This window comes from Pipistrellus hanaki (genome assembly GCF_964339955.1).
Source record: "Pipistrellus hanaki genome assembly, chromosome: 5".
In the NCBI taxonomy this organism is placed as follows: Eukaryota; Metazoa; Chordata; class Mammalia; order Chiroptera; family Vespertilionidae; genus Pipistrellus; species Pipistrellus hanaki.
The window spans coordinates 52,193,665-52,309,916 of NC_140507.1; the positions used below are offsets into that span (position 1 = coordinate 52,193,665).

Below are 116,252 nucleotides of genomic sequence, written 5' to 3' on the forward strand. Positions count from 1 at the left end.
GGAATTCTTCTGCCATGTTGATTTGAAACAGCATATGATGGCTTCTGTTATCCAGAGTGTTTATTCTGTCTTTCCAGCTAGATGACAAACTCCAAGGTGAACAGGTCTCTAACTCCTCTGTAAACCCTCCCCTCCCCCTCACTACATAACACAACACCCTGGCAGTGAAGACTGACCCTTATGTGAAGAGTCATTCTAGTTCTTTTTTTATCTTTATATTTTTCTTTATTGATGAGTGAGGACGAGAGCGAGCGAAACATTGATTTGTTGTTCCACTTATGTACGCATTCATTAGTTGTTTCTTGTATGTGCCCTGACCAGGGATCCAACTGCAACCTTGGTGTATTGGGACAAAGCTCTAACCAATTTAGCTTCCCAGCAAGAGCTTCCTAGTTCTGAAATAACGTGACTAATAATGATTCTATGATTGAATTGTTTTCTTTTCTCCAAAAACAGAAAACACGTCATTCCTGGGAGGTTAACATGGGGTCTGTAATGCTCAGTGTATAAACCTTGTGTTTCAGAGGCTTCACTGGAGGGTAATATCAGAGAGTGCCACAGCGAGTCCTGGGCACAGAGAACCAGCCTGGCACTGATTCCAGACTCTGCGTTCAGATTTTGGAGAGAACAAGTCCTCAGACAGTTCTATTTATTAATTGGATTTGGCAAGGGAAGGTAATTCCTTATAAAAATACACAAGCAAGCTATTAAAAATAACAACCAAAGAAGAACGTTAAAAATAATGTGCCAAAGAAGACTGCATTGCTCAATTCAAACACAAGTTTAAAAAATAATAATTCTATTTTTAAACTTTCAAGTGTTTAGTGGGAACATTGAGTTGGCTAAAAAAGAAGAGTCAGTTGTGGGCCATTAGCTCAATTGCCTCAGAGACTGAGTTTATTTCTTTTTTAACATGTTGTGTGGCTTTTAATAACGAAGGCTTTATTTTTTTCATTTAATAATGAAGACTTTATAAATGGTATAAAGATGAGCAGTGTTTCCTAAGAGTGAATCTCCTGGAATTTTAAGCAAATTTTACATACATACAAGTATGGCCTTATCTGCTTGTCCCTATCTATTTATGCAGAAATTGCAAAGCTTTATTTGGATTCTCAAAGGGGCTGTGTTAATTGGAGAGATTTAAAAACAGAGGTGTTCTTCTTTCCCACTACTTTTCATTTAACAGAAGCAATAGAGACACTTCCGTTATCTTTATTCCAGGCCCATCTCATGTGTCAATGCATTTTTCACTTATTTTATAGTCAACCAAAAATCCTTCTGTCTTCAACAGTCTCAAAATTCAAAAGGAGAAAGAAAAAATACACACACACACACACACACACACACACACACACACACGGAGGATTTATTCAAAGGCTGAACTTGTATACAGATCCCAGGTGCCTATGGAACTTGACAAGGGTTTCCAGAATTGCTCTTGAGAGCTCTGACCATCTGGAGTCCGCAAAGGAGTGGGGCTGCTAAGTCGTTAAAAAGTGTTAGCTTTTTAGTTCGCCTGATTAAAAACGCAGTGTCATCTCTCTTAGGTCCCACAAAACCCACTGGAAGTACTTAACTGATTCCCACACAGTGAAACCATTCACTGGCCGGTTAATTAGGAGCTGCGCCTTTTCCGGACTCAAAGGCCGTCTTCAAATTGCTCAGCACAGTGTGTCTCTGACACTCACTGAAAGCAAAGAGAACTCGCCTGAGCTTGTGGGAAAAGTTCTCACAGAAAACCAAAATCAAAAGAACCCCCTTCTAACCCCGGGTTAGTTTCTAAGAACTCTGGCTTGTTAATTAAGGAGGGTGGAGGGGAAGCAGTGCGAGAAGAGAAACAGGTTCTCAGTGAAAGTAATTTTAAAGATTTCGCTCATCATAAAGCTGGGAGTGACACCCCAGCTGAGAACAGAGGTCACTCCTGGGACAACAGCAGCATTTGAAAAAAAAGCAAATAGTTCTAAAAACTTATATTCTATCTTTGACACTAGAGATAGCTGCAGAGTAGGATTAAAATACCAAAGAAAGTATCTGAGAGAGAGAGAGAGAGAGAGAGAGAGAGAGAGAGAGAGAGAGAGAGAGAATCTTATCTGTTGTGCTTTACACGTCTCTTTTCTTTTTTGATATCTAAGCCCCAGTCTGTTACATGGAACAACACATCCTGTTACTATACTAGGTAAGAAAAAAAAAAAAAAAAAAAGAGAGAGAGAGGGAAATAATTTATTAGGGAATCATTTGTTCTTAAACATTTATTTTGCCTTTTGTCATGTTTCCCCCCTCCTTGAGTTTTTAAATCTTCCTTTTGATGCTCAAATATTATGAAATACATAGCTTTCAAGTGGGTTAGTTACTTCTTTTCCAGTAGCGTTGGAGATGTTTTATTCCAAGTAGGATGTTAATTCCCCAGCAGGCTACTTCTAACATTGGCCACCTCCTGTAAAACCACACCTGAGAACAGAGAACCAGGACCCTGTTAATTATTCAAGCTGTGCTTCCTTATTGCACATTGTAGTCAGACCTATTTAAGGAGAAGTGGCAGAAAGGAAGTCAAGAATGCCAAGTATGATACTTGAAATCTACCTTATTGCTTTTGTTAAGATACAGTATGGCCTTATCTACTTGTTCCATACATACATTTTCTATCTAGGTTATAATTTATATCATTAGCATGAAGGACATGGTTTCACTACCATGGGAATGTGTATTGGGAGGAGAGTGGGGAGAATTACAGAGACCCTAAATGAGCTCAATTCAAGAGCCCATCCACCCTTTTCTTGGGCAGTTAAAAGGTAGATTGCCCACATAATAAGGAAGTGGATAAGTTCTGCCAAGGCTGTGGGGCTAAGACTGCAATCTTTTCTGCATGATTGTCACCAAGCTAAGGACTGGCTGCTGGCAAAGTAAGAATTCCCGGGGGGGGAGCATGGCTGATGCAGCCCCAGGCCCAGGCACTGGGCACTGACCATCCCAGTGCTCATTCCGGGGGGCACTGGGCCACATGCAGAGCCAACTAAGCTCCTACAGTTCTTGGACCTTCAAATAATGCCCCGCTCAGTGGCATTGGCTATAATCTTACTCATTGGTGCGTGGCCTCCTTGGTCTCTGTTCTCGGGGCCTTTGTCTCTTTTCTCCTCACACCTGGAGGGAATCGTTTTTTTCATATGGGCAGGAGACTCCACTTTTCTCAAACTCAATCTTCTAACACAGCTGTGTCCTAAGTCCCATTACTCTGCTGTGGGCCCAGCTTTAGAAAACAAAGGTGGGAAGACTTTTCTTCCTACATTGTTTTTTCTTATAAGATGGTTCATGCTTACCTAGCCCTCTCTATAGGCCATCCTTACAAGGCCTGGCCTCCACAGACCTCCTCACACTTGTCCTTAATCTAGATGCTTTCTTTTTGTTTTTTAACATATCATGTTTTTTTCCTCTCAGAGCCTTTGCCCCTAAAAATAGTCTCTTTTTATCTCCTTTGCCTAGTTAACTCCTATTTATATTCAAATCTCAGGTCTCAGCTCATGACACTTCCTCAGTGACTCCTTTCCTGATCTTGAGACTAGGTCAAATTCCCTTATTGTATGACTTTATAGAAGCAGGCACTGCTCTTTCAGAGTATTGTTTGTGTCATTATTGAGTAATGCCTGCCTCCACTACCTAACCGCCAATTCCATGGTGACTTTTTTCACTTTCACCATTAAATCCTCAGTGCCTAAAATAATGATAGGCTCTTTAAAAAACAAACAAACAAAAAAATACAATGTTTAGAGTCATTAGGCTTGAATCAACTCTATTTGGGAAACCCTGGATAAATAATTTTGGTAAGATAAATCTGGACCTGCTAGGATTCTATATTATTTTTCTAACTGAATAATTGAGCCTGGCAGACATTTTTGGAAGAAAAGGACTCAAATTTTGAAATTCCAAGGCAAAGTATAAATTGATATTGTGAAAGATTGTTACCCTTGTAGTAGACTTTAATTGCACACAATACAGTTCAGGAATGAAGAAATACATTCTTAAATGTTTTATTGATTTCAGAGTGAGGAAGGGAGAGGGAGAGATAGAAACATAAATGATGAGAGAGAATCATCTGCCTCCTGCATGTCCCCTATTGGGGATGGAGCTCAAAACCCGGGCATGAACCCCGACTGGGAATCGAACTGTGGACCTCCTGGTTTATGGGTCTATGCTCAACCACTGAACCACACCAGCTAGGTGGGAAATATACTTTTTTAAAAAATTAAACTTGATCAAAGCCCCATTTTCATTTAGTACAGAAAAACAACAAACAACATTTCCGTATAAATATGTCTTTTGCTTTAAAACAATTTCTTTCTGGTAATTATTCAAACATTGTAGGAATTAAGCCATCCCCCAGCATTGTCTCTAGGTACATGTGCAGAAATTTGTTACAAATAGAAAAGACATTATGAAACAGTAAACTAGTCAATATATAGTGGTTACTTCACCCAATAGGAAAAAAGATGAGGTAGATCCTTGCCTCATAAATCACATACAAAATAAGTTGAAATAGGAAAACAAAACTTGCAATGTAATAGAAGAAAATACAGAGAGAAAAATTCCATGGCCTTCAGGTAGGGACAAGAGAAAAATAATTTGTATAAATTAAAGAAACAAAGAATTAAGTGATCTCTATCTGTAAATAATAATGAAATGATCTGGTTAGAAAACACTTCAATTAATAAGAAACTGGTGGTGTGACTAGATATAAAATAGTAAAAAAAAAAAAATCATTCACTTTTCTCCATACTAGTAGAATTCAGGGAAAAAAAAAAAAAAAAAAAAAAAGGAAGATATTCCATTTGTAGTAGCAACTAAACTATAAAATATTTAGGAATAAATTAAGAAAATAAAGGATACATATGGTAATCTGAAAAAAAACATAATATCAACACTAATTATATAAACTATTAAGCATTTGTATTGCATATACTTTCCTATACTTTCTAATTTAAAATTTAAAATTAGAGTATGTCAAATTAATGGTTATTCTTTTATAATATTATATGTGAGTCTTCTTTTTCCAAATTTATCATTGGCTAATTTTACAATAATTATAAAAAATTAATGTAGATGCAGTGCATAGGCCTGAGTCTTTTTTAAATTTTTTTTTGCTTTATTTTGTCTCCTTACTTTTTTATTACTAATAATTACAGGAATCGTATGAAATTGTCTTAGATACTCATTTTAGAGAGTAGGGCTGGGGCAAATATCTCTCTGAAAACCACTCTAAGAGTTGAGAGGTGAAATTCTGATCTTTTTGGGGAGTTGTTTCCAGTGGGGCAGGTAGAGACATGAACCTGGCTCAGATCTCTATGCTGAGGTATCTGTTTTGCAATATAGAGAATAAGGCGTGGTACCTGCCAATAACACAAGCAGTGACTTTGCATTCACAACAAGGACAGTTTAGTGGCATACAAAGAGGAAGTTAGGGCAAAACAAGAGTCTGGTCTTTATTCTTAATACAAGAAACAGGCCAAAACTTTTCATTTGGTTCTTTATTTGAGCAAATATTCAACAGCCTGCTTTAATATTCAACAGCCAGACAACAACAAAAGCAAACAAACGAACAAAAACAACAACAAAAAGCAAACAAACGAACAAAAAAATACACAATCAAAACAACAAAAAGCAAACAAATGAACAAAAAAATACACAATCTTGTTGGGATGATAACTAAGAAAAAATAAAAGTGGAGCTGAGGGTTCTCTGATTAAGGAAGTTGACCTCTTCGACTTAAATTGAACTTATGCATGGAGGTGAACCTGTAATTTATTGTATGTTAAACCAGCAAGTCCAGTTTTCACCAATTCAGTACTATGCTATAGTTCCTGTTTTACTTGGCAAGAAATTTTGTAGCTTTTGTGATAACAGTAAGTTGTTCAACAGAGAGAATCACAGGAAGAGGAGATTTTAGTCCCAGAGATTTGCAATCCTACTTCTATAATTAGCTATACCTAAACTTAAATTTAGAAAATAGCCACTTCAGTTCAGACACACAACTTTGCATCTACACCCAAGTAAAAGAAGGTTTTTTAAAAAAGTTTGGACATGCCCTAGCCAGTTTGGCTCAGTGGATAGAGCACTGGCCTGTGAACTGGTTCAATTTATGTACCTCGGTTGCAGGCTCTGTCCCCTGCCCTAGTCAGGGCACATGTGGGAGGCACCCAATTGATGAGTCTTTCTCACAATGATGTTTCTCTTTACCTCTCCCTCTCCCTTTCACTCTCACTAAAAATCATTGCAAAAATATCCTCAGGTGAGGATTAACAAACAAGAAAGTTTGGACCTTGCTGTTTCATTTAATTTAAATGTATATTTAATCAATCCTCTAAAACAGTGTTTCCCAAAGTGTGGTACGCGTAACCCCAGGGGTATGGGAAGAGTTTGGTGGGGGTACGCATTGCACCGGAGTTTGGTGGGGATATGCACTGCACCGTGCTTAGCTGCGCCTAATTCTATGTTCTCATGAGTATGAGGGATACTCAGAGTTACGAAAATTAGAAGGGGTACACATATGTCAAAAGTTTGGGAAACACTGCTCTAAAACATTCAAATAGTTGTCAGTCTTTTATTTTTAGCTATTGGACTGCAATCTTTTATCTGCATTCTGAAACATGAAAAGCTCTGAAAATCTTTTTGTAATCCATTTGGTGGCAAAAGCTGACTTGACATGAACTTATTTGGCAATAAACCCATAAAACTATTAAACTATTTATACCTTTACATATCTGACTTAATGTGAATGTTTCCTGCAAAATCATTAGTGTTTGTTTGAGGAATGCTGCCCTAATTGGCTCTGAGTGTGTTATATAATATAGAATATACACATATATTATCATTTTCAAGTCTGACACATACTAAATTCTGAAACATGCTCTCAGGGTTCTGGATAAGGGACAATAGACACGTATTCACTGCAACAAATGTCCTTGATATGTTTGTTTTGTTAGGATAAATTTATATCATGTACTACATTATTTAAGTCAGATGTTTGGGTTTGAATCCTAGTTCTGTTAAATTTTCTCAGCAGCAAAATGGGAATGATAACAGAGTTATTCTGAGAATTAAGTGAGGTAGCATGTAAATCAATTAGAACAATGTTTGGTAATTACTAAGTATTTAATACATGTCAGTATAATTATAAGAATGTATTAATTTATATTCCCAACAACAGTGCATCTACTTCTCGATGCTCTTGTCAATTGTCATCCTACATAATAAAAACATAGTATGCAAATTGTCCCCTTGACCAGGGGTTGTCCAGGAGTTCAACCAAGGGGCAGGGCCAGCCAGGGGAAGGGAGGGGGGGGCCTGGCCAGCAGCAGGTAGCCGCTAGGACCCTACCATGCATTGGGCCTCTAGTTCTTTATAATCTTATCTATTGTGATAGCCCCCTGCCCCAAAATATATTTCATTGTTTTTGCTTGCATTTCTTAGATTTCTAGTGATTTTGAAAATGTTTTCATACTTTCGGTATTTTTATTCTCAATGAATTTTCTTGAGTGTCACTTTTTAAAATATCTTACTATTAAAATATTAAAATATTTAGATTTAACTATATTTCCCCTAGTATTTGCAAGTTTCTTTCTGTTCTCACCTCTTTTCCCTTTCTTCCTCCTCCTTTCTTTCCTTTTTTTCTTCCTTTCTTCCTTCCTCCCTTCCTTCCTTTTTTTCCTTCCTTCGATCCTTCCTTCTTTCCTTCCTTCCTTCCTTTCTTCCTTCCTTCCTTCCTTCCTTCCTTCCTTCCTTCCTTCCTTCCTTCCTTCCTTCCAAAAGTCTAATGCTTTAAGGATTCATTTTGATGTACAACTTAAAAGATCTTATATTTAGCCAGTTATCCCAATACCAGTTATTGAATAATTCATCTATTTAAACACTGATTAAAAACCATTTTATCATATGCTAAATTTATTGTATTTTTCTAGATATCATATATTATTTCTTTGATGACCTATTAATTCTCTTTTTTTTATACCATATTGTTTAAACTCCTGTTAAATCAAAGACTTATTTTTCTCAAAATTTTCTTAGATATTGATACATAGTATTTCTTCTTCTAGGTGAAAATCAGAATTATTTTGTAAAGTTTTCAATAACTGCATTGGAATTTTGATTGGGATTAAGTTGGAGGAAAGATATATTTCAATATTAACTCTTCCTAATTATTCAAGGTCATGATCTAGTTTCACATTGCTTCTTAAGTTTCATAAACTTTAAAGTCCTTCCTAATAGCTAAAGCTGATTAACATTCTGAAATATTCATGCTCTTCTCTTTCAGTTTTTGGCAAATTGGAAACTTAATATATGAATACCTTTATTGAATAATTCATCTATTTAACTACTGATTAAAAACCTTTTTATTGGTACTAGGTAATTGTCATGGACTGTTCCTCTTTAAAATTCATGTTGAAGCCCTAAATCCACCTTCACTCACAGTGTGATGGTATTTGATTTGGAGATAGGATCTTTGGGAGCAAATTAGGATTAGATGAGGCCATGAGGATGAGGGCTCTATGATGAGATTAGTGCTCTTATAAGAAGAGATACCAAAGAGTTTGGGGCGTGTGTGTGTGTGTGTGTGTGTGTGTGTGTGTGTGTGTGTGTATTTTGGCACAAAGGAGTCATGTGACTATCTACAAAGCAAGGGGAAAACCCTCACTATAAACTGACCATGCTGGCACCTTGATCTTAGACATCCAGCCTCCAGAACTATGAGAAAATAAATTTCTGTTGTTTCAGCCACCCGGTATATGGTGTTTTGGTATTTTGTTATGACAGCCCATGCAGATTACTACAGTGTTTATATTACTTAGTCTCCCCCGAGCTCTGGGTTACCCTTGGCTTCACAGCCCAAGGAAATAGTACAATTGAATGAACTAATGTGGTGATAGAAAGGACTACTTTGTGATGAATACTTCTTTTATTGAATTGCTTTGCACAATGATCAAGTCAGAAAAAAATGAAGATTTCTAAGTTGCCTTATTCCCTCATTCAAAATTAAAATAAATGTTTAGTTCTACAGACAAATTGCATGTTTCTAGAAATGTTAGCCTCCCTATTTTATTGCACAGAATTCCAATAAGAAACTTGGTCATTGATGTTTAGTGACCACAATGTTAATATTTGGGCATATCTGGAAGTAGGAACAAAAGCACCTTTCTAGCCATTCCCTATAGTTGTGGAACATTTTAGAGTTTGCTACATGTCGTCATATGCAAAATTTTCTTTCCGCAAAAGAAATTCAAATGTGTCAGTCTCATTTTATGGATGAAGCAGAGTTCGGAGAAATGAAATGTCTTTTGCAAGCATAAAACTTGGGCTAAAATTAATTTATTCCATCGAGTGAGATTATTTTCTGAGAACTTACTGTGTGCACAGTGTGGTCCCAAGCCCAGGCTTTTACCCCCTGTGGTGGCAGGATCCCCCAGCATCTGGTGTAGCTTCTTGGCTGCCTTAGGGCTGCACGTCCTTAGCTCAGGGAGCTCTTGGTGCCCCCAAGATCCAGCTCACCACTAGACTCTGGATCTTCCGGCAGATATGTGGTGCTGCCTCTCTTAAGGGGCAAATCTCTCTCTGCCAGTCTCTATCAATGAGTCCCTATTGGACCAGTCATTGAAAAGGGCTTCACTTGACATCTGAGGTGTTTGCTTTGGAAGCTCTCCTTCAACTCTGCCCTTCCCTATTTCCCTCCCGCTCCCAATTATTCTGCTTTGTATTCAGTAAAAGTGAAGTTGGACATTTAACTTTGGGTCCAAATGAGAAGCTAGGCAGGCAACATGAAACCCTCAGGCTTTGATTTACTCATTGTCCTACTTTATCCTAAACCAAACCTTTCACTGGCAGTTCAGTAGCCATTGGTAGTGAAATAACGTCCCAAATACAAGATTTGTTGCTTGGTGAAGTAGAAAGAAGCAAAAAACAAACAAACAAACAAACAAACAAAACAAAACAAAACAAAAAACAAAAACAAACATTGAAACAGTAGGAATTTATAAGGAAAAAAAACCACAATGAAAATAATGCCACATTTAATTGAAAAACAGGTGAAAAGACAAGTGGCATTTAGTTTCATCTTGTATTGATTGTATAGAGAAGATAAATCAGAACCAAGGTATGCAGTACAATTGTCTATGTCCCAGGACAAATGAATATTTAAACTTTTTGTTCTAAAAATTACTTATGTCTACATATTTTTAAATTTAATGGAAGAGTGTACAACTTAAAGGTTGTCTTTGAATTTAAATATGAAGTTAACTTTTTCTTATTCATTATATAGTAGCCTTGTGTTGTTGTTGTTTTTAAAAAATCATCTTTACATTTATTATGCCCTAGAAGTAAAAAAAAAAAAAAAAAAGAAAAAAAACTCATAAAAGGAGTAGATGCTTTCAGCACTTTAGAAATATTAAAGTTGCTTTAAATACTCTCAATAGAACTCCACTGGAACCTGTGTTAGAATGGTACAGAATTGCCAAATCAGAAGGTTTCCAATATTTCATTAGTAATAGAGTTCTCAGAAGAGATCTTGTGATAGAGCTATCAGCATCGATTCAGCATGTTCTCTGAAATTTCCACCCTCAGGCCCCTAAATTCTAGGGAAAAGTAATATAATTTTACAGAGTAGAGAAAAGCAGCTAAAAATTCTAACTAAAGGTATTTAGTTAGAATAACACAGATTAGTGTTATTTAGGTAGTATTTAAGCTTGAGCTCTGATATTTTAAATAAATAATAATTTAGTATTTCCAGGTTTTAAATTCCTCATCTGTAAACATGAAGATAATAATCCTTATGTCATAGAATATCTTAAATGATTAAAATGAAAATATTTGATATAAAAATGTTATGAAATGCAAAAAGAAAAAAAAAGATTGTTGAGAAATCAATATATGCCAGATACTATAGTTAAAGCTGGGGCTCTGAAGAGCTACGTTAGGTCCAAAATTCTACCACACTAAAATTTTAAATCAAATCATCAAAAAAATGATTTTAATCATCCATATTTCATTCTAAAAGAATCTCTTAATTTTAATATATTTTAAGGATTGCTTATTACAAAATCTCAAAAGCAGAGTTAATCAACAATGGAAAATAAAAATATTTTCTATAAATTATTTCCTTTTAAATGTGTCTTGTTGGCACACTAATAATTCATAATAAAAAGAATCTGGATAATGTTTTACATTTTCCAAAATAGTTTTAAAAGGGGACCCTAACTTAGATATAATAAGTTAAATAAGCATACAATTTAAAATTTAACAATATAAAAGTCTGACCCAATGAACTTGTATTCATATATGCATAACTCATGGACACAGACAAAGGGTTGGTGAGGGCCTGGGGGTGGGAAGGACTGTAGGGGGCTGGAAGAGGTTAATGGGGGAAAAGGAGGGAGGATGTATTACTTCAACAAAGATTTAAAAATAAGTAAGTAAAAAATAAAAGTCTGACCCATTGTTATATTTTTTACTGTTTAAAGACTATTTTATGGATAAAGAGTAAATAATTGGATACAATATTTTAAAACATTCTGTAGACACAGCTTTCTCAAACAGAAATTTAATCCAACATATTACCATGGAGGGGGGATTAAATAAATACATTAGAATATGCTGAAAGGACACTCAGCTTTTACTAAAAATAAAATTCAGTAAACTAAGAAAATAAATATTATAGATTATAAGCTTCAGCTGTTAAAATTAGAAAACTAAGAACCACATAATATATTTTTTTTCTATTGTAGTAGCAATATATGTAATCTTCATATTTATTTTTAAGAGTAGTCTTATTACAATATAAATATCATAAGAGTTTAATAAATGTTTCAATAATGTATTTTACTATTTAACACACACATATACATACAAATATTTAGAAAGAATCCGTGTCATCTTCTGTTTTTAGATGACAAGAAAATCCTGATGTCACAGTCTTTTGTTTAAATTTATATAGAAACTAGTGGCCTAGAGCATGAAATTCATGCGGGGGGGGGGGGGGGGGTTGGTGGGGTTTGTCCCTAGGCCCCGCCTGCACCCTCTGCAATTGGGATCCCTCGGAGGATGTCTGACTGCCGGGTTAGGCCTGATCTCTGTGGGAAGTCAGACATCCCTTTCTCAATCCAGGACCATTGGCTCCTAACCACTCACCTGCCTGCCTGCCTGATCACCCCTAACTACTCTGCCTGCTGGCCTGATCACCCCCCAACTGCTCCCCCCACAGCCAGCCTGATCACCTCTAACTGCCCTCCCCTCCTGGCCTGATTGCCCTTAACTGCCTCTGCCTCGACCCCTGCCACCATGGCTTTGTCCAGAAGGACATCCAGAAGATCTTCCAGAAGGTCTCCCGGTCTAATTAATATCGTATATTATCCTATTATTAGTATAGATAACTTGAAAATAGTTAAGACAAATTTTTATGTGTATGATTGGGTCCAATTTTATTTTCAGTAGTTTTTTTATAATTTCTTTTCAGAAATATTAGCTAGTTATGAGGAAATTTTAAAATTAATACTTGATCCTTAAAAGTCTAATTAAAACATAATGGCATATGTATGTATTTATAAAATAAATACCTAAGCAATACTAAATATTTTCTTTTTTTAATGAGGTAGATAAGTTAAAATATTCTGGAACATGACCTAAACATTAAAAAAAAAAAGAAAATAGTAATCACCAATTCAATCTGTATAAATTAAATAGTTGGATAGTTTTTTTATTTTTTAACACATTTACCATATTTTTTTAAGTACAGGTCTCTGAAATACATTTCTACTTTCCAAAAACTTACTAAATTGAAAATCAGGTTTTTCCATTTACTTAATCATTATTTAATCTACATAGGGAATTTGCTATTCAGACCAGATATTTGCAAGTAAACAAAAAATGTACTAATTTTTCATTTTTTATGTTTGTGGTGTTTTCCTTTTATATACCTCATATAGAAAAAATATATCAGGAAAAGGTATTAGCCTTCAGTTGTAAAATAAATAATTAATTACTTAAGTGACAAAGAGTTAATAAAAATTTCAAGGTCTGCTAAAGAATTATGAAGCCCATCATTCATATCTTGACTTCTAAGAAAACTTTTAAGAGTAGCTAAAGCAGATATTGCCTCATTTTTTGACGGTAAAGGAAGTTCAGTTCCCAGAGATCCACCATCATCCTCTTCATCAGAAGTATAAAATCCAGTTTCATCTGCTTTACTTTCTTTGGTCCATACCACATCACCACTTGGTGCTGCTTCACACGTCTCCAAGTCATCGTCCAGGGCAGCATACTCTTCTATAGATAAACCTTCAGGAAATTCCACTCCTGCTGCATGGGCGTGGGCAACCAAATCAAGACCAGTGTTGGACTCTGCATTTGTCTTGTTGCTTTCTCCCTGTTGAGATTTGAATCCTGCCTCTTCATAGCTCTTAGCAATAGTCTCTGGGGTTACAGCCCTCCAACAGAGATGCAATGTATCAACTGCATCTAATAGGGAAAATGTAAATTCTTTGCTGCCTTCAACAGAACTTAGAAATTTCTTGATAAGACAATGTCGATATCTAATTTTAAGGCTTTTAATAACACCTTGTTTCATGGCTATAAATTTGGGAGACAAACATGACGGGAAAAATGCTAACTCAATGGACTTTAGGTTCTTTACCTCTGGATGTGCAGGAAGAGAATCAACAAAAATCACAACTCTTCGTTGCTGGGCTTGAAATTTCTCATCAAGCTTCTGCATCCATTGTTCAAATATATCTGAGGTCATCCATGCCATTCTGTTAGCTTCATAATACACAGGCAATGATTTCATACCTTTGAAACAATGTGGATTTCTGTTTTTCCCAATGATAAGCAAAGGAAGTTTTTCGGAGCCATCCATGTTTGTCCCAACCACAAGGGTTATTCTGTCCTTGCATAGCTTTCCAATTGAGCATGTTTCTCCTTTAAATGCAAATGTATTTGTAGGTAACATTCGATAAAGCAGTCCAGTCTCTTTTATATTAAAAACATTTTTAGGATGATAATCATTTAAATAATAAGGAAGTATGTTTTGGTGCCAAACAGCTGAAGGGTCTACTGATACACTTGTAGCTTCTACAGGTTGAGCTCTGAATACTAAACCATACCTGGATTTAAAGCGATCCAGCCATCCATTACTACATTTAAAATCATTATGTCCCAGTTTCTGGGCAAAATCATTTGCTTTTAGACGCAACATTGGACCATTAACTGGTACATTTAGACACTGAGCGATTCGATACCACCTCATTAATGCCTCTTCCAGATCTGTGTAGAAAGCAGTTCTCAGTCTTTTTCTCTTCGGATCAAATCTCAGCGATTCAAAGGCTTCTAGAACTTTGTCTTTATTCTTCATAATAGAGGACAATGAATTTTTCTTTATTCCATATTCAGCTGCAATCTCTGCTTTTTTCTTGCCACTTTCTACTGCATTTATGATGTCGATCTTTTCTTCAATGGACAGACTTTTCTTTTTTTTCACTGTCACGGGGAGAGTTGAGGCATCTGCAGAAGCTTCTGCCATCTCAACCAGTGCTTATATGGAGATTTCTCCTCTTCCTGGTGTCTGTTTCTTTAATTAAATGTCTTTTTCTGTATGACACAATTTGCCGCTTTCTCTCCCACTTCATACATTACAAGTTGGTACATGTATAATAGTCTTATTCCTATTGATGACTAAATATATATTCTTCAATGGCTCTAGATAAGAAAAATATTATATGCAACTAGAATAGTTTAGAAGAGAAACTTCCTCCCAAGGACCTTGTGTAGCTCAGTTTATAGTTTATTCAGCATTTCAGAAGTCAAGCTAAAATAGAAATCTCATTATCTCAAACCTGTCCAGTCCTGCTGATATATTTTTAGAACTTCAATCCTTTAAGATGGTTCACTTTATTCATTTGCTCGTTCAACCTCCTATTAATTCTCCACAGAAGGCCTCAGAGATAAGAACAAGTAGTGTTTAGAAATTTTCATGCAAAATGTTACCCATTAATTTCCAAGTCTCTTCAGGATAGAGAAGAAAACGGTAGAATCCTTTTAGGGCTTGACAGTATACCTTCTGTCTCTTGAAAATATAAAAACAAACAAAACAGCAATTTTAGCAATATGTCAAATTAATATAAAAATATTTACACCAATGAGTTATGCTTTTAATAATAATAATAAAAAAGAATGGGAACATGTTTCTGAAAATACAATAACCAAAGCAGGAGAAATGCTTACCTTCTGAAGAGCCTCTGTAGAAAGCTCTCTAGCTCTGCTCCGTGCATTTGAATTTTCACTTGCCGTTGAATGCTTTATAATATATACTTCTGAAATAAACCAGACAAATTTAATCTGTTTTGAAAATGTGGGATGACCAAAATTAAAGAACTAAAAATGATGCTGGATATATCTCTGGTGGCTATTTTTTACATGAAGTCACAGACTGCCCCCTCTGACTTCTCTAAAAGAAAAACATAGTCAGACAGTAGTCACAAGGTCCAACTTTTAATAGCACATGAGAGACAGTGTCTCCTTTATGGGAATCTAATAGAAAATGCTTCACTAAAAATTCAATCAAGTGAACTCATCACATAGTTTTAAAATCTAAATATTATTCTATCTAAATGTATCAATTAAAAATATCTACTAACTTCTGTATCAATTTGATGCATTTGCCAGATGCACAGATGCCAGAAATGCTTGACAAAATGCGTAGGAATAAACAGATTATTAAGAGGATATAAGGCAGAAAAAGACCTACCGTATTTTCCGGCGTATAAGACGACCCCCCAATTTTACAGTTAAAACATAGGTGTAAGCCTGTATTTGCTGTATAAGACTACCCCCCACTTCTGAGGCAACACCAGTTCTTTTTTTAATAGACCGCCTCTCTGACTCTGGCCAATCTGAGCAGGCTTTTTTTCGTTTCAAAAGTCGTCTTATACGCCAGAAAATATGGTAAACTACAAAGGAGAGTGACCATAGGTCTTAGTCTCTCTACTTCACTTATCTGTAAAATAAAGGGCTTATGATAGTGTAAAGATATAGGCTTTGGTGCCAGACACATTTGAATTGACAAATGCCTCTGCCACTTGGTACTTATGTGATCCTCAGTAGTTTACTTAATTTGACCTCAGTTTTCTTACTTGAAAAATAGGGGTTAACAATACCATCTGTCTCAAAGGATTATTGCACTTTCAATGGGATTCAATGAAAGTGTAAAGCACTTAGCAGAATATTTAGCACCATATGAGATATTCAATAAATGTGTGGTGATGACCTCATCATCCTTATCTTCTCTGTAATGTCACTTTTGTTGTGTCTGTCTATAAAATTCAAGATTTTACAATACAGGATTTGGGAAAAGTAGGTTTATACTTTATTTTTGTATTATTATTTATGAAGTAGAGGCCCGATGCATGAAGATTCTTGCAAGAATGGGCCTTCCTTCCTCGGGATGCTGGCACTGCCTTTGCTCCTTCTGGAGCCGCCTTTGTGCCTTCCCACACTGCCCTGAGGCCTGGAGCTGCTGGGGCAGTGTGGAATGCCTGCATGTCGCCATGGTGACAATGCAAGCAGCCCATCCCGCCCCTAGCCACTCAGTGCCTGCATATGCAAATTAACCTGCCATCTTTGTTGGGTTAATTTGCATACTCATTCCTGATTGGCTGGTGGGCATTACAAAGGTACAGTCAATTTTTATCTTTCTCTTTTATTAGTGTAAATTAATTACTGCATTATTTGTCTTTTTTCTCTGTGAATAACTAGAAACCTATTTTGCTCACCCTATAGATACTGACAGAAAAGTTTCTTAAACCAAAGAGTACTGAATCTATAGGCTTTAGAACTACTGCAGACTAAGATAACAAGCTAATTTGATGTTCGGGTGTTACTCTGTGTGAAACAGTGTGGATGCTCCATTCCTTTGGTTTTTCTCCCTGTCCTCCTCAGTTTCAAGTGGCACATGCATTTGTTTTGCACAAATTTTTTTGAAAAAACTTTTTGCCAAAATTCCTCTACCTTTGCTGTCCGCATCAAAGAAGTAATTTTTATCCTAGATTTTACAACCAGTTAAGGAGTTTACTGTTGTTGTTATTTGCAAGAAAGATCTTAATAATAATTATGATAGCCTAGGCTTTAGTTTCCAAACTGCTTTACTTCCTATATTCCAAACAACTCAGGAGGAAGGTCAAACTGGATTTCAAAACTCATCCTATATAATAAAAAGCTAATATGCAAATAGGCTGAATGATGGAACAACTGAACAACCTGTCTCTATGACGTGCACTGACCACCAGAGGGCATGCACGGAACATGGTGGGCATTGGCCACAATGGGATGATGAAGCAGGTGAGCGGGGGCATCAGACTAAGGCGGGCACTAATTGCTGTCATCAGGGTGAGCCTCTGGAGGTTACTGAAAATTCTTTGCTCCCATATGCTGTGGTCCTACCTGATGCTCACACCTGCTGCTAGTGCTGGCCCCACATGCACCTGTAGCCAGTGCCAGAGCCGCTGCTCGCACCCACTGCTGGTGCCCAGTGCCGCCCTGATCGCTCAGCCCCATCAGTGGGTGTGAGCGTCGGCTGCTAGCCCCAATCACCCCCCAGGACTTCTCCACCTCCTCCTGCTCCTGAGGGGTGATTGGGCTGGCAGCCACTTCTGCTTGCATCTGCTGGCCCAGTTCACACCTGCTCCTGGCACCAGCTCCAATTGCTCCATGTCATCAGAAGGTGCAAGCAGGGCTATCAGTGCATGGGAGTGGCAGTGGTGGGAGCGGGACTGCCAGCAGACAGGGAACTGGGGGCAGGAGGAGTCAGATGGGGGCACAGAGGATAGGCCGAGACCTACCCTCTGTGCCCACCACAGCCTCGTGGCCACCACAGTCTCATGGCCCACAATTCCTTTCAAGGTGCATGAATTCATGCACTGGGCCCTTCGTATAGTTATAATATGGTTGAGTGCAGTTCGGAATCCAGGCTTCTAATGTCAGGTCTACCTTTTTTTTTTTTTTTTTTTTACTATATTACAGTGTCCTTGAACCATACTGGTGTGGCCTCCTCTGATAATAGTTTCACATTCTATACCCCCAGAACCAAGCCAAAGTCAGCATTTCCAATGCCTATCCAAACCTAACAACAACAAAAGCAATATCAGACCTCCATAAAAGAATAGGCCATTATGATTTCTGTGAACACAAATAGCAACGGAGGGAAGGATAACTTTTCTAAGTAAATAAGATTTAACCATTCAACTAAATATATTATGTTTCTCATATATGAGTTCTCCTGTATGTTTTTTTGCAATGTCATATACAATTATTTCAAAGCAAAAAATTATAATTATCTTGTTCTTATTAGGAAGATGCCAACCTTTAGAAATTGAGGTAGGCAGAACCAATTTTTATGAAAAGACAAAACCAAACAAAACTAGTCTTCAAACTCCCAACTTTTCTCACTTCATCCTTTCTTCTTTTCTTTTATCGCTTCTTTTTTCCTTCTACCTTATTTCATTTGTCAAAAAGAAACCCTATTATCTCAAATCACAAGGATTACAGAAAAAGTAATTTGAATTTCCTCCCTTACCACATTCCAAATAAAGCAATATAATCAGAGATTACTGGTTATCTTGACCAAATTGAAAAGTGATATGTTGCCCAGCTGGTGTGGCTCAGCAGGTGAGCATTTCCCCAGGAAACCAAAAGGTCACCAGTTGGATTCCCTGTCAGTTGTGGGCTTCATCCCCTGTGGGGGCCATCCAGGAGGCAGCCAATCGATGATTCTTTATCATCACTGATGTTTTTCTCTCTCTATTCCTCTTCTTCCTCTCTAAGAAAACAATACAAAATATTTTTTAAAAGAAAAATGACATGTTTATTTAGGAAGATATTCGTTATTTTTTTCTGATAGGTAATAGTACATATTTCCTTATAAAACAGTAGTAGAAGATACAATTTTCCATGGTAAGATACAATATATCTTTATTCTTGAAATAACCACATTTCTAATACTAAATCAGACAAGCTAGACGTTTTCCCTAGAAAAGAATAGAGCATCTACTGTCTAATCAAGAAGCTGATGTTTTCCATTTTCCCACAATATTACAGTTGGGTGTATGGCAGCAGCTAATATTTCTCAGAAGTATTCATTCTCTCAATTAAACTTATTTAAAAATATTACAGCAGAAAAATGCAGTACTACATGTTAGGAACTATTTTCTCTATGTCATCAATAAAGCTATCTAAATAATAATAATAGGCATTCACTAAAAAAGACTTACCAACTAAACCCAAAATAAAGAAAACAATGATCAATTCTACTGGTCATAATAGAAATGTGAAACTTCTTTCAAAATAGGGGATACCTTCTTGGTTTTGTGTTTTGCCTGTCAGAATGGTCATATCTAGTGTTTGCCAAAATGCAAAAGCATAGATTATTAGGAGGCACATAAATTGGCTAAAGCTTATGGAGGGCAAATTACTTATATGATTAAAAAATCTTTAAAATGTTTATAATTTTTATTCAGCAAGTATATACCTGGAATTTATCCCTCCAAATAATTATAGAAGTAAAAATAATCTAGCTTACAATTATATTCACTTTCTATTGCTGCATAAAATCACCACACACTGAGTGGCTTAAAACAACAACTATTTATTATCTCACAAATTCTATAGGTCTAAGTCCATGTGGGCAAAACTGGGTCCGCTGCTTAGGGTCTCACAAGGCAGAAAAGAAGTTGCTAGTCAAGCGGGACTCTTATCTGGAGACTCTGGGGAAATACTGGCTTCCGACCTTATTCAGGTAATTTGCAGAATTCAACTCCTTGTGGGTGTAGGACTGAGGTCCTTGGTTTTTTGTTGGCTGTCAGCAGAGACTGGCTCTCAGTTCCTGGAGGCCTATGACAAGTACTTGCCTATAGCCATCAGCATCTTTCAAGGACATCATCCATCTAAGGATAAATAACTAAAGCAAGTGTCCACAAACCTGAGTATAATAGACTAATAGTGAGACTAACTGTAATGAAGATCTGTGTCCCCCAAACTCAAGACAGCTCCAGGGAATCCTTCAGACACCAGTCAGCTCAAACAGTTAAGTACACATCACTCTAGCACCACCACCACGGCAAGGCAGCTCCTCCTAATCACCTTTTAGAACTCAAAAAAAAAAAAAAACACGTCCATTCGGTTCCTGTACAATAAGAGCAGTAATTATTGGGATCTAATTGGCATCCTTTTCTTATAATTGAGAAGACTAACAGGATGGCTTCGAACTGAAAGTCCTTAGTGAGCTACAGAACTTATTACCATTTGAATGAATTGGCATTTATATTTGCTCTTTTCTTTTAAGAACAGAACCATTTAAGATAAGGGCCCTTTACATGCAACTTATGTTTTGGGATTTCAGTGCTTTTTCTGCTAGAGGAGATGTCCTGGAGGTCGTAGAAAATAAATATTGTTACTTTTGAATCCTTTGTGGTGTCATAGGCTATTTACTATTCACGGATATGGAGAAGATATCTGTACACAGGGATATACTGTTCCCTGAAACGCCCTAGAAATTTATAGAGCCAGAGTCTGCCTCGGGGCACTACATTATCTTATATATCTTGTTAACTGATGTGACAAGGAAAGGCAGGTGTGAAGTATGGCCTAACGAAGGATAAACCCCATGGAGTGCTCTGCTGGTATCCCTTCGCATTTCTAAAGGAAACGGCGGTAAGGATGAGCAGCTACGCTGTCCAAGGAAAAGAGGGAGGCACGAGTGTGGAGGAGTCAGCTGTGTGTCCAGTGTGTACATGAGCTTCAGGCGTGTCTAGCATCACCGTTGAGCCATACCTTCCCTCCAATCGGTGCGGGGCGAGGGAGAGTGTCGGGGGAGTCCAGTCTGGGGGCCTCAACTTAGGAAACCAAGGGCTGAGGGGAAAAAGGGATTGCCCAGCGGTGTCTGTAGACAGGGCAGTGATCTCCTTAAGAAAGAACGGGGCCAGCAAAGAAAGGGGGAAACCATCGGTTCTATGGATAAGGAACTAGGAGCAGGAAAGAAAAGTAGGGGGACTCGCTGCCAGCGAGCGAGCAGAGCAGAAAGTGATCACAAAGATGGAGCCCTGACAAGAACTCGGGGAAGCCCGCGGCGGCCCTGGATGGTCCAGTCTCCCCGGCCTCCCCAAAGGAGGGGTGGGCGTGAGGACGTGGTGGCCGGGAGGGGGCGCTCTTCAGGGACCCGGGAAGCGGCTAGGAGGCGCCTACAGCGCATCTGCTCCCTCACCCCACATTCCCTCCGCCTCCCACCGCCACCGCCGCGGGCTTGGAGCCACCTCCGTGCTCCCCGCGGCGGAGAAAGAAAGGAGCTTGGGCTCCCCGGTGATGTACGTGGCGGTGAGCTATGTCCACCTCCACCCTCCCGCCGCCGGCTCACCGTCTGCTGGGGGGACGCCTAACGCGGGAGGCTGGGGTGTGTGAACGAGAAAGGAGGGGTGCTGAGGGCCCCTGGAGACCTCCGACCCGCCTAGCTCAGGCCCGCTTCAGCGCGCCAGCTCCCAGCTCTGGCAGGTGTCTGGGAACCCGCGTACACACCCCTCTGGGATCCCACCGAAGCCAGAAAGTTACCGGGGCAACCGCACGGCGGAGCCCCGGATGTGGTTGCTAAGGCCACAGCGAGAGGGGCGGGGCCAGTCTCCCGGAGACAGGAGCAAGGGGGGGAGGGGGTGTTGTGGACGGGGGCCCCGGGGGAGGTGCCGTGGCACCATAGAGACGTGGCCGGGTCACGGGCGATTCCGGGAGAGAGAGAGAGGCCGGCCAGAGCCGAGGACAGCGCCACTTCCGGTTTCCTCACTTCCGGCTCCGCTGCTCTCCTTGTGGGTGTCGTAGGCTGGGCTGGGAGGTCTGTGCCCTCGGCGGTTGGTCAGGGAGAGTCTGTGACAGCTGCCTCAGCTCCCCGCCCCCAGGAGCCGAGGTGCGCGGGGGGAGGGGAAGGAGGAAAAGGCCCCGGTGGCGTTTCCGCTCGCTGCTTCTTCCCAAGATTGAGATTCCGGAGAGCGAGAGCGGCGGCGGCGGCGGCGGCGGGCATCCTCCTCGACGTGAGAGCGGCCAGGTGGTTCCGGGCCGGCAGGTGAGGGCGGAGCTGGGCCACCTGGAGGGAGGCGGGGGGAGGGCCGGCCTGAGAGGCTGGCTGTGGCGGATATGCTGCCTTTGGGGTTCCGGACTTCCACAGGGCACTTCTGTCCCCAGTCTTTGCCATATCTGCCTTTGGTTTCTGCCCCCCTCGTCCCTGATGTGTGTGCCCCAAAGCAGCGGGTCTAGAAGGAGGGCTGGCCCTTCCAAGGTGACACCCCCTTGGCATTGCAATGCATCAGGTGGGGAAAGGGCTTGCAGGATCCAGGATCTCTCTCGATGAGGTCTTCAGGTTTGGTGTCCAGCCTTGACTTTTCTCAGCTCCCTGCACCCCCTGCTCCCTGTCTCCCGCAGTGAGCGGAAGGGGGAGTGCGATCGTCCCTCCAGAGGCACTTGGGCCCGTGGTGCAGGGGGAGGAGCCTTGCTTCTGTGGGAGCGTCCAAGGAATGCTGGGGCTGGGAAGGAAGTGGTGCTGTCGTCCTCCTCTCCGTTCCTCTGCCAAGGGACTACTGTGTACGTGTCTGGGAAAAGGAAAGGTTTTTGTGTGTGTGTGTGTGTTTTTAAGCCCACTTTGTAGATGCTTTTTCCTTTTATTATTACTTCCTTTGTTTTGTTGTTATCTCTCTCCTGAGCCCTTTGATCTCAAAAAATGTAGTTTACACTTCTTGCAAATCGTTTAGCCACCCCCTTCCCCCCTTTTAGGATTTCTGTGCCCCTCCCTTCGTTTTATCCTAAACTATATAATTTCTCTGTCTCCGTTCTTATTTGAGAAGGAGAAGTGGAAGGTTTGCAAGGCTTTTCATAAACTTGGGCTTCCACCTGCAAGGATGTGTTCACGTTCACCATTAATCGACTTCACTGGCACGGGAATGTGCACCAGAATTGGTTACTTTTAACAGCAGCCCTGTGTGAAGGCTGCAGGAATTGGCCATCTCATTGCCGCTGTCTCAGAGTGATTACAACACACTATGTTAGTACTGTTTTAATTACACCTTTCCCCCCCATATGTCCTGCTTGTTTTCCTTGCTTGACATGACCAACACCTTTTCCTAACCACCACTTCTGACATTCATTATCTGAGAAAATAGAAAGTATTTCTAATTTTATTTCCTGTATTAAAAATCTCTGCCTCACTTTCACTCCCCCCCCCCCCAAATTATTTTTAATCCTGGGTTATGTACTAGAATCCCTCTTTTATGAGGTCTGTGACTCAATCCCAACTCTGAAATCATGTGCAAAGTTTTGAGTGCATTTTAGGTGGGGAAGGGTAAAGAGTCTGTTCTTTTTATCGAATTCTCAAAGGAGGTATAAAACCTCCAGATAGTGTGTGTGTATATATATGTATGTGTGTGTAAAAAATATACGTATGTATGTAGTATATATATATATATATATATATATATATATATATATATATATATGTGTGTGTGTGTGTGTGTGTGTGTGTGTGTATGTATATATATGAAGTGTATATTTGTGTGATATATAACTTCCAGATACATAATCATGGCTTAATGTCTTAAGTTAATTAAAACTTTTTTTTGTGGGACTTATTTTTCTATTGTAGATAACTTGTTTGGGGACAGTAGAATGCAGAGATTCTAGCTTTATACTGAAATCTCTGTACTTCAAAACATCATGTTTCTAAATTCTTTCCTACACCTAGAGAAGGAAGTAAGACTGCTTACTTTAGTTCCTGATTTGTGGTTTTGAGGTTTCTTTTTAGGGATAGCTTATTTGTTGCAAATGCTGTGGAGATATGTGGATTTATAAATTAATGTGTTTATTAGTTTTTTTTATTTGAAAATAAGTTAATTTATTTAATCCTAACCCCTAAAATCCCATTTAAATGAATATTAAATACCACCAACCTACTGCAGTTCAGTATAAAAAAAATTAAATTCTGATTGTAGTTGCTTGCTTTCATTTTCTTGTTTTTCACTTGAGGCATCTGTTTTGGTCTTTGGCTTGCTAGGAAGGGCAAATAAGATGGTTCAGTAGTGTGGTCTGTAACTTTCAGTATATTGCTTCTTATCTTACATCCCCTTTCCCACCACTTTATATTAGGTATATTAATAATGTTCTCTTTTGTGAACATTATTACTGTAAGTTTGGAGTGCATATTTGAACTTACTGATTTAGTTGTGAAGTGTTTGTTGGTCAAGGATTGAAGTTCTAAATGTTTGCACTTGTTTCATAGAATGTTAGAACTTGAAGAGACCTATACAACTCATCATAGTCCGTATAGAGTAACCAGTTTCTTCTGCCCACAAAATAAAATAATTTTCCCTCTGATAACATCCTCACTGGGGGAGGAGCAGAAAGCATACATTTATAAAGAGTAAAGTGTGCTAAGTTAGTTTTCTTCTAATGTAATGACGAAGTCAGATGATAGATTCTGTCTAACACCAAAACAATAATCAACACTCATTTACTAAGGCATCATGCTAAAGTGCTTCATATGATTATCTCATCTAATCCTTACAGCATTCTTATAAAGTAGCTAAAATTCCCATTTTTATAGATGAAGAAACTAAATGATTACTAGTGAAACTAAATGATTAACTGACACTAAAGTAATCAGAATTATACGGGTGGGGCCAGGATTGAACCTAGGTTGTCTAACTCTAGTTTGAGATCTTTTAGCTACTGCTCTAGACTGCTGTACCCATATTTCCTTGAAATCTTTTTTGGCCTAAGTTGGAGGTGTCTCAATTGATTTTTGTATCAGATGTTAATAAGATCTTTTTCTTTGTTAATTTACATTGAATAAACACCTCACTGAATGTCATACCAAAAAGTAGGACAAAAAGAAATTAATTTGGAGTGTTATTTGGTAGACTTTTTCCCATATAGATGGATATAAGTCTCTTTCTGTGTATTATGGCATATGAGGAGTTGAAAAATGTGAAAATAAAGATTTTAAGTAATAAATACAGTCAGCATTGTGAGAGTCTGGAGGTATAAATATATCCCAGAATGATAAATTAGGATAGAGTAAGGAATAAATTCAGGATAAGGAGTAAATTCAACAGATAATTTAAGATAATATGGCTTTAGATGAAAAACTAACAACATATGTACAGACTGGAAAGAGTAGTTCCATATAATATGGAAGATGATGACTTAGGGATAGTCTAAAAATCAGATATGCATCAACATTAGTTCTAGGGTGTATGAAAAATACTATGAAATAAAAGAATCTAAAACTAATCTTATATTTGGTCTCTACTATCTTTAGTCAGTCTCAGAAGCCACTGAATAGTTCTTGCAGATCCTCAGCTATTCTCTGAAAAATATATATATTTTTTCCTTTATTCCTTTTTTCTTTCTTCATCTACGTATCTAATTATGTTGTTAATAATCTCTCCTCATTATTCCTAGACCTTTGTCTTAGCATGGTTACAGGCAGGTGTTGCTGGAAATTGCTCAAATCTTTTCTGGAAATATGGCAAAATTCTCACCAAAGAATTTTTATTTTGTTTTCATTTTTTTATGACTATGATAGCAATTGGCTAGCAGCTTTTTAATTTCAAGCTGATCCTCTTTTATCTTTTGGGAAGCTGTGACACACCGTCTTTGTAGTGGGATCATAAGAACAGCAGAGTTTAGTGGTGAATCCTAAATCATCTAGGGGAGGGAGTAAGTGGCCAATTCATTTCTGCTAACATGAGAGAGTGTTTTAGAGCAAGTTTTCCAAACTTTTCTGCATTAAGGCAAACGTGGAAAATTACTATGTTTGTGTGACAGATTATAGCCAGGCCTCCCTTGCTTCATGAAGGCTGAGGGGCTGGGGAGTGTGGGTCAATATTTCAGCACATATGTAATCCATTCTTGGCACACTGGTTGGAAGGAAAACTTTGCCCTAGGGAAGAAGAATATGTTACTCTTTGTTTAATATCTTCTTTTTATTTAGCATATAATGATTTACAAAGCACTTTCACATATATTTTATTTTTATTCCAGTTATGTCAAGTATTACCATGTTAGAAATGAAGAAATTTGAGATTTTAGATCGAGAGCTTTATATGAGTTCACACACTTAATAAGGGATGGGTCAGGAATTAAAATCCCAGGTGGAAAGAGTCCTTGGCAGTGGCATGTGACCTACAGGGTGGCCAGGACCCTATCTGTTTTGTCTCAGAATGCTACCTTCAGCAACTAGGGCAGTTCTAGGCACATAGAAATCCACAATACTAGTAGTTATCATTTATTGAGTGCTACTCTGGCTAGGCATTAGGCTTTATAAATGCTATCTGTGTATTAGGAATTCTTATTTTCTATTAACAAATAGACAGGTATAGAACCAGCAGGAATAATTAGTTCAAGGTCATCCAAGTAGTAAATGGAGAACCACAAGACTCATAAAGTTGCTTGACTCCAAAGCTTGTACTCTTTTCACTGTAGTGACTAAATGATTTCAGGACATTGCAGGGTAGAGATTGGATTCTAATTAAAATGTGTTGGTAACAAGAGAGTGATGGTGAAAGGGAGATAGGCAAGAGACTGTTAAGTGTTTCTTTTTAGCAGTTTTGAGGGAGTGTTCTAGAGATGAGCTGTCTAACAGGATTTCCAAGGTGTTTGAGGATGGGCGGGGGAGGGAGGGGTGGAAGGAGTGGGGAGGAGGTAGAAGAGAAATGTGCAAAATTCAGAGTAACTTCCATTGGTGGTGCTACAGGTAATACTAACTAAGGATTAAAAATGTAGAGCCTCTTTATATGTCCCAAATGTTAATTCTAGATTATTTCTTAAAGGTAGGTTTATACATTAGTTTTATTGTCCTCTTTCTGTACTTCCCAATTTTTCTATATGACATATTAACCGTAGAAATAATATATATTTTTGAAATACAAATTCAAATAATATAATAAACAGATAGAATGAAAAATTCTATTTCTCTAATCCCTTTAGCCCCCACATCCACTAGATGAAATACAGAAGGAAGCACTAAACCTATACTAATATCACGTGGCTATTTAAATTAGTTAAAATAGGATTTAAAAAATTGAGTTCCTTCTCACACCAGCCACATTTTCATGTCCTCAGTATCCACATGTGGCTAGTGGCTGTTTTGGACAGTGCAGGTATAGATCATTTCCAATAACATTGGCCAGTCCAGATAAAACTTTAAAATACTGTACAATTAGTGACATAATTGCTATTATATTGAACCAAGATTTTAAAATTCTCTGTGTCTAGCAGTTTTTATTTTAACTGATAAAATATTGCCATGTTCTCTCTCAGCTTTTTGTTTTAACTAAATACAGATGGTCAGAGTCTAATGTTTTTCTGGGATATTTGGGGATTATAGTTAGCTGCTTTTTAAGTATAAAGATGTCAGCTTTTCTAAGAACTTTCTACCCCCTTTGAACTCTAGACCTGTATATCTTGCTTTCTAGTAGACACCCTCTTGGATATATTAAAGGTATCTCAAATACAATATCTCTAAAACTAAACCAATTTCCCTCTTACTCTCACATCCAGGTCCGTCCGTGTCCCGTCCCCCCCCCCCCCCCCCCCAATTGCTGGTCCTATTTCTTGGTTTTTTATTTTAGTGAATAGACTCCATTATCTTTCCAATTGTAAAATCCAGAAAACTAGGAGTGATCCTTAACTCTCTTTCTCTCCCTGCTATATCCAGTCAGGTTTTATTAATCTTACTTTTTATATCTCTTGAATCTGTCTACTTCCCATTTCTACTGCTGCCACTTTAGTTTGTTACTACTTTCAGGTATTATCTTGCCTAAAAGCCTCCATTCTTGTCTATCTACTTAAGTTTTGGTCCCTTTCTAATCCATTATCCTTCCTGAAAGCACAGTGACTTATTTTGAAGCCTACATCTGATTGTCACTCTCCACTCCTGTTTTTTTATAGCTTCCCATTGTTTCTAAGGTAAAAATGAAACTCCTTAACAATGCTTAGTCCGTTAGCCTCACCTTTTACCATATTCTGCTTAACTCTCCACTTCAACCAAGCTGATTTTTAGTCCTTGTACTTGTCTTGCTTCTTACATTACAAGGCCTTTTCTTGCACATGCTTTTCTCCCTTTCTGGACCACTCTCTCTTTACTTTACCTTCACTTGTTTATCTTCACACCTCAACTGATGATTTGCTTCCTTAGGGAATACTCCAACCTTCCAAATTAGGTAGTACCTTCACACATTTACCACAGTTGCAATTTACATTTGTTTGTGTGGGTATATGATTGTCTCCCAATGAAGACATCTTTTTTCCCCCTTTTAAAATATTTTAAAAATTGATTTCTAGAGAAGGAGTGAGAGGAAGAGAGAGAGAAACATCAGTGTGAGAGCAAAGCATGGATTGGCTGCCTCCTGAAAGCCTCCTCCCCACCAGAGATTAATCCCACAATCTGGGCATGTGCCCTGACAAGAAATTGAACTGGCAACCTTTTGGTGTACTGGGCAGCACCCAACCAACTGAGCCATACCTACCTGGGCAGGACCACATCTTATTTTTCTTTTAGGCTTATACTTGAGTCCCTAAGACTTAGCGCAGTGCATGATGACTAAATATTGATTGAATTGCCAAGTTGATGTTACTAAAGATTTTAGTTCATGGGTTTTTATAATTAATAATAGGATTTTGAATATTAATATTTATGAATGTAGTAGTTAATATAGTTGTAGTTAAACTGCCAGTTATACTGTTTTTTCAAGTGTATGAAATTAAATTAGTATTTTAATATAAACTTATTAATTATTGAAAATATAAAATATAGCACAGTATTCTTAGATTATTTTATAATAAAATCATATTTTAGAATAGTTTTAGATTTATAAATTATTACAGAGATAGTATAGGGATTCCTATATACCCCATGCCCAGTACACCCTGTTAGCATATTACATTGGTTTAACACTTGTCACAATTCATGAACCAATATTTATACATTATTATTAACTAACATGTTCAGATTGTCTCAGTTTTCTCCTAAGGTTCCTATTCCAAGATCCCATTCAGGATACCATATTACATTTAGTTGTTATGTGTCCTCTTGGTTTTGAGATGCCTTCTTTCTCAGATGCCTTCTTTTTTATGACAAGAAAGTTTTAAGGATTATTGGACAGGTATGATGTAGACTGTCTCTGATTTGGGATTTGCCTGATGTTTTTCTCATGATTAGACTGGTCAATGTATTTTTTGGGGGAAGACAACAGAGGTCAAGTGCCATTCTCATATCAAGAGTAAATAGTGTTAATATTGCCTTAGCACTGTTGCTGTTAAATCTTGATCAACTGGTTTGAGATATTATTTATCAGGTTTGTCCATTATCAGCTTAACAATAACCCACAACCTTCGGACCAACTAGGTTTGTCCATTATAAAGTTACATTTCCCCCCTCCTCTTTTTTTTTTTTTTTTTTTTTTTTTTTAATAAAAAAGTCACTATGGAAAATGCACATTTAAGAGTGAGGAGTTATGTTCTATCTTCGTAACAGTGGAGTAGTACATAAACTTTTATGAATTCTTATGCAGGGGAGATTTGCCTCTTTCCCCCCACTTATAAATTACTAGACTCCTGGTGCATGGATTTGTGCACTGGTGGGGCGTGGCCTGCGAGGATTGGCCCTCAATCCCGGTCAGTGGAGTGGCTGCTCCCACTGCAGGAGCAGCCACTCAACCCTGTCAGCTGAGCAGCTGTGGACCCGCCCTCAGAGCAGCTGCTCCCTCTGTGGGAGCACTGCTCATCCTGGTTAGCCGCTAATCCTGGTCAGCCAAGCAATGCTTCCACTGTGGGAGCTCACTGACCACCAGGGGGGAACTCCTGCATTGAGTGTCTGCCCCTTGGTGGTCATTGCGCGTCATAGCAACTAGTTAACCAGTCGTTCTGGTCATTCTGGTCATTCTGCCATTTGGTTGCTGGGCTTTTGCATATATAGATTGGATATTTAAGTTATACTTTGAGGTATAATACAGTACTACTTTACTTATTTTGTTGTTTAAACTGTTCCAGTTTTGGCCATTGTGAGTTCTTTCAGTTGGTTCCAATATTCCTTTGACATATTCCCATCATTGTTAGTTTTTCGTTGTTGTTTGATGTGTGTGTTTTTAAGCACCTTTTTACTTTCTGGCACTACCAGATGCTCCAGGCTTACTTGTATATTTCCTATTTCAGTCCTAGAATCAGCCATTTCTCCAAGGAGCGTTGCTGGTTCCCTTTATTGAAGAATGTTATTAGAAACCAAGATCTGGGCACTGTATGTGCTTATTATTATTTGGGTTACTTCTAGGAAATATAAACTAATGCATGTATATATATATCTATGAATATATCTCTATGTATTTATATTAAGCTGTATTTTTAGATTATTTACTCTGAGCTTTTTTTCCACTGGAAAAAATTACATAGAAATATTGCAGGTTTTTTTTTTTTTGTTTTTTGTTTTTTAATGTTTTGGAATTAGTAACAGAATTGAAACAGCTCTCCAATTCTCTTGGTTCTTGGTTGACTTCACTTCTAATGTTTTGGAATTTAGCTAGCCATAGATGAAGAATGAGGCCACAGTACAATGAATAATTTAGAGTTCATTTGCAGCTAGTTTTCTTTCAAGGAGTAATTTAGTTTTGAGAGTCTTATCATTTTACTTCTCATTAGTTTCTCTGTAACACAATCTGAGTGGGAAAGTAAAAAAGACTTCTTTAAACAGTTAATTTAGTTACGTGGTTAAAAGTTACTAATGATGGTGTGGATGGGGATAGTTAAATATCTGTTAAGTTGATTTTTAAACTACTACAGGTAATTGAGAATTATCTCAATTTTTTCTCCTACAATGAGAAACCTAGTTCTTTGTATCTACATTCTATTTATCTGAGATATATATTCTTACATTCTGCATATTTTTTCCAAGGCCTAAGTAGACACTTTTCAAAAGAGAACATACAGAAGGCTGAGAAACATATGAAAACATGCTCAAAGTCACTAATCATCTGAGAGATGCAAATCAAAATAACAATGAGGTACCATCTCACCTATCAGAAAGGCAATTATCAACAAATCAAATGACAAGAGCTGGTGAGGATGGGTGAAAAAGGAACCCTTATGTACTGCTGGTGGGAATACAGACTGGTGCAGCCACTGTGGAAAACAGTATGGAGTTTCTTCAAAAAGTTAAAAATGGAACTGCCATTTGACCCAGTGATCCCACTTCTAGGACTATATCCCAAGAAACCAGAAACACCAGTCAGAAAGAATATATGCACCCCTATGTTCATAGCAACACAATTTACAAAGCTAAAATTTGGAAACAGCCTAAGTGCCCATCTGCAGATAAGTTGGATTAAAAAACTATGGTACATCTACACAATGGAATATTATGCTGCTATAAGAAAGAAGGAATTTTTACCCTTTGCAAAAGCATGGATAGAACTGGAGAGCATTATGCTAAGTGAAATAAGCCAGTTGGAGAAAGATAAATATCACATGATCTCATATGTGGGATATAATGATCAATATACAGGCAGTCCTCAGGTTACATTGGACTCCATGTAAATTATTTCATGGTTATGTCGCCATCTCCCATTTACTTAAAAAAAAAAAGTTCTGTCATTTCGATGCATATACATATGTGCTTTATGTTCTTTATTATTTATTTACCACAATTATTATCTTTCTTTAAAAATTTTTTTTTACTGTTTTACTTTATTACTGCTGTGTATGTGCTCCCCCTGAGTGACATAAGTGCTTATATAGGTGGGTTCTGACTTACAGTGAAAATCGAGTTACGTCGTGCCGTAGGAATGGATCTCTAATGTAACCCGAGGACCTACTGTAATCTGATGAACAAAAATGGATCCAGAGACAAAGTGGCACTGAGCAGACCATCCAACCATAGGGAGAAGGCAGGAGAAGGGGGAGTTAGAGATTAACCAAAGGACTTGTATGCATGCATATTTGCATAACCAATGGGCACATCACTGGGGCAGTGGGGGCTTGCTCTTGGGGGTGGGAGTGGCACTGGAGATGTTAATTGGGGAAAAGAGACATGTAATACTTTAAACAAAAATTAGGTGTTGACACTAATAGATTAAAATATTTGGTAAGAAAAATTTGCAACATAAAATAAAAGTTAAATAGTAAATGGATGTCCTTGTACTCATCATCCAGGCTTAATAATTATTTGGATTTTTACATATGCTTTATCCATTCCTTTATAATAATACAGTTTATAATAATACAGTAAGTTTGAGGGTCATCTTCCTTTTAAAGCCATAAAATTGCCAAGATATATAGAGAAAAAAAATGAATAAGGTTACAAATGATAACATTTGTGACCATACTTCAACTCTGTCTTGATATTGGTCCATTTTAGAAAAGTGCAGTTAGGGTACCTACCCATAGTGCCAAAGTTAGGAAGAGTAACTGTATTGGTAAATGCTAGTGCTAAGGGGACTACTCCAATATTTGTCCTATTGGTCCTGAGCTGAAATTAAATGTACTATAACATCTTTTCATAACATGTTCAATTTTCCAAGCAGTTTCACATTTGATTTTTATAAGAGCTCTATGATATATAGGTGACATTAATAATCATCCTATATAATAAAAGCCTAATATGCTAAGTGTTCGATTGTCTGTTCAACCAGCCAAAACATAACATGCTAATGATACTAAGGCTGCTCAACCACACACTATAATGTGCACTGACCACCAGGGGGCAGACAGTCAACTGGTACGTTAGCTTGCTGCTGGGGTTGGCTGATGGGGACTGAGCAAGAAGAGCCGGACATGTCCTGAAGCCCTTCTGCAGGTCCTCCCCAGCTGGCCAACCTCCCGTGTCGCTCCCTGGCCTGAATCATATACCTCTGGAGTCCCTTGGCCTGGCCTGCACCCTTTAGCAATCCTGGACCCCTCGGGGGATGTCGGAGAGTTGGTTTCTGTGGACGGTGGAATGACCATTCACTATGACGTGCACTGACCACCAGGGGCAGACACTCAACACAGGAACTCCCCCCCCTGGTGGTCAGTATGCCACTCAGCCAGGAGCCAGGCTCACAGCTGGTGGGCCACCTCTGTGGCAGCGCTAAGGACGTCAAATGATGACATCCCCTGAGGGCTCCTGGTCTGTGAATGGGTGCAAGCTAGGCTGAGGGAGCCCTCTGATATTTTATAAATGAGGACATTGAAACTTAGGGAAGTAAAGTGACTTAGAAAAAGGGGCAGAACTGGTCCTTAAATTCTTTTTTATTTTTATTTTTTTATTTTATTGATTTTTTACAGAGAGGAAGGGAGAGAGATAGAGAGTTAGAAACGTCGATGAGAGAGAAACATCAACCAGCTGCCTCTTGCACACCCCCTACCGGGGATGTGCCCGCAACCAACGTACATGCCCCTGACCGGAATCCAACCTGGGACCCTTCAGTCCACAGACCAAAGCTCTACAACTGAGCCAAACCGGTTTCGGCTGGTCCTTAAATTCTTGTCTCCTGATACCTTGCTTTGTTCTCAGGGCCCATGCAGTAGGCTTGTTCACCTAATACTTTTGAACCATATTGAATGAACACTTTATAATAAATGCATTAACCATTTTTTAAAAGAAGGACATATTTTACCAATACAGAAGGCAATTTCAAAGACTATTTGAATTATGAGTTCAATAGAATTGCTTTTTCTTTTGTAGGCAAAGAAAAATCTCAATAATTTTGTCTGACACAGAAGGCATTTGTGCTTTTTGGTATTGGAACAAACAATATATGGCCTCTGTTAACATGCACAATCAGTCCACTAAGCACTGCGACTTTCATTATCTGAACTATAACAATTAGAGTATTTGGGCTTATTTTCTTCTTTCACACTGTTTGCTTTCTACACTGTTTTTTCTCTAGAATTGACTGAAATTAAGAATTTAATCTTTTAGATTAGAAGAAAATATAACCATTATTTGATAGTAGAACAAAATACCGGTTGAATATATGCAGCCAGTGAGTGAACTGAGCACTGGAAACATTTCCCTGAATTTTTTAATGAAGTTTCAAATAACTTTTTAAAATGGTAGATTTAAGAAACAATTGGAAAAACTTTGTTTATTATTATACCACTTTATTTTTGCTGGCTCCGTGGTAAATTATTAGATTAAAGAACAATGTTAAATGTGTGTTTTAGAAGATACAAAGCCCTGTACAATTCCAGATGTCTAATTAAGATTAAGACACATTTCTTTCCATCCTTTCTAGAAAGTTTCTAAGCATTTTCTAAATTGGGGATTTACCATTAATATTTCCATATGCCATATCTTGCATAATTACGATAGAGATTTTTAGTATTTGGATCAAATTTTGTTAATGTTACATTTTATTTTTCTTGGAGTGTTCACCAGTAAATGCAGATTGTCAAATGTAAAGCCTTTTAAAATATGTCAGGTGTATTTTCAGGATTTGAAAAACAAGTAGTGCCAGAAAAAATTATTTGAGCTTTTTTCTTTTAGCCTAAGTCTTGGGCAGCTACAGAAAAGGCTATAGCTTAGGCATTGAATTGACGGGGAGAGAAGAGTCACTATGTATTCTGAGGGTGAAGATGAAGTTAATAGACATTCGGTTGCCTAAGTGACTAGTATAGAGTGTTAGGGGAGAGAATGGTATGAGAAGCAGCTGGAGAAGTAGGTAGGTCTCAGATTGTAAGCAGTTTACCAGCCACGTGAAAGCTATTACAGTATGGAGAATGTTGCATGATTATCAGTATTTTGAGCTTTTATATACTGTAATAAGACACAGGCTCTGCCTTTCCCTGGCCTCATCTTGTAGAGACTTTCCCCAACACTGAAGAGGGCTATGACTGAGCAGCCATAAAAATAAGGTAGATGTAATACTTGGCTAAAGTCTGACTTGGCAAACCAAATGAGGCAATTCTCTTTTGCTGTTTTAAAAGATTTAGGATGAGAGCCACTGGATCTGAGGAACAAATGGATTTTTTTTTTTTTTTAATGCTCTGTTGTCTTTTAGATACTCTCTTAAAGACAAGTACTTGTAATTTTCAGACTTGGATCAAACAGGGCTGTAAATGACATTTGAGATGGCAGTAATTTTCATAGTGAGAGGATAGTGGTCTCATTTATAATTTTTGTCACAGAGATATATTTTGGGAAATGACAAACTGTTTGCTACTGAATTATAGAGCTGCAAGCTTGTCCCTCCTTGTATCTTATCAGGCTCATATGCCTCCCCCCACCAGACTAGTGTGGTCTCCGTGGGTGGATTTGGGACTTGCAGAAAAAATAGATCCTCTGATTTAAAGATTATAGAATAGAATTTTAACCTTAAAAAATATCAACAGATTGTTGAAGTAAAATTTAAATATGATACACTCCAATGAGTTTTGACAGGTGCATAAACTTAGGAAACCATAATCACAATCAAGATACAGAAGTTTTCTTTATCCTAAAGTTTCCTGTACTTTTTGCAGTTAATCCTCCCCTAACTAACCTCTCTCCCCAGGCAATAGCTGATCTGTCATGATAGATTAGTTTTATATTTTCTAGAGTTCTATAAGTAGAATGATATAGTATGTATTATTTTGTGCCTGACTTTTTAGCTCAGCATAATGTTTTGAGATTAAGCAATATTTATTGCATATATCAGTAATTCATTAGTTTTTAGAGGTGAGGTATATCCCATTATATGTATATTACACAATTTGTTTATCCATTACCCAGTTGATGGATATATTTTATTTTTGGGCTCTTATGAGTAAAGCTGTTATGAATACATATAATACAGGTGTAATCAGGACATTTGTTTTAATTTCTCTGGTGGATGCTTAGGTGTAGAATGGCTGAGTCATATTTACTTTTCCCCCCCATATATTTTATTGATTTTTTACAGAGAGGAAGAGAGAGGGATAATTAGAAACATCGATGAGAGAAACATTGATCATCTGCCTCTTGTACACCCCCTACTGGGGATGTGCCCACAACCAAGGCACATGCCCTTGACCGGAATCGAACCTGGGACCTTTCAGTCCGCAGACCAACATTCTATCCACTGAGCCAAACTGGTTTCGGCTCATATTTACTTTTATAAGAAACTGCTAAGCAGTTCTCCAAAGTGAAGTACTTTTTAATATTCTCACCAGCAGTGTATGCAAGGTCCCAATTACTCTTTACCAACACTTGGTATTGTCAGCCTTTTTAAACTTTAACCATTATAGTGGGTATATATACAGGGTGTCCCCAAAATATGTATATACACGTTAGCAGCTGATAGCTCAATTGATGTTTCTTTCTTTTCAGATTTAACCCATTGGAATTAATAGTTATTCAAAGTATGTATACCTTTTTTTTTTTTTTTGGAGACATCCTGTAGTTGTACCTTATTGTGGTTTTAAATTGCATTTCCTTGATGATTAGTGATGTTGAATATCTTTTCATGTATGTACTTGCCATTCATATGTTTTCTTTTGTGAAGTGCTTGTTAAATTTTTGGGCATAAAAATGTATTTTTTATTATTTACTCTAGGGGCCCAGTGCACAAAACCATGCACCTTGAAAGGAACTGTGGGCCTCGAGGCTGTGGTGGGCACAGGGGCGGGTCTTGGCCCATCCTCCACACCCCCGTCTGGTCCCTTCCACCTCAGCCACCACGTCCCATCTCTGTTGGCAGCCCCTCTCCCAATGCTCCCACACACTGATGGCACCAGCCCTGCTTGCACCAATGGCATGGAGCTATTGGGGCTGGTACCCTCAGCGGGTGCGAGCAGCAGCTGCTACCCCAATTGCCCCTCAGGAGCAGGGGGAGGTGGAGAAGCCCTGTGGGGCGATTAGGGCCGGCAGCTGCTGTTCACACCCGCTGACAGCACTGAGCACTCGGGGCCAGGCACTGGCAGTGGGTGTGAACAGGGCTGGCACCAGCAGCAGGTGCAAGTGCTGGGCAGGACTGTGGCACAGAGGAGCAAAGAATTTTCAGTAACCACCAGTGGCTTGCCCCGATGATAGTGACCGACTGGCGCCGCACCTTGGTCTGGCTCCCCCCACTCACCTCTCCACCATCCCACTGCAGCCAATTCCCGCCATGTTCTGCACTCTGCCTGCTGCCTATGCCTGGCAGGTTCCTTGCACACCCCCTGGTCGTCAGCACATGTCATACTGACCGGTTCTGATGTTTCTGCTGTTCAGTCTGTTTGCATATTAGGGTTTTATATAGAGAGATATTTGGAACACCAGCCTTTTGTCTGGTACATTCATATTTTACCTCTATTTTCTCCCAGTTTGTGGCTTGCTTTTTCATTTTTTTTCTCTTTTTTTGTTAATCCTTACCCTAGGATACCTTTTCCATTGATTTTCAGACAGAGGGGAAGGTAGGGGGAGAGATAGAGAAACATTGAAGCAAGAGAGACACATGGATTGGTTGCCTCCTGCTCGTGCTGGCCCATACACCCCTCCATGAATGGAGCCTGCAACCAAGGTACTCACTCCTGACTGGAATTGAACCCTAGACCCTTCAGTCTACAAGCCAACACTAACTGCTGAGCAAAAACTGCTCTTTTTTTTTTTTTTTTAATAGTGTCTTTTGAAGAGAAGTTTCTAATTTTGATGAAGTTCAGGTTATCAGTGTTTCTGTTTTATTATTTATGTTTTTTGTGTCCTAAGAAATGCTTGCCTATCCCAGGGCCATTATTCAGTCTATGATATTCAAAGGATTCTTCATTTATGTTACAGTGACTTTGATCTCTAACTTTTTCAAAATTCTATCTTAGAATTTTTATAACTCTGCTTACATTGCCCATCTGTTCGTGTATACTTTATCCATTACAGCCCTTAGCATATTAACCATAATTATTTTAAATTTCTGGTCTGATAATTTCAACATCCTTGCCATGTCTGGCTGTGCTACTTGCTTTGTGTCTTCAAATTGTGTCTGTTTATTTTATTTTATTTTATTTTATTTTTTATTATTTTATTTTATTTTTTTTATTTTATTTTATTTTATTTATTTTATTTTATTTTATTTTATTTATTTTATTTATTTTATTTTATTTTATTTATTTTATTTTATTTTTATTTTATTTTATTTTATTTTATTTTATTTTATTTTTTTTTTATTTTTTTTTTTAAATATATTTTATTGATTTTGTACAGAGAGGAAGGGAGAGAGATAGAGAGTTAGAAACATCGATGAGAGAGAGTCATCGATCAGCTGCCTCTTGCACACCCCCTACTGGGGATGTGCCCGCAACCAAGGTACATGCCCTTGACCGGAATCGAACCCGGGACCCTTCAGTCCCCAAGCCGACGCTCTATCCATTGAGCCAAACCGGTCTCGGCTATTTTATTATTATTTTATTTTATTTATTTTATTTTATTTTATTTTATTTTATTTTATTTTTTTATTTTATTTTATTTATTTTATTTTATTTTATTTTTTTATTTTATTTTATTTTATTTTATTTATTTTATTTTATTTTATTTTATTTTATTTTATTTTATTTTTTGTTTGACTTTGGAGGAGCTGGTAATTCTTTCTGATAGCCAGACATGATATTTTTTTAAAAGAAACTGTTAACAATGTGTTGATGAGGTGTAGAAGGAGGGAAGCATTCTCTGTCTAGTCCTATGCTTAGGTCTCAATCTTTAGTGAACCTGTGCCTCTGGACTGGGAGCTTCACAATTGTTTCTTGTTTTTTCTCTACCCCCTCTTAGGTGTGTCAGGATGGCCAGAGTGGACTGGATTTAGGTATTTTCCTTATTTAGGTCAGTTAGACACTGATTGTATCCAAGGTTAGGTTATGGTTTCTCCTGGGATAGGCCTTGTTAAGAACATAGTGCTCTGGTGTATTTCAAAAAAACAGTTCCATTTCTCTTCCCCTCACTGGAATGATGAGGGGATTTTTCTCCAGTATTTACTGTGCTAACCTGGTCCAGTTCCTGGAGGTAAAACACAATATTGTGGGCCCCTCCTCATTCTCTTTAGAGTTTGTAATGATCAGAATTGTCCATACCTGAACCTCCAGCAATTCATCAGGTTTCCCTATCTGAGCTAGTAGCTGAGGTCTTTTCCACTGGTGAGTCTTCACTCTGGTAAGCCATGACTCCCTGTATTTGCCTGTCTCTCCAATTTTGAGGCAGCATTTTGCCCTGGGTCCTCCCCTCGCTTATGAATCCAAGAAGAGTTGTTGACTTTTCAGTCTGTTCAGCTTCTTACTTGTTGTTAGGATGAAGTGGCAACTTCTAAGCTTCTTACATTCAGAAATGGAAACTAGAAGTCCACCCTCAAAGTCAAGATTTAGTGTTTCCCCACCCCAAGGTAACCATGATTCTGCCTACAATATTCATAACTCATTAGTTTATTTTTAAATTGAATCATATAGTATGTACTCATTGAGTCTGGCTTCATTTGCTTCATTATGTCTGTGAAATATATTTTAATAAGTCTTTTTATATTTAATAGAAGTAGAGATTAAACCACAAAACTATTTGCATTAACACTTGCTTTTAGTAGTATAACAGCCTGTAAAAATCTTCTAAATTAATGTTCTTGGCAGTAGGTTCAGGCCTATATATTAAACACACACACACACACACACACACACACACACACACTTATTTTAGTTGTTTGATTTAATTTTGGCAATTCTGTGCATGCCATATCAGGAGTAGCAGCTAGACTCAGATCTGAGCATTAAACATATTGTTAGGTATTCTGTTGCTGACATATATTTCTATTAAGGCCTTTCTTCTAGTGGGCACCATTGTTAAATGTGTGTGAAGAGAGAGACACCTATTTTCTGTAAAAAGTATTACTGTTAACTTTTTACGCTGAAGTTTTTTTATTTTTAAAATATGGGAAAATAATATTATTTTTAAGATTCTTTACAGATATGAAATTTTCATTTTAACTTGTAGCCAAACGTTTCTTTAAATCACATATGATTAGAGCAAGCAAAATTTTTATCAACCGTAACTGATGCTCTATTATTGATTAACCATATTTAGTTTCTGAAAGAAATTTATATTTTCTATGGTTACAAAATTAAGGGATGTATTTTTAAACATTATTTGACTTTTAGGGCAGTAAAGTCAGAGTATAAAAATGTATTCTTCTAGTATAATAGTTTCAAAAGTTTTTTTTACATCAGGGAAACTCTTTGGACAAAAGCTGACTTAGAAACCCATTTTATACAACAGGAAAAATATAGCTGTTTTAGTTCGATTAATAATCAAGCTTGTCTTTCCCCATAATATTTTTCCAGCTGTAAGTGATAGTCTATCATAACACTATTTACAAGGCAAGGATATTATAACAAGTAACTTGTGGGTTTTGTTGTTGTTGTTGTTGTTGTTTTTAAAATATATTTTTATTGATTTCAGAAAGGAAGGGAGAGGGAAAGAGAAACATCAGTGATGAGAATCATTGATTAGCTGCCTCCTACATGCCCCCTACTGGGGATCAATCCCACAGCCCAGGCATGTGCCTTTGATTGGAATCGAACATGGTACTTTTTAGTTTACAGGCCGATGCTCTATCCACTAAGCCAAACCAGCTAGGAATAGTAACTTATGTTTTTAATATAAAAACATAAGTTGAGTTCAATTTTAAAAGCCAGATGCATTTTTATTATATTAATATCATGTTTACTATGTGAGTATTAGGTAAATTATAAATTAATTTTTTAAATGCTGGCTTTTAAGTGCCTTAAACATAAATATGGTCTTTTAATGTTTCCTTTTATAATTTTGTGTTACTTATGACTATTTTTTTTTTTTTTTTGCCTTTTTTTTGTAGGAGTCTACCATGGCTCAAGAGTCTCCCAAAAATTCAGCAGCAGAAATTGCGGTGACTAGTAATGGAGAAGTTGATGACTCTCATGAACATGGCTTTAATAGGGTAAGAACACTTTTCTTTCTCTTAATAAAAGAATCATGATACCCACAGAGGCAAGGGTGGGAGAGGGCAGGGCAGAACAGAGGGTCTCCATCCCCAAATGCCTTCTCTTGGGAGGCCCATTTGGCCACCAGCTCAGCTTGGCAGCAGTAGAGCTACTCACTCCAGTGTAACCAGTACCACCTGTCTTCAGAAAACTTTGACAAGACTCAAGGCGAGCTTTCCCCAGGTTGCCTGAAGAGGGGTCTTCCCTTGCACTCTTCAGGACACTGGTCAGCCATCCAAGAGTTAGAGATGTTTATGATTCTTTCTGGGCCCTTCTGCAGTGTGATGATAAAAGTGAGTGCTTTTTAATTAACCAGAGATCCTATAGAGTTAAATGCAGCCAATTATACAGTGTGCATTTACAGAGAGTTCTCTTAAAGTCACTTCAAAAGGATCTACATGATGAAATGAACTACATCACTGAAATAATTGAAGAACAGACCAAAAGATATCAAGTTTGGCATCATAGGCAAGTATTAGTGGAATGGCTAAAAGATCCATCTCAGGAGCTTGAGTTTATTGCTGATAATCTAAACCAGGATGCAAAGAATTATCATGCCTGGTAGCATCGACAGTGGGTTACTCAGGAATTTAAACTTTGGGATAATGAGCTGCAGAATGTAGACCAACTTCTTAAAAAGGATGTGAGAAATAATTCTGTCTGGAACCAAAGATACTTTATAATTTCTGACACCAGTGGCTACAATGATCGATAGGCCTTTACTGGAAAGAGAAGTCCAGTACACCCTGGAAATGATCAAGCTAGTACCACATAATAAAAGTATATGGAACTATTTGAAAGGGATTTTGCAGGATCGTGGTCTTTCCAAATATCCCAATCTATTAAATAATTGCTTGATTTACAACTAAGTCATAGTTCCCCCTACCTAATTTCCTTTCTTATGGATATCTATGAAGATATGCTAGAAAACCAATGTGATAACAAGGAGGACATTCTTAATAAAGTATTAGAGTTATGTGAAATCCTGGCTAAAGAAAAGGACACTAGAAGAAAGGAGTATTGGAGATATATTGGAAGATCTCTTCAAAGCAAACACAGCACAGAAAGTGATCCACCAACAAATGTACAGCAATAATGCCATCTAAAAGAACTTGATAGACTGATTTTATTTTTTTAAGAGACTCTAATGCAGGAGTTTAAAACTAGAGTCATCATTCCATGTGCCTGTAGTATAAAATATTCATCGCATAGGTATTGCTTTTTAAAAAAACTAAGTACGATGTAGCCATGCAGACTAGCTCTAAGTAATTCAATTATTTTATAGCAAAGTAATTTGGGGGAGGGAGAAGGAAAAAAGTCCCATAAAGGTCCTTTTGTAGTCTTATTAACATTTAATCCCTTAGCATCAACTCCTCCCTAAATGGTATATGCATCAGGATTTACAGCATAAATGATTATAGATAACTTATATGTACTGGATATGAGGTAACTTAAATTTTGGTTTAGGAAGCAAGGAATGCAATTGTTCCTTAGAGCTGCTATGCCACACTCACAATATCTTGCTATTACTGTAACCAACTAATGCCAAAAGAATGGTTTTGTGATAAAATTATAAATGTATCAAAAAAGAATCATGATAAGCCCTTAAGTGTTGAGACAAAAGTAATAGTGTTTAATATAGGAATATTTTCTTAGATTGACCAAATTGCCAGGAATCTAATTTATCATGTAGGGATGACTTAGGTATGTTATAATAGTGATTTGTTAGGGTTAAGCCCTAGGCTAGTAAGCATTTAGGCTTTGATGTTATCAATAATTCTATTGATAACAGAACAAGAGTGTGTCTGACACTTTTGGCATATCCTATATAATAAAACCTAATATGCAAATCGAGTGAACACAGAATGACCAGTCGCTATAATGCACATGGACTACTGGGGGTGGAGGAGCGGGGGTAGGAGGCAGGGCAGACGCTCAATGCAGGAACTGCCCCTGACTGGGAGATGACTGGCGTGTCGATTGGGGTACAAGGCCAGCTAGCAGGCGGCATCAGGCCACCAGCCAAGGCAGGTGCCAGCAGGGCCCTCACGATCGCCCCGCCTACTGGTTGCTCCACAGATGGCCCTGATCGCTGGCCAGACCTACCCTATATATTAGGAACATTAGGTTTAAACATTAAAACCTGGCAAGGCTACTCTTAACACTGAAAAACAGGATGATACAGCGATAACATGCATGGACTCTGGCTTCCACGTTTTGTGGTCAGCCCTGATTCTGACACTTATAACTGTGTGACAAAGCCAATTACTTAACTTCTCTCTGCTTTAGTTTTTCCACCCATAAGATGGGGAAAATGGTACTACTGCCTAAGAAGGATCATGTTATGTACTACTTTTTATAATCCGGGCAAAAAAATGTAGCTGCCGAAACAAAACGCATTTCACCTGTATGAAAAGTATGGTCACCGGTGCATGCGAAGAGGGATGTCCGGCTGCTGGTTCACGCCCGGCATCCCCCAGTGGGTCCTGGGTTGTGAAAGGACCCAGGCTGGGCTGAAGCCTCCCCACCCCCAGGCATGAATTTCATGCACCAGGCCTCTAGTTACTTTATAAAACTACTTAATTTTGTTTGTTATAAGAAAAAAATATTAAATATAGGTTATCCTTTTAAACATTGGCACTGTCTGATCTCTTTTTTATGTGTCCTTAGTACATAATTCCTAAGTAGACTGCTTTTGAATTTGCTGTTCACTTTCTAAAATTAACTTTTAAAAAACATGCTTGACTCAGTGAAAAATGAAATTAGGGGTGCTTTAATTTTTGATCTGCCTTTCATTGAAATTGAAATGTAATGCATTTTAATGGCAACACTATGAGTTTGCAGATGATATGGGCTTAAATGTCATTTATGCAATTTCTAGTGTTGCAAAATAAATACATTGGGCAGGTATTTATTTAATCTCTTCTCCTTTTTGCTTTCTAATCTCTGTAAATGAGAATCTTACTTTTTTAGGGATATTAACATTTAATGGGATAAAGTAAGTAATATGCTGAATATAATTTTAGAAATGATAGTGATGGCTACTATTTCTGGAGCTATTTTCATTAAATAACCCTTTTTATGTTATTTGGTACATGTGTACAACTTTAAATAACTTTTAAAATATAGTTTTCATATTCTTGAAAATGATAATTATATTATCATTTTATAGTTTAAATAGGGCTCTCTTTATTTCATATGTTTAAGAATAAAATACTTGAACAAGTGATATTTTTAGATCAGACTTTCTCAGTCTCAGCACAATCAGCATTTTGGACCAGATAAATTTTCTTGTTGTGGCCTGTGCATGTAGGATTCCTATTCTCTTCCTACTAGATACCAATAGCACCCTCCAGTTGTGACAAGCAAAATGTCTCCAGACATTGCCAGTGTCTCAGGAGTGGGCAGAAACTTGCCTCTGTATGCAGTCAAAGCTGGTTAACTTGCTGCTTTGTAAGTTTACTCATTGGTTAATGTAAAATTCTCTTTTTGGAGATTCCCCTGCAGTGCTATTTCACTTTCTATTGAGAGGTAAAGGAAAAAAGGAGATGTTGTCCTGAAGGTCTTCCCTACTTAGATGTAATTTTAAAACTGGGAAAGGTTCCTTAGAAGCAACAATGCACTTCAACCAGCACTTCACCTCCCTAAAAGAAATCCAACATCATAAAACTTATTTCCATTTTTACCTCCTCTTATGAAAAATATATGCATGATGAGAATTTCTTACATATTTAATATGCTTTAAATAATATAAAAATTGGCCGTGTGATCGATCCCTTTTACCATAAGTAAAAAATAGTATTTTAAAAGCATCTTTTGACTATGTTGAATAAATTAGACCAAGGATCTATTAGGCATATAAAGGGTTGGAGGAAAATAAGTTTACAGTTGTTTGTATGGAAAATAACACAATAATAATAATACAAGAATAAACTCTGGCCCGGTCACTGTGGCTAAGTGGTTGAGTGAACGAGGAGGTCATGATGCGATTCCCATTAGGGGCTGTGCAGGAAGCAGCTGATCAATGATTCTCTCATCAGAGACAGATGTTTCTGTCTCTTCCTCTCCCTTCCTCCCTGAAATCAATCTATATGTATATGTATATGTATATCTATATCTATGCCTATATATCTATATCTATATATTCAATAAGCTCTGTTTTTCATACTCACAACTATAAACCAACTTGTGCCCCACCCTATATCTATCTACATTTTGGCACACTTTTCCTTTGGTATTTTATTAGCAATAAAAGGGAAATTGCATTTAATCTCATCCACATTTCTATTTTAATATAGATAAAAGTTTATAAAAGTATTAAAGTGTATTTATTAGCATTAGACTATATTTTATGGACTAAGAAAGATCGCATGTAAAACTGGATCATGACCACTTTTCTGAGGTATTTTACTTATATACACCTTCCTTTTATACATACTTGCTGTCTGAAATTGTATAATGGCTTTTATTTAATGCATACTACACTTTAAAAAATATAATCTTGTATAAAATGAGCAGTCGTTTATTAAGTTGTCATCACTTCGCTGGCCTGTTGGTGTCACTGTGGCACAGGCAATGAAATTACAAATGTTTTTGTGTCTAGTGTTTCATTTCTCATTTGATTTCCCTTTTTAGTCTGAGCTAAGAGAGGCTCTGGTTAGAGTTTTCACATTTATATAGAAATTTTAATGTATGAACCTATCATAGGGATTCTCTTGCAGTGCTTTAACATGTTAATATTTTGAGGTTTATTCCTCTTATTCAGATAAGGGGCATAGGATAATGATCTTAAAATAAATTATTGCAATTTATTTAGAGCAAAAATATTTTTGCTTCTTAATAAAAAGTAATTCATATTTTTTGAAAATTAGAAAAGTTCATTTCTAGAAATACAAATTACTGACTTGTAACTGCATGTTATAATTTATTGTTATACTGCTGGTCACAATATTAGATTATAAATGTGCAATTTGTGGCATAAAATAAAGAGAAGAAGAAAATAATTACCTTCATATGGTTGAAATTTCTTGTGAATTAAATTATATTTGGCAGATTTAGAGAAATTACCTCAATAGGTGTAGCTGAAAGGAAACTTTTCTTGTAGTTGGCCCAAAACTAAAATCCACAATTTAGGTTTTTTCCTCTAGAAAAAAATTTACATATACACAGGATACCAAGTTTTATATTCAATTTTAGGGAGTTTAGCACCCCCCTAAATCCTGTCTTTGGATCCTTAGGTTTCCTGGATCTTAAAACCTCCTGATCTACAAGTTTTGAGTTAAATCACAAGATTTTAGTTAAGTGGGAGTACCTTTGAGATCCCCAAGTCTCACTACTTTTCCCAAGAGTTTGGAATCACCTGTAGGACAGAGACAGTGTGTAGCACACAACACAGTTATAGTTAACAACAGTTGCTCGATAAAGGAGTGAATTCCAATATAAGGACTTAAAATTTAACATGTTTTCTACTTCAGTCATCCTATCCTGGAGTTTGAATAGCATGTGATTAGTATGTCTTTATAATACACAGTTTTTACCAAATGTGTATCTTGGACCCTTTTAGAGGTATGGCAGATGGTTTGCAAATGTTTTTCATTGTTTAAACCATGCAAACCTAGATTCATTTTAAATATTTACTTTTCAAGTATGAAATATATTCTTAACTACTTTACCAAAAATAAGTTTTAAAATAATATGTTGTTTTATACACACACACACACACACACACACACACACACACATATATATATATATATATATATATATGTATATATATATATATATATATATATTTTAATTCTGGATTGGGATAGTTGTTAAAATTGTGAATAAATGTACTTTTTAATGAAAGGCCGAAGCCTTATCTAACTTTATTATAATCCGTAGGTTGTACCTTTATTTATAAACAAATGCTATCATGAGTAAGTTTTTGATCTCTAGGAGGAATTTTTTGAATGGAGATACATATAAATTTTCCCAGTGATAGTCTTTGAATTAATTCAGCAGCATTAGACTTAAGACTCCAGTGGTTTTGCTTCCTGACTGATGACATGGTCCAAAGAGTGGCCATAGGAGTGCCAGTTGATTAAGTTAGGTAGAGCATGAAAGATGAGAGACATTAGGGATGAAGAAGTTAATGAAATATGAGACTAAAGTGTAGATTGGATTGTACTGTATTAGTTTAGCATACCTTTTATCTGCCCTCAATTTTTGTTGGCTTTGTTCACAAATTACCAAACCTGAATCAAACTACCAACTTTAGGTTTTCTATAAGTGTATGGAGGGGATGAAAATCATACACCTTTACAGATTGTTATTACTACAACCAGTCATTCTGCATCAACATAGGTAGGCAGGCTTATACAATTGACTTTATTTTAAGTATTTTATAATTTGTATTTTAAAATAAAGCAACAAACTATATACCATGTTAGTAGACTGTTTTTGGTGAGCTGTGAAAATTCAGTATAAAAGACACCTTGTATATAATTTTGGAAGGAATTGCAAACTGAACATAGAATCATTCCCTAAAAGTGTGCCCAGTGACATGCAAAGGGTTCAGAACACCCAGGATAATGGTAAGAGCTGGAATAGAGCAGAAGACTTGGATATGCCAGAGCCCCCAATAAAGGTTTGGGGTTGACTGCAAAGATGGTAATTGACAATGTTAAGGTGGTGAAGAGGGCAGTGAGGTAGGGTAGCCCACAAGGAAGTGGGGACTGGGGTCAGTACTGATAGGAAAGCAATTCTCTACATCAGAGTCCCTCAAAATGTAGACAAAGGATTACCTGCATCAGAATCACTGGGTTTACTTATTTGAATCACTAGGCTCTACACTCCAACTTTTTTAAAAAAATATATATATTTTATTGATTTTGTACAGAGAGGAAGAGAGAGGAATAGAGAGTTAGAAACATCGATGAGAGAGAATCATCAATCAGCTGCCTCTTGCACACCCCCTACTGGGGATGTGCCAGCAACCAAGGTACATGCCCTTGACCAGAATCAAACCTGGAACCCTTCAGTCCTCAGGCCGACACTCCATCACTGAGCCAAACCGCTTTTGGCTTCACTCTCCAACTTAATGAGATTCCCAGCAGGCAGCTACTAGTAAGAAGAATCTGCATTTTTAATAGGTTTCTCATGTCATTCCTACCCAAATTAAAATTTGAGACTGGTAGTTGAGAAGTACTGTGGAGGGCTGAGGAAAAGCTGACCCTGCCTTTTACCTGCTTGGTAAATAGAGTGTTGGAGAATAATCAGCTTTGACACAAGCTAATGGTGGAGAGGGGGTGGAGGGGCCACTATGAGGAGGTTAAGGGTGTTACAGTTCGTTTAGAGTAGAATTTGGGATGTGGAGGTCTGTTTGAATAATAGCTTTGCTTCTAGCAGATATCCCTTATAGGCAGCTAACCATTAAAACGGCAGAGGGAAATTTTAAATGATCAAAATTCACAGAACATTTAACATAGTTTTAAAATATTTTTCTTTAACAATTATATTATGTAAATGCTTTGAAAAGTTTTACCCATTTTGAAGAATGAGATAGGATGTTTAAATTGAGAAAATTACTTAGTAAATGAAGTGTTAGTATTATATCTGCTAGATGATAGAAATAATAAAGGGAAACAAGGTTGATACACAACCTTGGTTGATCTTAGTGAGCTTACAGCCAATGGGGTAAGAGGATGTAGACAAATTAATTTTACCATGTGAAGTGATATGCTAGACCAGGTATAGCATGATCTGGGAACTGATAGGAGGAATATGGAAAGATCACCCGAGGAATTGCTATTTAAGCTGAATCTGAAGGATGAGCTAGCCAGATGAAGAAGAGTGAAGTAAGTTCCCCCTTTAGAGGCAACTCTAAAGCCCTGAAAAGGGTATAAGACCATAAAGTTAAAATTCAATATTGTTCAAGTGGAGAATATGGGGGCAGATGTGTAAGAAATGAGGCAGGCAGAGAGGGAAGTAGGGGCCAGATCCTTAAAAAACCTTAAAACCATGTTGAGGAGTATATACTTCACCTAAACGGTAAATGGAGAGTGGTCCTAAATGACATAAAAATGGAAGTTTCTCAGTCTGATTTGCTTTGTAGAAGTGTCCCTGCCTGCAGTTTGAAGAGTGAATTTCAGGAGTGACAAGACTAGAAACAAGGGAACAAGGGAGAAAAATTAAATAGATCAGTTCGATCATCAAGGAAGGAAGGGAAGCAAGACTTAGGACTTTTCACTTTGTAGAGAAACTAGAACCAGAAAGAGCATCAAGACATTTTTAAAGATGTAGATAGGAGGAAAACTGGGAGAATATGGTGTAAAGAAACTGTAAATAGGAGGGAAACTGGGAGAATATGGTGTAAAGAAACTAAGGAAGACGAGAGTTCTGTAATTTATAGAATACTTGGAGAATCCTTACAGATTGTTGGTACTTACAGTATATGTTTTGAGAGTCACTCCTTTATTCAAGATTTTTCCTCACACCAAGTAATTAATAAATCTCTAATTCTGCTTACCTCTTGTAGTGTTGTGCACCTTCTTAAGGATGTGTATTTTAAAGCAGATTTGCTGAACATTTTGTGTTCTGTATGTGTTGGTCTTGCACTAAATTTAGTTCAAAAGCAGATAACCTGCTAAATTATAAGTTCTAAACTTACATTTTTAATCTCATTCTTATCTTACCTCAGTTAAAATATGCAAAATGGATGCAAATTATTTTGGTTTGAAATAAGCAACCCTCAATAGTTTTATGGAAAATGTTACTATAAATGTTATTTTGTATCTTTTCAAAAGGATTTAAAGTAAACATGAAACTTTATTGCCAAAAGCATTTTATTTTATTTTAGCTTAATTATTTGAAATTTTATTTTTAAAAACTATTAAATACCGCAGCACTATCCTCATAACTTGAATAGGAAGTTAACTTCAGGTTTATTCTACTATATTGTACAATTATTAAGCACAGCTTTGCAAAGTCTTAAACTTTGAGTTGAATGTCAGTGACATAAAAATGGAAATAAGGGATTTTAAGTTGTTGGTTATGAATGGGCTCATTGTCTCTCAAATGTACTCTGGAAACTATAGGAGTGAATACAGTAGCAGATATTTAAAATGTTACTAAGCTAGGCACTGCCTTATAACTGAGATACTTTTTTTTAGAAAATGTGAAGGTTAATATAAAGACATATTTTAAGTTCTCAGAACTATGAGGTTAAATTAGATTACTTAGAGAATTTATATTTTATCAAAAAATCAGTCAACAAGCTTATAAAATACTATAATGTCACAAATCATCTATTCCTCTCACATAATACATATTATTTTGTGTATCACTTAGCTGCCAGACTACTGTCAAAATGGTAACTATGTTCAGAATTGAATGGACCCATTTGTTACTCTTTTGGTTAGAATCCTTGTATCAGTAACAGTTTAGGCACAGGAAGGCGTAAGGGCTTTTCAGATTTTACATCTGTTTTACATAAAGAACATGGTGGGTTTTTTTTCCTGGAAGAACTTTTGCTTGTTGAATAAAGGACCCCTGGGAGACTGTTGGGTGAGATGTAATATCCTCAGACAACTAGAAGTTATTTCTTCTGGAGGTCATGTATGAGAAAATGGAAAGTGTCCCTGTAACTTCTTGAAAACGCAGGTAATCAGGGATAGCCATTGTGTTTACTGTTCAACCAATTACTAATTCCCCTCTTTCCAACTACTGTTACTATTATATCTCTTTGTTGGAAGTTTATACATTTTTGTGATAGGACAGATAATTCAAATAAGTATTATTCTCTCAGGTAAGTTCCAAGAATACAGTAAACACAGCTTTTTGGACCTCTGTGTCATTTGTATGTTGTTTTAGTTCTTAGCTCAAAATGGATCAAAGATTTAAATGGTAAGTGCTAAAACTATAAAACTCTTAGAAGAAAAACATAGATTTGAATCTTAATAACCTTGTATTAGGCACTTTAGTTTCTTAGATGTGGTACCTAAAGCACAAGCAACAACAACAAAATAGACAAATTGGACTCTATCAACTTGTAAAACTGTTGGGATTCTAAGAACACCATGAAGAAGGCGGCAAAAGGCAGCCCACAGGAAAAAAAATGTTTACAAATCATCCTATCTAATAAAAGACTAATATGCAAATTGACTGTCGCTCCAACATACAAGATGGCCAGCAAGGGAGGGCAGTTGGAGGGACCAGGCCTGCAAGGGAGGGCAGTTGTGGGTGATCAGGCCAGCAAGGGAGGGCAGTTGGCGGGGGGAAGGCCAGGTCTACAGGGAAGGGCATTTGCGGGGGGACCCACGCCTGCAGGGAAGGGCAGTTTGGGGGGGACCAGGCCTGCAAGACAGGGCAGTTAGGGGTGACCATACCTGTAGGGGAGGGCAGTTTGGGGGACCCAGGCCTACAGGGGAGAGCAGTAAAGGGCGATGAGGCTAGTAGGGGAAGGCAGTTAAGGGTGACCAGGCTGGATGGGGAGGGCAGTTAGGGGCAATCAGGAAGGCAGGCAGGTGAGCAGTTGGGAGCCAGCAGTCCTGGATTGTGAGAGGGATGTCCCAGATTGGAGAGGGTGTAGGCTGGACTGAGAGACACACACCCCGCCTTGCACAAATTTCATGCACCAGCCTCTAGTATATATGATAAAGGATTTGTGTCTTACAACAACTCAATAGTAAAATGATAAACGACCCAACTAAAACTAGGGCCAAAGATTTGAATAGATATCTCTCCAAAGAGAATATACAAATGGCCAATAAGCACATGAAAAAATGCTCAACATCAGTAGTCATTAGGGAAATACAAATCAACACTACATTGAGATGCTACTTCATAGGATGGCTATAATGAAAAAGATAATATGTGTTGGTGAGGATGTGGGGAAGTTAGAATGCTCATACATTGCTTTGTGGAATGTACAATGGGGCAGCCATTTTGGAAGGTAGACAGTTCCTCAAAAGATTAAACATAGTATTGCCATATAACTCATCCAAAAACACATACACTAATGTGATAGCAACATTATTTGTCAGGGGCAAAAGTGGAAACAGTCCAAATGATGGTCCATCAGTTAATGAATAGTTAAACAAAATGTGCTATATCATATAATAGAATATTATTCAACCATAAAACGAAATTAACTGCTGCCCAGTCAATGTGGCTCAATGGTTGAGTACAAACCTATGAACAAGGAAGTCACAGTTCAGTTCCCAGTTGGGCACATGCCCGGATGGAAGGCTCGATCCTCAGTGGAGGATGTACAGGAGGCAGTCAGTCAATGATTATCTCTCATCATTGATGTTTCTCTCTCCCCTTCTCCCTTCCTCTCCAAAAAAAATAATGAAATAAATATTAAAAAAAAATAAAAATGAACTGCTGATGTACAGGGTGGGGCAAATGTAGGTTTACAGTTGTTCATATGGAAAATAATACAATAATTAATAAATAATAAAACAAGAATAATCACTGTCTTTCACTTATTCACAACTGTAGACCTACTTTTGCCCCACCCTATATGCTGCAATATGAATGAACCTTGAACTCAATATGCTAGAAGACAGATACTATATGATTTCATTTATATGACTTTCCAGAATAAGCAAACCTATAGAAACAGAAAGATTAGTGGTTCTCAAGGGCTGGGGAAAGGTAGGAACGAAAAGTAGCTTCTACTGGGTGCAGTTTCTTTTTGGAGTGATGAAAATGTTCTAAAACTAGTGGTGATGGCTATACAATTCTAAATAAAATTTATGGCATGAGAATTATATTTCAATGATATGCATACCTAGTTATTTACCATTTAGTTAAGAAATAGAACATCATTGTTATCTTTTAAGTCATTGTACTTTCTCCACATAGCCACATGGCTCACTCTCTCATTTCTTTATCCAGCATTCTGCCCCATTTTACCTCATTAGAGAGACCTTCCCAGATTGCCCCACTTAAAGTAGTACTCTTTGCCTATCAAAGGCACTCTGTGTCTCTATCATCCTGCCTTTAAACACACACACACACACACACACACACACACACACACACACACGTAAACAAACAAACAAACAAAAAAACCCTTATTGAGTCCTTACTGCTTATTTCCAGAACTTTTTATTACTTAATATATTATTATACAAGTATTTGTTTACTATCAGTCTCCTCCCTGTAGTGTCCAAAGCTGTGGCTGTCCTGAAGGTGGTGCTCATCAAATGTTGGCTCTGTTTGTAAATAAATCCTTGTGTTTCAGATCTCAGGCAGTACTTCCTTCTTTTCTAGTTAGTTCTCATGGACTTAGTCCCTATTCTGAAGTCCTCAGGTAATTAATGTCTTTACTTTGGTACTAAGTTCAACTTTTACGTTAATGTTTGTATATCTTGTCTCTCCAGTCAGGCAAAAACTATATCTTTTTATTTTCCCAGAAAGTCTAACATATAGTAAGAGTAAGCAAATACTCATTAAGTTAAATGTGAAAATAAACCTATTGCTATGGCAGCTTCTTAATCTACAGATGTTGAGTCATAAATCCTTTAGTTCCCTCAACAAATTATTTATTCAACAAATATTTATTGAACATCTACTAAGTCTTGGGCACTATTTAAGGTGCTAAATATATAGCATAAACAAAATAGGCAAACTGTTCTCATGAAGTTTACAGTATAGTGAGGGGAGAAAAAACAAATATTCACATATTTCTTAGTGAAAACTGCTAGAAGAAAAATAAAACAAAATAGGGAGTTCCTGTGTGAAAGTTGTGGGAGTTGCTATTTTATACATTGTTGGAAGGAAGCATCTCTGGTTAAAGAAGCAAGCCCTATGGATTTCTGGTAGATGAGCATTCTGGAAGAAAAATACAATAGTACAAAGGTCCTGAAATAGAGGGAGGTTTATTGTTTTTGAAGAAACTGTGTGGCTACAAGCCTGAGAGGCTAGTAGATGACGTTATATCATGTAATCCCTTAAGAACATTTGATGGTCTGGATTTTAAGTCAAGTGAGATTGGGGGCTGTTAGAGAGATTTTATAGGGGATACCTTTGGTTGATAGGTGGAGTTAGAGCCATGTGTCATGGACAGAAGAAGGCAGACCAGTTGGGAGGCTCTTGGAATAATCCAGGTGAATATTATACTAGCTTATATTAGGGTGGAAGCAGTGGAGGGGGAGAGAGTTGGCTTGATCCTGGATATATTTTGAGAGTAGATCTAATAACATCTGATTATTGTCTGGATGTGGGTATGAGATAAAAAGGAGAGTTAAAGATAAGTCCTAATATTTTTGGCTAAGTTTTTGGTAAAAGAGATGCCATAAACTAAAAGGAGTGAAAACTATAGGTGATGTTATTTTGTTCTCTTTTTTTGCGGGGGGGGGGGGGGTTGGGGGACGATTAGTGTATAATCAGTAAGTTTGGTACATAAAAGTTTGAGATGCCTATTTAAAATCCAAGTGGAAATGACAGGTATGATATATTTAAAGATTAGATATATTGGAGTTAAAAAGAGAGGCTCAGTAAGGCACATAAATTTGTAATTGTCAATGTATGGATATTTTCAAAGCCAGAAAAATCAATATGATCACCAAAGAAATTAATATAGGAGAAAAAATCCTCAGACTGAACCCTTAGGCACTACAGGATTTGGAGGTTGGGGAGATGAGGAGCAATTACTGAAGGAGACAATAGGACATAGAGGAAGATCAAGAGTGCCTTGAATTTGGGGAATGTCAGTGTAACAAGGAGAGAACATCACCTGTGTCAGATGCGGTTTGATAAATCACCTGAGATGAGAATTGATCTCATTAGTTATTTAGAGTCCACCATACCAATCAAGTAATTACCCAGGCAAAATTAATAAACTTCTCAAGAAAAACTATGTCAACACTTGTTAGTTATGAGAGACTGTATGTTAAGTTTTGAATTTGCAAATTAGAAAACTCAATGTTCTGAGTTTTCAAAGTGTAACTGTACATTGTATATAGTGGGGTAGAATATAAGGAAAGAATTTTAAAGACATATTTACCTTTTTAGTGCATCACTAACTTGTCATTATTGTGAAAAACAAATAAAACCTATTAACAGAATCTGATTATGAAAATTAGAAAATTCCTCATATCCTTTGCCAAAACCGGTTTGGCTCAGTGGTAGAGCATCGGTCTGCAGACTGAAGGGTCCCAGGTTCCATTCCGGTCAAGGGCATGTACATTAGTTGCAGGCACATCCCCGGTAGGGGGCGTGCAAGAGGCAGCTGGTCGATGTTTGTCTCTCATCGACGTTTCTAGCTCTCTATCCCTCTCTCCTCTTCTCTGTAAAAAATCAATAAAATATATTTAAAAAAAAAAAAGAAAGAAGAAAGAAGAAGAAAATTCCTCATATCCTTGCCCAGTGGTCAGCAAATTCATCAGTCATAGAGCCAAATATCAACAGTACAATGATTGAAATTACTTTTGAGAGCCAAATTTTTTAACCTTCTTCTAACACCACTTCAAAATAGACTCACCCTGCCGAAACTGGTTTGGCTCAGTGGTAGAGCGTTGGTCTGCGGACTGAAAGGTCCCAGGTTCGATTACGGTCATGGGCATGTACGTTGGTTGTGGGCACATCCCCGGTAGGGGGTGTGCAAGAGGCAGCTGGTCGATGTTTCTCATTGACGTTTCTAGCTCTCTATCTCTCTCCCTTCCTCTCTGTAAAAAATCAATAAAATATATTAAAAAACAACAACAACAACACAAAAAATAGACTCACCCAGGCCGTGGTATTTGTGGAAGAGCCACACTCAAGGCGCCAAAGAGCCGCCTGTGGCTCGAGAGCCGCAGTTTGCTGACCACGATCCTAGCCAAAGGAAAAAGAGGACTTTTAATTAGAAATCTATGCCTCTTGGTTTTCTCTCTCTCCCTTTTTTTCTTTTCTTTCCTTCCTTCCTTTCTTTTTCTTTCTTTCTTTCTTTTTTTTTTCAGTATGGCTGATGTCGAATATTATAAGTTCCAACTATAAACTAATTTGCTTAATGTAAATTTAATGAGCAAGAAATTTTCTTTTTTTCACACTGTTCAAAGTCAGAGAAGCCTTGTTTACTGAACTAACCTTGAAAATTAATATTGCAAGTGGATGATTTGTTTATACTGATCATTAGCCAGACTCATTATGATTATATTACACACCAGTCAATTTTTTATTATTAGATATGCCCTTTTAGTCATCTTAATTCTGTTCTCTAAAATGATTTTTCTGATGTATCAATAAATTAGAAAATTCAAAATTGAATTTTAATACCTTCCTGCTACATAGTTCTAGAATAATGAAATTAATTTGTACCTCTTAATAGCAAATCTTGCTGAGTTTGCTGCTGTTATACATTGTTATAGAATGCTGTGATAGCATAAGGGAATACTACACAGTAGAGAGAAAAATAGTTTAATATGTGATTAAAAGAACACAGTTATCCTAAACTGTTAATGTGGGGTGAGATTTTCACAAAGATTTTCTTTTTTATTCAAACATTGCTAAGGATTTGAAGCATTCATTACCAGCCGGACTTGGTCTCTCAGAAACCCAAATTACATCTCAAGGCTTTGACAGTACCAAAGAGGGGGTTACTGAAGCAGGAGCATATGAAGGTAAGAGCCCATGCATTTTTAAAGATGGCTGGGTGGAGGATGCTAGCATAATAAATGCTACCTTTATTAAAAAGCATAAGAATTGAGTCCTTTAATTCAATGATAAAACACCAATTATAAGCATATTCCTTTTTCTTTTTAATTTAATGATTTAGGAATTGTTTTAGTATTAGTCTTGATATAAATAGATCATTGTGCATGATTTCACTGATTACTAATTAGGAATTATTTTTCCATCATCATTTATCCCCTTTGTGCTCTCTTAGGAATTGGTTTTAAATTATTGAAATAAAAACTCAAAAATTATATCAAAATGCAGATTTAAATGATTTTAGCTTTTAAGCACAAAATGTATATAGCTACATTTTGTATAAATACATGTTTCCTATATCAAAGCAATTAGGAAAATAAAACTTTTATTTTTTCCAACAATACATGTTGTATAGGACATCTCTACCATCACCATAAGATTTAGTAATTTGCTAAGAGGACTCAAAGGATTCCTTGAGTTAGTATTATTTCAGCAAAAAAAAATAACAAGCACAGTTAGCAAAGGTAAAGGATGCCTGAGATGAAGTCTGAGGGAACTAGGCATAAGCTTGAGAGGGTCTTCTCCCATTGTAGTCACATGGGCCGTGCTGAATTTCCCCAGCAGAGTTATGACCCACGTGTTACTAAACAGGGAAGCTCATTAGAGACTCAGTGCCTGGGATTTTTACTGGAAAATGCTCCATAAGACCCTGTGCCTCGCATATACCAACATTCCAGGCTCCCAGAAGGAAAGCAGGTATCTAGCATAGATATGTTGTGTAAACAGTTTAGGCACAGTGAGCCTGTCTTACTCTTCTGGAAATCTTAACCAAATTTAAGTTCCCTGACACCATTCAAAGGCCATTCAAAGGCCAATCTTATGAGCTAGTCTTTTTTAAGAATAAGCAATTAGACTTGCTGTATTAATTCTTCTGCACGTTACATATATATGTCTATTTTTACTATAAAGGACAAAGTTGCATCCTTTGTAATATTCTTGCCCATAACAACCTTTTATTTATTTTTATTTTTTTTAATATATTTTATTGATTTTTTTACAGAGAGGAAGGGAGAGGGATAAAGAGTTAGAAACATCGATGAGAGAGAAACATCGATCAGCTGCCTCCTGCACACCTCCTACTGGGGATGTGTCTGCAACCAAGGTACGTGCCTTTGACTGGAATTGAACCTGGGACTTTTCAGTCCACAGGCTGACGCTCTATCCACTGAGCCAAACCGGTTAGGGCCAAAACAACCTTTTAAAAGTTTTGTTTTTGTTTTTGTTTTCATTTTTTCATGAGTGAAAGAAAATAAAACCATGTAAATATTTGGGTATAAAAAATGGGTTTTCTTCCCCTGGTCATTGTGGCTCAGTTGGTTGGGTATTGTCCTGTGCACTGAAAAGGTTGCTGATTTGATTTCAGGTCAGGGTGCATACCCGGGTTGCAAGTTCGATCCTCAGTTGGGGCACATATGGAAGGCAACCAATTGATGTTTCACTCTCACATCGATGTCTGTCTGTCTGTCTCTCCCTCTCTACTCCCCAAGTATTTCCTTGGGTGAAGATTAAATAAATAAATAAAATATTTACTTAAGCTTTAAATCAATCAATTATGGGACTTTAATTCCATTCTACCGTAGTAATTTATTTTAAAAAAGTAGAGTCCAGGCAAAGTTCTGTTTAGACCTGCTCTTAAGCAAGTTTCTTCTTATAGTTATGTGTCTTGTTTGGTCTTAAGAGTTCGATGAAAAATTTATTCAGGAACTCATCCTGCTCACATTCATTTATTATTTAGTTTATTCCTACAAGAAAGCAAATATATTAATTCTAGGTGTGTTTTTTTTTTTTAAAAAAAAATATGTTTTTATTTACTTTAGAGAGAGGAAAGGAGAAGGAGAGCAAAACATTGACTGGCTACCTCCTTCATACCCCTACTGGGGATCAAGACTGCAACCTGGGCATGTGCCCTGACTGGAAATCAAACCGTGACCTCCTGGTTCATGGGTCGATGCTCAACCACTGAGCTATACCAGCCAGCCTATTCATTCCAGTTTCTAATACTAGTTTTTGAATATTTTAAAGGCAATGTTAGTAAATCTATATTAAAAATGAGCAATATGTGGAGGAGGAAAAGGATTTTCACAGTTAAATGTCTATCCTTTTCAGGTCCCTCAGCACCACCATTGCCATCTGTTATGTCTCCTAGCAGGGTTGCAGCTAGTCAACTGGCTCAACAAGGAAGTGATTTAATTGTTCCTGCAGGTATTCACTGCACTCATTGGATAAAGCACTTCTTGCTACTGCTGAAGCTAAACTAATTCACTCAATTTCATAATCACTTGCTTAATACTCTTAGGTGTGTGTTATTCTGACTTTTTTGGTGGCTGCTGCTTTTTCTTTTTCTTTCTTAGCAATAAGGGAGATGATCATTCTAGCCATACATATCTTTCTGACTTTTAAAAGTTATTAACTATATCTCATACCTGAAATTTAATTCACTTTAAGATTTAAAAACATGGTAAATTTTGATTCCTTTAAATCATCCTTTCTTTGTTCTGGGAAATGTAGGTTCACTTACTTGATCCCAAACTCTCAACTTTGCAGCTCTGCTCTCTGTTTTCAAGTTAAACAAGAAAGGTGTCTTCAACAGTTGGGTTGGGGTTGTTCATTGTTTGAAATGGGTCATGTGTCTTCCCATTTTCAACCTCAGCTTACAGATAGTTTGCAGACTATAACAAATACTATGTAATTTACTAGTTTGCCCAATGAAAAATACTTGGGGAAAAACCCATTTCTTTGCACTGAATTTATTCTCCACTTTAATATTTCTGGACTATAAAAATAGGAAAAAAATTGAACGCCATATTTCTTTTTATATGACATGTTAACCTTTTGTATTTTGTTTTTATGAGAATTTTTTTATATATACATCATTTTAAAAAATAAATATTTAAAAAATAAATATTTCTGTATTGATTTCAGAGAGGAAGGAAGAGGGAGAGAGAGATAGAAACATCAATGATGAGAGAGAATCATCGATTGGCTGCTTCCTGCACACTCCCCACTGGGGAATCGAGCCCGCAACCAAGGCATGTGCGCTTGGCCGGAATTGAATCTGGGACCCTTCATTCCGCAGGCCAATGCTCTATCCACTGAGCCAGGCTGGATAGAGCTATATACATAATTTTTTAATTTTAGATTATATTAAAGCTCTGGTAAAAGCTGATCTTGCTATAGGAGAAAAGAAATTTTTGCTGACTAATTTTCTTAAACCATTTGTTATAACTTTATCTTATTTCATTGTTCTTCTAAAATTATTATAAAGTTTTTATCTCAAGTCATTAGTATCATAAATGTTTAATAAATATTTTCTTTTTTGAAAAATATTTTAAAATTAAGAATTAGATAGTTGTTGCATTGTTTTTTATGTCAGGGCATCAGACTGCCTTTAGTAATTATGGGTTTTTTTGTGGAGGAGGGGGTGTCTCTTAAGAAAAAAAGAGGTTCAATGTAGGTCTTGTTTTAACCCAGCCTTTCATACTGGTGGTAAGATATTTTTAATGATTGTTTGAAATTTGAATTGTATTTTTAAATCCTCCTTAATTACAGTAACGTTCTATTGTTGTCTGGTCTGCATTGTACAGTGAAAGGAGATCACGGTGTGAGGGTATGTGGCCTTTCAGATTTTTACTGACACAGGTCATTAGATTATAAGATTAATTGTGGAAATTTTATTTTTCTTCAACTAAAAAGCACTTGTTTAGAAAAGAAGGCTGATTGCAACTTTTTTTCCTTTTTTTTTTTTTTTAAAGAAGATGACAAGCACATGGCATTTGTGTTTAGTAGAAATATTTTTTAAGTGTTAGGAAATTATCTTCAATTATTCCAGGAAGTTATAGACCTTCAGTTTGTGGGACCTTCTCATTTTTTTAAATGCATAAGTAGTTTAATTTGAACAGCATCAATGTTTTTGTTTTTTCCCCCCTTCTTGTCATTACCTGGTTTGTGTTTTTATCTTTTGTGTTTATGATCATGCAGGTGGCCAGAGAACACAGACAAAAAGTGGACCAGTTATTTTAGCAGATGAAATTAAAAATCCCGCAATGGAAAAGTTAGAACTTGTTAGAAAATGGAGTCTAAACACCTACAAGGTTTGTAATTTTTTTTTAATGTTTCCACCCTAAGTAGCTCTAGAAATTTATATTTGTGTTATTCAAATTATTTTGCAATTGTATGAACACATAAGAGAGCATAATGCTATCTAAAAATGAAATTACAATTGGAAAATGAAATGTTTTGTTTTATTATTGATCTTTATATAAATGTAGTTTAAAAAGTCAATAGGAAAAGGGTAAAAAAAAAAACTATTAAGATGCTTATTAATTTATAGATAGAAATATATTACCTTGAAATATATTTAGTTGTAGAATTGCTATAGATATGTTTGTCCCTACTTCCCTCTTTTTGATATTTTATAGTAGCGATTTTCAAATCTTTTTCATCTCATGACACACAAAAACTAATTGCTAAAATTCTGTGGCACACCAAGAAATTTATTTTTTGCTGATCTGACTAAAAGAGATATAATTTTTATTAATTCCCACCAGACGGCTATTGTTATATTGGCTGTTGTCATTTTTTAAATTTATTTTACAAACTAAGGGAAAAGAGGTCAGTGCCCCTGATTAAATAAATACAAGCATTGCATGGTTTAAACATTCTTGTAGTGTGTGCTGCAGCACACAGGAGAGTCTAGGCTACCTATCAAACTGTTAATAGTAGTTCTGAAATACTTAGTGGGATTAAAAGAAGAAAGAAGAAATTCACATTTTATTTCCCTCATTATTTTAATTTTACAACAAATATTAATTCTAACCAAAACTTTGAAAGAGATGATAAAAGAGCATATTTGCTATTTAAGAAATTATAATACTGTACTTACTCACTACTTATTAGAACTTCTTTCTTTAAATGATGAGGAGTATATTAATATCCTGTAGGTTATTTATAAAATGTATTATTGAATAGTGAAATTGCTTATAATTTTTTATTTCTAACAAAAAATACTAGAAAATTTATTCTAGTATGTTCTGAAATTAGGTATTTTTTAAAAGTATTTTTTTATCATTATTTCTGAGGCAGAATGGAATAATATAATTTAACTCAATTTGAGCAAAAGTAAAAGAATTCAGAAATCTCTAATATCCTTTCTTCTCCTCCCTCACCCCTCTCTTCCTTTTCCTCCTATTCCCCCGCAGCTCTAACCTCTCTTCTTTTCTTTCCCCCCCCCTTTCTTCCCTTCATTTCTCCTACTTACACACATACATATGGTGGTTTAAGGGGAAGATAAAAGGAGGAAAGTCATATGAAATCAATAGGAGAGTGTAATTTGATATTATTATTCCTTAGTAATTAATAGGCCAATACTGTTCTTAAATCAATGCTAAGTATCTCAGCTGTTTTAAATAAGCTACCAAGTGCATTAAGCTTAAAATATGATTTTGTGAGAGCTTATCTGGTAATATATAAATCAGCTATATAAGTCTTAAAACGTCCTCTGATTAGTAGTAGTTATTAGACATGTCTGGTAAATTTACTTTCTGAGTCCTAATGAACTTGAAAAGGGGCACTGACAGTTTTCAGTTGTTGGTCTGCCTTTTATGAAGCCAGAAATGATATACATCATATGCTCTAGCATTTTACTTTGGATTGCTGCATTATTTTTTTTTCTTTTGTTCCTTTTTTTTTCCTTCCTAAACAAAATGCATCTTTTCACTTTTAGTGCACTCGACAAATTATCTCTGAAAAGCTAGGCCGTGGATCAAGAACTGTGGACCTTGAACTTGAAGCTCAGATTGATATATTAAGAGATAACAAGAAAAAGTATGAAAATATTCTAAGACTTGCTCAGACATTGTCAACCCAGCTTTTCCAGATGGTACATACACAAAGGCAACTTGGAGATGCTTTTGCTGACCTGAGTTTGAAGTCACTAGAACTCCATGTAAGATTATTTTAAATAACTATGGGACGGGAGAAGGCGAGTGGCTATAGGAATATTCTAAGAGGTAGTTCGTTACATTTCTGATTTGCTGAAGTCTTAAATTGCAATCTTGAAAGTTTTTTAAAGATGTCCTATATAATAAAACCCTAATATGCAAATTGACTGAATGGTGGAACAGCCTGTTGCTATGATGTACACTGACCACCAGGGAGCAGATGCTCAATGCGTTGAGCGTCTGGCACTTTCCCCCCACACACACACAGAGAGAGAGAGAGAGACAGAGAGACAGAGAGAGACAGAGAGAGGGAGGGAGGCAGAGGCGACCGGTGGTGCCAGGCCACCAGCCAAGGCAGGTGCCAGCAAGGGAGGGGGAGCAATTGCCCTGCCTGCCAGTTGCCCTGCAGAGAAAGGTGACTATAGGCAGCAAGGGACAGAGCTGGCCAGTGAGTGGTGCCAGGCTACCAGCCAAGGTGGGTGCCAGTGGAGAGCCCCCCCATCGCTCCACCTGCTGGTCACCCCACAGATGGCCCTGATCGTCGGCTAGACCTAGGGACCCTACCCTATATGTTGGGAATAGTCTCTTAGGTTTAAACATTAAAACCTGGCAAGGCTACTCTAACACTGAAAAAACAGGATGATGCAGCGATAACATGCATGGACTCTGGCTTCCACATTTTGTGGTCAGCCCTGATTCTGACATTTATAAATGTGTGACAAAGCCAGTTACTTAACTTCTCTCTGCTTCAGTTTTTCCACCAATAAGATGGAGAAAATGGTACAACTGCCTCAGAAGGGTCATATTCTGTACTACTTTTTATAATCAAGGCCAAAAAATGTAGCTGCCCATACGATAGCAAGATGCCTTTCACCTGTATGAAAAATATGATCACTGGTGCATGCAGCTTCCCGTATTGTGAAAGGGATGTCTGACTGCTGGTTTAGGCCTGACATCCCCTGAGGGGTCCTGGATTGTGAGAGGACACAGGCCAGGCTGAAGGGATCTCCCCTAGGTGTTGTCGCATGCCCCCCCCTTCTCCCCTGCGGGACCTCCCCCCCCCCCCCCCCCGTGCATGAATTTTGTGCACCAGGCCTCTAGTCTAATATAATTTTTAAGAAGGCCAGACTGGCTGGCTGGCCTTCTTAAGATGTCAGCTGGAGGCTTCAGGGAAAGGGAACTTGATTGGAGGGAAGGAAATGGAATACTAAGCCTGCCTGAACCTAGAAAGAGTCATAGCTATGTAGAGCTGGGTGTGGATAAAATGTAAATCTGGGCATCTATTGAAAATTCACTCTTGCCTAGTCTCCTGTTGTCTTGAACAAATAATAACTTGCTTGACTGGATTTGCAATATATTTTTACTCAATCATTAGTATAAATTGTGAGTCTTAGAATGAAATTACTTTTCTGCAGACATTTCTATTCAGCAAAACATTTCCAACAATTTCTTATAATACCTTAAGTGACTCCATTTATTTATTTATTTATTTATTTATTTATTTATTTATTTACCTAAAGGTATAGAAATACCTTGCATACAGACTTCTAACTTGAAGAGTTAGATAATATAGAGTATTAAATCATTTCATAATATCTAGAAACCTGGACAAAGAAAGCTGGCATGTGATATAGCAGCATATATCATAATAGTGAAAAATTCTGATTCTTAATTCTCAGTCAGGCAAAAAGAAGTAATTAATATTTAGAAAGTAAGATAATCATAACAGCTGCAGTTTTGAATGTACACAATTGTAATAGACTAACTGCATTATAATCATTATATTATGTAATTTAATGAACAATACTGCAAGAAATGTTATCCTCATTTTATAGATGAGGAAACTGAAGCCAAGAGATGTTAGGAGATTTTTATAAGATCATGAATCAAATAAAGGTGGAACTGGAATTTATATCCTGGTCTATCTATGTTTCTCCATGATGCTATTTAAAGTGAAATCTTTAGAGGGTCTGTGATGCAGAGAAAAAGCCCCACAGTATAGAAAGAGGTAGCCAGGGTATAGAATCTGGGAAAGTGTTGTAGCAATGTTAACAGTAATGCTACACTCAATAAACCTATCTATCTATATAAAAGTCTATATATATAAAAGACTAAGTGACTGACTGGCAGTCCAACTGGCCAGTACATATGATGCATACTGGCAATCTAAAAATAAACATTGACTCATGCATCTGCGATACATAAAGCTCTTGCTGGTGCCAATCGTATGTGTGTATTTCGATCTGTCACTGTTGATCGTGAATTTGGTTGTTTTTATTGACATTCTGAAGCTGAAAGAAAGCAGTGGCATCGCCAAAACTGGTTTGGCTCAGTGGATAGAGCGTTGGCTTGTGGACCTCCCATGATGCCAGGTTCAATTCCGGTCAAGGGAATGTACCTTAGTTTCAGGCACATCCCCAATAGGGGGTGTGTAAGAGGCCGCTGATTGATGATTCTCTCTCATCGATGTTTCTAACTCTCTATCCTTCTCTTCCTCTCTGTGAAAAATCAATAAAATATACAGAAAGAAAGAAAGAAAGAAAGAAAGAAAGAAAGAAAGAAAGAAAGAAAGAAAGAAAGAAAGAAAGAAAGGAAGGAAGGAAAGAAAGAGAAAGAAGGAAAGGAAAGGGGGAGGGGAAGGGGAAGGAAAGGAAGCTATGGCATCTACAGAATATGTCTGAAGACCAACTATTGGCACAACTATCCCCGTCTGACACTGGCCTCCTATTTATTTATTTATTTATTTATTTATTTATTTATTTAAATATATTTTATTGATATTTTACAGAGAGGAGGGGAGAGGGATAGAGAGTTAGAACCATTGATGATAGAGAAACATCAATCAGCTGTCTTGCACACCCCTTATTGGAGATGTGTCCGCAACCAATGCCCTTGACCGAAATCAAACCTGGGACCCTTCAGTCTGCAGGCTGACACTCTGTTCATTGAGCCAAACCAGTTAGGGCATGGCCTCCCATTTAAATTAATTCGAAGACAGTTTCCCATGATGCCAGCATTTGGAATGACTATGAATAAATCACAAGGACAAACTCTAGACAGAGTAGGAATATTCCTACCTGAACCCATGGTCAGTTATATGTTTCTTTCTCTCGAGTTTGAAGAGTGTGTGATGTTAAAGTTATAAATACTTCATCACAAGGGAAATTAGTCAAGTACTCTGAAAGTGTTTTTACTCTTAACCTGATATACAGGGAGATATTATAATAAGTTTAATCAATTTATCAGTCATCATTTTTTTTTCAGAATGGAAGGGAGAGGGATAGAGAGCTAGAAACATCGATGAGAGAGAAACATCGACCAGCTGCCTCCTGCACACTCCCCACCGGGGATGTGCCCGCAACCAATGTACATGCCCTTGACTGGAATCGAACCTGGGACCCCCCAGTCTGCAGACCGACGCTCTTATCCACTAAGCCAAACCGGTTTTGGCCAGTCATTGTTTTTATCAATGTTTTTATATCATGCTTTTGTTGTTTTTATATCATGTCTTTGTTGTTTTATCATTTGTTATTGTTTATTAACTTATTATTTTCATAAATATTTTACTAATTTTCTTTCATCTCTGACAATTCTATGATAGAGAAAGGGCAAATAGTGATATTAAAATATTTCTTCTAATAAGTTCCTTTCAATGTGCATGAATCCATGCATTGGGCCACTAGTTAATTATAATAATTAAAACAGATTGGGGATTTACTATATGCCAGCTATAATTCTAAGCAACTTGAAGATACATTTGCTGACCTGGCTTATATATGAATTAACTCAACTAATGGTCAGTCTTAGCTAATAAATACTTTTATTACATTTCTTTATATATGTGAATCCTTTTTTTGCAGAATTGAGAGGTAAATAATCCTTAGTATTCAAGTCCATTGGACTCAGTTTTAATTTTTTAGTTTCCTGTTTAAGCATTTCTAACTCTTTGTAAGAACTGGTATTTCATGACTTTTATTCTTTCTTCAAGGTCTCCCAGTGAAATAATTTACTTATTTTTTAGTAGAATAAAACTTTTATTTTGCAACTACCATATGGGTTCATAAGAAATCAATGACACAGTATGGGATCTTAATGATCTTATTTTTCTATATCTTAAAACATTTTGCTATTTCATCATCTTAGGAATTATTTTATCACTATTTATCATTTATTTCCAACTATGTTAAAAATGACTAAGATGGCCTGGCTGGTGTGGCTCAGTTTTGGAGCCTCGGTGTATGAACCAGGAAGTCATGATTCAATTTCTGAAATGACTAAGATAATAAAACAAAAGAAAGACACCATTGCCTATAACACAATAGCGAGAGAAATACTTTTTTTGTTTGTGTTGCCAAAAAGAAATCTGGAGAAACCATTTTTGTGGTTGTTTTGTTTGTTTGTTTGTTTGTTTGTTTTTTTAATGTTCATGCAACAACAGAGAACTTAGAATTTTTCATTTTCTGCCCATAATGGCAAAGAAAAGATAATACCAGAGGAAGTTATTTCAAAATTATTAGACAAATCAGAAGAGGATTGCAAAAACTCAGCAGTATTGACTCTTTAACAATAATGGCAAAATTGATAATATAATGAAATCTTAGTTTATGACTCTTTTGATGATATCCCAGAAAATTCATCCTAAATTCAAGGGTCAGTGAGTAACAATGTATTATTAAGGACAAAAAGGAACTGTGGTTGTGTATGAATCAGGATTCTCCAGAGAAAAAGAACCAGCTGGATGTGTGGGTATATAGAGATTTATTTTAGGAACTGGTTCACACAATTATGAAGACTCGGTACATAAGAATCTGCAAGGTAGGCTGGCAGGCATGAGACCCAGGGGTCAGGACTGCAGTTTGATTTCAAAGGGCAGTCTGCTAGCAGAGTTCCTTCTTGCTCTGGGAGGTCTAGTAAGGGCTTCAGCTGATTGGAGAGGACCCATTTAACATTATGGAGGACAGTCTACTTTGCTTAGAGCCCATTAATTTAAATCTTAATCTTATCCAAAAGCACCTTTACAGAAACATCCAGAATAATGTTTGATCAAGTATCTGGATGCCATGTCCTCTCCAAGTTGACATAAAATTAACCATTTCAGGTATTTTCATCTAGTTAGTCCTTCAGAGGAGTGACTCCCTTTATGCAACATTTTGGGTCAAGAATCTGGACCATCCTATTTTGCTAAAAAGACATGATATATTATTCTTTTATGATGTTTGTGCACCAGAATGTGCTTGATATGATTTGCTAGTGAAGGCAAGTGTGTATACTTAAGTGAGTTGAAGGAAATAGAAAATTCATCGGCTTTTACATTCTAATTGATGTTTATAAATGTAAAAATAATGGTAAACCAGTCCTGGCCAGGTGGCGTGGTTAAAGTGTCATTCCATACACCAAAAGGTTGCCAGTTCAATTCCTGGTTAAGACACATACTAGGTCATGGGTTCAATCCACAGTCAGTGTGCATATAGGAGGCAACCCATTGATGTTTCTTTCTCTCTCTCTCTCTCTCCCTTCCTTCCTTCCTCTATTAAAAAACAACAACATGCCGAAACCGGTTTGGCTCAGTGGTAAAGCGTCGGTCTGCGGACTGAAAGGTCCCAGGTTCGATTCTGGTCAGGGGCATGTTCGTTGGTTGCGGGCACATCCCTAATAGGGGGTGTGCAATAGGCAGCTGGTCAATGTTTCTCTCTCATTGACGTTTCTAGCTCTCTATCTCTCTCCCTTCCTCTCTGTAAAAAAATCAATAAAATATATATTTTTTAAAAAACAACAAAAAAAAAAACCCCACAACAACAACAAAAACAACAAAACAGTTAAAAACACATATCCTCTGGTGAGGATTAAAAAATGATAAGGTAAATTAGAACCTACTGGAGATGTACTTGAATCTGGAATCAATATTTACTGGATGGATATTTTTATATCAGGGTTTTCCAGAAAAATAGAACCAATAAGAGAGAGATATACACTACACACACACAAAGAGATTTATTTTAAGGAATTGCGGGGGTTGACAAGTCTGAAATTTGTAGGGTAGGCCATCAGGCTGGAAACTAAAGCAGGATTTTTCTGTTACAGTCTTACAGCAGAATTCCTTCTCCTGGAAACCTCAGCCTTTTGTGCGTAAGGCTTTCAACTATTTGAATGAGGCCACCCACATTATGGAAGATAATCTCCTTAAAGTCAACTTTAAATCACTTCTCCAATCATTATCATTGTAAATGTTACTCGAATCAACAAAATCTGTATTTTCATAGCAACATTTGGACTGGTGTTTGACCAAACAAATGGACACCATAGTCTAAACAGGTTGGCACATAAAATTAACCATTACAACCCTTCATTTCAATTTAGCACTTATAAACATGTTCTTAAACCACATTTAATCTCCAAATAAAGACAATAATAAAGTCTTTTCCACCTAATGTGATACAACTGTCCTGTAGACTATTTAAGATATATTAACTTTCCCCAGAAGAGGATGCAAAGTCCTTGGGTAATGTCCACTTTTTTCTTTGATATACTATAACTTAAATGACTATGATGTAAAGTTAACATATAGTGTTACATGATAAGGGGATAAGAGAGGGAAGGAGGGGGAAAAAGGTATTTATACACACATATGTATTTATGACAAAATAAGGAAGAAACACTCATTAAAAGTGTAGTCCTTATTTCTACAAATGTCCACATAGTCATAGCAGCTTCCACTACCCGTTCTATATTGCATTTGCTTTCAACCAGCCCCTTACCTGTCATGGTCCTTTGCTTGGTAGAGTGACCCAAATCATTGATATTCGTCACAGGTCATGGGAGTACTAGGAGACGCCTTAAGGATTACCTATATTCCAGGCATACTCTTCCTTACCTACATGCAGAGCAGCAATCCAGTTTTCCTTTCGTAATCAGGATCACTCATGTCAGCTTGCAAAGTTACTCTCTTCTTTGCCTGTTGATTCTTTTTTTTAAAATATATATTTTTAGTAATTTTTAGGGGGAGGAGGATTGATGATCAACATCCATCAGCTGCCTCAGGCACGTGCCCTAATTATAATAGGAATTGAACTGGTGACCTCTTGGTTCCTGGGTCATTCTCAACCGCTGAGCCACACCAGCCAGGCCTCTGTTGATTCTTTATGAGGATAACTTAGCCAAGTGCAGTAGTGAAGAGTTGGTGTCCACTGTCTCCCACCTTATGCTGTATTAACTGAGATCCATGGAAAATACTTACCACAGGGCCTGGCAAATAATGGTACTGAATAAATTAGGATGGATGTAATAGCTGTTGATGGGATTTTGACATTTGGAAGTTGAGGAAGAATTTAAAGATTAGTCCAATTTCTTCCTTTTTTAGAGAAACAATCAACATCTACCAGTAAAAAAGCCGATGTCCTGAGGGTGATAGGAAATGAGATTTTAACAAATATCTGTCATCTGTCTGAATCTTTATACAGATTATCTCATTAAACTTCCTATCAGGTGTGTATGGGAATGATCTTTTTTAAATAAGGAAATTAAAACACAAAGAATTTGAATTATTCACAAAAGATACAAATCCAGTCAATGGCAGAATCAAGATGTCAACTTCCAAGTTTGAATTACCAAACTAGACTGTTACCATTTTACCACATGCCTTCTGACTACTAGTTCTGTTATACCATGGTATTTCATTAAATTGTATTTTCTCAATATAAAGGGTAACATCTACATCAAAATTAGGAAAATTCACACAACCCAAATTACTATCAATTATCAATTCATACTTATTATATTTTTACTGCTGTATTATTATTTAAAATAACCCACTTGTTATCAATTACAATAATTATATTACTAAAACTTGATGTTTTAAAACCAATCAAATGTTTTAATTATTTAGTCCTAATGTGTAAGTTTAATAAGAAGTGCTGTTCATTTACATCTGGTAAATTTGCATCTGATGGATGTAAATGAAATAGGAGCTGCTAAAGAATAAAAAATTTTTCAAACTTTGTTCTCTCCATATGTAAAGTAATAAATTTTTAGGTCAGGGAATTGGACTGGCTTTCCTTCTTCGGTGACAGATTAGAACCACAACTTTGTTCTTGATGTATATACTCTTTTATTTGTTTAGTTTATTTGTAATTACTAAGGCAATTCACAAAAATGTGTAAAATGTCCCTGTCTAAAGAATAGTAACATAACTTATCAACCAAATGAAGTTTAGGAATTATGTTTTATCATATTTTCAGTGCCAAAACATATTTAATTATTTATATAGTTATTCATAATGCATGTACATATGTATATTTCTTTCTAGTGTTAATTATTTTATGTCTTTTACTACTATATCTGTTGTAAAAATGCTTTTTTATTTTAGCCAGGTAAGTTTTCAAATTATACATTAAAATCTTAAGTTTTATACACATTCTCATCACAGAATTATAAGTGAAATTCACATTCATGAAACAGAATAGTGTCAGTTTACTCCTCCTGTCTGCTTTGAATTTAGGCCATTTTTTTTCATCTGTAAATATAGGATTTCAAATTCTGTAATATACTGTTTCTGCTACTGTTTCATCTTACTATGTTCTAGTTTTTTGTTTGTTTTTAGTAAAAGAGCAGCCTTCTAGGATGTATAGATTTTCCTGAGTCCAGCGTATAGAATACTGGACCTCTAAATGGAAAATACTTTTAGCATATTAAGATAATTTTACTTTCCTGCTAATTATTAACTGTTGAATATATTATCTCCTAAAAATTTAATTATAGCTATAGCACTAGTATTAAATTTGCATCTTCTAAGATTCAAGTTAATTTAATATTACATTCTCTTCAGCTAAATTAAAAAATTTGTATAACAAACTTAAGAATTTTCAAATTGAGTAATACATCTTACAATATGGTCAACATTTTTATTTGGTCTGATGTGTTCCTGATAATCTGTTAATTAATCAAACTTGGACTGTAAAGCTTTACTGCTGAAAATTTAGAGTTAGTCCTTGCCATATCTGAAGGAGCTATGTGTAATGTTGCTAAGCCAAGATTCAGTTTATTCAGAGAAATGAATTCAGTGGTGTTGAGTGATCCTTCCTCAGCTGTATGCCCAGATAGACCTGAGCTTGGGCGTCAACTGGTCACTAAGTTTACAAAGAAATGTGTATTATTAATATTTATACTTCAAAGAGATTTAGTCAAAACACAAAAGCGCAATCTATTTTATGTCTGAAAGTTTTAGCCAATTGTTACCTAATTTGGTTGTGAAAGTTATAGTTTCTCTGATTAATAATCTGCTATATTTTTCTTCCTAACAGCTGTGCTTACAATATAATTGAAACAAAAAGGAGAAATGAAAATATTCTTTTTTGTACAAAGTAGTTTAACTTTTTAAAATTATTTATTTTGCTATGCATCTGAGCTGATGACAATTTTGGTAATAATATAGCTAGCTATAATTTAGATTCCTATTTTTTTAAACATTGACCGAAAAATTGTATAGCTACCGTAGATTTCTAAATTAAATAATTTGCCATTAGTGATATTTGAGAGTTTTAAAATAAATTTACTAATTTATTACTAGATAAGTTAAGGTGACTTTTTGTTTTAGGAAGAATTTGGTTATAATGCAGACACCCAGAAGCTACTGGCTAAAAATGGAGAGACTCTTCTTGGAGCCATTAATTTTTTCATTGCCAGTGTGAACACTTTGGTGAATAAAACAATTGAAGATACATTAATGACTGTGAAACAGTATGAAAGTGCCAGGTTAGTATAAATTTTCATTATATTATCTCTTTTACAGATGGTATGCAATTCTGTAAGGATTTTGTTTGTAAATAAGAAAAACCAACTCTGGCCAATATGGGCATTTCATGAATGCATTAGGTTATAGGATAGACTTTGGAGCCAACAGAATGGCAGAAGAAGAGAAAGCCAAGATAATTCCTCCTAAGAATCTAGTAAGGACCCTGATGTTGTGTACCCCTGGTACTTCATGCTGCCACAGCTACCATAAATAATTTCCAAAGACCCCTGAATATTTGCTTCATTGCCTTTAAGGTGCCCGAATGAATCTTGGTCATGTGCCCAAACCCTGGCTGCTAGGGAATAAGGAGATGAAGGCTCTCCCAGTTCCAGCTTCCTTAGAAGGGGACAAGGCCTTGTGTTCTACCAGGTAGATACTATTGTAGATGCCCTCTATAATCTGTCCTAAGCCTACCTTTTCACCCTTATTTCCATTGCTTCCCACTGTAAGCAGTTCACTGCTTCTGCAATAGCCAGACTAATAGTTTATTTCTCTTGAATTTACAAGCTCATTTCTGCCTTTCTGATTTTGTTCATGTTTTGGATTCTAATTCCCTGATCTTCCATTTATCCAGATTATAACCAGTCTTCAAATTCTTTCAAATTTTACCTTTTATGTAAATTAAATATTTGCCTTACAAATTACATTGTCATAGCTGTGTATAATGTAGTGTTTTCATACATTTTATATACTAGTATACACACTCGCATACACAATTTCTCCATCTCATTACCATCCTATTAGGTAAACAAAGTACATACTAATAAATACTTACAAATGTCTAAAGAAGTAGCAGACCCATGATAGCAGTTTTCAACTTTTGATTCCAGATTCAATTCTGCTCTCCCCTTCTCCCCCTCACACAACTCATTCAAGGCCCCTTGAAGTGTTTTTTTCTTCTTACCACTTGAAATTTTATTTTCTGTTAGTATTCTTTTTGTAGTGTAATTGAAGTGTAAACTTTACCTTCTAGAAGTTTAACTTTATTTTTTGGCCTCTTGCCCTAGTTTAATGATGTGAGAAATGCTTATGCAAACTTTAAATTCATCTAGTCTTTTTTTGCAGTTAAGTGCTTATTCTTAAGTATGTATTTTCTTATGCTTTACATACTTTAAAAGCCCAAATCACTTGGAAAGTTAACTTTGATCTTTCCACAAGAAGAGATGCTTCTATCCTATGCTATGTTTGTAATTTTCAATTTAGTATTAACATATGTGATTCTTAATGATTTGGGAATGAAGGTTAAGACAAATAGCTGTGGTTGTCTGGTGGGAGGAAGAAAAAGAAGGGGCTCAGTGCCATAGTTAGGTTTTGGATCTTTTTTTTTTTTCTTTTTTTTTTTTACTTTATTATTTACTAGCATAGTATTAAAATCAGAAAGTGGAAAGGCAGAAACAGAATCTATCAATAGGGTATTCCTCAGTAACACGGAAGGAGTTTCTCAATAAGATATATTTCAGTAGGAATCACTTCAATAATATTATATTTCCAGTAATTGGTTCTCCAATTTCTATTTAAGTCCTCTCATGACCTTGGCTGTAGGTTTCAAAGGATTCATTTCTATAAATTCTATTTTATTCTTTTTCAAATCTGTCTGTTTCTTATTCATAATGTCCTAATTTGTTTATAATGAATACTCTTTATCTCTTTAACCATTTTAAGCACTCTTGTTTTAATATTTGTGGGATTTGAAGTTGAAAATTGTTTTGTCACAAAGGCATCCCCAGTTAAACACTGCATCACTCTAGTTCTGTTTCTCTAGTTTATAATTGTCCACCTACTTTGAAATACATGTATGCAGTTACTAAAACATATTTTTTCAAAATGTAAAATATATTTTATTTTAGACATGTAAATCTTTCTCTTCAACCTTTATTTCTGACATGCTTTTAAAAATATTAGCTCATATTAAAGAAAGACAAATTTGTTAGGTAAGTCACTCCATACATATTTTTTATTTAATTTGCAGAGAAAAAAAATAAACCTCTAGACATTGAATGGTTTGCTCACTTGGTTTGCTAATTTAAAATCAAAATGAGAATCCATGAGCTTCCTACCTTCTACTTTTGATCATTAGGCCTCAGCTTAAACTCCATTTTTTAAATCTCAAATTTTTACATCTTAATAGAAATAATTTTTGTATCTTATAATGAGAAATCTGACAAAGCACAATGTGATATCTCAGTTTATCCAATACAGAGGTTTGTTTGAAACTTCAACAAAATTATAAGTCAAGTTATATGTACTTAGTAGCTGATTATCAGGAAACCTTTAAACATCCTTTGCATGTGCTTTAAAAACCCCCGCCAATAATGACCTCGCCCCATAATTTGTTCTTTTTATTGAAATTACAGCATATGATTTTATTCATCAAGCTTAACTTGGGGTTTGACTTCTCTGTGCTTTTTTTAAATAGCTAAGGAATTGACTGGTTGTAATGCCAAAGCATTGCCTACTGAGGGATAACATGTAAAAAAAAATCCCAGATTAAAAATTTCTCAGTAACTGAATTTTCTTCTCTGTCAAAACCAGAATTTACTGACTTTTAGGGCAAGGGTCAGCTATTTGATCCAGCACAGAAAGTGGCAATTTAGGCAGACGTTGGGGTGGCCTTTTAATGCTCCCCATTGTGCATTGTATACAAGTATTTCCTAGCCCTCTGGTGCTTCAAGTATAAAAAAATCAAATAACAGCCCATTCAACACTTCTCTACAGCAGCACCAACAAGGGAGTCAATTGTAGTCAAGACTTTTCAGATCTGGACACCTATTCTCTAGAAGTTTTACATAAAACATAAAGTAACCAACTATCACTAACTTTGTTGATATGGACTCAATACAGACTGGCAGTTGAAGAGTTACATTTTGAAAATAGTATGCTTCTCTTTCTGGTTGTAATGAGCACTGTTAAGCCCTTATGGAAGGTTTTACTTTGATACCATCTACAAACTTTGGATGTAAACATTAAGGAAATATAAGGTCAGCTTTATAACTTTGATTATGCTTAAATTAATCACTATTGTTTCAAAGATGTGCTCCAAGGCAATTGAAGGATATTTGTCTTCACATTAAACCACCACATACCTATTTATTTTTGTTCTACTTTTTTTCTTTTTTGTATTTTTTTTTTAGTATGTTTGCTTCTAGCTATTGCTCTTCTAATTTGGCCATAATAATAAGCACTCTAAAGATATTAGTTAATACCTGCAATCCTGACTACTTTATATATATGAAGCAGGAAGAGCTAAAATAGCTGAAGACATTAGAGCCAGGGAAGGATAGAGTGCTCATCCAATTGGCTATATACAGTGGAACCCATGGAATTTAACCAACTTATTACAAAGTCAGTCTTGCCTCCTAAATCTTTAGTATCTGTCTCCTCCTCAGCTCCAGTGCCATTGTCCTGATTCAGTGACTCATTTTTCTTTTGCCCATTATGATCTAATTGGTTTCCTTGTTTCTGATTTCTTAATCTGCAACTCCAGTTCATCTTCTATTCCTTACACTACTACTGTAATCATCTCTCTGTCCTGAACAAATTGCACATGTTCTTTCTGTGGCTTCCCATCCCTTCTCCTATGGAGTAAATCTGATCCTTTTAGCATGGCCTTTACACCCTGCTCAATCTCAGTCTTGTCTGCCTGTTTGTGATTCCTTCCATTATGTGGTCCAACTTCAAGTTCTCACATACTGAATTACTTTCCAAATGTTTAATGGTATCTTACAACAGACAAAAATACACCTTTGTCCATAGTATTCTCTTCCTGGAAAGTTCTACCAATTGCCCTGCCCCAATCTACCTTTTAAGCTTTTATCATCCTCTAAAATTTTATTTTAGTGTTTTAATTCTACTCTGAGATGTCTTTCAAATATCTAGTTATGTATTTCGTCCTCTTGATTTCCACTCTGTTTTATCCTCTCATGGCAGTTTCCGTCATCTCATTTTGTTGTAATTGTTTAAGAACTTCTCTCCCTCTAGACGAAACTTCTCAAAGATAAACTTTATCTGTTTCCAAATCCGGTTTGGCTCAGTGGATAGAGCGTCGGTCTGTGGACTGAAAGGTCCCAGGTTCGATTCCGGCCAAGGGCATGTACATTGGTTGCGGGCACATCCCCGGTAGGGGGTGTGCAGGAGGCAGCTGATCGATGCTTCTCTCTCATCGATGTTTCTAGGTTTCTATCTCTCTCCCTCTCTATAAAAAATCAATAAAATATATTTTAAAAGAACAAACAAACTTTATCTGTTGCTCTTTATAACTCTACTTTCTAGAACAGTGAGTGCCTGGAACATAGAATGTGTTCACTTAATATTTGTTGAATGAATCAATGTATCAGTGAATGAGTAAATGATTATTTTGCCCAGAAAGATCAAGTTTGTTCAATTCAGTACAAGTTAAGAATAAATTAGGTTCAGTATATTCTTTCTCAAGTCTTATATACAATATATTTTGACATTTAAAATATTCATAATTCTCAGAAAAGGAACTGTGACTTATACTAGAGAGATTTGAATAAAGAGCATTATTTTTAGGTCATAAATTTTATAGTGCTGATTTTGTCGAAATTAGAGGTCACTTTCTTCTTGACTGAGTAAGACTGCTGGTAAGTCACTGTTTAATAAACAAGATAGTATTATACTTTCACAGGTGCTGTGTTTGAGGTATTATGAGGTGCTTATGGGATCATGAAGTGATAATGGATGAGATAACTATTTCAGTTAGTTGTGGGAGAATTAGGAGTTACATCTCAGGGAACACAAGGTGGTAAATGCTCTATAATAGATGCTGTGTCACATTCTGAATACTAATGTTATAGAAATCCATCTGAAGTTGTGCTATCTTAAATGCTAAGCCCTTGAAGTGAGGCTAGCCTGAATTGAATGGTGATGGAAGTGTAAAATACATGATGGATTTCAAAGACTCAGTATCCCCCAAAAGTAAGATAGTTTATTAATAGTTTTTTACATTGATTACATATTGCAATGATAATGTTTTGGATTTTAAAAAAAAAACGTGTGAAATTAATTTTTGTTTAATGTGACTACTAGAAAAGTTACATATGTGGCTTGTGCTGTAGTTCTGTTGTGCATTGCTGACATAAACTGTACTTGAAGGACTACTGACCCTCAATTTAGCTTCCTTTTATCGGTTTATTTTAAGTATCTCATTCTAAAGTCCATCCTCACCTGCTTTACCTTATCAGTATTAACCAGATCACTATTCTTGTTGTTGTTAACATTAGATTTTGACTTCTGTCTTTTTCAAACTGGTTTTCACGTTTTGGAAATTTTACTTGTCAGTTAATACTGTACTTTAGGAGGAATAGTTAATGAGATTAAGGGATAGCTTGTTTCCCGCCATGCTTATATTAATAGTTTTTTGTATTAAAAAAAATACATCATTTTAAGAGCATAAGGTATAAAGTATATATAAAAATTATTATCTATTAAGGCATAATATAAGACTGTGATGTTCTTCTAACTCACTTCTTGAGCCCATTTCACTCTGTTTTGTAATGTGCTTTACTTATTCTCTTTTTTTCAGGATTGAATATGATGCATATCGAACTGATTTGGAAGAACTGAATCTTGGACCTCGTGATGCAAACACAATGCCAAAGATTGAGCATTCACAGCATATGTTCCAAGCACATAAGGAAAAATACGATAAAATGCGCAATGATGTTTCTATCAAGTTGAAATTTCTAGAAGAAAATAAGGTGAATTTATTCTTTATTTTCTGAGATCTTTCTGTGAACTTTTGAAAGTCACCCTAAAGAGCAATAAATAGAAAGTTTTTGTTTCTGTTAACTCTCTTTTATTACAGTTGCAAAATGGAATTTCACCTGTAATTTTCACCTGCAGTGTTTGAGTTATCCAAAATATATTTACCTTTCTGTTGTAAAAGTCACATTAACTCTACTGTCCTAGTCTTTCATGTATAACAGTTGGCAAAAAATCTATAATGAGAGATTGCTCTGGATGTTTTAAAACCTTTTTATTAATGGTAGGTACAAATTTCAGGAAGGGAAGAGTATTCTTTGCAGTAATTGGTAAATGAGGAATGACTAAAAAGTCCAGCTTAGAGCTGCATTTGGCATAATCTAGATGAAATTAGAAAATAAATCAATTTTCACGTTATTTTCATGTAACATGAATACATCCGAGGACTAGGATGTGAAAGCTGAGATGGACCTACCTACTGTAGGCTTCACTTGGAGATGGATTAATATAATATTATGCTCCTTAGTTTTGGTTTAAGTAAAGCATAGGTTCCCATTTTAGCATGTCTTCCATTACATGCATATTCATTTTTGTGAGCGAGCTGCAATTCTGGAAGTGAGAGAGTGAATAGGTGTAGCAGCTCAGTTCCATGGAGAGGGAGTCCTTCCATTTCACATTTGTGATCCCTTCCTGTGCTTTGCACATCTTTTGAAGCTATGATAGGCCTTTTACTCTGCTTTCTTCCAGGTATCCTCTTAAAATTATTCTTCAGTTTGAGTTGTCTGTTGATATGTTCTTCTTTGCCTTAGCATTTCCTTAGAAACACTTCTGGTTACCATAAAAGCTGCAGAATGATACATTTCCTTGAGGCCTACCAAGCCCAGCACTACACTCCCCCTTTTTAGCTTCAATGGGTGAAAAATAATTCATGTGAAAACACTACAATGAAAGTAAACTTCAGCAGAGTTATCAGACATTTTGCCTGGCATCATTCAAACAAGGGCACAGTGCTGATGGTGAGCACATAGATGGTGAGCACATATTAGTCATTCATATGTGTCAGTTATGCTGTGTGATATTTATATGGATAGGAATATATCAATACTTAGATATAGATGTATATTTTAAATATGAAAATATTTCAACAAACTGCCTTATAATGGATCAACACTAGGCAAATGTAGTGCTAAATGAAGTTTGCTAGAATGTTATGGGCTCTACCAAAAGCTAATTTGAAAGGAAAGTATTGGGGGTTCAGGACTTTCGCAAACAGAGGAAATGATTTTAGAAAACTTATAAAATGATAATTGCATTCCATTGTGATCTAATGGTATTGTATGCTATTCTCTGGATAATGAAATTATGAGTAATTTTTGTTTTCTATATATATTTTTAGTCCTTTAGACAATTTCTATTAAAGGTTGTGTTGCATTTATTAAAGGAGAAAAAGTCCCTGGTCGGTGTGGCTCAGTTGGTTGGAATGTTGCCCTATACACCACATGGTTTCAAGTTCTATTTCCAATCAGGGCACATACCAGGTTGCAGGTTCGATCCCCAGTCAGCCTGGGTGCAGGAGGCAATTAATTCATGTTTCATTCTCACATAGATGTTTCTCTCTCTCTCCCTCTCCATTCTTTTTTCTAAAAAAAGAAAAGGAGGGAAAGTTATTTTGAAAGAATTGGTACCTTTAAACCAGCTATTCTTATATAGATTTTGCAGAGTAAGTAAAAATGAGCAGATTAGCCGAAACTGGTTTGGCTCAGTGGATAGAGCGTCGGCCTGCGGACTGAAAGGTCCCAGGTTCGATTCTGGTCAAGGGCATGTACCTTGGTTGTGGGCACATCCCCAGTAGGGAGTGTGCAGGAGGCAGCTGATCGATGATTCTCTTTCATAAATGTTCCTAACTCTCTATCCCTCTCTCTTCCTCTCTGTAAAAAATCAATAAGATAGATTTTTTTTTTTTTTAAAGTGAGCAGATTACACATGAATAGACAATGGCCATTTACTGCTACTTCTCTTACTGTAACTATTTTTGAAACTTGACAGTAGGTCCCAGATTTAGACATGAATCAGGAAAGGCACTTTTTATCAGTTGCTATGCATTTTACATATATCCTATCACTTAATCCTCGTAACACCCTTCATTCACTGCAATAGCTGCAAAAAGGCAAGAGTACAGTGACGCCAGGACCGGTTTGGCTCAATGGATAGAGCGTCGGCTTGGGGACTGAAGGGTCCCGGGTTCGATTCTGGTCAAGGGCATGTACCTTGGTTGCAGGCAGATCCGCAGTAGGGGGTGTGCAAGAGGCAGCTGATTGATGACTCTCTCTCATCGATGTTTCGAACTCTCTATCTCTCTCCCTTTCTCTCTGTACAAAATCAATAAAATATATTTAAAAAGAATACAGTGACTTCAAGACTGCATGCTAGCCCCTGGCCAAGTAGCTCAGTTTGTTAGTGTTGTTCCGATACACCAAAGCTTCAGGTTTGATCCCCAATCAGGGCACATACAAGAAGCAACCAGTCAATACATTAATAAGTGCAACAGCCTGAAGGATCCCAGGTTTGATCCTGGTCAAGGGCACATGCCTGGGTTTTGGGCTCCATCCCCATTGGGGTGTGTGCAGGAGGCAGCTAATCAATGATTCTCATCGTTGATATTTCTATATCCCTCTCCCTCTCCCTTCCTCTCTGAAATCAATTTTTATAAAAAGTGGAATAAAAATTGATGTTTCTTTCCTCTAAAAATCAATAAATTTTTTTTGGTGTTTTTTTTTTTTTTTAAAGACTGCATGACAGGGATTGGGAAATCAACATAGGAAGTTGGTTTGGCTTGAAGGTTGTGGAGGAGGAGTGTTGGGAGATTGTGTTTAGTTTGAGATGATGACAAGATAGTCAAGTGGAAACAATGGTAGGAAGTGAGTGATGTGGGTTTAGAGTTGGGATAAGCAGGGCCAGAGCTTTAGAGATAAAGGCTTGGAAGTCATCGCTTTGAAATTAATGTCATTGTCACATCTCTTCTTTTGACCTTATTTTATAACAAGAAAATAAAATTGGCTTTATTCTCAAGGATTTTATGTTCTTGGGTAGCCTAGAGTCATTCTTTGTTTTTGGCTTTCCATAGTTTTAATCAGGCTAAGTTTCAATTTGAACTCAGTAATCAACTATGTCTAAAATAAAATCTATAAGTAAACACTGATCTTTTTATCTTTTTTTATTTAATTCTTCAAAACTATAAAGAGATGTTGGTCTCTGTTAAGCAATAAATAACTATAATTTGGATGAAGACAGGTCCATGAGAAAACTTTTATTTTTTGTTATTATTGAGCAACTTTTACCCTTTCATTATTATAGCTCTGGCAAAGGAAGGAGAAAACAAGCCTTTAGGCTGAAGAACTATCTATCATCCCTGCTTGCTTTCTTGGCAGTTTGAATTCCTCAAATTTGGGTTTTGTTCTTTTGTTAAACTACAGCCGAATTTGTACATTAATATCTCTTAAAATCATTTGTCAGGTAATCTACTTAGCACATGAATTTAACAACTTTTATATTTTTTAAATATTGTATGTTGCATTTTTTTTTTAAACAAAAGTTATCTGAAACATCAGTGATTGTGCTATTTTGTAATTTGATGTCCTAAAGGTTACTGCTTTTTTAAAAAGCTATTTTTGCAGCTTTGTGGAGGAGGCTGTAGGGGCTCCCTTTTGATTCTCATATCATGGCTATGCAAGTGTCTTCCCATAGCAACACTTCTCTTCTAAAATGAGGTACCAAGTAATCAAACACCCAGAATATGCATAAAATAGAAAGCATATAGTCATTGAGTAAAGGACTAAGAACCATTCCTATGACTATTGTAATAGATTTTAGTGACCCAACATTGTGAGAATGTTTTTGCTTGTTTTGTGCTTAGAATTTTTTAGCATTTTTAAAGAAGGATTAAGAGGTAGATTCATAGCTATATTTTAGAAAATTGAGGCGTTTAATAAACAGTTAGTCTAACCTTCCTTCCCTGGCAAAACAAAGGGAGCAGGTATGTAAAATACAAACATTCCTGTGTAGGTGCATGCATTAATGCTGAGTAATATGTGCACATATCTATATTTGTCATAGATTTCTAACTGTTTTTAGAAATAGTTTTATACCTAATGGAAAACATTGAATTATTCTACTGTTTACAATCTGTACTCTTTGTCTTTAACCTAAACAACCCTTATTAATCTCTTGATATTTTCTTCCTTATTTACTAAACACCAAGGACAAAATGAATTAGGCTCTTCTAGTGTTTCTCCTTTTATCAATATTTCTCTTTTTCTAGACCTTCAAATAATGTAACTTGAGCTATCTTGTGGATTAACACAGTTTGTTTACCTTTGATTGCTCCTTTCAAGGTTTAAAACAAAACGTAGGTTAAAGAGAAAAAACGTGGCCTTTGTGAGATTAGGTACCATGCCTTCTTTTACAGCGCTCTTGATGCCTAGCAATGGTGTTAAATGGATAGTAGTCATTGAGCAAATGCGTGTTTGCATTTCTTCCCAGAATTAGAGGTTCACTGAAGGCCATTGAGAGAGATGGAGGTAATTGGGATAGAGGGTGAATCCTGATTACTGCACTCTTTGCTTTAGTGAGGGCAAAGCTTACTCTTTCAGAAATGCTGCTATTGTCTGCAGTGTGTACTGTTTGCATGGAAAGAGGAAACAAAAAGTTAGAGAAAAGCAAGCAGATCATTGTGAGCAACCCATGTTTATTTTTTTAAAACAACTTTTTATATGGCTTGAAGTCACATAGAACATGAAAAAAGTAATTTAAGATTAATGTTTCTCTTAAAATGGTTATAATTTAACTCGGGTAGTAACTCTCTTTTCAGGGTTGTTAATTTATTAGGATAAAAATAAAACCCTGTCAAAGATTTAACAAATTATTTTAGGATAAAATAAAAAGTAAGGATCCCATGAATCATATTATATTCTTATTCTACAAAGGATAAAATACACTCTTTAAAAGTAATGTCAGTTAATTAGCTATAATCATTACATTCAGTGTTGTTGTTTTTTCATTTATTATATTTCAGTGACTTAAAGGATGACAAAGGGGCAAAAATTGTTAACCAGGCTTGGGATCCATCCTGGACTCGTATTTGATTTATATAGTTACTTAATTTAAAATAAAATAAAAATTTTTCTCAAAAATCATTCTAATTCTTAGGTTGATAAAAAACTTGTTTTTCCTCCTATTACACTTTATATATAATCAGAATACAGTAATATTCCTGTATATTAGGATTTAAAAAAATATATATTACAGACTTACTTTATATGCATCTTATTATGAATTTAACTTTCAGAGAAAAATCTAATGAACTAAAGTGGTGAGGCAGGAGAAAGAGGAGAATACACAGGAAAATAAAAACACCTGGAACATAGTAAATATATTCCTGTAATATGAAACAACTATATAACTGTATATGACACAGTGGCTGTAATAGGAAATATTCAAAGCCTACTGCATTTTTGTAAAAATATGCTCTAAATGTTTGGAAAAGCTTAGAGGGCAAAAACTTTGTTTACTAAACTTCTCTTTGAGCCTTGGCCATTGTGGTTCAGTTAGAACGTCATCCTGTACACTAAGGGGTGGCATGTTCAATTCCAGTCAGGGCACATACCCAGATTGTGGGTTCAGTTCCCAGTCGGGGTGTTTGTGGGAGGCAACCAATCAATGTTTCACATCCATGTCTCTCCCCCACCCCTTTCCTTTCTCTAAAATCAATTTTAAAAATAATTTTTTAAAAACATATAAATCTCTGAATTTTAAAAAATGGATATTTGGCTGAGACCGGTTTAGCTCAGTGGATATAGCGTCGGTCTGCGGATGGAAAGGTCCCAGGTTCGATTCCAGTCTAAGGGCATGTACATTGGTTGCGGGTACATCCCCGGTACGGGGTGTGCAGGAGGCAGCTAGTCGATGTTTCTCTCTCATCGACATTTCTAGCTCTCTATCCCGCTCCCTTCCTCTCTGTGGAAAATCAATAAAATATATATTTTTTAAATGGATATTTGTTGCCAATTTTTAAGGATTGTGTTAATTATTCATATATATAAACACACCCATTCTTGAAATCTCTTTTTCCCCACTGTCAAAAGAAGTTACTCTAACTTCTTATTTTTGATACTTTTTAAATATTTATTCCAATGACTTACTGTTCTTTATTTCTATAACTGGAGGCATAAATAGTATTGCCTCTTGTATTTGCTCATATAGGTCAAATGAAATGAAATTATATATATAAAAGAACCACACCTGTTTCTAGATATTTAAAAATACTAATAATAAGCATTAATAGGTTGAAATGGATAAGTATAATAAGCAACCTCAACACTGCCCCAGATATTATTACCTACATTTGGATCCTGTGAAACCTTCCCTTACCCTTGCATATTTACGTCCAGACTTAATTCCTAAGTATATTTCATCTTGTAATCCAATATAATAAAAGTTTAATATGAAAATTGTCCCCTTGACTGGGATTTCAACTAGGGGGCAGCTCGAGCCAACAGCAGTGGCAGGCAGCCAGGGGAAGTGAGGCCCCAGCCAGCAGCTAGGGATCCTACCCATGTATGAATTTTGTGCACTGGGCCTCTACTTTGATATAATTTCAGGTTGTTATTGTTCTTTTTTTCTATTCATTTAACAAACCTTTTTTTCAAATATATACCGTGTGCCAAAGTCCAGGAAATAAAATTTCCTCCCACCTTCTAAGTTCTGGCTAGTCTAATCAAATTAACATGAGACAGATTAACAGGACGAAATGTCTGAAATTTATTACAGATATATGTGGAGGATGTCATAAGAATATGGGACTCAAGGACATTGGGCAGTTGAGGTTTATAGGCAGGCCATTTGGACAAAGGAGAAGGGGAACAAGGGTCTGGGATTTCAAGGGGGAAAACGGGCATTTTACAAGTAGATAAGAAGGAGCAAAAACATGTGGTAAACAGATTTTTACCCAGAAACAGTGGGATACAGAGGGAAATCTAACAAACAGGCTGCCACTTTTAGTTTATGTTGTAATGTTAAAGTGATGTTCCCTTCCTTTAAGCAGGCTTTTCTATCTGCGTTTATTTAGGCAGGTAAGGGGGAGGGGAGGGTCAATGTTTCTTTCTGAGTCTTTTGTTTCTTAATAACCAGGCTGAAAACAACATCCCAGATGGCATATTTGGGGGTGGCAGAACTGTAGTCTCACCTCACCAGTAAGTGTTCTGGATATTGGTGATACCCAATGAACAAAGTGAAAACAAATTCTACCCTTAAAAAGCTTGTAGGATAGTAAAAGATACATTGATCAAATATGTACATAATTTTTGACTGAGACCAGTGCTTTCAAGTCGAGGTACATGGTCAGTTAAGAATGGTCAGGGTAAGCTTCCTTGAGAAAAGAATGTTGAACATTAACTAAGTATAGTGAGAAGCAAAGAGTATTTCAGCTGGAAAGCATAGCTGTGTTACAGCCCTTTGGGATGGGTGGGGATACACAGAGGTGATGTGTTCACAGAATGAATATGACTAGAGCACAGAGAAAACTCAAAAGTAAGCAAGGGCCAGACCATGCAGGTCTTATAGACCACGTTAAAAAATAGTTAATTTTATATCTGTGGGAAGCTAATGAAAGAATTCTTGGTAAGTGACAGGACTGAAATATGGAGCATAGATTTTAGTAGAACCTAAGGGTGAACATAGTAGTTTAGAGGAAAAGACAGGAGCTTGGATAAGGGTGATGGTAGTAGAAATGGAGTGAACTGAAGGTTTTAAGAGACAATTACTTTAAAGGCAAAACAAATACATGTAAAATACTGAGAACAGATTGATGTATATAATGGGCATCTTTGACATTTTATTTCTTTATTCAGTAAATAGTCACTGATTGCTTTTTATGTGCCAGTCACTGAGATAGGTAGCAGAAATATAATGATCTTGCCATCATAGAGCTTATAGTCAAGAGAAATAGGCATTAGCCTAATACATAAATATAAACTAATAGAAGGTTCATGTGAGTATGCAAAGGGGAGGTGGATTGGTGTGGGGGCTTGATAAAGATAGCTAATTTCTTTAGATCCAAAGAGATGGAAAGGAGTTAAATAAAGATGCATGGGGGAAGGGGATTTTATAGTAAGTAGAAGAACTAGAGCAACATGTCAAACTTACAGCCCGAGAGCTGCAAATTCGACATGCTTGAACTAGAGTATATAAAAACCAGCTGATGGTCAGTGAGCCCATGACTGAAGACTGAGGAGAGTAGCTATGGATGAAGCAGCCACAGATAGGTAGGGTCTACACAAGAAAGAAATGACATAGTACAATTTTATTCATTGCAGCATCACCTGTACTATGAAAATATAATAACCCAACAGTTCAGCAGGAAAGGACTAGTTGAATGAACTGGTTCATTTCGACCTTGCCCTGTTTTTTTTGTTTTGTTTTTTTTTTAATAAAAAAGAATAGAAGTGTTATTGATTGAAAGCACCTCAGAACATATTAACTGAGAAGAGCAAAGTGCAAAGCAGTGTATATAGTACAATACCTTTTGTGTAAGAAAGGGAGAAAATAATGTGTAATTATATATTTTTGTATGAGCATAAAGAAAAATTGGAAGAATTAACTAAATAAAATTGGTTACCTATAAGGGAAACAGAGTAGTTGGAGACAGGAGTGAAAATGAGACTTTTATATCCTTTAAATTTTGATCCTATAGACTCAAATAATAAGATTTAACTCTAAAAGGAAAAGAAAATAAGGCCAGCTGGGACTTTTTTGTTTGTTTGTTTGTTTTTTAAAAAATATGCCTTATCTTTTTTCAAAAGAGATTATTTCTATTTTTCAGACATAGTCTAATATTTATTTGCATAACCTATAATTTTCCTCTTAGCTTTAAAATCAAATGATTAATTATGTGTTGGAGAGAACAGAAAAACAGTTAACTTGCTAGGACATGAGTTCCCTCCATTTTTAAGTGACAGATTCAAAATGGTGTGATATAGTACCTTTCATTTATGTCAGAAAATATTTTCACGTATGATATCATGTTTGCCGCTCTGAGTGGTTTGGCTTGCCAGATCCCTTTTTTAAATTCTTCTAAAACCACGTAAAGGAGAAAAAATTTGCCAGTGGTTTGCATTGCCTCCTTTCTCTTTTTAGAAAACAGGCAGAAATTAGCTATCTTTATATAAAGCATGCAACCAAAACGAATTGTGAGTTATGGGTTGGTTTTGAAATTAGCATCATCCAAGCCATAGTTATCTAAAATCATTTTGGTAATTTGCAGTCATCAACCAGTTTATGCAGGAGAGAAACCATGTCTACCTAACTAATCCATGTAGTCTGTCTCTGTTGTGCTAAGAGTCCAGCATGTAGTTTTGTGAAGGAGAGGTATTTTGTAGGCAAGATATAAAAGCCTTCCGTGAGAGATAGCTTTCTAATTATGAATGGCTAATTTTATAGAATTGACTTGGTTCCTTTTTTTCCTTTTTGGCAATTATAAGGTACTTGTGTTTTCTGTCTTGGTCAGAAATGATTAACTCATTGAAGGGTAGATTTGAGTTTCATTTTTGTTGTATCCATCAGAGGAGAGGGGATTATTTGGTCCTTTCATAGGATCAATAGGATTCACTCAAAAATTTTAGTTTTGCCCTGGCAGGTGTGATTCCCAGTCAAGGGCATGTATCTAGGTTGCAGGTTCGATTCTTCTCACATCAGTGTTCCTTCCTCCTTCCCTCCCTTACACTCTCTAAAAAAAGAAAGGAAGGAAAGAAGGAAGGGAGGGAGGGAGGGAGGAAGGAAGGAAGGAAAAGAGAAAAAGAAAGAAAAACCAATGGAAAAAATACCTGGTGAGGATTAGCATAAAAAAAGAAAATTTATTAACCATTACTGCTATGACGTACCTGTTCTATAACATGGTTGATACCTGTGTACTCCTCAGATCCAAATTCCACTTATTTTGCCAACCTTGAGTATCACCCAAATCAAGTTTGTCAGGTTTTGTAATACAGTTGAGTTTTAAGTAACCATTGTAATACCTTGAACATATCACTAATAATCAGTATTGGTTTTGGTGACAGTGGCATTATTGCACTCTTTTTTTTTTTTTTTTTTTTTCTTAGTAGTTAGAGACTTTTCAATTTACTTAAACTAAAACCTTTAATTAGTATTTCTGAGTAAAATCGTGACACCAGCAGTGTTTAAGAATCTGACTTTACATTTTTCTTTTTAACCTTTTCCTTAAAGTCCTCTCAATGATGACTCAGCATTCTTTGTGTTAACAAAATATATATATATTCGTATATATTACTTCCATGACTCATTTACACTTTGCTTGTTAGATTAAAAAAATTATTTGAGCCTGACCGGTGTGGCTCAGGGGATGAGCATCAACCTATGAACCAGGAGGTCACAGGAGATCACGGTTCGATTCCTGGTCAGGGCACATGCCCAGATTGGGGGCTCAAGGCAGCTGATTAATGATTCTCTTTTGATGTTCCTATTTATCTCTCCCTCTCCCTTCCTCCCTGAAATCAATAAAAATATTTTAAAAAGAAAAGAAAGAAACCAGCATTTTAAAAAAAATCATTTGATAACTAGGTTTCTCCTTTATTGCTCTTAAACCTTATAATATTTTGATTTTCTGTTATTTCTGTCTTTAAGTTTTCAAAAAATACTTTTCTAAAACTCAGTATGTTTTTATTGATTTCAGAGAGGAAGGGAGAGGGAGAGAGAGAGAAACATCAGTGATAAGAGAGAACCATTGATCTGCTGCCTCCTGCATGCCCCCTATTGGGGATTGAGCCACAATCCAAGCTTGTGCACTTGACTGGAATCAGTCCCGGGACTTTTCAGTCTGCCGACGCTCTATCCACAGAGCCAAACCAGCTAGAGCTCAATATGTTTTTTAAAGTGCTTGTTTTGGACTATTATAATGCCTAATCTTAAAAAATATTGTATAAAGGTATTGTGACAAATTCCCTGCTGACAAGCAACTTACAGTCTAATGGAGAACATTTAGTAAAATCTGTTATACACAAAATGCTGAGTTAAGCATGAAAAAGAAGAAATACAGAATTTGATGAAGAAAAACATTAGTGCGGGCTGGAAGTCTCTGTTAGTAGGTTAGGCGGCAGTATGGTTAAGCAGGACCACACAAGAATGAGCTTTGGCAGGTAAAGACCAGGGGGAAAAAATTCCTAAAGAAACTCTTGATTATATGTTTAAATGATTTATAAACTTTGTTAACTTTTCTGTTCTCATCTTAAAGCAGAGCATAGTATTACTATTTAAGGGTTTTCTTAAGAAAAAATAATGGCTTTGTCATAAATTTTAATAAAGTTTTTCTATTAAGTTTATAAATAGTTGTTAGGTGCATAGGGTCAGAATGTTATAAGTTATACAAGAGATGGGATTCTTAATCTTAAAAAGTTAGTTTTCCAAGGAATAATACAGAAAACCATAACTACAAAGGAAAACTATTTTTGAATGTAAAGATAAGTGTGAGTAGACCTTTGGTTTAACTATGAGTCCTTGTTGCCCAATGTCCAAAGGCCAGTGAGAATAGGTTCACCTAATTGATGAAAGGAAATACTGAGTTTCTTGACTACTCTTCTGTACCTAAGTTAATTTTGAACTACATGCTCAGATGCTAACTTGAATGATTTATATTACTTAATATTTCCTCTGGCACTGGTGTTTCACTATAGTGCCAGGGCCTTCTCCATTTAAAGCAATATACTGTGCTGTGAATGCCTGCTAGACTATTTTTTCCCACTGGATGTAAGCTCCATGGATGCATCTGTAGAGCATTCCCTTACAGTAAATGAATTGATAGACACTGTCCTTTGAGTAATGTGTATATGGAGGAAGCTCTCTAAAAGTATTTTATTTAACATCTATATATGTCTAGCTAATCTGTGATCTAGATAATCATATACTAGTGTACAGATGACAACGCTGATGTTCAGAGAGGTTAAGTAACTTGCCCAAAATCTCACAGCCAAACCAAATCTAGATTGATTTGACTCCACAGCCCTACGTTTAGTTAAGTGAAATGAAGCTATAATGCTGCTCCTCGGAAGGTTCTTAAAATAAAAGAGGAAGAAGATGGGAGATAACAGAAGCCATATTGGTCACCTATACTTGCATCTCCTAGAAAGAAGGGAGGAAAGGGAAGGAGCTAACCCTGTAGGCCATAGGACAGAAGGCAATAGAAAGTTGTGCTAAGGCAGCAGAAACCTGTTCATTGAGGATTTTACTATACCATTGGATAAAGCTTTATAAGACACTACTATAGTTGTGTGACTTAGTGTTACTGGAGTTTACAGATTATGTTTCATCAGTTACCTTTTCAAAAGAGAACTGCCCTTCTTTCCCTTGTAGGATGCTTTTTTTTTAACCTGCTCGTCAGTGATTTGTCGAAACCTGTCCCAGTGAGTCTGAAAAGTAAAATATGTTCTCCCACCTCCGCTTGTAGTTCATATTTGTCTTTCTTCCCTCACTCCCTTCCCAGTGCCCACACCCTTATTTTTGATAGAGTCTCTTTCTCAGCTGGTAGTTGCTTTGGCAGGACAGGCATTTCCAAATCTATTGCAAAGTAATCAAATCACAAACCCAATAAAACGCCAGGACAGCTATACTTCCCTGCTTGCTACTCTGCTGGTCTCTCACTGAAAAAAAGATTAGTGATGGCAGAGAAAGCAAATAATTACACATTTTCAGATAGTTGGGCGTAAAGAGAGGAGTTAATACTTTTCATATTAGAGGTTGGAGACATCTTACTAAAGAATGACTTTGTTCCAGCTTTCCTCACAGCTGTTACCTCAGTATTATAGTACATGTGATATAAACCCTTATTTAATCAAACTATTTGGAAAGCCAACAATTTGAAGAACTTAATTGTAAATACAACATAACTTTTAACTGGAATCTGCCTCTTTTTCTCAATTACTTCAAAATGTAATTATTATAAATTTATGTATTATAAATTTGATTTGTAAATAAAAGTTCATTTTTATGGTTTTGATGTTTACAAAGTAATACTTCTCTTCAGGTTTTCCAGTCAGTAACTTTGTAAATAGTATTTATCTTCTATTGATACATGCTGCGTGGGCAGGAGAAAGTTTTCAGTGTAATCTACTTGGCATCATCTATCAGTCCTGCTCTTAAATTTCTCTTACCCAGTTTCTATTTTATACCCCAGCTTGTCCCTGCCTTAGTAATGTTGAAGTTTGTTTTGCCCTTTAACAATTAAAAGTATTGTATGCTATATTTTAGGTCATTCACCCAGATGTTGCTATAGTGGTTTTGCTTATGTCTGATCTGGTTGCTTATTGTTTGGCAGATCTCTATGAAAGTTCTTTGTAATTGAGTTCACAATGATTTAGTGTATTTCTAAATTACTGTAATTGTTTCTGATGTTAGGTTTTGAAAATTTGTCAAATTTGTCATCATCCTGTTTCTGCCTGGAATTGTTATTTCTATCTTCTTTGGCTCCAATTTGAAATTTCTGCTTTTCTGTTGTATTTTATTTATCCTATAACCACTTTAAATCTTTTCTAACATACATCAATAAATAGTTCATTATAGATTTTTCCTGCTCTATAATTCTGAAAAGATCATATGGAAGTTTAATATGGCATCTATAATAATAAAAGTATATATAACATGCTAATTAGACCAGACAGGCAGTGGCAGGATGATGGGCATGGCGCCTTCCCCTGATTGAAGCTTCCACCCGCTCCCTGTGGATCCATCAGTAGAACATCTCCTGAGGGCTCCCAGACTGTGAGAGGGGGCATGCCGAGCTAAGGGACCACCCCCAACCCCAGCACAAATTTTCATGCACCAGGCCTCTAGTTAATCTTCATAATGTTAGAAAGAATTCACTTTTATTTCTTTCATCTGCTCCAAACCTTATGTGAGATCCTTGGCCTGAGGATGTTTAAATGCAACTTCAGGGCCAGAGACAAAATTAGGAAGGTTAAAATATGTCTTTTCTACTCTTCTTTTAAGTGTTCTGGCCTATCTTTTTTTTATTTGTTTCCAACTTGTGTATTGCCTTAGGAATAGAGGCAGGTAAGAAGAGGTGAAAGAACACAAGCCAGTCTTGGAATAGACATTCCTGAGTTTCCCAAATGCCAGCTCATCTGCTTCCTAGCTCTCTAACCTTAGGCAGGTTACTTAACCTTCTGAATCTGCTTTTTTTAACCATAAATGGAGAGAATAAAAGACTGGACAAAATAGATGTAAGGTAACATACTCTCTGTCACATACAAAGTGCCTCACAAAAGTTAGTGTCCCCCACCATACCAAACAATAGTCTCTCAAAATACTTGGCTGTTTCTTTGATTCTCTTTGCTCATCAATTCTCATAATCTTATAGTATAAATAAAGAAGTAAACTTTAAAAGTGTAATGACCCTAAAATATTTCCTCAAAGGTTTCGGCTTTTTGTCCCTTCTCCCAAAAGTAGGTTTGACCTTCCCCCTCCTCACTGTAAGCTAGTTCTGTTTGAGACAGAATATTTTCTAGATTGACCTTTATAAGACCAAACAGCCTAGTAAAGAAAACATGATAAACAAGAAAATCACTTAAAATAATACTTTTAAGTCTTGTTAAAACAGCTTATATATAGTGACAACAGCACAGTCATTATCATGATTGTAAAATTATCTTTAAAATTGTATGCTAACTGCATACAATAACTCTGATATTATTTAATTCTTCCCTTTATTTGATAATGATTTTTATTTGTTTAATAACCAAAACATTCTGAGGATCACTTATAGCATATCAGTCTGAATTGCATTAAAGACATTATATGAATATGTGTCATAATGTAAATTAATTCATCAAAGATAGCTAGAAAATACTTTTAATTGATTTCATTTAGAAAGTATGTTCACGTTGAAATTTGGTTTATTAGTTTATTTTAATTTCCCTTTATTTTTTATTTAGTAGTGGTTGATTGGATAAAATAGTCAGTACCATTCTTATTTAAATTTGTATCTGATTTTGAAGACATACTGCCAAAACTAAAACTTATACTAGGATAACACATAATCATGCTAATAGGAAAATGAGATAAGTAATTTGTTTTGGTATAAAATAGCTTCTAAGAGTGACAATGAAATTTTATGCTTTCTTTCCATAATTATCACTGAAAAGCTGCAAGGCCCCGAAGGCTCCCTTATTCAGGGAGCTGCTCTGAAGTGTATGTATACTTCTAAAGGCTCTCCACATCAACCTTCTCACAATTACTGGGGGAATGTTTTTGGAAAAACAGGTATTATATCATTTTGTTGTGAAAACTAGAAGTCAGTCCAAAAAGCACCCTTTTTCCTTGGTTTCCCGTGAATTAAGTTTCATTGGGGGAGCAGGGGGCATTTTAAACACAGTTAATGCACCCCATTTGAGGCTTTGTTAATAAATACATCCTCGGTTACACAAAGAAGTGTTTCTCCAGGTTGGGTTTGTCAGCTACTCCAGGGAGCGGGGAACCTGCCTTGTGTTGACATTTGTAGGGTTAGCTAAAGATTGTCTCCTTAACTTTCTAGACTATTAGAACAGCTCTCTGGAAATCCAGTACATGAACCAAATCCTGTACTCCACTTTTATTGTCTTCTCTAATTCTAGGACATGGGGATTAAAATTAAAGGCAAAAGTATTTTGTGACCCAAAGAGCAATAAAGTAACTGGGTAGACTCTATTTCTGAACATTTGAATTCCACATTAAATGTACAGAGGCTCCTGAGTTAGTTGCTCTATAATTCCAAGAGCCAAGGATCATCCAAAATCAGAAAACAGGAAAGGCCCAGATAATAGTAGAGCAAGGTAAAAAATTACTTTGTGATGCAGGTAGGCTACTAATGTGATACCCCTAAACAGGGAAGAGAGTTAATTAATGGGGTGATTCATAAACTGATACATAAACTCTCAGTTAAATTTAATACATCTCTAAAAGAAGAGCTAGTTTCTGTCCTTGAAAATAAATAGGAATACTGTAATTTTCTTATTTTGAATTTCCAGATATAGGAATACCTCTATTTAAAAAGCAATTACTTTTCTCAGAAAATGTTAGTAGAAAGGAACCATAAAATTTTTAATTCAGTTTCTTCATTATGCAAGTGAGAAGAGAGTTCACATAATAAACTAGGGGGGAAATGGGAATGGAGCCCCATTTTCCCAGATATTTTATTCTCCTTTAGCTGCCTTAACTTTCTTCTTCAGCTAACAAGAATCTCTGTAGACAAAGAAAAGGTTTATTTAACTAATGGACAGAGGAAAGTACAAGTTAATAAATGGTTTATTCTGTAATAAATTTGTTTTGTTCCTGATCTAGAAAATGTCATTATAGAGAAGGAAATTTTAAGTGTGGCTTGCAAAAATTCAAGGTGCATCACATATCAGTTACATGAGAATTGTAACATTGTAGTATAGGGGCAGATATGAGTTTTCTTGTATTCCCTGAGGTTCATTACTTAAGACACTACAAGAAAATGTGAATGTCTTGATGGTAAACAGAATTGATTTATGGCAATAGAAAGAATTAGAATCTGGAAAGATTATATGAAACCTTTAAATTTAGTTTCACTTTTAGATCTGTTAACTCATTTATAGTCTATTTTTGATATGAGTCATAAAGTTTCATTTATTTTCCTGTGTGTTTTTTCCTTTATCTTTGTTTTTTTAATCCTCACCCGAGGATTGATTTTTAGAGACAGAGGAAAGGAAAGAGAGAGAGAAAAAAAACATCAATGTGAAAGAGAAACAGAACATTTGCCTCCCTTATTCACGCACCAGGGATCCAACCCACAACCTAGGTTTATGCCCTGCCTGGGAATTAAACCTGCAACCTTTTGGTACTCAGAAGGACACTCGAACCAACTGAGCCATCCAGTCAGGGTCTTAGTATTTTTTAAAAATAACATATGCTAGGCATACAAAATAATAAATGTAATGCATATTTAAATTTAAAGCATAAAAATATAATAAACATCTGTGACCCCACCTTTCAACCCAAGAACTAGAATATTACCAATAATGTTATATCTTCCTATTCCTTCCCTAACCTATTCCCTTAACCCTCTGCCGCATACCTTATATTTTTTTCATTTTGCTGTTACAGGACATTTGTATTGTTTCTGTGCCTGCTATGACTATTCCTGCCTTGCCTCATATGGCATTGTGAGTGTTCAGCTTTCTAAATTAAAGCCAAATTGTTTTCTCATATGGATGTACTAATTTACATTCCACCAGTAATGAACTCAGTTCCCTTTGAGCCACAGTCACTCGAAAGTGAATAAAATGCTATTCTTTTGTGTGTTCTTCATTTTTATTTCCCTCATTATTTATTGACCACATATATTTCTTCCAGTATAAAATACCAATTCATGCCTTTGTCCATATTTCTGTTGGTTGTTTGGGGTTGTTTTTTGTTTGTTTGTTTGTTTGTTTTGTTTTTTAATTGATTTGTACGAGTTCTTCATGTATTTTTGTACTAATCTTTTTTTTTTGCTTATGTGTTATATATATCTTATACCATTTATGACTTGAGATTTTACCCTCTTTACAGTGGTGGTTGACAAACAAGGCCTTAAACTAGTTTAAGTTTTCAGTCTTCTATTTATTAGTGCCTTTTACATCCTAATTAAGAAATCTTTTCAAAACCAAGGTTGTAAAATTTTTCTAAAAGTTTTAGGTTTTTTGTTTGTTTGTTTGTTTTTCAAAATTCCAAATCTACCTAGAGCTGGTTTATTTATATTATGTGAATTAGGAATCCAGTTTTCTCTCCAGGTAGTGAGTGAATAACCATTATCTTCCCTACCCTCTCACCCCCACCCTCCCACATACAGATCTTTTTCCCATTTTATTGTTTATTGTCTTATTTAATTGTAAGAATTCCTTATATATTGTACTATCAGATTCTTTGTCTAATACATATTTTGCAAATATTGTCTCCCAATATGTGGCTTGCCTTTTTATTTTTATAAATGTCTTTTGAAGAGAAAAATATTTTAATTTTGATGAAGTCCAATTTAATGTCTTTCTTTTATAATTTATGCTTCATGTGTACTATTTTAAAATCTTTGCCAAACCCAAGATCATTAAGATTTTCTCCTATGTGTTTTTCTAGAAGTTTTATAGGTTTTTAGCTTTTTTGTTGTTGTTAATCCTCACCTGAGGATACTATTCCATTGATTCTTAGAGAGAGTGGAAGGAAGTGGGAAAGGGATAAACAGAGAAAGAGAAGTATCAATATGAGAGAGACACATTGATTAATTGCCTCCTGCACATCCCTGACCTGGGCTGAGGATTGAGCCTGCAATTAAGATACAGTGCCCTTGACTGAAATTGAACCCAGGACCCTTCAGTCCATGAGCCAATGCCCTATCCACTGAGCCAGACCAGCTAGGACTGGGTTTTAGCTTTGATTAAAAAATATCTTGAAATATTTTAATTTCCCTACAGGAAATCCATTTCTATCTAAATTCTGGAGATGTAGTGAGGTGTAAAGGTCAAGGTTCACTTTTCATGACTCAGTCCTTGGATCTCTTTTTGTCTATACACTCTCTTGATGAGCTTATTTAGTCACATGGGTTTGCTTATCATCTGTACATTGAAATACTATATTGACTTCCAATTCACATTTCCATCCTGGACTGCTATCCTGAACTCTAATTCATTTTCAAAAATACAGCTGCCTAGTCAGCATTTCCCTGGGTGTTCCCTGGAAGACATCTGAAACTGAGCTCTTCATATCCACCTTTTCCTCCTCCACATCTGGCCTTTTTTATTGTGCTGAGGTGAACTGATCGATTTCTGTCTTTGAAAAGGAAAGAACTTGGTATTTCTTCTTTCATACAACCCTTCTCACGCGCTCAGGACACCAGATGAGTGGGTTTTCCCCCACGCTGACTGATTCTCCGGATGCTGGCTGGGTGTCCTACTATTCAATTCAGTTCTGACACTGTGGACTCTACCACCATCACCACCTTCAGACACCAGTTGAATTCCACTTGTTCTCACTTGTTCTTCTGATGGACTGGCTATAAACCAAAGGTTCCCACAATCCCTCCTCGGATTCAGTCACTTGCTAGAGTGGCTCACAGTACTCAGGAAGATAGTTTTCCTGCTAAATTCCCAGTTTATTGCAAATATTAAAGGCTACAGATGAACAGCCAGATGAAGAGATACTAGTACATAAGGCAGTGTTTGGGAGGGTCTTGCTGTCCCCAGGGCGTCGGGGGGCATGCTGCCCTTCTGTCACGTGGGTGCGCTCCTCAGCCCAGAAGCTCTCCAAACCCCGTACGTTAGGGGGTTTTGTGGGGCTTCATTACACGGGTATATTGATTAAGGCATTGTCCCTTGGTAATTAGTTCAGCCTGTAGCCCCTCTCACCATACCCCACCTGATGATAATGAGATGCTTGGAAAGTCCCTAGAGAACCACAGGATGAGGTTTGGTTGCCACCAATCTCATTAGCATCAAGTGGGGTACGGTTGAAAGGGCTCATGATGAACAACCAAAAAATACTCCTTTTAGCTCTGGAGTTGTTTCAGATGTACACCAAGAGATCAAGTATTATAACAAAAGATGTTCCCATCCTCTCATCATTTAAGAAATTACAAAGGTTTTAGGAGCTATATTCCCAGAGTGAGGATGAAGATCAATTATATTTTCCTTATTATAAACCACAGTATTACAATCTTACAAATTCCAAATCAGTGGGATCTAAATAAATGAAATTTTGTTTCACTAAGAAAAGTCAGTGTTGTTTGAAGATTTGACTGTCAAATAGGTAACCTTGGATTTCACTGAAATTGAATGAGTACTATTCTGTGTCAGACAGTGTGCTGGGTAGTATCCCATTTCGTTTAACCCTTACAACAGCACAACAGATTCAGCTGGTAATGGCATCCCTGATAAACGGATAAAGACTTTGGCCAATGAAGTTAGAAGTAACCTGTGCCTGGTGTCACAAAGACACTAGAAAGCGGTACAGCTAAAATTGGCACACACTCCCCTCTCCGATGGGCTTTCATCCCCCCAGGAGGGCAAGCCCGTGCTTCTCAGGCCTCATTTTCTAATGTTACATGGCCAAGCTTTTATTTGTTTCAAAAAAAACTAACTTACTAAATTTGGAGACCTTATGGGCTCTGCTGTGTAGTTCATGAACTGAGCAGCATCCCATCTAGCAACTACGAGGCCATTCAGTTGGGATGTACAGAATGGAAGGATTTCGTAGGCAGGGTTTGGGACTAGTAAATTAAGAGTAAATTATCTCTGGCAAGGACACTTCCCTTTATGGAATGGGAGAGGTCTTATCAGGCAGAACACCTTGCTAGTGTGGATCAGGAAATTCCAGGCTGATTGGTTTAAAATCCCATCCTGGGAGAGGCTGAAACTGCTGGTAGGTGAGGTTTTGCATCTAGCGTAAGGGACAGCCGTCTTGGGCCTGTGGTTTTTCTTTTTAATACATTGTATAACAGAACCCAGGGGTGTGAATTTTGAGAGGAATGATTCTCTGGGGCCATCGTAATAGTCCACTGTAATAGGATGCTTCACTCATCTCCTAAATTTCCATCCAGAAACCTGCTTTTCCTGTGATTGTCCTGTTTCCTTAATAAGTGTCCCTAAGTTGAGGTTCACCATCCTCTGATGTATATACTTGGTATTGCGTGTATGTCACATAGTAATTTGTATATAATTTTTCCTCTTCAGTATTTGATTTTTTAATATCCTTAGTTTGAGAGGGTATTTAATGGTATTTTTTAATTAATACCCCCAACAATGTTTGAAAATGGTTAACGGAGTACAGGCATGCCTTGGAGATAATGCAGGTTCAGTTACACACCACTGCAATAAAGCAGGTTGTAATCTTTTTGCTGGTGGAGGGTCTTGCTTTCAGTTTGTAAAATACATATCATCTGTAAAGTGCAATAAAGCTGCCCATAATAAAACAAGGTATTCCTGAACATATTTAGCTTCTTAAACTGGTCTGTCCCCTGTAGGGAAATTAAAAGCCATCAAAGGCTCAGAACCTGCCAGACAGAGTACAGTAGGTATGTGTGAACTACTTTGCATTATTAAAACAGCTTTTCCTGAGGAGAGAGAGATTATGTGAGACGGTTCGTTGTCATTGGTGTTAATGCGTGGTCTTGTACTCTGCCCTGCTCACAGGTGAAAGTATTGCACAACCAGCTGGTCCTTTTCCACAATGCCATCGCCGCCTATTTTGCTGGGAACCAGAAGCAGCTTGAACAGACCCTTAAACAGTTCCACATCAAGTTGAAAACGCCTGGAGTGGATGCCCCATCTTGGCTTGAAGAACAGTAAAATCACTCCTGGAAACAAAAACAAAGGAAAGTCACATGGTTCTATTTCTAAACAAACCTAATAAGAATGAAGCACAGTTGGGAGAAGAGAGACAGGGTGATAACCATTGTAGAGATTCTCACACAAACAGCTTTAATTTTTCCCCTTTTTATACTTTAACAATTGAACTGTTAAATTTGATGGGAAGATGGACAGTTTTAGCGAAAATGTAATTTCTATAATCTGAACACAATAATTTTTCTTTTTGAGAAGTCCTTTTATATTGTAAGGATTGATGGCTATTTCTGTAGTTTGAAAACATCTAATATAGATTTGCACTGACCAGATCAAAATTCAAGGGTTTTGGTCCTGGGGATGAGGGCCAGTTGTAACTTTTCCAAAGGGAGGTTTACTTGATTTGTATCAACATCAGATATTTTATATATGAATATATTAAACATCTTTAAGAGATTCATTTTCATGTATTGTCTTAAAGAAAGAAGAGACTATTTTGCAGAGTAAAATTATTTGGTATTCCTACCGCATCCACGATAGGCTGGCAGCCGCTCTAATGAATGACTGATTAGCTTGTGGAGTTTGGACAAATACCTTTTAAAATGAATCTGTACCATTATACTTTTGTTTAGACTCTTTTTTTTTTTTTTTCTTTTTTTTTTAAGACGCAGGAATCACACTAATTTCTATGAGGCTTTTGAGCTTATGAATGTGCATCATCCAAAGTCAGAGGGTGGTTATGTTAGCAGATTTGTAATGAAACCTGCTTAAGGAAAAAATGTTTTTTGACAGGTGGACTTGGGAATAGAAATTCTTGATGGTTTCTAGAGTAGAAATCTGTGCTCAGAAAGCTAGTTTTTGGGTAAAATCTATTTTGACAGAAGTGAATTTCTAGACAGGTTTCATTGACTTCCATATGTAACAATACCGTTTAAGCCTTAAATCACAGATATGTGCCTTCTCAAAAACAGTAATTCTCATTCAACCAATGTACAAATTCCATAAGGAAACCCCTTTCGGATAATGTTTGACCTGTCTGTTCCTTCCTTGGAAAGGAGCACTGTGTATAAATGTTGGGTTTCTTTGTACGCATTAAACCACATTTCGGGCTTAAGGTGAAATCAACTTTTGAATACACTATTTGGTTTTTCTTCATTCCTTTTATGGAATGGGGACACAGGGTTTTTTCATGAGTAATGGAAAGACAATATGGGGCAGAGTGGTGGTAAGAAGGGGGACTAGAAAGGCCAGCACTAGTTTAGTTGCTCAGCACTGTTGGTTTTGTGTTCATGTGGTTGGCCTGTCCACTGTGTGGTTCAATCAGTAATGTAATCCTTTTTCAGTGTAAGTTTTCTTGATTTTTGTCATAGACATAAATTAATATTTTGAGAGGGATTCCTTCACCTGTCCTTTTGTGTTGAAATGAAGTACTTAAAATTACTGTTATATATGAACTTGTGGACTGTAAGATTTGTTATATATGTTCAAATGCCTTTTAGCTGGCTTTTTAAATAATATGCCTGTTTTCAGTGCTTAATACAATGTAATGTGATTGTAAATCATAAACCTATTTTAAATCATTCCCTCCTGTATATTTGTACTCTTGAGAGCCTTATTTTATTCTTCCAGCAGAATTACTACTTGTGATAGTTCATTTACATTCCCCAGAATGTGCCTCTGGTGTGAATTTTGTATTCTTATTAAAAGTGTTTGCTGCAGTACCTTGTTTCTCTGGCTCTTCATCATTTAAGAAGCAACTTTTGGAAATTCTGAGGACATATTATTAGGTATTTCCGTAATTGTTTTAGCTCAGTAAGTTATTTTTTCCCCCTCAATTGAAATCTCTTTAGGGAGAACACATCTACTCTTACCACATTTTAATAACAATTATAGTAGCTAAAGAATTAAATAGTTTCATGGGTTGATGATTTTTCAGAATATACTAAAGAATTAGTGATTCAGAGACATGGGTACATGTGCAAAAGAAAAAGTAATTAACATAGCCTCTTTGTTAAGTAATTTGTATTCAATGTAGAAAAAAATAGAAATTAATTTCAAAAAATAAAGATAAAATAAATCACTTGCCAAGTTAGTAAGTACTGCATGAAACTACCTAACTCTCCTGAAGTTAGATGTTTTAGTTAACAATTATAAAGTTCATTTGAATACACATACATTCATCTTTGTATTTTTACCTGGTTATTCCGTTGGTTGGATGCTTAGAAGTAAAAAGCCCTCAAAATATATATATACAAACTGTTAAGAATATGTTATGTATTGCCAGTTGGCTTTCAAGAAAGAGTTTGCCAATTTACATCTCCAAGAGCATAAAAGGACATAATGTTTGTAATCAGCAGAACAGCACTTTACAAATGTTTTAAGTAGAAAGAGAAAAGCAGCCAGGAAGATAAGGCTGAACAGTCAAGATTTGGGGAATTATGGGGTATGGGACAGAGAAATAGCTGGCTTTCGGCTGATTTTATATTTTTATCTGATAGTTTTAAGCATGCAAATACACAACTGACTTGGTTTCTTGATTTTGTATCCTACAACTTTATTGAATTTTTTTATTCATTCTAATAGTGTTTGTTGGAGTCTTTGTGATTTTTTACATATAAGATTATTTCATCGGCAAAGAGATCATTTAATTTATTCCTTTCTAATTTTCATGCCTTTTTTTTTTCTTTTTCTTTTTTCTTCTTTTTCTTGCCTGATTGCTCTCACTAGGACTTCAGGGTGATGTTGAATAGGAATATGAGAGTGGTTACCCTGGTCTTGATCCCGACCTTAGAAGAACAGCTTTCAAATTTTCTCCATTGAGCATGGGCTTTGGGCTTTCATGTATGACATTTATTATGTTGAGGTATATCCTTTCGACAATTTGTTGAGAGTTTTATCATGAAAGGATATTGAATTTTGTCAAATGTCCCTTTCTCCATCTTTTATTTCCATTATTGTGATTTATTTATTGATTTGTGTGTCCTGAGCTATTCTTATATCCTCAGAAGAATTCCATTTGATCATGGTGCATGATACTAGATATCACTGTACTACTGAATTTTGGTTACTAATTTTAAAAAATGATGTGAACCCCAAAAGTGTTACATAAAGTAAAATTGTGTATATTGAAAGATAAAGATAAATGTCTTTAATCATGGGACTGTTGATTTGAAGAATAATGTATCTATTGATATCTCAAAATGTGCCCAGGCTCCTTTAGTCTTCACTGGAGATGACTAAAGGTGTGAAAAGAGTAAATGATTATTATTGTTGTTGTTGTTATTACTTTTAGAGGAAGAGGGAAAGAGAAACATTGATCAGTTGCCTCCTGTACATACCTGACCTACAATCTTGGTGTGTGCCCTGACCAGGAATCAAACCTGTGATCTTTAGGTTTACAGAGCAATTCTTCAACTGACCCACACCAGCCAGGGCAAAAGCAAATTATTTAAATTGCTAGATAATTGCAACATTTGTATATAATGTGTGCTAATTTTTGTGAAGTATTTAGAATTACTTATTTTGTAATAATATTCCTATATAGCTTCGGTCAGTAGCTCTTTTTTTTTTTTTTTTTTTTTTTTTTTTTTGGGTTGCCTGGGAGAGTTGAGACCATCTGAGAGCCTTCATCAGTAAATTTCATTAGCAAAATTTAGGCATTTAAAATCTGATTCCCTCTGTAATATTATAGATTATGATATTGGCAAAGACTATTCAGTTCTGAATAGGCTATTTTCTGATCAAAAGACCAATTATATAGCCCTGGCCAGTTTTGCTCAGTGGCAAAACTAAGGGTTCAATTCCCAGTTAAGGGCACATACCTTGGTTGAAGGTTTGGTCCCCCATGCAATGGGAGCCACATGGATGCAGGAGGCAACCCAACTGAGCTCTCTCTCTCTCTCTCTTTTCCTCTCCCTCTTCTTATTCCTCTTCCTCTCGCTCCCCCCCCCTTTTTTCTCCTCCCACCCTCCTTCCTTCTTTCTACTCTCACTAAAAAAAAAAATAAATAAAAAAAAAAAATCAATGGAAAAAATACCCTCAGGAGAGAATTAAAAAAAAAAAAAAGTAGACCAGTAATTCTTGGCATTAGTTCAAAGCTTTTCCAAGGGCCACAGGTCCTTTACTATTTTTACAATATAGCAAGACCTATTAAGATAGAACGACAATACAAACAATTTTCCTCTTTTGAGGACTTTCATTAAATCCTGTTCTATGCCCCCACTTGAAGGTTTCCTGCTCAGCAGGTTTCCTGGCATCAATAGGCCTTTATAATAAATTGCCAAGTGGTCCTCATAACGTACAGCAAACTATGAACTTCAGCTTTGTTTTTGCGAAATAAAGGTCGACTCTTTGTAGTTATATAAATGGAGAACTACTTGTTATTCTGGTGTTAACTCTGATATGGAAAGAGGAGACTGTTCATATGAGGAAGGGAAATGAGATCCAATCTGAGAGTTGTAACTCCATTTCTGTGCCATTCATTGATTCATATACTATCAGAGCTGGGAATACCCTAACATTTTTACAAATAAAACTACAGTTTGTCTTGTTTGGGCCTAAGATAGGCTTTGTCATAAGCACCCTCGTTCAAAGATGGTGACCTTTCTGTAACTATGGTTTATCATGAATTGTTGACGAGGAGCAAGATACCATGTTGCTGATCTTAAACAAAAGTAAGTTTCCATGACAAACTTTCATATTCCTTGCTGTGGGTACAGGTGTATGTGTTTGTATCAATATCTTGTGCACCTTGCTGGCATGGAGGCACATCAGCAAGAAAAATGTAAACCATGTTAGTCTTCATCACATTTTGGAGCCTTGATTATTGAAGTTCAACTTTAAAAAAAAAAATACAAAAAACAAAAAACAAACTTGCCCTGGCTGGTGTGGGTTCCGTTGGTTAGTGTTATCCTGTACACCAAAAAGTCGCAGGTTTGATTCCTGTTCAGGGCACATACCTAGGTTGCTGGTTTCATTCCTAGTTGGGGCATGTGCAGGAGGCAAGCCTTTCTTGATCTCAATCTCTCTCTCCCCAACCTTTTTCCTCCCTCTCTAAAAATCTTAAAAACTCACTGTAAAGGGCTTTTTTTTTTACCCCAATGGGAAGTTTTTAGGGGTAGAGAAAGAGAACTGTCTTTAATCTGGCTGACCTTGCTGAAAGTATTAAAATTAAGTTTTTAGAATAATGAATAAAGTCCTCAAATTATTTATAGATGTGAATTTATTTTTATTCTCCCCTAAATGATTTCTAAGTCTATATTAGGAAGCTTTTTATGAAAAACTCGAGGTGAAATGGCATGATGTCTGCAACTTCTAAACGGTTCAGCAAAAATGAACATGTTCATACACACGCAGGGAGAAAACTGGCAGAGAGGAGGAAAAGGAAGGAGAACCATGTCTTCAGTGTGGCAATACATTAGCAATTACTAAAATAGGAGGCTGGATGTGTGGGATTTCACCGTACTAGTCCCTTAACTTATCCTTCTCTGAAAATTTTAATAATAATAATAATAATGATGCTAGGATATTTGATCCAGAAATGCAGGTAGGATCCTGTTAGGTTTCCCTATTTTTTTTTTTAAGTAATATATTTTATTGACTTTTTACAGAGAGGAAGAGAGAGGGATAGAGAGTTAGAAACATCGATGAGCTAGCTGCCTCTTGCACCACCTCCACTGGGGATGTGCCCGCAACCAACATACATGCCCTTGACCAGAATCGAACCCGGAACCTTTCAGTCTGCAGGCCGACGCTCTATCCACTGAGCCAAACTGGTCTCAGCAGGTTTCCCTTCTTGCGCCAAGATGGCAATCCAGAGTTTTGTTCCAGCCAATGACACCACTCACTTCACTCCTGCCAATACCAGAACCGCTCCTCTCGCACAAGCATGTCAAACTCAAAGGCTAACAACAGGCCCAATAAACAAAGCATGTGCCCCGTAGGCCACAAGTTTGACATGCTTGCTGTAGCATGTGAAAGAAATTGGTTTGTACTTGGAAACACAGAAATTCAGGAAAGTGTCAATTGAACCATTTCTGTTTTTCAGTAAAGATTACAGAAACTACAACTGAAGAAGCAAAAATAGCGTAGGATATGAGACTAGTTAGAAAAAAAGTCATGTAGGAAAACATGCATTCACTAAACTGGATTTCCCCCCTCTTCTTTCCCCTCAACTTTTTAAATGGCTTTTAAAACTATAAGAGGAGTTAAGCGCAAACATAAAACACAAGTTTGTTTCAGCTCAATACCAATGGTTTCTTTTGTCTCAATTTCCCCCCTTTCTCATAAATTAGCATATACTACTATTCTGCACTCTAAATTTCTTAAAATGTAGCTGCTTATTGCTTCATTTATAATAATTTAGACTACTTAAAATATATTTGTACATTGGTAATTTTTAATAACTGTTATTCTCAATCTAAAAAGGTATTTTATGAATTGGCCAAATGTTCCTTAATCTACACTTCTTAGTAAATTAGATTAAATCTTTCAAAAACTCCCCAAATAAATAATGGCTGTTTACATTGTTCTCAAATTCTCTAGTTCCTATTCCCTCACCCGTACCTTAGGTCAGAAAAAGGAAAATCGAGTGGATTAAATTTTTCTAACTACTTTCCATAAATAACAAAAGCAGCAGAAAAGCCCAGGCCATGTTTAGAGAGTTGAGTTTTTACCATGGCAATGGTTACTATATAATCTCTGGTACTATCAAGTGATTTGACAAAAAAAAAAAAAACTAAGTTAAATGGTCATGAGTATTTGCTGAATGACTGGTCAGCTTACCGTGTTGACTTTCATCACCTGATTCCACTACACACTCAAGAGGTTCAGATTGTCCCTGAAGTGGGTCTAACAGTTTTTTCTTGGATTAGTGTTGGCCACTGGAGAAGGCCAGACCCTTAAAAAATTTTTTTAATTACAATTGACATTTAATATATTAGTTTCAGGCATACAACATAGTGGTTAGACATTTATCTAACTTATAAAGTGATCCTCCTGATAGGTCTTACACCCACCCATCTGACACCATATAGAGTTATTGCAATACTAGTGACTATATTCCCTAAGCTGTACTTTATAACTCTATGATTATTTTGTAACTTCTAATTTACACTTCTTAATCCTTTCACCTTTTTCACTCTGCCCCTCAAAACGCCTCCATAGGTTTGTTCTCCGTATCTATCGGTATGTTTCTGTTTTGCTTATTGGTTTCATAACGTAGGTTCCAAATATAATTGAAATCAAGTGGTGATTGCCTTTCTCTGTCTAATTTATTTCACTTTGCATAATTCTCTCTTGGTCCATCCATGTTATCACAAATGGTAATATTGCATTCTTTTTATGGCCAAGTAATATTCCATTGTAAGTATGTGCCACATCATCTTTCCATCATTCTTTTTTTGATTGGAGCATTTAATTCATTTACATTTAAATAGTTATTGATAGGTATGTAGTTATTGCCATTTTATTAATTGTTTTCTGATGTTGTTGTAGTTCTGTTCTTTTCTCATTCTCTTGTTCTCTTATATGTTGATGACTTTCTATAATGTTGTGTTTAGATTCCTTTCTCTTTATTTCTTGTATATCTCTTGTAATTTTTGGTTGTGGTAACTATATGCTTCATATATACCAAATTGTGTTTATAGCGGTCTATTTTAAGTGGATGGTTGCTTAATAGAGAAGAATAGAACTTTAATTCATCACTTAGATTTCCAATAGTCTCTTAAAAAGTAGTCTATCTTTTATGTAATCTAAACTTTATTTCTCTAAAAAGACTCACTATATTTTCTTTCAAGTTTAGGTAGCATCTTCCCCCAATTAAACCAGCCGCCATAAAAATAAATTATTTAGAAATTGCAAATGAACAGCTAGAAGTCTAATGATTTTTTTTTTTATTAGACCTTTCCTAAATTTACAAGGGAAGGGAAAGTAAAGTATGTTACAGCTTCATAGCAGGCTATGGTCCTAACTTGCCTCTTTGTCCTTTAAAAAAAAAAATGCAGTGACATAAGAGACCGTTGTGCCGTCTTTGGGTCTTCCAGCTTTTGGAGTCACTATGTGTGCTCATCACCAGAGCAATGAAAACAAGTCTTCTTTTCCCCAAGACACAAGTAACTTCAGTTCAAGCCCCTCCAGACTTCCTTGCCAGTGACCTCCACACTGACCTTGAATTATTCTAGGAAGAACTCTGCCTGTTTAGCCCCTTTCACTCATCTTTATGTGAATTCCTGTTCACTAGCAGTGAACTGAGACCACCTAATTAAGAAAACCTCATTCATGATTCATTTAATTTCCAGTGTGCTGACTTTTCATTACTTCAGTATCTTTTGTCCTTATAGTAGCCTCTTTGGCATCTTGTCTGCCTGGTCTACGGAAGCAATTTACCCAAGCAGTGAGAGAGCCAGATGACTGACCAAGGGCAGGGCGTGCTTACTTTCTGAGATCAGGAATCCTCACTCCTTTGGGGGAGGCCTAAAAGTAGAGGGTCTACATGCTTCGCTTCTCAATCCTCTGGATTGAATTCCAGAAGAGAAGCTTCAATTGCAATCTCTCTTCCTCCCAATGTGTGTGACAGCTGGAGGTGTTTTTCAGGCCAGCACTGGACTGCATTGCTGTGGGTCGAGCTTTGGCATGTCTTCTGAAATGCTTCACTCAACTGGCCTGTGCACGCCTACCTGTCTTCCGTTCACCAGAAATGTTATGCCGTGCGGCTGTTGTCACGTGCTCTTAGGGCCTGCTTCCAAGAGCTTGACTCTCCCCTGACAGGTTCCTTCTGGACCACAGAAACCTCCTGAGGGCAGAAATGTCTTGACATTTCGGTAGCCCTTCCTGTGCCTTATGTATAAAGACTTTCAGTTATGTCAACGATGATGATCATCATTGCTGAAGCCTCTAGCTCTGAAGAACTAGAGGCCCACTGGTATCCCTCGCTGGTGATGAGGACCAAGTTAAGCTTGGTAGACACCATGATTAACCATGGTCAGAGCTCCAGGAGTAGACACTACTGAGACATGAAGATGAGTACGACAGTGCTGGCCTCAGACATTTGGTTTGATGTAGGCTATGCAAATCCTGGAATGGATAGTGGAGGGGAGGGGAGTACTCAGACATGCTCTTAGTGGTTCAGTGTGGAGGCAGCCAGCCTTAGGCTCCAAACTGGAATGTCTTGTGCGTGTGTGTGTGTGTGTGTGTGTGTGTGTGTAAGGGGAAAGGGGAGTGGGAACAGGAGGCTGCACTTACCATCTTACCATGGCATTTCGGCCTGTGCAAATGGTCCTATCCATGTTGTCAAACAATCTCACATAAACCAAATCTTAAATATAGTACAATATTATTTCTTTGTAGGCTTTGGATCTTAATTTGTCCTTTTTTTTCTTGCCAGCAATCTAACAGAATGTTTGATTCTTTTTTACCTAGTAGTGCTAGCTAGTTGTACAAAGAGGCAGAATTTGTCTATGGCTTCTAAGTCATCAGAGGAGAATCACTGGTCTGAAGATTTAGCAGTTTAATATCTGACCTTGGTTTCCCCTGGGTGCTCCCATTTTTGAGAAGGAAAAGAAATGACTCACCAGTCACCTAGCTGCTCACCTGTGTGGGTTATACCTGGGCACTCAGGGAGCGAGTGCATGGTCAGGTCACCTGGGGAGCCTTGGAATCTGCAAATTGGCTTTCTGGAATTTGAGAACAATTCCTGTAAAGTCTCTTATTGCTGTTTTGATTATTGTAGCCTGTGGAAATCAGCTTATTCTGACCAGGGAAGACGCTCCATGAAAAAAAAAAGTCTTTGTTCATTATCACAAGAATCTTGGCTAAAGTAGAATAACATGTGACTTCTGTTAAAAATCTGGATGTTAATAAAAATGGGGCGGGGGGGGTGACTCATAATCTCCATGACTCCCCCTGTGCCCCCTATGACCCTGCTCCTGCTCCAGCCTTCGGAATTAGCCCCTCTGATTTCTTTACGGTGCCTCTACCCAGCCTGTCACACAGGACAAAGGTCTTGGAACCATCAGGTGATTCTGTAGACCCTGTACAGCGAGCACAAGGATCACAAGGGGCCCTCTTTTTTATGAGGCTCCTGTGCAGTGGGGCTGGTGAGGTAGAATTCCTTCCTCTGCTCCCCTCCCCTACACAAGGTTTAACCTGATTATGCCCAGCAGGCAAGCAGGCGCCCTTGCAAATTAGTCTTCTTACTGAGATAAACTGTAAAGAGCACATGCTCATCCAGGCAAGAATGCAAATCTAAAAAATAGCTTCAAATCTTTGAGAATGGGGGATGGGGGACAGGAGGCAGTGAAAATATGGGAATTTTCTCTGCTTCTCCTTATTTACACTCCTCTTAAATTACAAATGTGATGTGACTTTGTGACCCCAAACTTGCTTAGAGTAAACAGGAATCCACAGTGAGAGGTATTTAATTTCCCTGGGAAGAGAGATTGACTTTTTTTTTTTTTTTTTTTTTTGAAGCCATATAAGATATAATTCCATTGTACACAAAAAAAAAACAATAATAATAATCCAGTGTACATTAGAATTCTGAGGTTAACTGTGTGGGCCTGCATCCACTCCTTCCCGGTGTAAAATAGACACCCAGAGGGAACTGCCCACCAGTCACCTCACAGGAAGCACCAGGACACAAGGTGAGACTCAGCAATTCCGAAGTTCCTTAACCTGTGCCTCCCACAAGTAGGTGTGCGAGGGAGCCAGCCAGGGTTTTACTTAAGCAAACCAGCAACTTTTCAAGGAAAATTTGAAGTAGACATTTGCTCTTTTCTTTAGCCTAGTCCTGAGAAATCCTCACCAATAGGAAGACACTATGTATGGCTGCATCTTAATCTCTTTTAGGACCTGATACACCATTTACCACACAAAGATGATCATAGGCACAAAAATGCGAGGTAAAAGGAAATCAGATATACCAAGGGGAAAGTTTTCCATCCATTTTAAACTGCAAATGTTCGTTTTAATTTTTGCTACAAATTGGGCTTGGGAAATATTAAGATGCTATTTTTTATGGACTCATTTTATTATTTGCTATCATATCCAAAGCACTTACCATCTTACTAAAAATAGCTTAATGCAAAGGGGTTGTTCATAACTAAACTAAGTGCAAACTCAGTTTCCTATGGGAAGTACAAAGGGCTTTACAAATTGCTAAGTCACCAACATGCCCTTTTACCTCTCTCTATGTGTCCTATAAAGTCTTGCACAGGACTTGTACATAGTATTTCCCCAGGGAAACACACACACACACACACACACACACACACACACAACACCACATACCAATATTGTTGATTCACTGGGTTTCTGTTTGCAGACTGCCTATATTACATGTATTAAGATTTCAAATAATTGTTTGCTTTCCTAACTTAGAAGGGTAAACAATTGGACAACAGTTAAAACCAGTAACAAAAGAAGTTGGCATCAGACATACTCTTTAACTTAATTCCTTTTATTGAAACTCATACACTTTTATATTAAATTTTCAAGCTATTTTTCTCCTCAAAATTTGAATAATAGTCAGACCCTACATTGATAATGAACACCAGTCAGTTTTCCAAGGGCTATACCAATTGTAAACTTCAAAATTTAGGCCTAACTGGGAAGGCTTTCTTGGTGAAAAGTCAGTGATATATGGGACATGGGATTGAACTGTGTGGGTTCACTTAACATGCAGGTCCTCCCCCGCCCTCCTCCCCCCTACCCAATAAATACTACAAATGTATTTTCTCTTCCCTATGATTTTCATAATAACATTTTATTGGTAAGGCTTCTGGTCAACAGTAGGTTGTGTGGGGATCAGCACTCCTAACCTCTGCATTGTTCAAGGGTCAACTGTATTTCTCATTCCTTGATCTCTTCTATCTCTACCTTCAGTGCACACGCGAGTGTGCACACACACACACACACACACACACACACACACTTTAAAAGAGAGAAAATGAGCAATTTGCTCTATGGAAACATAGACAGGCAGGGACAGGGGCCATAAGACATCTACTAAACTCATTCCTGTATGTTGAGTAAGGGTTGTCTGTAATCCCTCCTACCCTCAAAACAAATCAGGAGCTATTATTGACAGTAATTGTATGGCAAGGACAATGCATTGACACCACCATGGATATTAGCATCACGCATGGAAAGCATTTTCTATTTAAAACTTTCAGAAATCACTACTTAGCATCCAAAGGTTTCTACCTCTAAATGATCACAGCCTAGTATTTTTGTTTTGTTTTGTTACTATATTTAAAGGCAACTTACTATTTAAATTTCTTAGCCTGTAAAAATAAGACATCATTTTATCAGTTCCAAGTTGTTTGGAAAATTATGTAATATAGTGCCTGAATTTCTCCCATGAGATATTTGATGCAAATTTGCATTCGTTGTGCCCAGCCGGTGTGGCTCAGTGGTTGAGTTTTGACCTATGAACCAGGATTTGATTCCCGGTTACAGGCTCAATCCCCATGCAGAAGGCAGCCAATCAATGATTCTCTCATCATCGATGTTTCTATCTCTCTCCCTCTCCTTCCTCTCTGAAATCAATAAAAATATATTTTTAAATAAATAAAAATTATAGTATTGGAATGAATATAACTATTTTTTAAATTTTGCATTCATTGTGACAGTAATGATTCTACTGACTATTCTACAGTTTCCACTTTTTGAAGGAAACAAGGTCTAGCAATTCCTCTTAGAAATGATTGTTACTAGAAGGTCGGGTGAGTTTTTGCAAGTCTGTTTAACTATAGAGTTGGTAGTTTGTTTTGTTTTTTGGTGTTTCCAATTTTAAGAGCCAAGACATAGCATATAATCTAAATCTGAACAACTGGTCTCATCAGATGCATATATTTAAGAAGAATAAAGATTAAAGATGAAGCAAATCTCAGTCCAACTGAGAGAGGTAGAGAGAGAGAGAGAAATTTAAAGACCAGTTTGATGCCTCAATCCTGTGCCAGAAGGACTCGTTTCGGTGTGTCCACTGTGGTTCCCGAGCGGGCCCATGCAGCCAGCTCATGAATTAGACTTACTCCTTAAGCAAATAAGCCCATTTCAACACGATAAGCCTGTTATTCTTTGGATGGATCCTCAAATTTACTCATTTTTTGTTTGAGGCTTTGTTTAGTGGCTCCTAATGACAGACTCAAAATATTTGATGTAGGAAACAGAGAGCTTCTCAGGGCTGAGGAGATAAAGCTAGAAGAAAGAAAGGGAGCCATCTGTAACAGACAGCCTGGGAGGGGAAGAGCAGGCTGCAGGCAGAATTCTTCTACTGGGCTTGGGGCTGGCACCTGTGAGGCCTGTTGCCTAGGCCACATGAAGCTACACACACGTGTTTGGCTGGCTTAGAAAAGGGCAAGCTGGCCACACTGACCGCTGCTCAAGAGCCCTGCAGCAGAAGCAGCAGCCATCTAAAAAGCCACAGATTCCAGGGGCCGGGCTGACTTTCGGCACGTTTAACCTCAGAAGTCTTTCTAGCCGAAACCAGTTTGGCTCAGTGGTAGAGCGTCGGTCTGCGGACTGAGAGGTCCCAGGTTTGATTCCGGTCCAGGGCATGTACATTGGTTGAGGGCACGTCCCCGGCGGGGGGGTGTGCAGGAGGCAGCTGGTCCATGTTTCTCTCTCAATGACGTTTCTAGCTCTCTATCTCTCTCCCTTCCTCTCTGTAAAATATCAGTAAAATATATATTTTAAGAAAAAAAAAAAAGAAAAAAAAAAAGAAGTCTTTCTAGTCTTCCTCCCAGACAGAGTGGCTAGCACATTTCTGGGAAGCAGAGCAACAGCTGATCTGAACTCCCAAGCATGAACTTGGGTGGATTAAGGGCATGGTTAATAATCCCCGCATTAATAGGTGAAGAGCAAGTTGCTCTCTAGATTTGTAGCCTTATCAATCCATGGAGACACTAAGTCTGTGTGAGGGTTGTGCTCTGCTCTACTCTGCCAAGTACTTCTTGGCCACCTAATCGTACACAGCATAGAAAATAAGAGTAAAAAATAAGCATGGCATAGCCCTAGCTGGTATGGTTCAGTGGATAGAGCATCCACCTGCCAATTGAAGGGTCCCAGGTTCAATTCCAGTCAAGACACATGCTCAGGTTGCGGGCTCAATCCCCAGTATGTGGTGTACAAGAGGCAGTCAATCAATGACTTTTTTTTTCATCATTGATGTTTCTATCTCCCTCTCCCTTTCCCTTCCTCTCTGAAATCAATATATATACTAGAAGCCTGGTGCCTGGTACATGAAATTTGTGCACTGCGGGGGAGGGGGGGGGAAAGGGGGCGGAGAAATGTCTCTCAGCCCGGCCTGTGCCCTCTAGCAGTCTGGGAGCCCTCAGGGGATGTCTGACTGGAGGCTTAGGACATCCTTAGCGCTGCTGTGTTTTGTGCCACTGCTGCTGCTACACTCACTAACCATGTGCCCAGCTCAGGGTGCACTGACCACCAGGGGGCAGCTCCTGCATTGAGGGTCTGCCCCCTGGTGATCAGTGCATGTCACAGTGATCAGTTGTTCTGCTGCTTGGTTGATTTGCATATTAACCTTTTATTATATAGGATAATTGGTGCACAACTTACTTATTACTCTACTAGAGGCCCAATGCACGGGGCTTGGCCTTTGCGGCTGTGGCGGTTTGCCTTGGCCCCCGCAGCCCCGGCTTCATCCGGAAGATCACCTGATAGGACGGGCAGAAGGTTGTTCGGCTGTCCGGTCTAATTGGCATATTAGGCTTTTATTATTATAGATTCTTTTTTTAAATGACACATTCAGGGTTGGTAGACATGCTGCTTGGGTGTAATGGAGATAAAGGTAGGATGCTGCCTGAGTGTCTGACTGAAGAATGCCTCTTTCCCCTGAAGGCACACATGTGAGCCTATAAAAGGTTTTGAACAAGTAGGTAATGGAATGAAAACACTGATCTGACAGCAGAGTCAGGGAGAACAGGAGAAAGAAAGCTGAAGTAATGGAAGTAGGAGTAGTGGCTGCAGCTCAATTTCCCTAAGCTAAAAAACAGACTTGTGGGGTTTCTAGGATTGTTGTGAGAACCAAAGGTGATGCCTGACCACGGGCCAAAAGCAAGTAAATATCAGTTTCCCCTTCTTCTAACGGGGCTGGTATGGTGGCCGAGGCCATAAAGTATAAATGTAGGAGATATTACTTGAGAAAGAGCACAACTTTGGCAAATATCAGGAATTTATAAGAGACAAAGAACCAGCGGAAGCTAGGTTTTTTAATTTCAAAAATCAGGCAGGAAGAGTTCTAGTTTTGAGAGAAAAATGAGTTGGTTTTTGACTCTGAATTTGGGTTTGAGATATTATAGGGACAACAGATCCAAGAGTCCCTGCCATAGAGGCGAAATCAGAAGTGGATTTGCCTCGGGGCTCAAGTTTTCATGCCCCTCACTTTCCCTGGACACATATCTAATCTAGTGTTGAGTTGGTAAGCATTTTTTTAAAAATTTGTTTTCCTTTAAAAAGTCCCCTCAAGAGTTACACGAGCTTCAGGCCCCACAAAACCTGGACCCAGCCAGGTTGAAGTCAGAAGCAATGCCATGGGGTAATGGGAGAGAAAGGGTTGGAAGAATCCAGTTACTGTCCTCAAAGGATGAGATGGGTCAGCAGAGCAGGCCAGAGAGGCAGAGATGAGGCCTGCAGGCCAGGGTGCTGCAGAGAGATCAAAGGAACTCTGGCTGAGGATGGGTCAGTGGACTTGACCTCTTTAAAAAGTGACTGATTTTAGCACACACTCAGTGTGGGGTTGGGGAGGAGGGAGGCTCAGGTTGGAGGGGGGCTTGAGGAGTGGGTGCCTCATCTGAGGAGGCTGACATGAAAGACTTTTTGACTTTTTCTTACGGATTAATATTAACCCCCTGAGCATGGATCTGTCTTTCTGTTTTATTACATTTCCTACTCCTGGAGATTTTCTGTGGTCTTAGTTGGGTCAATTTCTCTTCATGGTTAGTGTAAGCCTGGTTAACAGCTAAGAAAGGGGCTGTTGGCTGGAATGGATTTTGTTTTGGGGATGTTTTGTATTTGTTTGTTTTTTTTCTACCCTAATAGATTCTCCTTTCTATCCACACGTAGGTCCTCTATTCTGTCCTGGAGTTCAGAGGCACAGAACCAGGGTGGAGAGGTGAGGCCATCGGGCTGCTGAAAAAGCGTTATCTGGGCTCACCTAGGCAAAGGTAGCGATGACTTCATCCTCACCCTCACCGAGGGCGCCACCCCAGCCCTGCAGCTCACTTCCCATCAGCCGGTCGGCTGCCCGGATGGGTTTTCTTGGACTTCTCCTTTCCCATTGCCGGGCATCACCAGTCACTTGGAAAAACAGGCGATTAAACTGTTCTCCCGTTTCCTCCCGTGCGGAGCCTTTCCCAGACACAGTCTGTTCAAATAACGACAAAGTTCCTGTGACAGCCACCCGTGAGAATTAAAAAAAAAAAAAAAAAAAAAAAAGTAAACTTACAGGTTGGCAGGCCCGAGCCCAGAGAGGAGCTGACCTTTGGAAGCTCCTTCGCGGGCTGGGACCCTCCCCCGGAGCACTGTCTAGTGCTCCCGGGAGGAACACGTGTGGGCAGAGGATGGTGCACATTGGGCGGGGGGGGGGGGGGAAAGAGTGTGCGCGCGGGTGCACAGAGGAGGGTGCCCGCGAGCCGCCGCAGCGCTCCTTTGTGGAAGGCTCCCGCCGGCCCAGAAGCCAGCAGGGCGCCTCTCCTCCGCCGGTTCCCCGCGGACACCTGGCCCTTCGCACGGCCCGCATAT

The 116,252-nt window shown here is 37.0% G+C and overlaps 2 protein-coding genes and 1 pseudogene across 8 annotated transcripts; 2 read left to right on the top strand and 1 right to left on the bottom strand.

The window, feature by feature from the left end:
- Nucleotides 1–11,790: 11,790 nt before the first annotated feature.
- On the bottom strand, nucleotides 11,791–21,936 carry TIGD4 (tigger transposable element derived 4). 5 transcript variants are annotated; one of them, XM_084883966.1, is made up of 3 exons: nucleotides 21,845–21,936; nucleotides 15,250–15,338; nucleotides 11,791–15,091 (listed from the first exon to the last, which is right to left on the bottom strand). In XM_084883966.1, exon 3 carries the CDS (start codon nucleotides 14,546–14,548, stop codon nucleotides 13,010–13,012), a length of 1,539 nt encoding a protein of 512 aa, XP_084740092.1. In that variant the 5' UTR covers nucleotides 14,549–15,091; nucleotides 15,250–15,338; nucleotides 21,845–21,936; the 3' UTR covers nucleotides 11,791–13,009. The 5 variants fall into 5 exon arrangements, with proteins under 5 accessions (XP_084740092.1, XP_084740090.1, XP_084740089.1 ...); XM_084883964.1 differs by having other exon boundaries at nucleotides 21,428–21,885; XM_084883963.1 differs by having other exon boundaries at nucleotides 20,848–21,885.
- On the top strand, nucleotides 21,913–101,215 carry ARFIP1 (ARF interacting protein 1). Of its 2 annotated transcripts, XM_084883967.1 has the most exons (9): nucleotides 21,913–22,120; nucleotides 40,854–40,955; nucleotides 56,483–56,591; nucleotides 58,789–58,884; nucleotides 60,661–60,773; nucleotides 62,405–62,626; nucleotides 72,211–72,368; nucleotides 77,951–78,125; nucleotides 99,345–101,215. In XM_084883967.1, the coding sequence occupies exons 2-9, from the start codon at nucleotides 40,863–40,865 to the stop codon at nucleotides 99,498–99,500; spliced, it is 1,122 nt and encodes a 373-aa protein (XP_084740093.1). In that variant the 5' UTR covers nucleotides 21,913–22,120; nucleotides 40,854–40,862; the 3' UTR covers nucleotides 99,501–101,215. The 2 variants fall into 2 exon arrangements, with proteins under 2 accessions (XP_084740093.1, XP_084740094.1); XM_084883968.1 differs by lacking the exon at nucleotides 58,789–58,884 and having other exon boundaries at nucleotides 21,955–22,120.
- LOC311622703 (protein farnesyltransferase/geranylgeranyltransferase type-1 subunit alpha-like) lies at nucleotides 41,313–42,371 on the top strand (annotated as a pseudogene). Its single transcript has one exon. The product of its transcript is annotated as a protein farnesyltransferase/geranylgeranyltransferase type-1 subunit alpha-like (transcript).
- Nucleotides 101,216–116,252: the final 15,037 nt, after the last annotated feature.

What these genes read in the sequence shown, in the direction of transcription:
- TIGD4 (XM_084883966.1), bottom strand. Translation starts at nt 14,548, where the DNA reads ATGGCAGAAGCTTCTGCAGATGCCTCAACTCTCCCCGTGACAGTGAAA.
- ARFIP1 (XM_084883967.1), top strand. Translation starts at nt 40,863, where the DNA reads ATGGCTCAAGAGTCTCCCAAAAATTCAGCAGCAGAAATTGCGGTGACT. An exon ending in TGAAGTCACTAGAACTCCAT is followed by an intron (nt 62,627 to 72,210) that starts GTAAGATTATTT and finishes TTTTTGTTTTAG; the next exon opens with GAAGAATTTGGTTATAATGC. An exon ending in AAACAGTATGAAAGTGCCAG is followed by an intron (nt 72,369 to 77,950) that starts GTTAGTATAAAT and finishes TCTTTTTTTCAG; the next exon opens with GATTGAATATGATGCATATC.